The 121,896-nt window shown below is 39.8% G+C and overlaps 2 protein-coding genes across 2 annotated transcripts; one reads left to right on the top strand and one right to left on the bottom strand.

The window, feature by feature from the left end:
* Positions 1-1,272: 1,272 nt before the first annotated feature.
* CDC73 (cell division cycle 73) lies at positions 1,273-102,855 on the top strand. Its single transcript, XM_030226376.2, has 17 exons — positions 1,273-1,489; positions 6,883-6,988; positions 7,967-8,036; positions 9,070-9,132; positions 9,220-9,272; positions 9,644-9,732; positions 11,092-11,308; positions 21,511-21,609; positions 22,849-22,927; positions 32,001-32,065; positions 83,143-83,200; positions 86,158-86,193; positions 86,601-86,688; positions 95,301-95,462; positions 97,239-97,339; positions 100,467-100,608; positions 101,439-102,855. The coding sequence occupies exons 1-17, from the start codon at positions 1,359-1,361 to the stop codon at positions 101,473-101,475; spliced, it is 1,596 nt and encodes a 531-aa protein (XP_030082236.1). The 5' UTR covers positions 1,273-1,358; the 3' UTR covers positions 101,476-102,855.
* LOC103814830 (beta-1,3-galactosyltransferase 2) lies at positions 54,281-62,387 on the bottom strand. Its single transcript, XM_018912055.3, has 2 exons — positions 61,794-62,387; positions 54,281-57,077 (listed from the first exon to the last, which is right to left on the bottom strand). The coding sequence occupies exon 2, from the start codon at positions 56,943-56,945 to the stop codon at positions 55,677-55,679; it is 1,269 nt and encodes a 422-aa protein (XP_018767600.1). The 5' UTR covers positions 56,946-57,077; positions 61,794-62,387; the 3' UTR covers positions 54,281-55,676.
* Positions 102,856-121,896: the final 19,041 nt, after the last annotated feature.

Below are 121,896 nucleotides of genomic sequence, written 5' to 3'. Positions count from 1 at the left end.
AGAACTACAATGTTTTCTGGAAACCTGAAAATAAATCTCTTTGCAGCTGGCTGTGTGCACCATTCCCTGCTCCCTGAGCAGCAGAATGGAGCAGAATTGAAATGAGGGCTTTTTGGTGTCATTGTATCCCAGTGACTGTGTCTCACTGCAAAGAGGTGTTCCTTGTGGTGCAGCAGATGTACAGGATGTGTTTCTGAAGAGGTGGCACTGGTTTAGGGAATACTGGGGCTTTTGGGTGAGGCATGGAAATGGGGCTTTGCCTGCAGGAAGCGTTTCAAGTCCTGAGCCAATTTTCATGAGCTGTAGCTCCAGTCATAATTCCAAATCCAGTTCAGGAAATGATATTGTTTAGTCGTTATGCCTTTGTCTTCTAAACACATAAATATTACTCTAAACCCACTGACAAATAAATATTGGCAGTGATTGGTATAATTCACCATGTTACTGCGTGTTGTAGTACATATTTGTGTGCTAGATTATTTTAATACCCTATCTGAAATGTTTTAAATACACTTGTGGTGCTCTGCATGTTGTTGTTCTGACACAGATGGGGATATCACTAACATATTGAAACAGGGAATTCTATAGGCTGTTGGCTTTTTGTCGGTTTTGTCAGTCTCAGCACATGTTACTTACAAAAAGAAAAATGACCCAATTCTGCCTTCTGCAAATTTAAGGTGGTATCATGTTTTCTGCCAGTGTTGGAGAGTGTTAGGAAGATTCTGAGCATCAGAGGTTAGAATAATTCATGATGAGAGCTTGTTTTGGGGTCTCGAATCCTGCAATCAGGATTCCCCAGGGAATTCCCGTTTGTTTGGTTCTGCTGGGAACCGTTACCACCCCTAAAACCCCGTTAGCACCACCAACCCCCTTCCAGCACCCTCTAAAACCTTTCCTCCAAAACAAAACTCCTCATTTCCCTCGCCCAAACCATCCCAGCGCGCTCGGGGAGCGCGGCTCAGCCCCGCGCCGTGACTCGGAGAGCACGCGGGAGCATCAAAGCTCCAGAGAAAAGAAGCACGCCGAGAAACTCAGGCAGTGACTGTGTGCAAAGCTCTATTTCCACATCAAACATAAGAAAGCTCTGCGTGCTCAGGACAGAGAAAGCCGCACCCGTGAGGGCGGCAGCGGGGGCGCGGCCGCCGTGAGGGACAAGGGGGCGTGGTCTCCGCCCCGCCAGCCCCGCCCCCTCGCGGGCGGGGGCGGGCCCACGTCGCTCCCATGGCAACGCGTCCGGCGTCGCTCCTAGTAGGCGGCGCGGCAGCGTCGGTTCAGGCATTCGCGGCGGGCAGCCCGGGGCGCGCCGGCGGGGTCCTGCGGCGGGCGGCGGCGGCCGGAGCGGTGGCGGCCGGGCGAAGATGGCGGACGTGCTGAGCGTGCTGCGGCAGTACAACACGCAGAAGAAGGAGATCGTGGTCAAGGGCGACGAGGTGATCTTCGGAGAGTTCTCCTGGCCCAAAAACGTCAAGACCAACTATGTCATCTGGGGGTGAGCGACGCGGCCGGGGCAAGGGGCGGGTGGGGGGAGAAGTTGCCCCAAAGTTGCGCCCGGGCAGCGGGGACGGGGGTGCCGCCGTCCTTGGCCCCCCCGGCGCTCCGCGGGTGTCGGGGCGGACGGGGTCGGCGGGCTGGTGCCGCTCCCCGCAGGGCCTCGGGGCCCCGGCGCCCTGCCCGGCTGTCCCGAGGGCGATCCCCGTCCCCTGGCAGCCCGGCGGGGCAGGCAGCGCTCGCCGCTCCCTTCGGGAACGTTCCCGGGTTCTGCCCCGGCCCGGGAGAGCCGCGCAGCCGGGGCCGGGCCGTTCCTCCGCTCTCAGCGTTCCCGTCCGTGCCGCCCGCGGGGCCGCGTCCTGCAGACTCATGCGATGAGATGGCAGCAGGCAGCTGCTCCCGAGTTTTTCCGGGAGTTTGGTGAAATAGACGCGTTGTGTTGTTGCTCGGACAACGCTCTCAGGCGCACGGTGGGATCCTTGGGGTGTTTTGCGCGGGGCCGGGAGTTGCAGTCGGTGAACCCGATGGGTCCCTTCCCTCTCAGCACAGGCTGTGGTTCTGTCTGGGGCTGTCGGGGCTGCTCTTTTGGCAAAGCACCAGGACGAGGGCGGCGAGGCCCGGACCGCCGCTGCCTCTGATGAGCTGTGCAGGTGCTCTGCCCCCACCTGAGGCCTCTTCCTGGGCAGGACTACTGCAGGCTGTTCCCTGGCTGGTCTTATCGTAATAAACAAGTAGAGAGAGTGTTGGTGTGGCTTAAATGATTGTAGTAGATAAAATGCTTGGTTTTAGAAAGCCTCTATAAAATGAGGGGTTTTACCTGTTGAATTTTCCTAGTATAGCATGGCTTGCTTATATTGCAAAGGAGTTGTTTGTTTTCATTTCCTCAGAATTTAGCGTCTGCTTGCTTCTTAGTGTCCTCACTAGAAGGGTTCCAATGAATCTTTTTTGAACTTAGAGGGGAAAAATGCTTCTTTTTAAAGCTTAGGTACTGGTCAAAGAGGACATGTTATCCTGTGAACCTTTGTGGAAAAGCAGAATTCTCACAAAACCCTGAACTTGTAGTTAAGTCTGACCAGGAATTGTTAATTTTTCTCCTCATAATTATGATATGAATATTATTAGCCTTAGAGGGAAAGGAATTAAGCCTACAGTTGTAGGTGGACTTTTCATAGTTGATTTTACTTTGCATTTTATATATTACTAGAAATCTGCTTTTTCATTACCTGTTTCAAGCTTTCAAAAACTAATTTTGGAGTTATTTGTGTTTCCTGGCCGAGTGGGGGATACTGGTATGTAGACTGAAGAGGAAGAAAAATATTTGGACAAGCAGTTAGAAGTCTTAGCTGTATTATTGCTGGGCAGTGTGTAGACAGATGTGGTGATTTCCTTGCTACAAGTTACTTTTCCCAAGTGGTAACAAGTAGTGGTTAAGTAGACAAACAAGTTTCATTGCCCTTCTGCAGGGAACAAGAAACTGATATGCCAGCCCTGTCCTATTGCTCAGGAGTGCTTGGATTAGACCCAGAAATTGTTACCAAAAGTCTAAAAGCAGCTGGAGAGCAAACTTTGCTATGTACAGCCAGGCAGCTTTATCTTCCTGGTCAAGAAGGATGTATGGGTGAACAAATCATTCTCTGAGCACAGCAGCAGCTCCTGCCAGAGCTGTGAGTGCTCATCTCCTGGGCTATGTGTGTGCTGGAATTTGAGGTTTTTTGTTCTTTGGATCTTGGTTTAGACCAGTGGCTTCTGAGCTTTTGATAGGATCAGACTCAGCTCTCAGTTCACACATTTCAACCACTGTGGCATTTTGCATGTCTCAGCTTTGCATTGAAGACACTGTAAAAATGAGACCAGTTCTGCAAGCCATGCTCAGTAGCTTGAACACCACACTGGAAGAGCTGCTAATTTAGGTAATTGCTACACTCAGGAGGGACATTCTCAAAAACTTTCAAGATTCAAACCCTGTTAATTCAGGTCACTTGATGGGATCCAAATTACGCTTGCACTGAGCAGGTGTTGGGGGCCTAATCTTTCACAGAGCAAACCTCGAGTTCTGTTTTAGGTGTCCCCAGCACGGTTGCTGTAATGGCTTCTCCAGCCTGAAGAGAGTAATGCCAGGCTGAAGAGCAGCAGTGGCATTTGTCCCTGCTAGAATTAGAAGTAGTCCCAGGAGACATTTAGCTGTGGCTCCTCGAGCAGCTTAGCTGGCAGAAGTCAGCAGAGCTGCCCTGCATTGCTTCTCTCTCTCTAGCACAAGTGTCACCCAAACAGGGAATTGGGCTGAGGAATCAAGCCAAGTTCAAGGTAACCTGGAGGGAAAAAAAAGTGTGGGGGGAAAGCAACTTTAATCCAGTTTAGTTTCCAGATAATAATTACAGGGATGCTCCTGCTGGCACATGAAAAAGGCTAGGTGGTCTGAGATGAAGTGGTTTGTGTGTTTTGACCTATGGGCCCTGAGGAGTGATTAATGAATCTGTTGCAAAACCAAAGGAAGGAATCAATCTACCAGAGAAATTTATTGCTTTGTTTGCCTAGTCAAGGGGATTGGATATGCAGCTGAGTTTTCAAACAGTGAGCAGCTGGCCCTGGTGTATTGTCAGTTGTGTGATACTCAGCCTGCTTTGTCTTGTGTTTTAAAGATTTCTGCTTGGCTTTGTGGATGAGATGCAGGTCCTTAGTACCTCTGTAAAACTTCAGGCTTTGAAACAGGAAAGAGGAAATAAAGCTGTTAAAAATGAATAAATTCCTGGTGCCCACAGGTGTAAAGTGAATGGATGAGAAAGAAGTGAGTTTCTGGTGTTCAAAATGAGCAGATGAAACTTACTCTCTCCTATTATATAAAGATTTTCTTCATTTTTAAGCTGGAGTTTATTTTGTAAGAGATGCAACTGTTCCTTATATTTTTGCTTTAATGATTGTTACTGGGTTTGTTGAGGTCTGCCCCCTAAGATTTTAATTTTTTTCTTTAGTAATTGATGCCATAACTGAATATGGGAAATAACAGAATTAATTTCAATTTCTACTTGGGATGTTTGTAAATTGAATGAAGCAAGTTACCCTCAGATCTGCCTTCTTTTAGTTCTCTGTTTATTTAGCAGGAGCACACACTGATGTTGAAATGTCAGTTTAGGCTTAGGTTTTCTCCTTGTGTGCAACTGCTTGTCCATCTGATGATTTCCTATTAATGTGCAATATCTTGTGCTCCTAATAAAACATCCTCTTAGAGCCATAATGAGCACGGGGAATTCTTGTGTGTGTGGTTGAAGTGATGAAGTACCAGCTGTGCCCTGCTGAGCTTTGGCAATGCCTGTGCCTTTGTAACACTGTATTGTTTCAATTAATAGATAATGGTTCAGCATTTGTTTTTATATTTTGTCATTTCTTGCTAAATATTGTAAAGCTTGAGTAGATGACCAACTGGACTTTTCTGTCATGCTCAGTGCATATGGCACACTTCAAAGAAATAATGAGTGATTCTGAACTAAGACAATCTGAAGTGTTTGTTTTAAAATGAAGTGACAGCTGTATCATGTGACATCATGGCTTTGCTTCCGAGCCAAGCCTGTGTAGAGGAAGCTTTTGTTTCTGCTAGTGCTTCCAGTGTGTTTAGATACCACCTTATCAAAGATCCTTACTGCTCTGCTGCCTGTTCAAACAGTTCCTTGCTGAGGAATCCAGTTCTGGTGGCTGCCTGTAGAGCCAGATTTTGGCTTCTTAGCAGTTGAAAGAAAAATCCTGTGTGTCTACTCCCTTTCCTCTGCAGCAACAAAAAGTGCAGGCACCCTCCAGCTCAAGCAGACCAAGTTTTTGGAGGGAAGGGACAATGGTAAGAGAGACCCTTTATTCTGCAGTTTTGGTATCCTGAATCCCTTTTCTTTTTATGTTATTCTTACATTGGTTCTCTCAGGCAACATTGTGAAGGTGAGGTTTTGAACTTTAGTGCTGATAATAAGTTCTGAACAGGTTGTTGGGCACTCTTAGCTAATGTCAGAGAAAGCAGTAGGTGGCATTAAATCCACAGTACTGAGAAAACAGACTTACACCTCTGTTGGTTTAGTAGATTTTGTGTGGCTCTTTCAGGCTCCATGAAGTTGTGACTGAGTATTTATTTCCTCTCCCTTCCCCCAGTGAGGCTGGCACTTCTGTGGTGTGTGTTTTGGTGCTGATGATGAGCCATGAGTAAAGCCACTGTACTTAGAGAGAAAAGTCATTCAATGAAGGGGTTTCTTCCTGAAATCTCTTGTTTGTGGAAATTCTCTACCAGTCCTAAATTTACAGCTTTGGGCTGGTTTTGTGATGGCTTCTCTTCCTCAGGCTTTAAGGTGAGCCAGCTGGTCAGGTACAGGGACTGGGCAATGTGGAGGAGCCCTGTCCTGCCTGGAACTGGGGTTTGACATGTCCCAAAGTGGGGGTGGGCAGTGGAATTGCTGCCCTTGCTGCTTTCCTGGCTGCCAGGGCTGTTTCTCAGAGCACTGTGAGTGTTTAGGGAATAGGGGTTTTTGAAACATGGACAGGCATTGCTTCCCCTACAAAATCTTGTAGTAACAGCATAATGGGTGAGAGGGGGGAATTCTGTTCTATGTACATGGAGCCAGCCTAAGCCAGGCATTTATTTGGCCTTGTTTGGTTGTTTTGGTTTTTTTTTTTTTTTTTTTTTTTGGTGAATACTTGCACATAACAAGTTTCCTTTTAGACTTAAGAGCTGTATCTTTGAAACAAGCTGTTTGAAAGCTCAGATTGAACTTGATGCTGTTGTGTTGCTCTGATGTGGTCTGACTTCAGTATGGGAGTTCACTGTGATTTTGTATCCTTCAGCATTTTGCTTTTTTTTTCTGTGCAATTAGTTTGTAGTCACTTCTTATTCTAATCTTTTGGCACCGTTTTAAGCCCTTTGGTCCCTAGACGTCGTGGAATTTATATGTCCCAAGTTCACACTGTGCTTTCTCCAGTGCTGAGCATTCTGGCCTGTTGTACCTGAGGATGATGTAATGTTTTATTTTTTTTGCAGCTCAGTTCTGTTTGTCTGGCTGTCTCACATGTGATAGACAGTTCCTTTGATAATCAGAATAAATAGTGTGAATGAGAGGGAATGTGTACTTACATTTTCCAAGTCTTGCTTGTTTATTTTACAACGTATCCAAGTCTTATTTTGGCTTATTTTGGGAAGGTTTTTTAAATAATTAGTTCAGTAAAGAGGCTGCAAGAACTCATCTCCCTCACCTGTACTTTTTAGCACAATTGAGAGCTCACTAATTTGGCAATAGCCTGATAATAATAATAATAACTGCTTGCTTTTTAAACTGTCATCTGGAAAGAAGAGACCTTTTCTAAAACAGGTTGTGCTTGAGACAGAGTTGGAGAAATTAAATGCTACAACCTTTTCTTGTGTTACAGGACAGGGAAAGAGGGCCAGCCCAGGGAATACTACACTTTGGATTCCATCTTGTTCCTGCTCAATAATGTGCACCTTTCCCATCCTGTGTATGTCCGTCGCGCTGCAGTAAGTAGACCATGCAAAATGTGATTTCTGTCTTGTGATGATGAATATGTGTGTAGTTGTTTTCAGGGAATGATAAATGCACTTGTGTGTATGAATTTGGCCAGGGAAAGTGAGAATGAGAGGCAGCAGAGTGTGTGTGAGTGTTTAAAAACCATCACCTCTGCAGAAGGTGATGGTTTTTAAACACATGACGAGTCCTGTCAGGGTGGAGTTTTTTCTTGACAATTCACTTCCTAACAGATTATCCCTTCAAACCAGCAAGAGTTTGTTAACCAATTATTAACAGTAATGGCAGCATTTATCATGATAGTCTATGGACACAGTTTTTTCCAGCACTAAACTATTTCAGGAGTACTTATGTCCATCTGTCGAGTGGAGTGATCCCAATCTAGAGGATTCTTTGATGCCTTAGATGGCAGGGATCTCCAGAATGGAGAAAAGCTGAACAGCTTTGGAGTGGACTTGGAAGTAAGCAATCCAATTAAAAAAATTACTGGTTAATCCCTACAAATAAAGATAAAGGAATTTTTTTCAAGTCCTTTTAATTTCTGTTTGAGTGTTTTCTATGAGGCTGCTCTTCATCTTTCCTTGTGCTTCATTGTTACCTGAGACAGCAGTGCTGTGTTGGAACAACACAATTGAGATACATGATTTCCATGTATCAACACAGACTCCTGGCAGGGAAGTGTTTGTGTGTGTGATAAAAGCTAGTTCTTGATCTTATTTGCAAGTTTGAAGGAAGGAGGAAAAAGGCTGCCCTCTCTTTCAGTTTCGTAGCAAGCTGTAAATTTCATTTTGTGTAGCTGAACATCCTCTAGGATGTGGTTGCGCTTTAAGCTTGATAGTTAAGCTTCCTTGGGTGGCAGGACACATGGTCATGTCTTGGTGTGAGTGAGTATTTTTCAGTAAAAGTGAAAAATCTTCAGTGAGTCTCTGTGAGGGAAGAACAGTTTAATGTCACATCTGCTATCTTTTCAGACTGAAAACATTCCTGTGGTAAGAAGACCTGATAGGAAAGACTTGCTTGCATACCTAAATGGGGAAACATGTGAGTGATGTGTTCTTTTGACTTGGACACACAGTGCTCTTTACTGCTTCATATTCATGGCACAAGTGAGGGCTAGGAGGGGAAGGTTGGCTAACAATAGGCAGTTTGCATCTTAACTGAATGTGCTGAAACTTCTCAAACAAAGTTGTTATTTCTTGCATTTTTAATTGTGTTCTTAAATTAACTGTTTTGCTTGGATAGGAGCTGCATTCCTACATGCATATTTAGAGATGAGCATTATTATTGCTATTAACCTACTCTGGTTAATAATTATGTGTTAGAATGCTTAGCATCTATGTTTGTTCCTTCTCTAGACTATGTGAAGCTTTCAGTAGTACATGGATCTATAATGCAAGAAATGTGTAGGATGAAATCTTCAGTTTAATAAAATATATGGAATCACTGCTTTGTCAGTCTGGCAGATTTTCCTAGCATTTCATCATCTTCATTTTTTGTTGACAATAGTCAGAAAAAAGAAGTTTCTCTGAGAAAAACAGAAATATCACCTTTGTAAGATGCTATGCTTCGTAGGTGGTCTTTAGATTTCAAGCATCTTGGAGTATGAGAATTATTTCTGTAGTATGATGAGTAAAATCACTTTATATATATATATATATATATATATATATTTTAAAGGGATCAGCAGGTTGTCTTTTAAAAAAAAAACAAACAACCTAGACAAACCAGTAGATCTTGATTCTAGATTCTAATTCTCATTGTGACTCTATTTGCTTTTATTAGTGTTATATAGAGATCATAGAATCATTGATTAATTTATGTTGGAATGGACCAGAAGAGGTCACCTGGTCCAATCCACTTTTCAGAGAAGGGCCAAATGACCCTGAGCAACATGATTTAGCTTTACATTCAGTCAGGTTCTGACTAGTTCCACTAGTCCCAGTGTTTGACCACCTTTGCTACCTAATATGTAGAGTTTCCATTGTTGCATTTCATCTGCTGTCCTTCTTTCTTTTATATTCAAATATTATTGCAAATATGTTCTTTTAAAACTGGTTGTTCTGTTTGAATGCAGCAACCTCATCAAGCATAGACAGGAGTGCTCCGCTTGAAATTGGTCTGCAACGATCCACTCAAGGTAGAGTTTAATTAAAAAATAACTTTGAGGTTATTTTATAAAAATCTACTACAATCTTGCATTTTTAATATTCTCTTTTTCTTGTAGTTAAAAGAGCAGCAGATGAAATACTAGCAGAAGCAAAGAAACCAAGAATAGAGGTAATGACAGTGACTGTCATCAGTACAAATTGTTGGTGGAGGTAAATTACGGTATCCATCTGTTTTTGTAAGAATTCCATTGGTTACCTGTCCTTTGGTGTACAGGTAACATGGGAGTGGGAACTGGAAGGGATTAGAACTCCATGGGAATGGGAACTGGAAGGGGTTAGAAGTTAGACTTGAATAATTGTGGTTCTTTAGGAAACTTCCAATAGTTCTGTGCTTAATGATAGTGCCCAGATCAAAAATCATTGGAAATAAAGATTTTCCTTGCAAATGTGAAGAAAATGCTTCTGAATAGCTTTAATTCTAGCTGTATTGATATTTGAAAAGAGAGTGCACAAGAACTTAAACATGGCTGTTCCTACCAGGATGAAGAGTGTGTGCGCCTGGACAAGGAGCGCTTGGCAGCTCGGCTGGAAGGACACAAAGAGGGCATCGTGCAAACAGAGCAGATCAGGTGGGATTACTGTTCCTTATGCCTAATGCTTAATTACAGGATAGAGAACAATTCTTGTGCTGTTCAAAGCAGCCAGTTGTACTTCTATCCAGCAGCTCTCAGTGGAAATTTTCCTCTTTGATACTTTCAGTAATGTTCGAGGAGTCAGACCTTGAAATGCTTATGACAGTGCAGACCTTGAAATGCTTATGACAGTGCAGATTTGAGGCATTTACGAAATCCATAATTATAGCTACCACATGAAAAATATGTATTTTGAATGATTTCTTCCTGTCTCTTACAGGAATGCTTAAAAGGAAGCTGTAGGGAAAAAAAATCTGATTGTGGCATGGTTAGAAAGCATAATAAAAAACCCCTAAAAGTATGTGTGGTTTTGTATAAACTGATAATGTGGATGCTACCTTGAGTGTATTACAACTTTGCAATGTTGCAGTGAGGATTACTATGTGTTGTTTGAATTAGTTTATATTCTCTGGTTACCAGTTCTTTTAAGGCTGAATGTAAACAACTACCCCTTTAAAAAAAGTACAAGTATTTATAGGTGGTGAGTTTCAACTCCATGCTTGACCCTGCTGTGCACCAAGTAGCAACACAAACAAGTTCCCTTCCCCATGACATAGTTATAAAGGAGAATGCTTCACAGCCAGTACTTGCATTAATTTTTTCATGTATTCTTAAACAAAAAAAACCCCTTGTAATAGTAAATTTGGTATGGGTAGTTAGTGTTGTGCAATTCAGTCTTGATCTTTTTTTCTTCAGCTCACCTGCAAAACAGTAGAGCTCACTGACAGCCCAATGCTGTGTTTAAACAAACACACACAGGTGTTGCACTCTTGGACTCCAGTGAGTTCTCTCAAACCCAGATTAGTGTGGACAAGGTTACCACTGTCTGTTGTTTGCTGACCTGCATGGTCTGAGAAGATAACACATCTTCCAAGGAACCAAGTCCACATAAATGCACCTCAGCCAAGATTTAGAGTAATTCTTTGAAAGCCTCAGAGCAGCCAGGGGTTGGTTGACAAAATTGTAATTCACTAAAAATAACAGGGAACTGAAATTTGGATGTTGTTATAAATGAAGATGTTAGTGCTGATGCTTTATTTGGGTTCTTTATTTTTGTGTGGTATAGTTGGGATTTCTGGATGGTCTTAGTACTGTGAGTCTTTTATCACAACTTGTATTCACATGCCCAAAACAGAAACATATATTATAATATTTCAGTGTATATATAAGGTGACTGTTTTGTGGTTTATAGCACAGCCTTAAACTTTGGCAGGATGAAGTTACTCATTCACAAATTCTTTCAGAAGAATTGTTTGTGCAATAATTCAGTCTCTGCTGTTACTTTTGCTCATTTAGGTCCTTGTCTGAAGCTATGTCAGTGGAAAAAATTGCTGCTATCAAAGCCAAAATCATGGCAAAGAAAAGATCCACTATCAAAACTGATCTGGATGATGACATAACTGCTCTTAAACAGAGAAGTTTTGTTGATGCTGAAGTGGATGTAACTAGAGATATTGTCAGCAGGGAGAGAGTATGGAGGACAAGAACTACAATCTTACAAAGCACAGGCAAGGTAATGCTCTGGATATGAAGCTGGGTTTTATTATCCCTATGACAAACTGCATTTTTATTTTCTGTATCTCATTTGTTAATCAGAGATGACAGTGGGATTATGCTCAGTGTTCCATGTACAGGGGGGCTTGCAGGCCTGTTGGCACAGTGACAGAAGATTTTGTCCTTATCATGTTACAGTAAATCTAAATTGTATCTCCAACTACTTGCTTCAGCCATTTAAAAGATACTAAGTAATCACCTAATTCCTTTTAACCCAAGCTGGGCTTGGGCCCTGCAGGGCCTGCTGGAATGGAATGGATTGGAAACATACCAAAATGGGGAGTAATTGATAGACAGAGCCATGCGGGTACATTAAAAGCCCAGTGACCTGTACATTGTGGAAAACACCAAAGAAGTGGGGAGGAAAAATTCTGGAATGAACAAAACCAGGGAGTGTTACCATGAAGAGGTTTTTGTTCCTTGATGCTACTTTTGGGCTGCACTTGGTTATGTGCTATTCTGAACATGGCTGCAAGCACAGCTGACAGCTTGCTCTCTTTGGACAGTGAGCTTTCTTTATTGCAGAGCTACTTGGCACTAAATTCCTCAAGGAAGCAGTAAGTCAATGTCTAAAAGATTTCAAGGATCTGTTTTCCTGGGGTTATTGTCAAACTGCATCCTTTGCCTTCACTACTTCTTTTAAGTATTGTCACAGGAAAATAATGTTTAGAATAAATGAACTCTCAGTCTTCATTTGTCTTATTTTTAACAGTATTTTACATAGCTCTCAACTTCCCAGTATTGTCCCAGGGTAGAATAATTTAATTCATGAATTATGGGGTAATTACTGGGTATGTGGCACATTCCTGTGTGCCACTTACAGAGTGAGTGTTGCTTCTCTGAATCTCAGAGATTTGTAGCAGCCTTGCTGCTGAGAGCTGAGAAACTGGTTAAAGCTTTGATGTTTTAGTCATTGGGAAGATTTGTACCAAAGGAATCTGTGTAGCTCTTCTTCCTTTTGTCAATCATTCATGGCATTCCTATCTCTACTTTTCTTCCAAGTGAAATTGCAAAGATAGTAGGGAAGAGATGAATGTTTTTATTGTAGTATCCCTGTAGTAACAGTGAGATGAGGTAGTGACTTCAAGCAAAACGTGACCCAGGGAGAAAGACAAGAAACAGGAGGTGAAGTTTGTTTTGGAGTCAGCATGCAGTTACTGTGAGCAGCCTGATGAGTGCATGGGCATAACAGCAAATCTTCTATTTCGGTTTGTGCAGGGTTGCAGGAACATTCTTGGTAGCTTGGACAGCAATCACCGAGTGTTAATGTTTATATTTTCCAACAAGTAGCAGTGAAAGTAAGTAGATAGAGAAACATCACATGTTACTGAGGGCTGTGATTTATCCCAGAACAGCTCAGGTTTTTCATTTGTACTTTGGTTGGGAGGGTTGTTTGGTTTTTGGGTTTTTTTCCTTTTTTTCTCTATTTCAAGAACCTATGTAAAGACCTTCTTGAAAGTTGTAAAGAAACTCAGATATGTTGTCTCAGGTGAATAATTTCTTCCCTTCTTCCCTGTTCCTTTTAAGAATTTTGATCAGGGAAGCATGATACTGCTCTGCCAATGTAGTTGTGACTCTTCTGTATCGTACTTGAATTGCTGATGTGCCTGATAATTCTGTTTATTGTAAATTTTCACTATCTGCTTGGTATGGGTTTATCTGCAGTCTCTTGAATCCTCCTAGAGTATTTAAAACCAAAATTGACTTCAAGAGTGCATGCCTTTATACTATCTAAATTCCTTTGGAACTCTTGGGTGAATGGTAACAGTGAGCACTCCTGAAAGTAAATTTTGTTGTTTCTTTGCAAAAATTGCTTCAGTCCAAAGCTGCTTCTGAGGCTCTTTTCCACAGAGAAACACTCCTGTGTATGCAGGTTTTCCCAGTGTTCTCTGTAAATAAACTAAGATGCACAAACAGCTTAAGATGCAAAAAGTACACAAAAGTAAAAGGCCACAGTACAAAAAAAAATTCTTGACCTTTTCAGCTTACTGACAGGTTTCCACTGCTTTTGATATGTTTGAAGAAAATATTGATTCCTCCGGCAATATGCTCCTCCAAATTCTTCGTAGCTGTCAAAAATATTAACTGTATTTCTGAAGCATTTACTGTTTCTCCTTTTGGACACATTTCCCAATTCTGAAGTTTGCTTTATAGAACTGTTCCAGGATGTTTTTTAAGTCTCTGGTGATGTAGTGTTCTTTTGTAACATTTTAAAAACTTCTCATGATACTTGCATTCTGTCTTTTACCTGCTGCTTTTATTGCCAGCATCTTCATTGTCACTAATCTCCCCTTGCTGAAATTACAGGGTTAGATATTTTCCTGGCTGTGAGGTTTTTTTCCTTTCGTTTGTGTAATTTCAGTGCATTGATGCTCCTGTTGTGGAAGGTGCTTCAGCACCTGTGTCATTCCCACTTTATTTGACCCTTAAGATTTCTGTAATGCATCACACAGGTCCCTTGTCTGCATGACCTCTTTTGATCAGATGTTGTATTGATCCCTGGATGTCTTTTTACTGATTTCTGTGAGGTTTCTATTGTTTGTAAAATCAGACATTTCAGTTCACTGTCCTCTTTTGGTTTTAAGATTTCTACATTTGCATTTATCTGCTGGCTTATTGTTGTGTTTTGCTTAAAACTTTTTGTCGAGTTCTTATTCCATACTTGTCTGGATCATTATTATGCAGTTCTACCTCTTTTGGAAAGTCAGTGTTTGATTTAATTCCTAGTAGATGAATCATCCTGCTCTCTCTGTTTTAAATATTTGTTGGCTTTCCCCAAGTCTGTACTGCAGTCTTCTAAATTTTTATGAATAATGTGGCATTTTTATGTGATCACTTTTCAGAGCCAAATTGCATCTGTTTAGTATAAAGATTTTTTCCCTTCTCATAGTGACTTAATTTTAGAACTCTTTGACAGTTTATATTGTTTAAAGGAATTTAATTTCAGGAAGTGTTTTGAATCCATGCATAGACTTTTTACTATCATAAGTGTTTGAAATGTTAAGTTTTGTATCAGTGCTCTGCACAGGTTTCAGTTGTGTGCATGTTTTTGGATAAATGGGAGGCTGTTTTGTAAAACAAACCATTGAATACTTAGAAAAAAACCTATGTTTATACTGAAATTGATTCTTTCCTTTTGCATCCTTCCTCTAGCTTTCTTTGCTAAAAATCCTTTTTTTTTTTTCATGATCTTCTGTAGCAGGCAACAACAATCTTTTCTGAAGGAAAAACCTCCTAATTTCATCTCTACTGTAAATGTATTTGGCACTTGAATTTTTCCCATGGGAACAAATTAAAGTAGCATTCACAGGTGTATGTGGAGAGTGTGGTTTTGTCTGTGACTGTTAGTGTACTTGATTTATATTTCATTATTTATTTTTAATCTCCCAGATTACTCGGAACTATTTCTTTGATAATCAGCAAGGTAACTGGGTGGGATCTTAAAGCTGGAATCTTGGAAATGCACTAATACTGACCTTGTGAATTTGTAACTTTTCAAAATGAACCAGTGTTCTAATATGAGCAGCTCTGAGCATTTCAGATGTTCTTTGAAAAAAAGAAAAAAAAAATTTCATCCTTTTCTTTATGGAGTATGGTGGGTTGACCTTGGTTGGATGGATGACAGGTGCCCACCAAGCTGCTTCCCTCCTCAGCAGGATGGCTGGGAGAAAAAAAATGCAAAAATTGTGTGGGTCAAGATTAAAGCAGTTTATTAAAAACAAAGGATGTGTGGGGAAGCAAAGGAGGACAAAAGATGTATTCTCTGCTTCCCATCAGCAGGAGATCTCCAGGCACTTCCTGGGGAGCAGGGCTTGGGTACAGTGAGCAATTGCTCCTGAAGACAAATATTGTAACAAGAAATGCCCTCCTCCTTCTTTCTCAGCTTTTACTGCTGAGCAGATGCTGTGTGTTGGGAAATATCCCTGGAGTCAGCTGTCCTGGCTGTCCTCTGAGATCCTGCCCAGCCCCACTGACTGGTGAGGAGGCAGCCTTGGTGCTGGGTCAGCCCTGCTCAGCAGCAGCCAAAACACTGGGCTGGTGTCAGCACCTCTCTGCCTACCAGGGCACAGTGCAGCACTGCCAGGGCAGCTGGGACTGAGTTTAACTCCACCTCAGCCACACCCAGTTCATGGGAAAGTGCTACAGTATATTGCTAAAACTTGAAATTTTGGCCAGCACTCTTCAGTTATCTTTTCTCACAGTTGCAAGTATATTAGAATTATATTTTCTTAAGTGAACTCTAACCCTCTGTACAAGGAAATAACATAATCCAGCCTGTCCAAGATATGGGAAGTCTTAAAGGTTACAGCATATAACCTTTCTAAATCTCTACAGCTAAAAAGCTGAACAGTGGCTGCACACACCTGTTGTATTGCATTGTCCAGGCAGACACATGCACACATCTGTCAGCAGCTGGCCCAGCTGCTGCTTTGGTGCATTTCTCAGCTTTTAGCACATTGGTAAATATTTTCTCCTCCCTGAGCCTTGTATAAATCTTTTGGAGCCTTTGCCAGGCATTATATGGCAATGAGTGACCTGTATGGCATGCTGACATTACTGCCTGCCTGGAGACAGTCCAGGGAAAAGCACTGAAGGAGAACCATGTGAGTTGGACAGGAGGAATTGGCATTTGAGGTTACACATTTCTAATGGAGTTAGGTGTGTGTGTCAAATCTAAGAATGATGGGATATGGGCTCTTTCTGCAGTTAACTGTTTATAATGGAAAAACTATCAAGACTTGATATGGGATCAGAGTTTGTGGAGCTGAGTCTCTGTAGTTTCATAACCTTTACATCATGAAATTGTATCTTTCTGTAAGTGTAACCTTGTTCCTTTAACTGTATATTACTTACAAGGTCAAGGTTGAGATGTTGAAGCAATGATCTGTTTTTTTTCTTGCTGTTGCTTCTCTGTTGCAACTGTTGAATTTGATTCTCTTGCAGTGTGGCTAGTTATATTTTCCCTGCTTAATATATACAAAAGGCTTAAGAAAATATTCTAAATTACAACTTTTTTATATAAAAATGTTCATTTTTTTTCTAATAAGGTATGAATTAAGCCTGAAGAAAATAAAATATTTTTGTGCCTTGATCCTTATATTTATATATCCTCTGCTCTTATGAGAAATACTTAGGGCTATCCAGCACATTTTCTTAAGTTTTTTGTTGAAAGCATAGAAATCTTATCTTGTATAACAAATAATTTGATTAAATAAACAACTTTGTTTTTTAAGCCTTCATAGATTTTCAGCTTTTATATCTTTAGCTATTGCAGCCCTGTTGTTATCTGTACTTTGCTTTGGGAAGGTTACCTGATGCCCAATGTATTGTTATCCATTGTTATCCAAGATGTTAACACGGAAGGGGATAGACTTTCATAGTTCTTGACTGTGAGTTTTATGTCTTAAATTTCGTAATTTTGATTTGTATTTCCCCACTGTGCCACCCCCAGCCTCTAGGTATTTTTGTGTGCATGGTGAGAGAAGCCCAGAACTGAGTAGGTTGATTGGAGTTTATAGCTGATCTAGCTAGAGGGGTTGGCATTTTCCTGCTGTGTGGCATTTACCTTGGATGTAACTCACAACTGCAAGTTTATCTAATACAGCATCTGAATTATTCCAGAATGTTGTTATTTTGTGGTCTACTGTATTCTTCTACACAAGTATTAAAGAGCAGAACTGTTTTTTTTTCCCCACATGTGTAGCTTATCTTTGTGGTGGTCATGATTTTTAGTTTTGTGTTACCACCTGCATAATATTACTACTGCAATTAGTACTTGCGTATTTTATTTTTAAAATTAATATATTTTCTTTATAGGTTGGATCCTTTTCACAGTAACTACTGTATTTGAAGTAAATGTGAGAAATTGTGTTTTCAGTTAGTTTCAGTTCATGTATTTTTGTTCTGATGACTCTTGATCATTCTTACTAGTGAAGTCACCTGTGAGGAGGTTAATACTGCAGTTGTAATTAAAGTTTCAATAATTTAATTTAGCTGGAGAAAACAATTTTGAAGCAAGACTAATAGCATTTTAATCACTTTAGACAACTAAGAGGTCTGAGAGTAAAATGTTGGATATTTTAAAAGAAATTAATTGAAAAAGCATCTTGGTGTGGGCTCTAGGTGGCAGAATTGTCTCACATTCCTGAAGTTCACAGCAGTGAGACTTGAATAGCAAATTGAAGAAGTGGAGGTGTGCCAGGCTCAGAGCAAGTGGTGTCCTCATCAGTGCTTCAGGTGGAGCAGGAGGCTGGCTTTGGAGGGGCTGTGCACAAATGTCACAGTACAGCCTGAGTGCCCAAACTCCCGTTTATGCAGGACTGGCTTCCTTAGTAAAACTAGGAGAATTAATTTATTGCTGCCAGGCACTACTGCAAACAATTTGAATGTAGCATTTAAAGGAAAGATGGGCCAGATTTTAAAAATAGTATTTACATTGAGCAGCAATAAATCTTGTTTTGTCTTTATGTGCTTTGAATTCGACCAAAAAATCTGTAGAATAAAGCATTATATTTCCTGAAAGAATATTTGGGTCAACTAAAAAGTAATTCCTTAAACACTACTCTAACATAGTTATTGAAAAATTATGTATTTCCATATGCTGCATTCATAGGAGAAATAAACTAGGATTATGTATCAAGGGGATTGGGATTTTTGAGATTTTATGCTGTGCTGTATCTTCAGGCTGTTACAGTGTTGCTGCTGTTTCACACTTCTGAATTAACATTTCAAATTAAATGTTTCAGTTGTCTTTCATATAATATTCTTGCTATAAAAATTTAGTGGAGATAACACAGAACAAGTGAAAATTGCACATTTTACTAAACACATAGTCCACAAATATACAGGGAGCTCTACAGGGAGCATAGTCTACAGCTATACAAAGAGCAGATATTCTCACAGCTATGTTTTCAGTTCAGCTTTAGTGCTACACAGTTAATTTACTGAGTGGGACACAAAGAAATGCCCAGATTAATTTATTGTCAAAGGAGTGTCTGATTTTTATTTTTTTCCCCTAACAGTTAGTAACAAGTTCAATTTTTATCAACTTTTTTTATAGGCTCCCTAATCTGAAGCTTGATAGAGTCATCACGTGCTCTTAGTTGCTTAGCAATATAAATTCCAGTAGTGTAATGTGAATTTCTTAAACTACCATTGTCCTGGAAGCAGGATTACAAGCACCTATTTATCCAGGTGGTTAATCTAGACTCTCCTGCTGTGTGTCCCAGCATGGCTTGTCCAGCTCCAAAGTGTGCAGAGAGCAGTTTGAGGGGTACCACGAGTCCCTGCAGTTGGGAATTAGAGCAGGGAGGAGAGAAAATCAACTTCAGACTTGGTGAACAGTTTGCACACTGAAGATACATATTCTGAAGGCATAGGAGAGTGATGCCTTAAATGATTTTTTTACTTTTTGATTTGAATGTAAGATTTAAATACGTGCTTTAATTTTAGATGTGCAAAATATTTTCTTTTAAATATACAGTTTATCACTTCGTGTTCCTGATGAGCAGTGTTAATTTCTGCTGTACTTTCATGAGGCCATCTCAATGCTGTTTTCATTTTTCTTGTCATGCCATATATAGGAATTACTGAGAATGTGTGATAGGAATATTGCCTTTTTGGCACAGCATCATGCCTTTCAGTCTGCCAGTGGCTGTTAAGGATTTAGCAGTATGTCTCAGCATATCAAGCAAACGTGTAAAGAAATGTAGTTGGGGCTCAATTCGTCCTTCTCCAGCCCTACTCTAAGTCTGGACAATGTTTACAGCATTCTGCAGCTCTTGATTTTCCTGGGATGCATGTCCAAGAAATCCTTACTGTCAGTTCAAGTAAGAATTTTTTTGAATTTATATGGTTTTTCTTAGGCTCCTCTTTTTCTGCAGTGAAACACCAGAGTGTAAATCTGATGAAAAATTGATTGCAACTTAGCTATAGGAAAGTTTTGAAGCACTGTAAGCCATATTGTGTAACAGGGTATATATACTTCTACTCTTACAGGTTAGATTTTAAGGTTTTATTTTTGTCAGATGAGTGAGGTGAAGTATACTTGTCTTCAATTTTTTTTCCCTCTAGAATTGTTTTCAATGCAGCTGAAACCAATGTTTATCCTTGATGATCACTATTGGAAAAATATTTGTTTATTTTTGTTAGCATGATGAAGCTGCTGTAGTGGCTAGGAGTCTTTGTTAATGAGACTTAGGGTTATGGTGGGCTACAGAAATTCAAGACTGCAATTTTTAAGAAATAAATTGTGATATATTGTGATGGAAGTATTTTTATTACAAAAGAAATTTAGTTAGTGATGTGGCTGCATGAAACTTTCCTCATCAGAGCAGTCTGATCTGACTGGCCCTGGGATTTCTCCACAAACATTGGCATTAAATCACCACCAGTGAGAGTTACTTGAGTTGATGTGTGTTAGTTGCTGTGTTGGCAAGGGATAGAGCATCTGTGCAGAGAAACAAATATTTTGATGTTTGGGTTTTTTTCCCTCTTCTTTTCTGCTCTGTCCCTCAGACCAGAAGTTTATGGTAGTAAAAGTGTTGCACTGGGTTTCACTAAGTTTAACTAAATCTAGGGCAGAAGCTAATGGATATTCATATTCTGATCTCTGAAGGGATGAACAATGAAAGCTTAGCAGTCTTCAACTCTGCAGGGCTTTACAAATCAGCAGGTACATGCAGTGCACTTGCTGCTCAATCATTTTTCTGTCACAGTAATATAATCCCATATCCCTGACCAAGCTAGTGACCAGCAAGAAGATGATGTTAGTTTGAGTGCTTGTTAAAACAGTGCTGGTTTTCTCCCCTTCCAGTCATTAGTTGTGGCCCTGGGGGACTTGCATTTTCCTGCTGTGGAAAAAAACATCAGCAAGAACACTTCTGATTCCATGCTTATTAGTGGCTTGTTTTCAGCAGATGGGAGAAACAACCTTGTGTTTCTGAGTTTGGTCCAGGATGTGCAATTTAAGGCTATTAAAGTCCCATGTGTTTAAAGGCCTTGGAAAAGTTCATAATTTGAAGTTGCAACTCCCTTCAAGACTATATTAACTGTAGGTTTTATAGATAAAATACAGATGTGAATGTTGGTTGTAACTTCCTTGTGCCTGGGAGATTTGGCTTCTGCAGGGACAGTCACTCTTAAAACATTGCTCCTCTTGTTAATTAGCTCCTCCTTGTGAGTTTCTGAGATGGAGTAGCCTTGTTTCCCAGAGACAGTGTGTGATAAAGCACAGCAATGACAAGGATTTTGATTGATATGATGCCCAGGCCACAGACTGGGAGAAATCTGAATTTGCAGTAAAAGCTTGTAGTTTAGACTTGAAGTGTCCTTTTATAGTTGATATATGCATGGCTTGCAGCTCTTGAAAGTTTTTTTCCCTGGGATTTTTCTGACTGAAAAGAACTTTAAATACAGTTTTGTGTGAGTTCTTTCAGACTTTGTCAAAAGAACTGGGTTTGCTCAGGGGATGGCTTTGCCTTCATAAGTGGTTTCTGGTGGTTTTCCAGTTCCTGCCCTTAGTGGCTTGCTGTGGATTGACAAGATGTTCACTGAGGTCAAGTGAGCAGGCTTAGGGAAGCTTTGCAGTACAACTGTCTAAGTGATTTCTACAAAATTCACCCCAGAAGTCTTTGTTTTGTAATTCATGTGTTTGTTTCATAATGCCAGTGGTGTTAACACTGCTTCAGTGTTAACATACAATACTCTGGAACAGTTAGCATTTTGTGAGTACTTTATATTATTCTGAACCACTCAAAAAAAAACCCCAAAAACTGTTTTCCCTAATTGATAAAAAGGTTTCGTTTACTGATGAATCATTACTGAAAATTGACATTAGTAAGAGACATTGTGTATTAACTCTATACCTTACAGGTTACAAGTGCTTTGAGATGAGTTTGGTTTACCTTGTGACATAATGAAGCCAGTTAGGTTTAGCAGGTGTGGGCCTTAAAGAATAGGGGGTAGCAATGATGCCTTAAAACCCTGTTAATGTTTGGATCCTGTCACAGAAAAGGGGTCAGAAATGAACTATTTGAAAAATTGGTGTACCAGTTTTGGGTTTTGGTGAAATGTAAGTTAACCAAGTGGTGTCTTCACCTGGATGGTTATATGAAATGCACATGGTCAGTAAGGTTCACAGGTACCTGATATCTTTTTCAGAACTTTGCCAAGAATATTTTTGCAATTCTTCAATCAGTTAAAGCCAGAGAAGAAGGCCGAGCACCTGAGCAAAGACCTGCACCAAACACAGCACCAACGGTAAGAGCAGTGTGTGCCTGGACACGAGGGCTGGGACACCACAAGGGAGAGTACACTGTCTTGGCACTGTTACATACACAATTTGTTTTGGTTTTCTTCCCAAAAATGCACATTTTCAAGCATAACTTCACAGCTATTCTTTGATTTTAGTTGCATTTATTGGTATTTAAAGAGTTGAATATATTAGTTTAATTAGTTCAATATGCTCTTGTTACTGAGAGATGAATCTGCTAGTGCCAGCTTCTGCATCTATCAAGCATTAGCCACATGCTTCATCTATTTGCAAAAAGTGTATTCCATGAGAGTGCTGCCATTTCAAATGAAATGTTTTGCTGCTTTTCTGACAGATAGGGTAGCAAATGTTTAAGAATCTGGAGCATGACTCATGAGTGGGAACAGCTTGAACCATCTTTCTTTTGCTTGTGATAAATCAGGACAGACTTAGAGCTGTATTGTTTACTTCTGCCCAGGTATTAGACAGGATTTGTTTAGAAGTGTTCTGTTTACTATTGTGTTCTATTAAACTTAATATATCTTTGAACATGGTGGTAGTCTGCTCTGAAAACTGTTTAATTGTACTGTGTTTTGTTGTTGCTGCTACTGCAGTTAACAAAGAACTAGATTTAAATAGCAAGATGAATTCCAACATGTAAATATTTGCTTTGTGTTGAATTTCTTAAATTGTGCATGGCGTTATTCAAATGTCCCACTCAGAACAAGTGTGAATACATAACTAAGCCATCCACAAAAAGGATTGAATTGAAGTTGAGTGTGCCTCTAGATTGGTGCTTTTGAAAAACTTTTTCCCACAATGCCTTTTTTTTTTCCCCTCAAAATTTGTTTTTATTTATTTTATTTAGCAAAATTTCATCTTAATCAGGCTGACAAGAGAAATTTTGTGTGGCTGAAGCCCTAATCATGAATTGTCAGTTAATGGTTTTTTTCCTCACTAATTCTTTAAGTATAACAAAAACTCAGTAGAGATTTTAATAATGTAGTTTGTTACTGTTTGTTATTTCAGTTTTGCCTCAGGTTATTCTCTTTGCATTCAGTACTAAACTGTTTCTGTAAGACTGTAAGTGGATATTGAATAGAAACATCAGAAGTTTTTGCATTGAAACTCCTATGAAAAGAAACTGCTTTTATACTCTTGAATAGTTCTAAGTAACTCTTCATGAAATTCAAAAACCATCAGATACTTTTTAGTATGTTTTACAAATGTTGTTTAACCTGTTTTAGGATCCCACTTTACGAAATAAGCAACCTATTCCAGCTGCCTACAACAGATATGATCAGGAAAGATTTAAAGGCAAAGAGGGTAAGTTAATTGCAATGCTTTTTTCAAAACTAAAAAAGAAGTAATTGAGAATTGAAACTGACCAGTCACCAAGTTCATATTAGGGGAATTTCCCTGCTGGTATTTCACAAACCTATGAAAAGACAAAAAAAGAGCTGTAACTATGCCTAAAGATAGCTTTCCAAGTAATAAAATCCAGAAGTATTATTTTGTAGAAATTATTTCTGCCTCTTGGGAAGCAAACTGAAAGCTTAAAACCAGAACTTCTGGGGGGGGGGGGGGGGGGGAGGTGGGGAGAATAAATAGTTTGGGGAGGGTCCTATGCAATTACTGAAAAATCACAAGTGCAAATGGATAACTGTCAGGTGCATAACATGTAATAGGTTCTCTCTCCTCAAACAATCATAGTTACTCTAAAAGTTGCCTCCAGTAATTCCAAGTAAATATTATCTAGTTGTATCTATTTAAATTAAAAAAGAAACTGGGAACAGCAGTGCAAAACACAAGCACTCTCCTGCAGAGCAGATGGAAACAATCTACAATATTGAAGAAATCTCACCAGTCTTAAAAGATGGTGAACATTGAACTTGAGTGATGATTTGTCTTTCTAATGCAATTTTTCCCCTGTCCCCATTGCTTTTTTTATCTTGTTTTTAGCACAAGTTCAGTTACTTCACTTTCGTGTCTTGCTGTGGTTTTATTTTGCAATCTTGTGTTTGTTGTGCTTGGATGGTTTTGTGCTTCTTGCAGAAGGTCGTGCAAATTTTGTTACATTTCTGAATTGCTTCTTCCTCCTGTGTGATTCTGAGAATATGGTGTTGGAGTTTCACTTGGTGCTGAAAAGGGATTGACTGGACTGCAGCAATTTTTCCAGTTGAAAGATTCTTTTCTGATGAGGCCATATTCTACCTGCCTAAAAAAAAAAAACTCACTGTCACACTCCATTCCAGAGAGTGTTTTTCTGCCTTAACTTTCTGGTTACTTATATTTGGTGTAGTCACACAAAGTTAATTTTGTATTTCAGGTTTCTAGGGATATTTAAAGAAATACATAGGTTAAGAATATCAAGTTAGCTAAGTGTAGGCTAGCACTGGAAATAAAAATGAGGTGTTGGAAAGAAGGTATTTTAAACATGAGGTTGACTTATGAAAGGTATTGGTACATCACTTAGGAAGTTACAGAGAATTAGTAAATAACATCTGGATTTCTTGGGAGAGGACCTAGTGACATTGGAGATCTTCTTTGGCTTCAAATTAGCTGCAGAAAACAGCAAAGATCTCATTTACTTCTAGGGTATTCTATTGTAAAAATATTACCTTTTAAATTGTAGTCGAACTGGAGCTCTGAGTACAGATGGTTTTCCTGTCATAATTAGGCATTAATGCACAGATCATGTCATTTGCTTAAAACTGAATGATGCACATCACGTGCAGCTCTGTCACAAGTTAACTCATTCCTTATGGGATTTTTAATTTAGTTGTGCTCAAAATGAAGCCATGGCTCCCAAATACTCAGTGTAGAAGTGAAGCTACAAGTCATCAATAACAATAAATAAGGGGTTTCTTTTTCATTAAACTGTTTTTTACAATAAGTCGAGTAAGAACTTGGAATTACATTTTTTTATGGTTGCAGTATTGGGACTTGAGGAAAAGAATTCTGGAGGAAAAGAAAGATAATTAAGTTCAAAGGGTAATAACTTGCAGTCTTTATGCCACTGTATCCAGGTTTATTTGGTGATGGTGGATAACACCTATGATAAAGCTGAATCTTGGAGATTTCTTCCATTCTGAAGGGTTTCCACACCTTGCCCTCTCTGACTGCCTGTGTTGGCTACAAACAGTGGAAGGCAGGATAGTGTGGTACTTAGAACAATGGGCACAGTGCTGGGCTTGGCTAAAGAGTGAACCAAAGCCCAAGGACAATGTCTCTAGGCTGTGTTCTTTGTGTCTCCCCTGTTTGCTCTTTCCTCAGAGGTATTGAAAACCTAGCAAGGGTTCACAGTAGTCCTCTTCTAGTTGCAGCAGGATTGTGGCACCTTGCCTATATTCAGTTTTGTATGATACTATAGTATTTAAAGTTTAGGCAGCAAAGAGGTGAACTGTTTTTCTTTGAGTATTTTTGGGCTTTAATAGAGTTTTTCCATTAGCTGTCTTGTCCTTAGCATAAGAAATTCAAAGCTTGTAGAGCTAGGAGAGTAAATTTAGGAATTGTAACATACATTAAGTAAACTGTTGAGTTGCAGCCAAATTTCTCTGCTTCTTGAGGTGGATCATTATTTCTGATGCAATGTATCAGGATGCCTCTCTGGTAGACTAACTTAAAATTTTCCTGCCAGATGGGCCATGCTTTGCTGCTAGAGTGGTTTTAGAGTCAGTGTGAGGGGGTGGTGACTGTGCTGCTCTTGAAGAGCAAACAGTGAGTTCCAGGTGCACTCAGTGGAACTGCTCAGCAGCCCAGGGTCAGGGCTTGGTCACCTTTTGTCCAGGGGAGCCTTGTTCCTGCAGCTTTGGTCTGGCAGGACAGAGAAACCTTTCCTTTGACATCCGTCAAGTTCTGTGATGCGTTAGAACGTGGTTTGCAGTGGGAATTGCACATCCTGGATGTTTCCACATGGAAAGTGAAGAATACATTGCCTGACAGTGCGCCCATCCTGCCCAGCTGCTCAAATGTTTTGGAGGTGAGGAGGTGAAAGTGGCTTGCAGTCACCTTCCCTGGGTGCTGTTTCTTTGCTGTTGCTTTGGTTTCTTCCATGCTGGCAGTTAGTGATGGTATTTTCTCTTCAACAGCACAGAGCTACACCTGTGCTAAACTTCCTCTTTTTACCTTGCTAGTCCTCTTCCTTTCCTTTGTATTACTTGAGTGATTTTTTTTTTGCACTTTATTAATGAGCATCTTTAAAACTGGAGGAATTTTTCCAAACTGCAGTTTGTCGTGCCTTCTTGAGCAACATAATTTTAATATCTTGTTCAGGATTTAAAAATCCTATGCTCAAATGCCATTTGATACTTTAGGAGCTTATTTTGTGTTCTCTCTTGTGTGCCTTAATGTTTGATATTTAAATGCACATTATTTATATACATGTTTTGGATGTTATTCTGTCTTTTCTCTCCATTTTATTGGGTGGCTTTACCTCAGAAGATTTTTTTCAATGTTTGCTCTGTAATTTCCAAGAGTGCAGTAGTGCTGGCAGGGCAGTCTTGCAGATGTAACATTTTTGTGACCCACATCTCTCAGTATGGATGGCAAAGTCAAGTTTCCCTGTGCAGCTCCAAGGTCTTTAAGGCTTATTCCAAGAGTGTTCCTGTTGGTCTCCAAGTTGCAACATAGTAGCAGCTATTTGTTACTACTCCCCCCACAAAAGCAAAACAAAAAATCCTCAAAACCTCCAGCAATATTCAGTCCTACTTAGGGTAAATCAGAGAGTCTTGCTGTGTGATTTCAGCCCATAATGGTGAAAAGAATATTCCTGACTGTGTTCAAATGTTTCCTTCAGGAAAGTTTGCTATTGACTTCGTGCTATTGTCATCTTATATTTTATTTATAACTGGATTTTATTTATATTATATTTATATTTTATTTATTTACTGGATTTTCAGACACAGCTTCCATTTTCCAGAAGTTTGTCAGTCCTAAGTGCTAAGCCCAGGGAACAGAGGACTGTGAAATTATTATATTTGAGGTGACTCTGGACCATAACAGATTGTTTCTCATATACATTGTTAAGACATTATAAGACATTTCTCATTATAAGTTATTTTGTTTTAAATTGTGTGATATCCTTTTACACAGGGAGAGTAAAGTTGGTAGCAAGAGATAAAAGGTTCTGAAGTTTTACTGGTCAGACTAGGTTTGACCGGTTAAAGTTTAATTTATTGCATTCACTTTAAGATTCATATGATTCTTTTTTTTTCCCTAACAGAAGTATGTGCAAGAGATGCACATTTGGAAAAAGAATGTGATCTTTGTGTATTTTCTGCCTTGGTGTGACCAACTAGTTTAAAAACTTCTAGCACTGCACATTCACTTCTGTGCTGGAAAATACACATAAATTGCTTTTACAACACACAAAAATTGCTGTGAGAAACTGAAGATGGTGGTGTTAATTACTGGTAAGATTATTACAGAGCTGTTATATATGAACTGTACAGAGAATTTGTAAAGTAATCAGTGTAGCTTGGAAATTCAGATGTGAAGCTTACTGGTTAGGATACAGTACTGTAAAGGAGTACTCAGTAAACTCTCATTCAGAGTGACATTTGGTGTCAGGGATTAAATTACTGGGGCTGTGAAGTGGGGTAGTGAATCATTTCCAGGCAGTATGCAGAGTGTTGCTATCTGGGGCTTGAAGAGTATACAGCTGAAAAAAGAAGTGGTTATTCAGTCTTATTCATCCACAATTCAAACCAAGGCTTTAACTTGAGCTCTTCAGTGTCTGAGACATGCTGCTTTGTTCTGTTTTTCTTTCCCTTGACTTCCTTCCAGAAATTGCTGAGTCTTTTTCAAGCTTTTATTCTTTTGGTAATGTATCAGAGCTCAAGTTTGTAGCTGGATTGGATGACTGGAGGTGCAGAAGGTGCAGAATCAAAGTGCAGGGTGACCTAGATGGATGTGGAGCAGTGGCTTTAAGCAATTGCAAGGCACCCTGAGCATTAATATTATATGCAAGGAAACAGAACATTCTCCCAGATGCTCATTCAGAATATCATCAGTCCAAAAAGCTGATGCATTAGGGTGCCTATTTTCATTTCCAGGTCTAATTATTTTAAATAAGGAAAGGCACTCAGACTGATGCATGGGGATGCTAGAAAGGTAACTTGTAATAAACTACACAGGAAATGCTTATGGTTCTTTTACCAGTCTTGGTAAACTGGTACTGAGAAACTGTGACCATAATACGTGCAGTGACTGAAAAAGAAAAAAACCTGTGGTGATAGGTTATGTTTTTAAGGCATTAGAGTTGTTTATTCAGTTCTAGTTACTGTGTTTACATCTCAAGATGTAGTTTTAAGGCGTGTTGATGTTGGTGTTTTTAACAATGCATATATTTCTAAAATTGATTCTATTTGGCAGACAAAAGGCTGCAGTATAGTTTTTCATGACAAAATTATTGTGGGGCTTTGCTTGCTTTCTTTAGTCCTTAGTGTTAGACCTGTGATTGAAGCATTTAATATGGACTGCTCTTTGCCTAAAGGAAATGTGTGTCACAACTTTGTAGTAATCATATTGAAAATTCCCAGTGTATACAAGACCCTCAATAAGTTTTTTAATAGTTGTTCTGAATCTAATTCCAAGCTTAAAAACAAGGGTCCAAAGTCTTAGCATCATGGTACCTTTATTTATGAGGCTCTTTTCTCTGAAATACCCTTTTCTTAGTCGATGGTTTATCATTTTAACTGCTTCTATTACCAAGTGAAGCTGGGATTTTGAAGCAGGAGTTATAAACTAATTCTTAGCCAAGTATTACCATGTCAGCTCACTGCTGGTGCATGACTCAGCAGCGCAGGTTGGAGCTGCTTTGGGAGGGGGAGGAGAAGCTTTTGTGTTCCTGGAGGGCGTGGCACAGCGTTTGTGCTGCTGAGTGCTGGGGGCATGGCCCGGGGTCTCTCTCTTCTGCTCCTCTTCCCTGTGGGCCCTGGTTCCTCTTGTGTGCCAGGTCTGCTTTTGAGCAGCTGTGTCAGGGTCAGAGCCTGGCCTTGGAGAATAGCCTGGTCCTTGAATATCTTTTACAGCATTAACCTGGCTGACACCCTCAGCAATTTTTGAAGTGAGAATGAAGCTGGAAGTGTGGAGTCCCTGACCTGGAAACATTTGTTTCCTGCTTTGCCCAGGCTGTGCACAGTGAGTGGAGCTGAGGGTGCTGCTGGATGTGCCCAAACTACTGAGACCTAAAGAAATGGTACAGACATGCCAGGGGCAGGGCTCGTGCTTCTGGCAGTGTTTATTTCTGTAAGAGAAGTGATTGGCTGACAGGTACAATACCACATGGTGTGTGTGAGAGGATTCAATCAATAAAGCTGTGTTCTGACAAATGTGTCACTGCTGTTCCTGCTTCAGGGGGGTTGCTATCCCCCTCAAGAAGCTGGAGATGCTGAACTCTACTGCACCAGTTGCTGGAGAGTTTGAGGCAGGAAGCTGGAGAGCTGGTGGGCAGTGTGGGTGGTGGTTTCTTCTCTGGTCCCACCCTAGTGCAGGCAGCAGAGCATGGGCCCTGCAGTAGCTCTGGTAGAGGCTGCAGTAACTGTTAGCAGGAATGTGGGCGGGTACCTACACTGACCATGTCTTAGATTTGAATTAGTGAACAAAGCTACTGTGCCATCATTTGCTAATTATCAGAACTGTTTTATTTGCTACCTGAGTAGCTTCTAAATAGTACTGGGGCCCCTGTGTAGCTGCTGGGAACATGGATCATGCAGGGAACTGGGGTTTGCTGGAGGCCACAAGTGGCTCTTCAACCAAGTTACTGACTTCTGCTAGAAGGCAGGGTCAGGACAAGGCTGGGAGCAGGAAGCTGATGAGTGCCAGTTTTGTGGTTTGTGCCTCCCGTGGCTCATTAAATGAACCAGGACAGATTTTATGAGAGACTTGAGAAGACTTTTGCAAAGTATGAAACCAGTGGCAGTTGAGCAGAGATTTTTTTTTTCCCTGCCAGGTGCCTCTCTCCCCTTTGATTTAGTTTCTGACTGTGCTGCTGGCTCTGTGGGCCTTTGTTCCCTTTGCACTGCTGATGGAGACAGGGAACAAACATAGAGAGATAATTAGAAAGTCAGGATTTGTGCTGAGAGGAAAGAAGCCACAGCAGGCCAGGCACAACAGAGCATGGTGCTGTGCTGGTCTTCCTATGGGGTATCTGTATTCTTTGCAAAGAATATCTACTAAAATAGTTGGAAATGCTCTGTGTCACAGGCATGAGGAACCCATAATAGGTTAGTCTGGAAAGGACAAAGGCTCTTCTGGTGGTGATGTTCTGAAATTCACAAACAACTGTCAGCCTACATTAGACACCTCTGATTTACATTACTCCAAGTCAGCAAAAACATCCCTTCAACTTAGGGAGCTCTACCAAGTATTCTACAAGGCTCTAGGCACCACCTGAAATATTAACATGCTCCCTGCCCTGCAGCAGTGACCTATATAGTCACAGAGCAGCCTGTTCTACATGGAAGTGTTTGTGCAGTCACATCTTGACCATTCAAGTTCAGTGGTGTGACCTCTGAGCTAAGACTCAAGACTCAAGGCATAGTTATAGCTTGGGGTTGAGGGGAAAGATGGGAATGCCTATCAGTTTCTATAGGGAGGCAGTATCAATTTATATAGGGAGGCTGTATAAATTGACTGCTTTTTTTTTGTTTGTTTTGTTTTTAGTAGGAAGGACTGTATTCATGTGTGTCTGTACCTGCATTTTACTTTCTCAGAATTCTATCTGTAGATCAGAAATGTTAATCTGGCAGAAAGGGAGGGGTAGCCTTGAGGAGTGAAGCTGAGGAAGAGCTGGAACTGAGGGGACTGTAAAACAAAACATGGTCAGTGACATGGGGCGTCTTGACTTGGTAGTGGTGGCAGGTCTGACATAACTGAGGGAGTGAGGGGGAAAAGGTGAAAGCCCAAACTGTTCAATAAATAGATAGCTGTCTCTGTGGTGAGAGGAGTATGATAAGTTCCAAACTCTGCAGTATCTTTTTATAGGCACTGGAGAGTTCTTAAATCTGGGAAACTTTTTGGCCTCCTTTCCTTTGAGTGCCTGATGATCTTCCCCATCTAAGGAAGAAAGGATGAGCAGGCACAGATGCTTCCCACATCATGTGAATTGCTTTCAAGGTTGTCTGGGTTTCAGTTTAAGTTAATTTACTCGTGATGAGAGCAAGAAGCTCTAACAGTTTTGAAAATTCAATATTTTTCTTGGACTTTTTTTAGATTCGGGTAGGAGCCATGCTTTGGTTCTGCCTTATTTCTTTGTCTATCATGATTTTGGGCTGGTGCACAAAATGAAGGGGGTGCAAGAAATGACAAAATATACCAGTTCCAAGTAGCTGTTTCTGCACAGTATCAATTACCTTTACCCAAGTCTAACTGAAATAGCCCAGAATTGCTTAGATCCAGACAAATGCTTGTTTATCATGGTTTGAGTGGTGACTACCATGACATTTGAGGTAGAAATTTTTGGATGGTTGTGTGATGGGATCAGTTGATGGTAGATGCATGAGGCTAGGGAATTTACCAAAGGAAAATGGTTTTCCTTGTGAGTCCTGGTGGCCCTATTCAGGAGCTTACTTTGATCTTAAATCACTGAGAACAGGGGGACAGGGAAGGAGTATTAAAAAGCAAATAGGCTGCTGACAGCAGGTTTAGTCATTGGGCAGTTGCAGGCTTCTGGCACTTAGCATAAATTCCATCTAATTAAAACTAATTAAAAAAACCCACCCCAAGAACGCCCCTTTTTATAACCTTTAGTCTGGTATTGTGCATTTATGCAGATTCTGTCCTCTGTATCATATGACAATGACAGTGTTACTCTTCAGCACTCCAGAAGTGAGTGTATCAAGTAAAATGGCCACACTTTTCTAGTTGGCATGTAAATGGGTTTCTTAGGTGTATTTTTCCATTAATACAGGTTGAGTACATTGCATTATAATGTATTCTGGGAATATGAATGGGGCTTCTCAGTCTTGTAGTGAGGAGAATTTCTGAGACCACATGCGAGTTGTAACGTATTCTCACAAAGATTTAGGTTTATAGCCTTTCTCTGAAGTGCTTCCCATTATTCCATGCAGCAGGAAAAGTACTGTTTATAAGCTACTCAGGTAGCAAATAAACCAATTCTGATAATTAGCAAATAAGGGCATAGTAGCTTTCTGTACTAATTCAAGTATAAGAATGTTAAATGGTTAGGGAAAGCAGCAATATCAAACTGACCTCTGGCTAAAGAAGGCAGATTTCCTAATGACAACCAGGTTTTGTACTGGGAACAGAAGCTAAACCAGCACTCCAGCAGGATGTGTTCTTTGACAAAAGAACTCCAGAGAGATTCAGTCATGTCCATTTAGACAAGACACTGCTGTGTTCACAAGGATTTACAGAAGCTTCTTTCTCTTGGCAGAAACGGAAGGCTTCAAGATTGACACCATGGGCACCTACCACGGGATGACTCTGAAGTCTGTGACGGTGAGTGGGAAGGCTTGGCTCAAATATGTTTTATGGACATGATTGCAAACAGAGATACAATATATGTTTGGAGATAGAGACAGCTTGTCCTCCTGGCCTGGGCTCTGGAAGGTCACTTAGACTAAGTAATAGTTGGTGAAAATTCTTGTCTATGAAAAGGCAAAATGTGTTTTGTTTGGTCTGCATGTTCTGTGCCCCAGGAATTTATTTGTCTGCAGTAGAAAGGTGTGCTGGGAAGGCTTCTTGAGGTGCAGCCTTTTTCTGTTATACTTAGCCAGGTTTTTGCTGACCTTAGGCGTGTCTGGAAAAGACATAAGTGATCATAATCAAAAGTGATAAAACTATACTTAGAAAACTGAAGTATGAACCCAGGTTTTGGAGTGTTGCTCTGTTTCCCACTCTGCATTTAATAAAGTAATTTTTTTTGCTGGTGGAGGACTTAGACCTCAGCATTACTGTTAAAGCTGTCTAGCCTGGTGAGATGGACTTGTATGGCTGTACAATGCTGTCAGTGGGAATTGAAGCTTTCACAGATGAGAAAGAGGGACCCTCAAACAGATTGCCTTTTCTTTCTTTGGCCAATGTTGGTCTGCTTTTGTGCAAGTGGGTTGAATGCTCTCAGATAAATGCTATTTTGATCTGATGACAAGTATGACAGATGCTAGAAAACTGCTGCCCTCATTAAGGTGTTTGCCAGCTGCATACCTGTGTAAATGTGATGAATAGACAGCACTAAATACTCTCCTAAACCATGCACTACTTCCAGTTTGCTCTTCTCATTTGAACATAAAATAGGATCTTAAGGAGAAATTTCAGAAAAACATTCAAAGGTTTTTTTGTTTGATAGAAGTCCTTTCCCAAATCTTTCATTCCCAACTCCTTGTGACTTAGGACAATGTAAAAGAAAATGGAAGGGAATATTTTATGAAAGAATCTACTTAGCAGTAAATAGCGTAATTTCTAGAGGAATTCAGAAATTGATTGGATGAAGAAAAAATAATCTATTATGTCTGAAGGTTTGTTCTCGAACTTTGCATGAATTTTGGGCTGCTTTATGAGGATCTAAAGTAGTGTTGTACCAAACCCAGGTTTCCATGGGATATCATACCTGCTTCAAGGGGTAGGGATTTAAAATGGGTTAATAAATAGGTTCTGGTTAAATTGCTCTGTGGGGAGGAAAAAGAAAGAGGGAAGAGAAAAGCAAGATTATAGTAAAGCAGGAATGTTGAAATGTTTTAAGCTTATAAGTGTAAAATCTGTAAAAGTGAAGGGATGCACATTAACTCTAAAAATTATATGGTTTTTTAAAAATCATAAAATAAGTAAGTTTTTATGTTCTAGGAATCCTACCTCATGCATTGAGCATACTGCCTAGGGTTTTGAGGTTGTTAAACTGTCCTTGTTGGTTTCTTCCATTTAGGAAGAAAATATAATAGATATTAAATGACAAGTAAACCTTTTTTAAACATAAACCAGAATTTTTTGAAATAATTGTTTAAGAGTGCACGACTGCACATAAAGCATCATCTGGTGTCATGAGAAATATTAAAACTCCATCTGTTACTCAGCTTTTGTTTAAGAAAGAACTGGTGAGGGATTTTTGGAGCATTATTTTCCAGACTATTAAAAAGGTGCCCTCAATATTTAGCTCATTCATAAATTCCAGTGACATCCTGGCTTTGTGTTTCAGATGGGGGAGAAATAAATCTGTTAAATATGTTCATCTGTTTTGTCTAAACTTTGTCATAGTGATGGACCACTCAGTTCAAACCTTTAATGTCAGATCATATTTTTTTGGAGAATAGTTAATCTCTTGCCATGAAGCTATAAAACTGTGAAACTTAGCAAGTTTCATATTTTGCTTTTACTCAAGATTTTTTTGTTGTTGTTAGTTTTTATTTTTTTATCCTAGACAAAATTAGAGAGGAAATGGGAAAGGGATTGCTTCCCCTAGGCGTTTAATGGGAAGTACATTATACTCATTGGCTAAATGACAGGAATATGGAGGATAGCATTGGAATTCATTCACCTGCATGATCTCATTGCTGTCCTCATAGTGTTGGTATAATTCCTATAGGAGCTCATCCAGCATTTCAAAGGAATTTAGAGTTCTAGGTAGCTCTTGGTTAGAGGTTCTCTTCAAACTTAAGACCTCTAAATTCCAGATGGATGCTCACGTTTGAAAGCTTCTTTTTTATACCATTGTTCTCCTTGACATGATGGCTCCTCCATTTTTCCTGTGGTGTTTGCTTCCATTAATGTATTTCTGGAGTGTGGTCAGATTCCCTTAAAACTTCCAGTTCTTACCTCCAGTGTAAAGTGATCCACTGTTGGGAGTTGCCCACCTGCTTCTTATACAAAATTTGTGAAAGGTTTTTTTTGGTTTGTGTTATATTCCCTACACTTGCACTCTGCCTTGCTGTAATTCTTTGTAAATGATTTTAATGAAATGTGCAAAATTTGTTTTGTGTTTGTTCTTGCTGAAATGTGAGCTGTCCTAGATGCTTGTTCTTTTTAACAGCAAAACAAAAACTTCTTCATCTTGACTGCTTTCTTTTCATCAGTGATGTTGGAAACTTTCTTAGCTTTCAGAATTGGTGCCAGAGCAGATGGTGGATGGTGGGCTTTTTCTGAAGTAATGTCAGCTAAAATAACTTGTGCTGCTGGCAGTTCTTCCCTGTAACAGGGTTTTTGCTTGATTGGCACACTACCTCTTAGGAAGAACTGACTTATTTATTGAATTTTTATTGTGAAGGCATGATCTCATTATTCTGGACCTGGAATTGTTTATAGCAAGGCATTTTCCTCAGAAAGATTTTTAAAAAATATTTTTTCTTTATTTGAATACCTGTGGCACCTTCTGTTTGCCTGGATTGATGATGTTTTGGAGAATTAGTAAGTAAGCTAGTGGTGGTAGCTCTTGCTGCTGGTTCCCCAGCAGTTCAGGTAGCAAACTATTCAGCATGACTTTGAAAAACCTGCAGGTCTCCCTGCAGGCTTCACTTCCAAGCATAATCCCCTGTGTAGCAGAACAACTTCTGTTTTTTATCCAGGTTTGGTGTTTGAAGTGGATCAATCTTTGGAAGAGAAGTGTGTTTGTATTTCTGTACCACACAGGGTGTGAGGTGATGCTTAAGCTGATATTCTGAAGATTGTTTGTTACTTGTGTAAATTTGACATGTTTGGGGCTTTAGCCTCCTGCTGTTCTGAAGGGTAATGTTAGCTTGGAGGCCAATGTCATCTGCTGGAAGCCTAGAAGGTGGCTCTCACTTTTTACATACAATGAAATGGAGTTTTGGACTATTCATTTCTGTAACTAGGATATGTGGAACATTGCACTGCTAGTGTAGCTCAAGATGGAAAGATCAGAACAGACCAGTTAGCTGCACCTAGGGCAGGATAGGAACAAGTTGCCTGTACTGTGAGCACCTGATAATGCTTGCTGTGAGCACCTGATAAAGCCAAACTCTTCCAAGCTGAGGGCATCCTTTGTATTGACTGTGTGCACTTGCAAATAATATTTGTTTATCCATTACACTAATAGTCATGGTGATGCTGATTTTACTCATCTTTGTGCCTTTATCCTTGGGCTCTCCTGGCTTTAATATGAAAGAAAGAAATAGCATGAAAGGCTGTGGAGTTCTGTAGGGTGATTTCTTCTGAGTTCTGAGTGCCCTGGCTGGTCAGGAGCTGTGATTCAGGATTCAGCTGAAACTTGTGTCCAAGTGAACAAGAACTGCATAGCACTACCATGGGCCCTTGTAGCAATTATTTTGTTTGCTGGAAAAATCTCCTGTTTTCTACTTGGGGTTTCTTTTAGCATTCAGGGCTGCTGAAGCTTGGGAGCTTCTTTTGTCTTTGGTTTTTGCTGCTAGCAGTGGAATGTGTCAGTGATCATCTGCACTCCTAAGCAGGCAGAGCTAGTGTTGGCATCTTCCTCTTCCTGTTCAGTGAACAGGCAGGTGCAAGAGCTGCTGTAGGACTGAGCTGATGGCCTTCCCAGGGAGTCTGCAGCTACACCAGGATGATCAGTACAGCTAGTGAGGACTTCACTGGAGGCACTTCAGTTAGAACAAACTCAAATGCAAATTTCTGTGGTGTATTTAAACTTTGTAAGTAAGAAATTCTATGTAAATTTTCAATGCTTCTGAGTTTTTCCTCCAACCTGACAAAAGTAACATCCCTCTTAGCATTGTATGCTGCCAGGCTTTACAGCAGTCTCTGGGTAAAGTGCCCCGAGTAAACATATGAGAATATCAATAATTAAAGAAAATGCACTACATTTCAGTTACAACAAATACATTTCATAATCCTAGCAGAAACCAAGTAATTAAAAAGGAGTCCCTATGTAAACCACAGTACAAGCAGGTCTAATTTCAGAAGAACTGGGGACTTGTTCAGCACCCCTAAGGTCAACAGCATTTTTCAGTCAGTATCAGATTTGGGCAATTAATTAATCAAAGGATTTTACTGTTATTGCCCTCAAAATCTTTGAGTTGGGTATAACCTCTGTAGTTTTTTTAACTGAGAGTTTGTTTAACCACCTCTAGTGTATCTTTAAAGGAATAGTGTGTAGAATAAACAAACTGAATTATGGCACTGTACAGACTGAGCCACTGGAGAGGAAGTGGTTGGGGCAGAAACAATTAACATGGTGTGTGCATGTGTTTTATATAAAAGACTTAGGAAAATTGATATGCTTCTGTGTGAGGAGGTAAATCCACAGGATCCTGTAATTGATGATGAGGAATTTGTGCTTCAGTGCCAAGAAGCATATGGTGGAGTTGGATTTTGTCTCTCAATGTTCAGATAAATAATGCTTTTAAAAAGAAATAAAAACTTAATACATCTTTAATATTAGAGATGAAAGAGAGATACCATCTTATCCACATCAGCAGTTTTCTGTGTCATGTCCTAATCTCATTAAAATGTTGGGGAACAGTGGGATTGAGGGAGGATTCAGCAAAACAATGGACTCTTTGAAATGTTTGAAACAGGCTCTGAAGTGCCACATAATTTTTGTGCAGCCTGTGCATAAGGTGGTCATTATTCCCCATGTGAGTGCAACAGCAGCCTGCCTACACCCCCACTCCCCTCTGCAGGCTGAGCAGCATTCTGTGAATTCTCTCTGTGCATCCTATTCAGTTTTTAACCAGCAAGAGGAGGTGAGGAAAACAGTAATAATATAAAATCATAAGGCTACGTACATTTGCATGGAGGGCAGATGTTTTTCCTAGATGATACTTGAGGTAGATACTTGTTTTTATTGAGTTTGTAAATCATTTTCACCATAAGTATACTGCTCTGTTACTAATCCAGACAGACCCATGAGGTCCTTGGTCCATTAGGGTTAAGGGCCAGGACACGACCATGAACTCAAAAAATCTTTTAGCTGGAGAAATGGATGTTTCTCCTGAACAGCTTGCTAGCAACCTAACACTGCTCTGGGGTAGCAGACAAGAAGGCTTTGTGTGTCTGTGTTACTCTAATGAGAGTGGATAAAATACAACCAAGATCTATTACTGTATTTTATATTTAAGGCCCACACAACAGTTTCAGTGGTTGGCATTTCATTGCCTCAGTTGTGTTTCAAATATTAAATTGCTTTCCCTTAAAGAGTTTTAGTGTAAATAGTGAAGCTGATACAGACCAAGAAAAATCACATAAAAAGGCGGCTTTCAAGAAAACGTGTTAGGTTGAACAATGGTGCTCTCGTTTTCTTAGGGATTGTAAGTTGTGTACATCTGTGCCAAGATATCTGACTGTTGTACTGCATTGCACAATAGAACTGCCTGGTTTGTTCCCTCTAATAGCTTTTCTTTTATGTTGGGGCTAAGAAATGCAAATTTGGCTAAAGACAGGGATGTTGTTTAATCAGTCATGGCTCAGGAAGGTAGGCATTGCTGTGTGGCACCAGTGTGCTGCTGAACAAGAGGGAGCAGGACCTGGAGCTGTGCAGCTTTGCCCCTGATCCAGTGCCTGGGTCACTGCTGTGTGTGCAGCTCAGCTGTGGCAGTGCCCTGTGTGCTCCTGGCACGGCTGGCAGGTCCTGAGAGGTTGGATTGGAGGAGTGCCAGACAGGGGAACCCAAAGCATTTCTGAGAATACATTCAATGAGAGCTTTACACATCCAGGAAGCTTTACTTAAAAAGGCTTGAGAGCCTCAGGCATGCTTGGTATGAGCTCTGAGATGACCTCCTAGACCTGTCTTGATCCAAAGCTGCATGACAGGAGTGTCTTAGCCAGCCCTAGGGGTATCCCCTGAGAAACTCATCTGTCATGCACACTGTGCACTAGGACTGGGATCCTTTATAAATGTTTCAGGAGTCACTCTCATTTGGAAACCTAGCTCCAACTAAAACTGCCTAGCACACTTCATTTGTGCTCTTTGGGTTGGATGTCCACCTTTACTTGAGTCCTGTGTAGGATTCTGCTCAGATTAGTTTGTGTTTCTCAGGGTTTTGGGTTTGTGTGTAATCAAAGTTTTATAGGGTGCTGCTCAGTGCTACCAACTGAACCTGAGCTACAGATTTTTAAACTTTGTCCTAAGAGTTCTGAGCAATCAGACATCGTGCACTGCACAAGCTTATTTTAAACAACTGGGTCAATACCTTTCCTTCTACAAATTATCTCCAAACATCTCATGGACGTCTAAGAGCTGCATCTTCACCTGACAGTTCTGGGGAAGAAACAGCTCTGCTGATAGGTAGGGTTGTAATTTATTCCCACCTACTGAAGATGGTGTAAAGGTCTTGCAGACCCAGTAGAAATGAGCATGTGTGAGATGGGGTATCAAAAAGTAATTCACTTTAACATACCTCCTTCTCCCTGCAGGTTATGGGTAGCCACCCTCTTGTCTTGCAATTAGAGTTTTAAGAAAACTTTGAAGGTTTCTAGCACACTTTGCATTTCGTAATACAGTAACTAAATCAGGAGTATAATTAAAGAATTTAACCATCATCTGAGTAATTCATGTAACTGATGTGAGAACTGAGTCAAGATTTCCTTCTCTGGTCAGTTTTGGAGATTACCATTGTCATTAGGCCCTGTGGCACTTTGCTGCTTAGTTGTTTGCTTGTCATAGAGTAAGGTAGAATTCATTCTTTGTGAAACAAGTTTTCTGCTTTTTCTACTTGGAGTACTTGCTTATATCTAACTTAGTGTCACAGTCATACCTTCTTCTGAGCTTGGAAAGTAGGGTAGCTTGTTACCTTAGCAATATCCATAGGAACTGCCTAGAGCCCAGGCTCATGTACATCTCACTCATGCCATCTACTTCTACTTAGTTAAGCTAGAGCACACTCTCCTTTAGGATTTGTTCATAATTATTTTTGTACATTCTGTGCTTAGTCCTTACTGTTGCCCTCTATGCAAATGTTGATGGAATGCTGAGGCAAGAGCTCTGGTTCTTGGTCCTTTGGGGGATGGATTATAAGTGATGTCTTTGGGCACTATTTCCAGGTAGTGCAACAGAACCAATGAGAAGATCAAGTTAGAATAGCAAAATAGAACAGATTTTTAAGCTTTTTTGGCAGCTCATTCTTGCACCATTTAAGAAAGAAATGGACTAAGAGTTACTATATTTAGGTCTTGAAATGTGTGAGATTTTAGTGTTCCATCTAAATCCAGGTGTTAATCTGCCTGTGTCCTTTATGCAGCCACACTGTTGCTGTTGAATCCATGTCCTCCCTTTTAGGATGTCTGTAGGCAAAGTCCTGATTTACTCAGGTTTGCTCCTGGTGGCTCTGGATAAGCCTGTTCAGTCAGGCTTTCTTGTTAGGTGAATGACTGTAAAGGCCACATAATGAACTCTGCATTAGTTATGGCTCACTCACCTGGCATGGGGGCAGCAGTGCTCATTCCTCCTGGAATGTACCTGTGACTGTGGGCTGCTGGGCTGCCATCTGGAGCTGGATTTGTGCTTGCACTGAGCAATGTGCTAGTGCTGACACCACTCACATTGCTGCTGCTGCAAGGGTGGGTCCTGGCTCTTTATTCATCTCAAACTCAGCTAAGCTGAGGGAGCTGAGGTGAGATGTGTGTGTATGCAAGTGCATGTAGGCAGGCACTGAATGATGCATTGATGGTTTAATTCTCATTCACCACTTCCTCTGTTGGCCCTCTTTGTTCCCAAAAGGCTTGTGGGATTTTCTGGGGATTTTTGGTTTGGGATTTTTCTAAGTAACACGAGCCTCATGCAAATATTTAACACTGAAGAAGGTGATCAGGTAAAAATAAATCTACTTCCTTACCTTTGTGAATCAATAAATGTGTAACCTGAATGCAAATTTCTTGGAGAGACAAACATTTTTATTTTCTTTTAAAATGTAAAAGGCTAACCTTGGATCTATGCATCTGTAGCACTTAACTGTTTTGAATAATGGAGGTATGTCCAATGTACTTAAAATGTCAAATTTATCTAAGGCAGTTGGTAAATTGAAAGAAATTTATAAGTAACTATGAGAACAATTGTTTTTTTTACAAATACATCATTTAATTAGCTGGCCTATTGTTATAAATGACCCAGACCCCAAGTGGGAATGAGTTACAAAAGTTTCATTGAGAACAAAAAAAATCAGCAAAGCAAAAGGGACAGTGCTGGGAGTGTGACAAAATGCCAGAGGCTTGTGCTCAAAATGGTGTCTTCACCTTTTATCCCCCTGATATTGCATTAGCTTTATGCAAATTTACTTTTGCTGTTACATAGTCTCACCCCATGTCACTTTTTTGGCACCAGTGTGGTTCCATCACTGTGGTTATCAGGGGCCTCATTGGATGAAGTTCTCCTCCTTTCAGGTTGTATCTCAGAAGTTTGGCTAGCAACAGTCTGTCCAAGGCAAACTCATGAACCCACACTGCAGCACACCAAACCATGCTGTCCTCATGAAAACCAATTTCACAACTAGGCTGTTGTAACAAAATTAACCACTTGATAACATAAATTATTATCTTAATATTAACCACATTATAATATCAATTCAGGTAATACTTTGTGAAATGTAATTCCCACTAACTTGTTCCTCACACCTATAAAACTGTTACTTAGACTTTATACAACATGAATATTAACAAAACATGTTTTTATTTCATCTTACATTTCCATTGCATTTGGCACATTAAGGTTTAGGAAGTCCAACTATTCAGCTGGTTTGCTGCTTTTTTGCTGCTTTAAGAAATTTAGGATGTATTTTTGGAATTTAAATCTCTTCCTTTCTGTCTCTCCATGAAGATATATGAGTCAGTTTTGTGCATGAGCAACAGATATGCTTTTAAAATTCAGTTCAAGTGCGAAGGAAAACTTGGTGTGACTAAGCAAAGTGATGTAGTGATGTGATAAGTTTGCTTGTAGTTAACTGTCAGTCTACTGCCTGTAAATTCATAGTACTTCTAATTTAGAATATTGTTAAAAAATTCTAGATTTCTTCAAGTGAGTTGGGTGTCTCCTCGTGCCCTCCCTTGGCCTGGAGGGAGGGAAGTGCAGCTGCTGAGTTACAGATGGGTGGTTTTGGGTGGCTTGGTGCTGCTGTTTTGAGGAGACACTGAGAAAGCACTGCCTGCCTTTCACTCCCTGGGAGCAGTAATTCGAGGGTTTAATTTCCCTGGCCAGCAATTTTCATAAAAGTTGACAAAGGCAATAACTTTTCTCCAGGTTTTATTGAAATTGGGAGGTAGTTTGGAACCATACTGTGGGAGAAGGGAGGGAGTGTTACTGGAGCAGACTGTGAAGAGCTCTGTTTGCTGAGGTGGGGAAAAAACCAACCCTGCTTTTGTTTTAGCAGAGGAGACTTGAGGGTTGCTGCTATTATGCAGCACTATCCATCAGCCCCACTTCCCAGTTACCTTTGGGTAAATCAGGCAAACAGGTTTACAGATAACCAAAATAAAAATGGAAAGCAGTCATCATTAAAGCAGATAACCTGCCTGATTAATTGTGTTTTATCATGGTTGCTAACTAACAAAAGACCTGTGGATGGAGAGGGCTTAATAATGTCTTAAGACAAATATTTTGTAGCTAATAATACATAGACTATATTATCATATACAGAACATAGGCAGCTACCTCATCTGGGTCTATAAAAGCCATTCTGTTTTAGGGTGATGATGTGTGCTGTAGCAAATAATGATTTTTATAGTAGCTTTCACATGTATAATTATGTCAAGAAAAAGCTTCCAAAAATATCTGGACATGAACAGCAGGTGAAATGCAGATTAAAGTAGTAAAATACATATTAAAATCCTAAATGGTTTCTAATGCTGCATTAGAAATTAAAATCTAAAGAGACTCTGAATTGCCTGGATGTTACATCTGATTTTAAAAGGTAGGTTTATAGCTGGCTCAGATTTCAGAGGTGAAGTTTTAATAAGTAAATCAACTTTCTTGTTCATAGCTGAAATCTTTTGGAAAACTGTGTTTGCTGGTTTGTTACAGTTCCCATTCAGAATAATGCAAGTGCCTAATCAGGCAGTTTGCTCACCTAAGGTGAGCTAAATATTTAATATGGGTAGCTTGCATTTGTGTGGTATTGTACTGCACAACAGAACCACAGATTCAATATGTCTCTTATATTCCTTCCCCTGGCAGGGCTCAGCAAGACTCTTAATGTCCTTTTATTTTCTTCTCTGGAAAGCTGCCTGCACGTGGCTTGTAATGCCAAACACTGAATTGTAAGCCTTTCAAATATCAATGTGGGTATTAGATAATTTTAAAGAATGAGTACCATAACAGTAATCCATATGCAGGGAACATTTTATAGGTGGAAATTTGTAGCACACAGAAAATATTTTCAACTATTATTTTATTACTCCTTTATATGGAGCTGACAGAAATAGAATATAAAAGGTAATAAATACTCAGCATCCTCCAGGTTAAGATCCAGAGTGGATTAAAGTTCAACACTAGGATAGTGTTCCTAATGTTAGTATACTAATATTTGTGAAAGTTTTCAGTTATGAAAAAAAATCATACCTTTAAGGAAATAATATAACTTCTTCTGATGCTTCTCCTAAGTGGAATGGAAGTGATTGATTAACCTGATATTTAATCTTTGGCATGCTTCAGGGACTTTCTGCCATATGTTGAGTAAAGTGGTATTTCTTTAGTGAAGTCATATTTAAATTATGGTAAAATGCATAGGAATGCACTGATACTTAATAAATATGGCATAGCTAAAGAGTGCTCACAGCTTATGGTTTTTTCCTCTCTCCTCCCCTCCCTTTTTCTTTTTTCTCCTTTAAACAAAAGACTGACTTGGCTCAAATAGACTTGGCCAGTTTTCTCTCCCATCACATTCCCCAGAAGGAAGCTAAATTAATTCTGTCCATAAGAAGATTAAAAGCTGATGGGGTGGGCAGATGTTTTATTTTCTCGGGGGTGAAGGAAGTAGCATGAGCTTTTCTGGCAAGTCTGAAGATAATGGGGGTGGGAGGGAATGTTTTGCTTCTGGTTAAATAGCAGAAAGGCTTTTATACCTTTCTGTAATACATTTCATGTGCTCTTTGACATTATCTTGCTGGAAAAATAAAGATATATTCTGGGTTTATGTATTAGTAGTTCATTTTCTCCAACACTGATTTGTAGCGAATCTGTTAACGCTTCAGGATAAATTTTGGTGTTACTGTGAATTTTATTTGCTTTTTACTTCCTTGTTTTTCACTTTTATATGTTTAAAACTCAGAATTTTCTTACTTTATATCTCAGTTTATTTTATGTAGTTTAGTTAGTTTTCAGTTCTTTTGCTTAATATTCTAGTATTTTTCGTTTCTGTTGATAAACCCCTGGCTGCAGTCTGGCTTACTCCTTATGACCAAGCTCTTGTAGGAGAAACTCATGGTGGACCCTGTGTGCTTTCTAGCAGAATGCACAGAATTCTTTTCCTGGAATGAACTGATTCTTAATCCCTGAAGTCTCATCTCTCTGTGGTACCCTCTAGCCTGGTGCTGACCTGGGAGCTATTAAATCATTTTAAATGACAAGTTACTTCCTTTCTCATCTCTGGATCCTCCTGGATTCCAGGCTTGTTTGGGGATTTTGTGACAAATAAATAGGTTTCTGGAGGTGCCTTTGTGCTCACACAAAATACAAATAAAAACCCCAAAACTGTGTAAAACTTTGGGGTGTTAAAAGCCCTCCCTGTGTCTGAAACATGACCGTGGTTCTTCCTGGTAGCCTTGGTGTCCCTGTTAGTCAGTGCCCTTCAGGGGCTTGAAGACTTTGTGGAAATTCCTCCCAGATTTCTGTTGTAGCTCCTGAACTCCCCAAAGCAGGATTTGTTTCAATGGGTTAAAATCTTAATTCATATTTCATTTGTAATGAAACACATCAGGACTTTGCAGGGTGGAGCTGCTGCCACCTGAGCATGGCTGGAAGTCATTAGGAAGTTAAGAGGCTTCAATAATGATCTGTGTTTTCCTGTTGAAGCAAGTACTTCATAGTTCTGCCATTCACAAATAACCTTTTCTCCTTAATACAATGGATGATGCAATCTAAAATGGCAACATACAAGTTTTCCTTAAGGCTATATCTAGATCAAGGCACTCAAGCAAATTAAAGCAAATTACCAAAGTGTTCAACATCAACATTCATAAGTTATAATGCATTAAATTGCCATTGGCTGGTGATGTCTTTAGGAATAAAATTAATTTAGTGAGCTGTATATAGTTTGATTTCCTTGCTTTACAGTGAGCGAAGGCCAATTTACTTCTGCATTGGAAAACTCACACGGGAATTCAGTGCATTTAAATTAATATGTTTTGACTTGTCACCTTTCCTTCAATCTTGATAAGCCTTCAGATCTTTGTTCTCCCATTAATTTTGGGAGCAGCTTCCCCAGGCTGTCATACATGATTGCTACTCCTCTGCTTGCTGGGATCCCATTCCCTAGTGCTGTGTGTAGCCTACATGGGATTACAGCTGTGATCTGCACCAGGGCCACAAAGAAAATTCACTTGCTGCTCTTCCTGCAGGCACTAATGGCTGGGTTATACAGAGCCATGTCAGCATTTATTAACTAACCTGCAGAGCCTGCACAAGGCACAGTTCAGGATCCTCTTGATCTCATGGACATCCAGCAGTAAATTCAGTACCTTCTAAGTTTTCCATAATGCACTTGTTCTGTGTGTATATAGAGAGAGAGTTAAAAATTGTAAAGGTATTTTTAACTTTGGGGTTTATTTTGGTTGGCAAGCACAAGGGTAATTTGTTTTGCTTTCAGTTTTATGTTTGGGGTGTTTAAGCTGAGAAAGGAATAGGAAATTAAATTGCTGTGGATGCTTAATAGGCTGTTTATTTTTGGACATAGTCAGTGCTTTCACACTTTACCTCAATTATCATTACAGAAGAAAAACCACTCATTTCCAGTACTTAAACTGATGAATTGAAGCCTACCACTTAAAATTTGTCCACTTATTTACTTACATAAGCTCTTTAGGGCAGAATATTTTGTCTTTTAAGTGCTTGTCCTGCCTGTGTATTTCCCCTGAAGTATGAGTTTGTGGGTTTTGCATCTTTTATCTCCCTGTTTAATAGAAAGAGATGTACTGTGCAATACTTACTCAAGTGTCACAACTTACAAAGTTTGTAATTACTGTCCATTATTCTAAAGGATTTCTACTGGGTTTTAAAAATAATTTCCATTTAATGCAGTTAGCAGCAGCAGAATAAATGTACTGATCATTTCTGCTCCCATTCTGCATGTGTGGAGGATGGTACAGTCCTAGGTTACAAATCCCTATAGTTGAATTGTGACTTGTTGGCTAAATTTTACCAACTGCTTAGGGAGGGAGTATTGGTAATAACAGGTCCTAATCAACATTTATTTATACTTACTGGTTTTTTAAAAACAAATAATTTTGGTTTGGTCTAATATCATCTGATGCCACTGTTAAGTAAAGAGTTGCTCTGCAGTATATGATCAATTCTCTAAAGGACTAAATCTTATTAGTAAGCTTTGAAAATGTTCTATAGAAAATTCTATAGAAAAATTCTATTTCTATAGAAACTGTAGTTTGGTATTTATTAGAAAGAGGTTGGTGTCATCTCTGGGAGTCATTGGTTTTTAGGGAGGTAGTGTTCACTTGTTTAGAAGGACTAGTTAGAAATTTCTCTGGGAATGAATGTTTAATGTGTTTTTGAGGTGTTTGGGTGAGGAGGGAGATTGTTATGGGGTTTGTATAGAAAATGCTTCGTTTTTCATATTGCATCTTGCAAAGACTTGCTTCTAGTGGGTTACAGCATCTCTGATAACTTGAGAAAACCTCTAGCTGTGAAGAGAGATGTAAAAGAGAAATAGGACAACAAAAAAAGAAAGCTTTATTAACAGTTGGAATTTTTTTTTTTTTTTTACTTCTTAAAATCCAGGGACAAACACATTCTTATCTGTATTGGCCACTGAAACAAATGAAATGCCAAATGTTTTAGGTGGCTGTGGTGGGAGGCAGCCTTTTTTTTTTTTTTTTTTCCTATGGCAACAAATCTCATTGTCATCATTTTTCACTTCAAGTAACTGACAAAGCCAGTGTGAAATATGTTCAGCAAATATGTAAAGCTATTTTTGCCCAAGTCTTAAAGTGTCACCAAAAAAACCAAAAGGAACTTGTCCAGCACCTTGGGTTACACAGCTGAACATGATGAGGAGTTGGAAGGTCCATGTGAACCCAGTGAGGTTCAGCAAGGTGCACCTGGGTTAGGGCAGTCCCAGCCTGGGAGAAGGACTGCAGGGAAGGCTTGGGGGTTGTGGGGGATCAAAAGCTGGGCATGAGCCACCAGTGTGCACTGACAGCCCAGAAAGTGAGCTGAATCCTGGGCTGTGTCAAAAGCAGGGTGGCCAGAAGTGAAGGGAGGGGATTGTTCCCTCGTGAGACCCCCTGTGCAGTGCTCATCCAGCTCTGCAGTGCCCTGCACAGGACAGACATGCTGGGACTCTTAGAGCAGGTCCAGAGCAGGCCCTGAAGGTGCTTGTGGGGCTGGAGCTGCTCTGCTCCAGGACAGGCTGAGAGCTGCAGAGGAGAGGGCTCTGGGGGGACCCCATTGCAGCCTTCCTCAAAGAGGGAGAATGTCTTTGGACAAGGGCACACAGTGATAGGAAAAGGGAGAACAGTTTAAATAAACTAAGAGGGGAGATTCAGATTTCAGTTAAATGTCAGGAAGAAATTCTTCCCTATGAAGGTGGTGGGGCACTGGAACAGGTTGCCCAGCTGTGGAAGAAGTGTGCATCCTTTCACAGTGTCAGCATTGTCCAACTGCAATTTATCATACATTTAACCTGGATTCTATCTGTGTGTGCTGAAATGGCTGCACTTGGAACTGGAGCAGAAGAACTTTGCTGTGTTCTAGCCAGGATATGTCAGCACGGAGTGCTTGCTGCAATTCCATTATTGTGAGAAAAAAGAAACAACACTTAATGCTCCTGAGCATCTGTTGTGTCATGAACATGCTATGATTTATTTGTTCCATGGGTAAATCAGGGTCTGATGAATTCAAGGAGTATGTTAGTGCTTCAGGTGCTAATACTATAAGTCCAGGAGAATATAGTGATAAAAAATGGGGGAAAAACCACTGTATTCCATGTAAAATACTTACAATGAAAAAAAAAATAATACAGGGTTCATAGGTGTTTATTTCTTACAGAATTGGAAGAAGTAAAACATAATACTTGACTGGTTGTCATAAGAAGTCTCAAAGGCAAAACCCAAGTAGTGTTTCATAAAATTCTCAACTGATGGAATGTGTGCAGGAGATGCTACTTAACAAAAGTGTGCTCATGGGTGTAAGTTTTTTTAATGAATAGGAGGATGGGTAGGGAAGAAATGTCATTGTGTAGTTTATTCTAGTTTTTCCATTCCGCCCTGCTAGCATGAAATTTGGACAATAAATCATTCAAATTACTTAACTTCTTCTAGTAGAAAATATGGAAATGGTGGAAGGGAAAAAAGAAAATTAAAATGTTTGAGGGATCCAGGCAGTGCACGTGGTAATGACTAGGACAGCATTATATTTCATTCAGGCTTAGTGCCTCCAAACTATTGTCACAGGGCTGTCATTCCTTTATTAACATTAATGAAAGCTGGATATCTGAAGTTGTTTGCAGCATCCATTTCTCAGCTAAATTTTGGTTAGAAAAAAAAATAATCATGCCCTTGATGGATGGAGCAAGCAGATTTGCCTGCTTTTTTAAAAGGGGATATTTCACAGCTGGATAGTAGGCAGTAGTGACTACAGCTTCTAACTCAGAAAAATTTTTAATTTTTTAGAGTAAAAGAATTGTGATTATCATTCTTGCCTATTTTTTTTTTACCATTTTGAGAATTCATGGAAAAGATTTGGTTTCTCAATTAATCTGGATAACTTTCAAAACAGTTATATCATGTAAAATTTGATCAAATAATAAAAGCAAACTGCTACATCCGGTTTTAAAAATCATTTCAGATTTGGAAGACAGAATTTTGTCATGGCATAAACAGAGGTATTATTGAAAATGCTTTACTGTTGAAGATACATCTATATAAGAATAAGGTGATTTCTTGGGGTTTGCTGGATTTTGGCTGGTTTTTGCTTTTTCCCTTTGGTATACCTCACTGTGGGTACAGCATAAGCTTTTTAATTGGCTTTTTGAGCAATAGAGGTGTCAGTTGTTCCCTCAGCTATATGTGAGTTATTTACCTTTATTTTAGAGTCTTCAGTAACATTAAGAGCACCTCTGAATTGTCTCATTTCTTTATATTTTTGGGACATAAAAATGTTATCCTTTTCTGCACTAAAAACCAGTCAATAAAAGACAACATTTTAGATTAGTTAATGGTGATGCAATGGGAAAAGAGTTCTCTTCGTTCAGAAGGCTGGATAATGGAGTTGAATTTTTATGGCACCAAAAATCCATGTCTAGGTGGACTTGGGAAGAATGCCTATAAAGGGACTGGCATTTGCATTAAGTAGCAGCAGTAAATTTTTGACTGAGTCACAGATGGTACTTTCCAGTGTTTCTTTTTTTGTTTTGTCATCTTGTATCAACCTGTATGTTAGAGCAAAACAGGTTTAAAATGTGACGTAAATTGATGCTTCTTTTGAAAGCGATGACAGTGACACAAATCCTGAATGAAACCTGCAAGATTGTTGGTTATTCTTATTCTCAAAATAGTTCTTATGCAGGCTATGTTAAATATTTAGGAAAGGCAGTGAGGAAGGTTTTAGTTTTCTTCAGTGTCTTGTCTGGTATTTTATTAACAAAGGATTTCTTGTGATAGTTGGTTTTTCTCGTTATAAACTTTGAGCCTGACTGAGATGTGGGAGCACTTGGCCTTTCCAGAAGAAAAGATGTGGTGAGGTTGTGGTTTTTCAGGAGTGTGAAGGGATTTGGTGGTTTTTAGGACAGCATGGATGTTTTTAATTTTTAATTTAATATAAAACTTTTTAAAGTGTTAACAGCAAAATAACTGGGAATACTTTACCTTCTGAGGACTTTTTTTTTGTGTTGAGAAGATTTTTCTCTTAGATCCTTACAAGCATGGCTTTTTCTTCTGAAATCCAAATTTTTGTCATCTTGAGAAATTTTTAAAGATTTCACACTGTTTTCAGTATCTTAATCTTTTTTAGTTGAATATATTGCAAGACATTATCAAAGCTGGTATCCTTAAAATGTTAGGATGACAAACATGTTTCACACACTTCACTTTTTAATGAGGTAAAGAAAAAGAGACTTCTCCATTATGCCCACACTGAGCATCTGGGGGATCAGAGTGAGTGGTTCACAGAATATTCCTATTAAACAGTTGAAATGCCGCTTATTATTAGCTAAAGCTAAATGGGCTAATAGGAGGTAGAGGCATTGCTGTGATGCCCTTGTCCTCGGAGCACACTGTGTATTCCTCACTGCCCTTTGGCCTCACGGAGGTAGAACAGCTTGCAGTGTTTTGTTATTTAAAAAAAGTGTGTAGTGGTTACAAACTGATTAAGATTGTATAAAAACACCGGGTTTTTTCCTCCTCCTCTTTTCTTGAGCAAATGACATCTTGAAGGTCAGCAACAATTCACTCCACCCTTCAGAAAGTGGGTTTTTTCCTCCAGCCTTCCCAGGCTAATGAAAGCCCTTTGAGAAAAATCCCATCAAAGATTTTTTAGCAGCCTTGACTTCTCCACCCTGGACACAGCTCAACTTAAGCATTCACATAGAAACCTTTGAGAGTACATAAAGCTTTAAGCCATGAGTACTCCCTGAGCTGGGGGAACTTTTTTTTTTTTTTTTGACTGGTAATTCAAGGTTACTGTCTTGGTCAGAACCTTTTGACCAAAAGCACAGTCTTGAGAAAAGTGAAGGGTATGGTTCGTACCCTGTGGTTATAGAGCAGTTAGCTCATGAACCAAAATGCATCATTTCTATCATTCAGTTAGTGTTATCAGGAAAACTGTCAGATTTAAATGCTTAAGAGAGCTCTTGTAACTGTTGCCATGGCAATATCAGAAAAGCAACGTGGTCATGTTCATCCATATCCCATATTCAGTTAAATTCCTTTGCAGTCTTTTAACTGTGAAAGAAAGGTACCATATTGTACCAGGCTCTGTTTCTTTTGAGCTGGAACAAATGGAGGCTGAATTTAACTCTTTGTGTGAAGATGAAATACAAATCCAAGGCACAAGTGATCTCATTTGCTTTGCACTTGGTTTGCTTGTGTACTATGTGTAAAGTACTCTCTGTGGAGTTACTGATCTCCTGTTCATGCCATGGTGTCATGACTTGGGATTTGGTTTGGGCTTTAAAAAAACACAGGGGCTGCAGTCACAAATGAAACACTTGGTTAGAAGAATGGGTTTGTTAGAAGAAGAATGCATTTGTTAGAAGAATGGATCTACCTCATATGTAAATCTCTAAGTGCAGAAGTGTGAACACTTATGACCAGAATTCCAGATCCTGCTTTCTCATTTGGCCTCACCTTTGTAACACTTTTCCCTGCCACTGAGCCTGCCCTGTGTTTCCAACCTGTGTGGTGTTGATCAGCTGTGCATTTTTAGTTTCACTCTTCTGTTTTCTGACATTCAAGCTCCTTTTTCACTGACTTGCTGCAAGTTGTTTTCCCGAGCCCTCCCACAGCCTCCTGCCCTGGAAAACCTTTGCCTTCACTCTTGGTACAAAGCAGAGCCCACGTCCTGTCCTTGCTGACCTACATTTGCACAGTGCAGCATTTCAGAGCTGGCCATTCAGCTTCCCTGCCTCCCTCCTCCCCTGGGGCTGCCCATGGACTGGCTGGGGAAGGGAGGCAGGGCTGGATTAGCTGGAGATGGGATCTGCAGGGAGAACAGCCAGTGCCATGTCCAGTACATGTGCTCAGCAAAGGGGTGATATTGTGCCCCGAGTCACATCCTGCTTTGGAAGGACAATCTGAAATGAAAAGGACAATAATGCTCTTCACTGAGAGGTGCAGTTCTCACAGTGTAACAGAGTGATTGTCCAATATTTGCTTATTTGTGCTATTTGACAGCAAAAGAGGGATTGAGAAATAGCATCTAAAATTGGGAGAATATGGCAACAACAAGTGATGTTTTTGCAAATCAGTTACAAGTCTGTTCTTTCCAAAAGCACAAATTGAAGAAGTAGTAACTCCTATATTAGCATCTTCCCTCTCCCTTTCATTTCTTCCTAGGAAGTTTCCATGCATTGCAATGAGCATTCGTTCAAGGGAAAAGGTTTTCTTGCCCTGTGGGATTATGTAGGTATTTTAGATTGATGTGTGATTAGGGACTGTGTTAACATATCAGGAAAATAAGTGGGAAGAGGGAGGCAGTCTAAAGTAATGGCCTTTAGGTGCTTCCCTCCCCTCCAGTGCTTGATTTAGCCTGGGCTTGGAGACACTTAATGCATGTCTTAACATGTTGATATATTCTGAAAATATTTTGTAAATGAGGACTGACACGTTTAATATTACTGCACTGCAAAGAAAAGCAGATTCTAAATTGCTGTTCTAGTAAGGTTAACCGGAAAAGCAGTCTGTCTCATCTCTTCTAGATCACTGCCATCCCATAATTTAAGTTTATAAATTTAAGTGAAGATCTTAGTGGGCACTGAATTTTCTCTCAGAAAAACCACTGATGCTTGGAAGTACCTTGACATGTAATTTTTAAAATTTAGAACAACTGCAAACTTTACCCATGGAATATCTCTCAGTGACTGGGGATGGGATGAGTTCTACTACACCAAAAGCTGTAGTTGCACATTTTGCATTCTTAATTCAATTGGTGTGGGATATGCAAATATCTCATACCACTGATTTAATTGGAGATGTGAAAGGAACAGTTCTGTTGTTCAAGAACAATTTTTTTTTTGTGGGACTTCATTTTGGTCCTATAGTATCAATGTGTAAAGCTTTATTAAGCTGAAAGTTAAATAAATAGGGTGAAATGATGGAATTCCAATTTCTGGGTTTTGTTACCAGGCCAGCTTTTCTAAGATTTTTCTTTGCCATAATAATCGTGCTGATGATGTCACGATTTTTTTTCTCCCATCATAACTTTTGAGCCATTATGACTTTTTATATTTGTTTTCAACCTGAAGCAGACATACAGAGAAGTAAAAACATTTCAAGCAAGTATTATACAACTCTTGTGCTTCTGTATTCAATGAATAGTTATATTCTTTTTTTTACTGCATTGCAGACATGCTGGAGTTTTTAGCTACAAGTTTGTATGCTATTGCTAATGAAAAATTCTTTTTTTTCCTTGCTGTACGGGGAAAGGAAGTGAGAGAACTTTTCCAAGCTTTTAATGATATAATTAATTATTGCACTATTTTTAACATGAACTGTTTTTATATTCTAGTAGAGTGAGCAAATAGCTTAAACACAAGCTAGAAAACAGTAAAACATTCAGAGAAAAGAATGTAGAGCGTTCATTCTGTAATTGCATATTTCATCATACAAAATGATTCCCTTTTGTTTTTGAAAGCTTTGCAACAAACTGTGTAAGAAAACAGTACTTGGATGCAAATGTTTTTAGTAGCCTTTGACCATCTTGATAAGAATTCAAGTATGTTCATAGAGTAGTTTCAACTTACACCCAAACATTAATAAAAACTTAAAAAATCATGTTGGACCCTTAGAAGGGCATTAAGAATGGCTTTTTATTTAGCTTTCTGGTGCTCCTCACTAGTCCTGCAAGTAGCAGGAGGTTTGGTATGCTGAACTCATGGGCATTGTGCCGTGGTTCTGCCAAGCTCGGGCAGATCAACATCGTGTAGGAGCTCCAAAGCCCAGCACCCAAGAGGTGGTTTGGCTGCCAAACCTAATGATTCCAGTGCCAAACTATTTAAGGTTTAGTATTAACCTCTTGGATTGCACCCAGAAGCCAGAAGATCATTTAGGACTAGCCAGAGTTGGTAAAATCAAGTACATCACAGTGGAGCTGGAAAGTGCCAAGGGCTGGGAGCAGGCTGCAGTCCTCTCCAGGAGGCTGGATTGTGTTCTTGGCCAGCACTGCCTGGGGAGGGGCCACTTATGGCATGGGACATCTTCCACAGCTCAGTCCCCTGCAGTAGCTGGCTTCCCACACTCACTCTGGGGTCTGGAGCTAGCACTGCAGTGAAGAGCCTGCCTCCAGTGACCTTCAGCCAGGTGCCTTCAGCTGGGAGCGAGCAGAACATGGAGTGGGGAGAAGTGCACTGGGGGCTGAAAGCACACTCCCAAAACATCTGTTCAGGGCAGCTCTCTCACATGAATGCCAACAGGCATCATGTAAACTGAGTGTATGAACTTTCCATTTAGTCAGAGAAATCTCTGCAGAAGAGAGTTACTACTTTTACAGGTGTTTGTTCTCCCCAAAACCAGCCATTTATATGATTTGAGGTGTGTTGGAAATGCGGAAATGTACAATGAGCACACCTCAAATACAACAGAGTCAAAAATTTAGTGGAAGATCACCAGAAAAATGGTGTTGAGCAAATTGCCATCCCCACCTTCCAGAGGACCTGCTGGAATTGCTTCAGAGGTGCATCCAGTGCCTTGCAGTCTGTTCTCATGTGAGAGTTGCTACAGACAGCCAGCCCAAGAGCTGCTGAGAATGGTCAGTAATATGATTTGTCTTCTCATTACAAAGGAGAAAACCCTGCTGTGATCTCTGTACTGTGCATGAAAACCAGGCTTCAAGGAGTAGGGAACACTAGAAAAATCTAGTAACGCTAAAGTTAGAAATTTCTTTCTTCCTGAGCAGCTTTCCCAGAAAAAGTAAAATCTTAAGACCATAAATATAATCAATTTTATTAAATAATAAAAGTACATCAAATATTTGTATTTTCTCCAATTAATAAGTCCCAGTCAAACAGAAACTAATTGCAGTTTGATCATTTGCTGATGATCAGAGGTGGGTATTGCTTACCCTGGCACTGTGACAAGCAGTAATAACCTGAATTTGATACAACTCTGCTGTAACACAGTTGGAAAATAAGCTTTAAAAGTTCTGTTTTTTAGAAAACTGTAAATAGATTTAACCCACTTCTCACAATTTATTTTCAGTGCTATGTGTTGTGACTTTAAATTGCCTAGGTTTTGTTCCTGCCCATCTTGCTGGCTGGAACTCTCAATCTTATTGTGACCTAGTTTTCCCCAGCTATAAACTCGGGTGTGGGGCTTTATTTTCTCCAGCAGATGTGCTCTCACTTGGCTGACCCTTGCTTTTTGTCAGGCAGGAAAGAGCAAAACAACACATTTGATTAATTTTCTCCCACTTTGCCCAAAATGAAATTTTGTCAAGAATGGTGCAAGACTGGAACTTATGTTTTACATTTCTCATCAGCCTCTGAGTTACCTTGAAGTTATGCAGGGAAATTAATAGCAGATCCAATGAATTTGCATGAAGGTTCCAAGTGGAATGAATGTTACTTGGCACCAGATCTTAGGATCTTGCCCTGTGACTTCTAGAGAATGAAGTAACTTTCAGTCAGCTCTTTGTGGACTGAAAGTTGCATCCAGAACCACTTGGATTTCTGAAGGCAATGTACAAAGCAACTTTGCAACTTTGCTTTCATTTATCACTCTTTCCAAACCAAATGAGCAAACTTCTGAAAACTGGACCTACTTCAAGGGAGTACATTCTTAGTGCTTTAGAATTTATTGGTAGTGTCTTACTAAATTGTGACATTGCTAAATGTGTGGTACATTAAAGTAGCGTATAATAATTGTCATGTGGCATTTGAAGGTAAAACTGATCTGCCCTTTGTGCAATTCCTTAGTTTTTAATTTTTCATTTTATAGCAGTTCTGGATAATAAGAAATTACATGGAAGAGAACTAGAGCTATGAATGCACTCCTTAAAATAAAAATTTTAGTGTGGAAAATATGCTCAATTATATTTTACTGGCACATGAATCAGCAATTTTACCACCAAAGTGTGCATGCTTCTTATTGCATGTTAACACAGAAATCCTTATATACCATCTTGTCATTTTTTTTTCCTTAATCTCGAATTCGCTGGGAAAACCTTTTGTTTATAATTTCATCATATTCAAGAGCTGTAATTTTTTTTTTAACTTAAAAAAATAATTTCCCTCCTGCCCTGTGTGCTGGGCTCAGAGCTGGGGCTGCTGCGTGTCCCTGTCCGTGCGCCGAGCGCGGTTCCTGCACGCGCGCCGCAGGGCCCTCAGTGCAGCCTGCGGTGGCGGTACCTGCCGGCCTTGTCTTTGGCCGCGTTGGCGCAGGCGTTGTGCTTGTTCTGCTGCAGGTGGTTCCAGTATTTGATCAGTTCGCTGGGTTGGAACTGATGGGAGGTAATTAGGTGGCTGTATTTACAGCTGGAGTAAGAAACTCGCCAGTGATTGAAGACGAACTCGTTGGGTGGGGGCATGGGGTCAATCCGCAGCTTGGCGAGACAGATCCCCACATACACGTCCTCTAAGTGTAAACGTCTGATGCTTAAGGAGACCTTAAAGATTTTTTCTGCTAAGTCTCCAGAAAAAACATAACCAGTTCCAGAGCAGAATACAGGGTAACGTTCACTTGGATACAAATCAGGTGGCATATACCACTTGCTATCCTTGTTCCTATTAGGCGCATAACCTCTCATTAAATAACCTGTAAAATACTTGTGCCTTGGAGGAAGTTCTGGTTTCAGGAGCTTGTGTATTAAATATTCAGTATTGACAAACATATCACTATCAGTTTTCATAACGTATGGAACATGTGGACAGTAGGTTGCAACCCAGTTCATTCCCATCAGAGTTTTTATAGTTAAATTGTAGTAGGTGTCGGAGTATTCTTGTTGCACGATGTCGTGGTACTGTCTGCTTTCCTCAAGGATGGTTCTCTGGAGGTATCCATCTACCTTGGTGCTTAAGCCCAACAAAAAAATCCGCACAATTTGGATGCCAGGTGTGAGGCTCTCGTTGCCCCAGGTCTGTCGAATTGCTTGTCTGGCTTCCACCTGGCCTGGCTCTGCAGCTATGAGCAGTATTAGAAAAGGGGTTTTTTCCTGGCACTTGTCAGGCTCGTTGATGACGTATTTGAAATGATAGGAAGTTGGATGCCCAGTGCCTTTCTCGTTGTAAATACTTCCATTTGCACTGAGGGTGTTTTCCAAACCGGTTACTCCCTGTGGGGACAGATCCGTGTTGTTAGGGTTGGTGACTGTCTGAGGCCTGAGTGTCTGAGGCACAGCATCTCTCCACACGCTCCTTAGAGAGCTGTGGTTGGTCTCACTTTTTGTAGATCTAAATCCTCGTATGGTGTAAGACATGGGGTTTTCTCTGAATCCAGCCTTGCCCGGCAGCCAGTCGTGATGATTAAAGAACAGAAACATGGCAAAAAGAAACACCAGAGAGACCAGGCCAATGAGATGGGTGCGGAACAGAGACCTTTTGGTATTCCAGGTCATCTTCGCCAAGCAGCAGTGTCGTCTTCTCCACTGAAGCATGTTGTACGGATCCAGTGATGGGATATGAGACAATGCTCAAGGAAAAGGCTTTTCCAATTGGTTTAGAATCCGCTGCTATTCTTTGGTATTCATTTTCCTTGGAGTTGAGCAATCGTCTGCAAATGGCTCACTCTGCAAAGAATCAAAAACAAAATCAGAAATCTTCATTTTACATACTCGTAATATAAACGGTTACAAATAGAAACTAGATATAAACATGAAATTGAGTTAAATTTACTTTTTCAAAGAACAGCCCATGTCAGTTGAAATAAGATTTGACTGAGGCCAAAAGCCAACCTTGTTTTATGACTTAACTTAATTTGTTAGCTTTTAAAAATGCATTTTTGCCTGGTAAAAGTTTTGACAAACATCCTGGATACCAAAGATAAAGAGGCAAAAAAAAAAGGCTCATGTTAGCAGGAAAAAGTGTGAAGTAGATGTAAATAGCTTCATATCCATGGCTGTGAAATCCTTGTAGAGTGTTTGAGAAGGACTGAATGAGAGAGCCTTGCTGGCAGATGGAAGGTTTAATGGCAGTAATTAAAATTGATTTGACATGCAGAGGCTAGGATGGCTGACAGTTTTCAAGCCCATTTTGCAGACGGCCGTGCCTGGTGGTGGGACAGACGGCGCGGGGCTGGCGATGGCAGGGCTGTGTTAGTCACAGGACACTGCCTGGCGTGTCTCCACTGGCCCCCACTGTGCAAGGAAGGTCAGGGAGAAGATGCACCTGTCAAAATTCATTTTCAGGGTCCAGTAACCTCACTGCCCAGCCCCCAGATGCTAGTGCAGGATAACATTCCTGGTCACTTCTCAGGCACCTTTTACCTTCTACTCTGCATTGGAGGGAAACATTGAATGGAGCACTGGGCTGTGGTGCCAGGCTGAGACAGCTGAGTTAAAATTAAGCTCTTGATGTTAAGTAGACAGAGATCTTGGGTAGTGATCATGTTAACTGGAAATAAAATTGCTCAGAACTAAATGACTGGCCAACTATCTGATGATCATGATACTGGGTTGGGTTTTTTTCCCTCTGTAAAAGTACATGTAAGTACTGCACATAGCAGTTGGAAATTTCAAGTGTTCTGACCAGCAGCTGTAGCTGTAGGAAGAAGTGCCAAAGTAGTCTGTGCTTCATTTTCTCTTAAATTTTTGTTCATATTCAGCAGCAGAGTCAATATGGCAGCTTCATGATGCTGCATATTAAAAGCTGATCACATCATCTCGTAAATGAACTTTCACTGTACAATAGCAATTCGTTTGTGATTTTCAATTTGCTCTAATTTATTCCTGGGCCCTAGGGTCTTGTATGGGAAAAAAGGATGACAGTTGAACAAGAGTCCATAGAAAATGCTGTTCCTAATAGAAATATGCGATTAATTGCTTCCCTATCTTCTTAAACCAATATTTGGATTAATTTGTGCATTTAAAACCAAGTGATATGTTACATGGGAAATTACAGGGTTTAACACTGTAAGGGAGTAATTTAAGATGAGATGTCAGTCGAATATTAGGATATTAAGCTGTATGTGTGTGATGCAATATTGAGTCTGTTCACCAAAGGGCATATTTGTGTTTCGGAAGGGTGGGGAGAGGGGTACACCTGATGTTTATTTTACTCACTGCCGGGATCTTCACCGTCACCCTCCGGAGGAGCGGGAGACGCCTCACGGCCCGCCGCCGGCCCGTGACCCCCGCCAGGGGGCGACGCTGCGCGGCCAGTGTGACGCGGGAAGCGCGCCGCGATCCTGCGGGAAGAGCCGAGCCCGGCCCGGGAACAGCCGAGCCCGGCCCGGGAACAGCCGAAAGGCCCCGGGCGCTCCGGGTGCTTTCGTGTGTTTGGTTTTAAAGCTTGCTGAAAGTGTCTCTGATTTTCTTATTTAGCTATTCGGGGCTGATGCCACTTCTCGGAGACTCAGGCGTGTCTATAAAAATCATAAACCCTTGTGTCTAAACTAGTTCGGGAATTAACCTGACACTCCATGCTTGTGCTGCTTTAACTCGAATGTAAAAGAAGATAAGCCCCAAATGGGTGAGACTCGTGTTTGTATGACCATTTGCACCTGCTTTTCCCTGCTGGAAAAGCAGAAGCTTCCCCTCAGAAGTCGGGATTGTTAGTTTGTGTGCAGTGAGTTGTAAATGAACGCTCAGCTATTCGGGAATATCTCTGTATAAGCAAACGGAAATGTCTCCTCAAAGGGGAGCCCCGATGTCAGGCAGTTCATTGTTTGATTGGAGGGCAGCAGTGGGAATGTTTGATTAATTACCGTTCCATTGCATGTATTCACAGTTCAGGAAGAAAATCAAACCCAGAATTTCACAAATGTGGAGCAGCAGCTAGAACTCAGATTCATTTTGTCACACTGAATTGTTCCACTTATAAAACTACAGTCATTAGATGGAAATGCTTCAGCAGAAAGTGCACTGCACTACTAATCTTTGTTTAATCTAACTGAGGCACTGTTCTGATGAGCACCTACTTGGATGAGGCAACAGGCAAAAGTGAGAATCCTGAGTTACATAAATATTTGTGTAAACTGACAGGGGTTTGCAGGGGCTGTATTTCCCTCATGCACCGATGTCCCAGCACAGGCACTTGCCATGGCCGAAGCCTTTCTTTATTAGGCTGCATGCTTACATAATGCATATGAAAATAAGTTTTACAGTGAGCGACAGATCTAGAATCAGAAGACATTTTAAGAGAGTCAGATTTCCTTGACATTTTTTTATGTTGTAGTTTGATTTTTCAAGGTAGGAGTGTCTTAGAAAATCTGTCTCTGTTTGCCCTTTAAAAAGGCATTTTATGAATAGGGGAAGCACCCACATCTGTATTTCAGCTTCATAGAGCTATTGACTGAAAAAACCCAAATAACATGGGCTCAATTTCTTTGTAGTTGTGTGTAAAACATTTCAAAATATACAGTGGGGTGTTAAGCATTGAAAATACAGCAACAACAATGGCACCTTTGAAAAAAAACACTACATGCTAGGGTGTATTGTTTAAAAATAATGTATAAAACTTTCAATAGATATTAAACCCACCATCTAGTTCTATAATAAAAATATTTTCTCTCGTTTAATTAGGGTTAGAGCATTACTTTTTTTTGCCCAAATGCTTAAAATTCCATTTCAGAGAATGGTTATGAACAGGCACCAACTATTGACAGTAGATGAGAAAACCTAAGTACAGCAGAGGGTCTCTAGAACACTCACCTTGTCCTCGGGGAGTGTGTTGTTGCATGTAACTGCATTTTGGAGATGTTATTTGTGATAATGCTGCTTCATTTTTGGCACCTGGCAGTGCAGTCACTGATGCATTATCAAATGCCAAATACATAAATTGTGAATGCCTCTTGAATTTTTATTTGTGGTCTGTGCTCTGCTGGTGTTTTGGTTCCTGGTACTTGCAGTTCTGCTCTATAATTACAGCTTTGAAAATTGAAGCATTCGACTTCCTATTCACTTGTCTTGGATTTTCATATTTTGATTAGCTGTGTGGGCAAACTCTTAAATTAGAGGGAAGAGTTCAAAAGGCAGCCAGAGTCTGTATTCTGGTGAATAGCAGTTGCATATTGGGCCTCATTTAATGTGCCTGACTTCCCTTAGGAGCTCCATTAATCTTCTGCACAAAACAGTGTTTGGGATAAGGTTTGATGTGCAGGTTTTTAACTGCCTGATACCAATGTCTAATGTTAGCCAGGTGTGCGTCTCCTGGAGTGTTGCCTGAAGATACATTTTTTGTTGCTGTTTTAAAAGTTCTCTCAAGTGACTTTATATTCTAAATGTCTTAAAACTGATTTTAAACCGGTGTCTGATGTATGCTGCATCCCTTGGTTTGTGAACTCCTTCCAGCTGCAGTTGTTTTATTTCATGTTGGCATTGCCTTGGGCAAAGAAAGCACATTTATATTGACATGTAATGATTTATTATAGCTTATTGGAAGATTCTGCAGATAAGCACTTTCTTTATGTGGTGTATTGAATTGCTATAGATTTAGGTCTTAAATTTGTATTGCAAATATTCACCTTTTCTTTTGTCACTAGTGGCAAAGTATTTAAATTTCAACAAAAAACAGGAATGAATAGCAATTAGATGGAATGTCATTTTACAATCCAAGTTAAACAGTCAGTGTTTTCATATTAAACAGAAATTGCAGTGATGGCAGGAGATAAGTTACGTGCTTACCATTTTGAGTGTGTAGTGTTTGAAGGTTTCCTTTTGGGATGTCAGGGAGCCTGACGTTACTTGTAAATTGTGGTGCCTGATTGCACTGCTGATGGTTTAAATCATGCCCAGTCTTTTGCATGCTCTCGATTTCTGCTTGGCTGGTAGTGCCCTTGTGACATTTTGCTTGTGTTTGGGGGGCAGAAAATCAAGTGTAAAAAGGGCTGAGGGGACTTCTAAGATAATGTCTTTTGACTGTATGGTCTGTTGTGATGGTTCAGTGCTCTCGGTATGTCACATTATGGCCATTTTACCATGCTTTAAGATTACTTCAGATAAGGATTAATTCTGACCTAGTTTGAGAGGATTTCTAACTGGTTTTTCTGTATTGGAGGGGTTTGAGTTTTTAATTTCTCAGTTAAAAGCAATCATTACGGGAACTCCATTATCCCTTTAATCCTTCCTCTCCAGCCACACCAGCCTCGGCAGACTGTGAGCACCGCATTTAGTCAGTGTAAGGGAGTGACATTGTGCTGGGGGAGAGCAAAACCTGCTAGAATTCTTTCTCCCTGCTCTGAGACCCTGTTATCTCAGGGCTCTGCAAATTAGGAGAGATCATTATCTGGAATGGTCGAAAAGGTAACAGACAAGCGAATGAACATCACACACAAGGGTTTGACATACCTTCCTCGGTCAGGCCATTTATGGTGCAGGATTATACCCACAGAAAATAGTTTGGGCACGCCATCACTTCAGCAAAAAAGATGCACTCGACCATGCGCACATCCCCCAGCAGCAGCCGTGCTTCCTGCGCCCGCCGCGCTCGGGATCCGCTCTGTCCATCTGCTCCCGTGGCCGTGTTACCTTCCTGGCTGGCCAGCGGCGTCCTTGGCTCGGGGCTGGCTGTGCATGCTGCAGACAAAGGACGGAGCTGGGGCCGCTGCGGGGCTGGCCGCGCTCGCAGCCGCGGCGCTGGGCTCTCACATCTGGTGCCTCGCAGCTCGGCCAATGCAGGGCTGTGCTCCGCTCTCCTCAGGATCCATATTTCCGCTGGAAATGTTAGCGAGGAGCGCTAGCGCCTGGTGCCTCAGTTGTCTTCAGTAATAGGATCTCCCTCTGCTCCTTCCTTCATTGTTGCTAGGCAGTAATAGAAATGGTTTGGAGTTGTTTTAACCCAGAATTGTGGTGTATAAAATCCATGCCGTAGTTCTTCGGCTGCCGCACAGGCAGGCAGCAGTTTAAATGTGGGCTTTGACAGATGCTGTCTTCTGACAGAGCAGAATTTAACGTCACTGCTTGGCTGAATCCCACGTGATTGTTTGCATTCATTTTGACTAAATCCGAAGGCAGACAGGAAGCTTTACAGGCTCTTGCTCTTATTTGATAAATGATACGTAGTCAGTTCATGCACAGTGATAGGTGAATTGTATAAAAACGGTATGATCATTAAGTGAAAAATTGAGGGTTTTTACAGGTTGTTTTCACTTTTCCTTGACGCTGCAACTTAGATTCTCTAGTAGATTTTTAATGCTGGATGTTTTAGTCCCATATTCCAAAAGCTGTTCTGCAGTGCAAGGGAATTATAAGCATTTAAATGCTGAAGCTTGATTTAACCCATTTGTCTCTCTTGGAGTACAAATGGTCTGTGCCTTCATGCCAAAGAAGAGATAGAAGTGCCTTTCTTTGCTCGTGTTTCCTTTACACATTCTTACTCTCTAAAAGCTGCTTTTTGTTATCTGAGGTTATTCAGTTGGGCTGATAAACACTGATTTATAAGCACATGCTGTTAAGCTGCCTCTCTGCTGTTAATAGCTTTCTGCTATAGTCTGGCATTGCAAAGTCAGGGGCACTTAATTTCAATTATTGATGAACCTAAAATGTCTTTTGTCTGTTACAGACATACCTATGTCATAAAATCTGTCTTTTTGGTCCTAAGGAAACTTGTGTTCCTTTCATTTCTCTCCTTTCAATGACTGACCCTTCTGTGCTGAAGCATCTTATTATATTTACTATATAAATAAAATACCCTAATGCCTGAGAAAATAGAGACCTCGCAGCATACTTACCCAGGTATTTATTAGTCACTGTGTTTGCCCACTCTGTTTTGAAAAGCTAATGACTGGCTCTTTAGACCTTTTTTTGACAAGGAGTAAAGAAACTGTGACTTATCTGGTGTGTCTGATTTGTAGTGTTGGGGGTGGGCATGTCCCTTAGTGGGAAATAAGGCTTCCCCAGGCAGTGTATTTTATTATTCTAGATGCATAATATGATAATTTACTAGAAACATAATCAGATTTAGATCTTCCTAACTAAATCATCTATGTACACTAACTTTCTCTATTAATTTAGTCTTGTTTGTAATGCATGAGTTTCCTAACCTCGTAACGATTTCCACAAATCCTTTGATCCTATCTGAGGACATTTTAGGATCATGAGCATATTTCCTAAATAGTAATTATAAATATTAAGTGCACATCAGAAAAGACTTTGTATCTCTTCTAGTCTAAACAAATCAGTGTTTAAAAAAAGGAGGAGAGGGGTCAGTGTGGGGGTAGAGCATGAGAAGAGAGCCCGTGTCCAGCCCCACTTACTGATCTGGGACCTTGATGGGTAATGGAGAATCAGTGCATGGAGACGTTCCATATGTGCCCAGATGACTCAGATTCCAACCTAGACACACAAAGCTTTCTGCTGCCCTGCAAAATAGCCAGAATTTGGTGCTGTCTGTTGCTGGAGCACACAAACATGTGAGAGCATGGCCAGGAGTCCTCCCAGTTTGCTACATTCTGGGATATGGGTAGGAAACCAGGTGGGTTATTTGTTTGGTCAGTGCATCCAGGCAGAAGGAAGGAATGCTTTTGTCAAACACAAACATGTAAATCTACCTCTGAGCTGCGAATTTTCAGACAAGACATGTCTCCTTGTATTTGGGAAATGAGTTCAGATCTCAACAGAATGGTTACTAAAATCTGTGCTGTTTCAACTTAATTTATTTCCTGCTGCTTCGCTGTACCTGGTTCCTAAAACTTGGGACTTATTGGAAGGGGGAGAGCTGTTTTTATTTTTCTATAAATGCTCATTAGTAAATATTAAAGGTACAAAAATCCCAAGGGCTCTTTTTCTAAAGAGAATCCTTTTTAAAGTAAATCTAGAAAGGAACAGACATCAGCTCTGTTTTTTAATTAAATGGCTATATCCCTTGTGTGTAGCCTGCAAAGTTCAGGCAGAGCTGTTGTCTGTTGGTATGTGTAAAAATTGTCATCTTGCCTTCTGAACAAATTGAGTATTGAATTCTTAAATATTAATGACCAATTTCTTTTGTTCATTCTCTTTTTTTTTTTCCCAAGTAAAGTATGAGCAGTTCTTTGCTCATCTTAGAGAAAAGTAAGAAAAAACTTTAATTTTTGTACTGCTTTCCATCTGGGAGTGACTGATTCAGCTTTAGAGTCAAAGTTTTGGGAACAATTTCCTTTTCTTTTATAGCACTTTGTTCTTTGCTACTTTCCTAGGATACTGTGCATCTGTGGGTATTTCAGGAGGGCAGGTCTTGCTTTGGACTGGGAATAGGAGCTGCAGGTTTTGGTAATCTTGCTGGGCTGGAGGTTGGAATGAGCTTTATTTCAGCTCAATCTCAGCACGAAGGGTCAGTTGCCTGCTTGTTCTCCATGCAGGGAGTAGTGTGTTCTGTAATGTTACTATGGTTACATCCCAAATTAGAAGCTGCAGTGTTAGTGCTTGAAAGGCTGCCACCTATTATGACTCCAAGGAGTAAGTGAAGATGTACAGCCTGTGTGAGGAGCAGGCAGAGTTACTGTGACCAGGAACTGGAGAGCTCAGCGAGTCCTGCACACAGCCCAGGAGGGAGAGCAGAGAAGAGGAGAGGGCTGCTGACAATTCCCTGTGCACCTGACCACCTGGAACTGAGCAAAATGTACCAATGCAAAAGAAACTTGTGGTGGTTTGGAATATTCTCTTGACAAAACTTTAAAACTCTTTATGTGTTGTTTTTAGAGGGTGTTAGCACAGCTTTGTCTAACTGGTTCTATAATAAACTCTTAGGTTGACTTCTATCTTAACAACATTAGCAGAAATTCCTCAAACTAATTAGGATTAATTGCAGTAGTCAGGCATGCACTAACTTGGTAACTTCTGCCTGGTGGCACAAGCCCCTTGAGAGCTGAAATTCTTAGGCCATGGGTGGCCTATCACTGTTCCCATGTGGATTGTGCATTCTGGATACTCCATGAATACTTTGCAAAGTTCATTTTATCATAGTAAAATGGAGTATTATATCAACTGTAATGTGTTGAAAACCTTCCAAGGGACAGTTCAGAATGATTAATGGCAACATTTTCAAGGTTTGTTATTCTTGTTTTTAAGCTTTATTTTTACCTTTTGGAAATGTGTTGATACAGAGTGTCATAAATGCTTAGTTTTAATTTTCCATGTTGAGAATTATTATGTATATGACCGGTGGCCATTCTGCTCTTCTCTTCAAAAGTAATATTTCTCCAGTAAGTTCATCTAAAGTGGAGACAGGGTTGGCAAATACTTGGAATTTGCTTGGCTACTTTGAGATCCCAACATGTTTCTTAGCTATCCCAGACATGTTTGTAAGTGAAGGAAAAATAGCAATCTAGAAATGACCACAAGTGTCAGTATTGCCTGCCTTATTTTGCTTAGTAGATTTTCACCATTGCTTAGCTGGTGGTGAAAGCCAACTTTTACATTTGGTGCATTTTTTAGAAATTGTCAAGATTTTGCTCTCTGTTCTAAAAACATCCAAGCCATAAACTTGGTGATTTCATTAACTACTGAGTGTGATGACTTTAGAACCTGAATGCAGCAATACAGATCAGTCTATAAAACTAGGAAAAGTTCCCAGTTGTTACAAAACACGGGTCAGGTTTTATGCAGTTGATTTTTATGTTTTAGTCCATAAGGACTATAAACTTCACAAAGTTGTGAGGGGGAGGGGGGAAAGTCCAAGTGATGTTTTCAAGTCAGAAGGGTGTTTCTTGGGAAACATTTCAGGGAGATGTCCTATAATTTTAAAGCTTGTATTTTTTAATTGAGTAAACTGATGTTCTAGGTGTCCAGCTAGAATTCATTCTGTTCTGTCACAGCTTCCTCAGAGGATCACAGCTATGGAGTGATTCAAAATTCACTCAAAAAGGCCAAGTACAAAATATCAAGTTTTGGTCTGCTTTGATTCAGTTCTGGTTTGGTGTGTTATGCAAATGTGGACTACTTTCCAGATGTGTTTCTTTCTTCAATATTGTGTTGTTTGTTTCTCATATCTTCTCTTTCTTCTGTGTTCTGATTTTTCGTATCTTCCCCCAGGCATTGCATGCAATTATTGCTGATCTCAAGTGCTAAATGCAGATTTTATTCTTCCAGAGGCTGGACAACATAATTTCATTTGTATTGTGCAGGATTTTTGGTTGTGTGATTCTCCCCTGATGAAGTGACAAGCCAGTGCCAGCAGTAATATTTTCTGCCTGTCACAAGTGTTGCTTTTGCATTCTGAGGAGAGCAGGGACTTTATGAAGCTTTGATTCAGCACGGCAGGGGAGAGGAGGCCAAGCAGCTGAAGTACCAAAATTCACAGGCAGCTTACAGTGGGAAATGGGCTGGTGTTTTCCCCTTACGTCATGGGGTGTTTCATCTTCCTGCCTGCACTGTATGATCAAGGTGCCCTTAACACCCACCCTCACAACCCCAGCATGAGATTAGAAATAAAAACTCCAGTTCTTACAGAGAGTGGGACTTTCGTGGAAGAATTGGTACTAAATATCCAATTTCAAAGCATGGAAGATGGAATGAAGATGGCATCCTGTTGGAGATAACAGGCACCAGCTTTTATACTGAGGAAGGAAAATATCTCGTTCCAGGTGCTGCCACCTGTCCAGGCCTTTTCTGCCCCTTTTCCTTCAGGCTCTTGAGGCATCCCATGTTTCTCCCCCAATAACTTAGAGTCTTGGCTCATCAGGCTGAGCAAAGGATGCAGCCATCCTATCCTGCCCAGCACTCTTCCATGCTGGAGGAGCTACCTAGGTTTTTTTTTTCTTTTTTGTGGGACCAATTAAGAGATTAGTAACTCCAGCTGTTCATCCTCTCCCAAAGTTTTTCCCCATGTATACGGTTTGTACAGGAATATGGAGACATTTTGTTTGCCTCCACAATTTACAGTACTGAAACTGGTGAGCCATTTGTTTAGTGAATGTTAAATAATGTGAAATTGAAGAACTGGACTTTCAGAGCTGTCAGAATTTCCTGTGACTCGGGGTTGAGACCTGTACTGACTCTTTCCATCTGTCACATTTCCTCAGTAGCTTTAGTATGTTAATTCCTACAGCTCCTTCCTGGAGATATCCTCATTTACAGCTAATTCTGGGAGACATGAAAGGTTTACAGCAGAAATAACAGAGATTTAGCAACTGCCTTATATGCCTGAATCCTTTCCTTCAAGCACAGATCCTTAAACTAGGAAAACTAACAAAATCTGTGGGAAAAAATCCTTTCTCCAGTGACTCAAGAGGTCCTATTCGTGTAATAAATTTCAGCAATATTTGTTCATAGCCAACAGAAAACCTGGATCATAAAATGGAGAATAAATCTCCTTTTAAGAGGAATTCCCTGCTGCTCTTTTTTTGACGTGTTGGAGAGACTGAAATTTCTCCAAACACTTTGCACATCACCCAGACCTGACTGAGCTGCTTCAAACTGGGGATGTGTCCCAGCTACTCCCCATTTTACTGAATGTTGTTCCACCTTCATGTTTCCCTCAATTTGCTGTAGTTCCCAGTCAGTGGAGATTAAGCTGCAGACTTTCCACTTCTAAAATTCACATTAAACTTAAATGATACCATTCCTTGAGTGGCTTCCAAGGAAGAGGAAGCTCTGCTGTGGAAGTAATGGATTTTGTCTGAGTAACTGTGTTCATAATTCCTTCTGTAATCTGTGTAAGACTCTAGATTAATTTCATGAACCTGAGGATTTTTTTTCACAGAAATGACTAATGTAGAGTCAGTAACCAGGACTCTTAGTCCTCAAATACTTGATTTAGAGGAAATCCTCAGGGTCTGGTTTGTATAATGTAAATTGACAGAGAATATTGATTGAGAAGTAGAGAATTTTTATTATTTTCTGCTATCTTAAGCTATATTTCAAAATAAAATTTCAGGTGGTTTATTTTCTGTAATTTAGTGGCTTCCAACAGCAGAAGAAATCAGAGACAGGGCTCTTGCATTTTGTCCTCAAGGCATAAGATTAAGAATAATCAGTGCATTCTGTAGGAAGGTGTGTCTGTAAAAGAAAAAATACTGATTGTATTTAATATAAGAATGCTGAATTCATAAAATTTGGCCTAAAATTCAGAATTATATTCTTCACAATGATAATCTTGCAATTCATAATCAGAATCTGTAAAGAGTTCTATTGCTGATCTGTCTTGCTGAAGTAAATTCATAGAGAGCATTTGTCATCTAAAAAAACCCACCCTACTTCTCAGAGATATACCAAAACCTGTCACCCTCTTAAAAACCCCACAAAATCTCATGACCTTGGATGATGCATATTGTAGATTCTTTGAAGTCTTCTCCTCTTGAGGATTTGTGTAATCAAACATTCAGACTTCTACAAATGCTTTTTCTGTGAGTTTTGGTTCATGCATGCTTGTTTTATCTGTGTGCAAGTATTATGGTTTACATTGCACATCAAAAGATTGAACTGTCAATGAGACCAAATCTGACCCACTTTTTTTCTGTTTTTTTTTTCTTTTCTTTTTTTCCCCTCACACCTTTGGATCTCCATGTTACTCTTTGCCTTGGTGTTCCTTATTTTGACAAATATCAAAAGCCCTTCTGCTGTATTTCTAGGTAACAAGCAAAGTAATAAATAGAATAAAAATGCCTTCTTAACATCTTGATACGGTAAAGAAAGGGAATCACTTTGTTGGAGAATCTAGGTCACTTCATAAGGAAAAGGTTTCCCTACTGTGAAAAATTTGCATTTGCCATTTTCTTTGTTTTTTCTTTTTCTATTTTTCCTTATGATGTGCCACAATCTGTACTCGTATGCTGTGTTTGCCTAATGACAAGAGGGGAAGAGGTTGTTTATTCCATGTAATTAAATGTCACTTCTCTGAGGTGCATGGGAGGAAGGGAGTGAGCAAGGAGACATGTCAGTTAAGTGGGAAATGCTGGGTGCAGCAAGAAAGGTTAGAGCAGCTCTCTGGAATCCCTGTTCTCCTCTCTCTGGCAGGTTGGCTGGGGCCAGTACCAGGGTAAAACTGGATGTGTGTATGCACAGGAGGATGCACACAGTCTCCTGAGCTTTGTGCCATGTTCACCACGTGGGAATAGATGCAGGAGCCTGCTCAGAGCAGGCTGGTGCAGCCCTGGGTCCCGTGTGGCTGAAGACTGTGCAGAATTTCCTGCTGTTCTCAGAGCCATGCTGTGGCAGCTGGGAGATGCCTGCAGGAGCTGCAGCAGCTTGTGCTGGGTGGCAGGGCTGTGGCCTGGCAAGGAAGCGAGCAGTGGTTCTGGGAAGCTGCCCTGAGCTAAGGAAAGAGTGAAACCTGAGGCATCTCCATCATCTGCAGTGGAAAATGTGCTGCCTGGAAATACCTGATCCCAGCTGATTGGGATCTGAGGGTGATAGTAACTTGGGGTTTTTCTTAGGACAGCTTTCGTAGTGGTAGTGCCTTCAGATGCTTCTTCCAACTAAGCACTAGTCAGTGATAGAAATGTCTGCTGGAGGAGATAAGGATTTTTGCTCTTCCTCCAGAACAGGAACACGTTCATTCCCCCAAGAATATGCCAATGCAGAATCTGCAAAATAAAGAAGAAATATGTAGTTTGGCAAAAACAACTTTGGATTAGTTGTTTTTTCCTTACATTTTCAAAATGTATTTTTGGAAGCACAGGAATAAAGAGAAAAGTGTGAGGTCTCTGGTCTGTGTACAAATTAGCAGCCTCTTGGGCTGCATGTAAAATTACTCTGCTGCCCTTGCTCAAAAGGTGATGCTGCTGTTTTGTTTTGGTGTTTTTCTTGTAAAAGTAGAGCACGACCTGACTAAGGCAAGGAAGTTATTGGATGAGTCCCTATGAAATTGAATCTGTTTGTGACTGGTAAAGCCATCCTAAGCACGTACAGAAAGTTCCAGGGTGTCATAACAGAGGAATCTTGTTACACTTTGTGTAGGTTTTTTTTTCTCTCATTGAAATCTTGGCATTGAAAGCCTCACTGTATTCCAAAACATTGTCTGCTCTTAGTGGTTTACTCAGTTTTATTTCCTGCCACTTTAGTGTTCTGTTCTGAGCTGAGGGGATTTTACTTTGCAGCACATTGCTGTAGAAAAAAAAAAGAACTTATTTATTTTTTTATGGCTGACATTAGACTTTTCAAAGGTGAAACAGCTATTTGGAGTACCAGGACAGATGTGAGGGCTGAAGGAGAGCTGAGGAGGTCTTGCTGCTCATGGCAGATTTCCTTCAGATAAACTGTGAAATCCCCAGGATCATCATGGATGACTGATGGTTGCTAACATGTGAGGAGCAGAAATAATGATAGCAGTGAACCTCACCTGTGAATGTGCTGACTGGCAGTCTGTCATCTCCAGTGGCTGTTCTCAGTGGGAGGTTCTTAAAGATGAATTTGGGTGTCTGTGTGTGTCTGTGTACAGAGCAAGAGGGCACAGCCATTTGAAAACTTTCAGACCTGTTTTGTGACGCATTTTGGAGTCTGCTCATTTGTCGGGGGTAATTTTTTTGCAGCAATGGATGAAGCCTGTATAAAATTTACAGTGTAACAGGAAGATCCTAAAATCTGTTGGTTTTGTATAGGCTGGCCTCTTTGAATAGGCTGGCCCCACACTGTGTGAGATGGTGCCAGCTGACCTTTGTTTAAGAGGATGCATTTATGCTCTACCAAAAATACAGCTGAGAACACTCTGTGATTAACCAGTTCTCCTAATGCAATGCTAGAAGCTTGGAGATAGTCTATCTAGTGTATGGATTGTGTTTAAAATGAAAAAATTAAAGTTGAATGCTGTCATCTTAGTGCTTTGAGAAGGGCTTAATTTAATCTTCTATACCAAAGAAAGAAGAATAATGGGGAATTTAGATATAATGCCAAAGGAAGCTGAAAGTAGAGGCAGAAGGCCAAATGGAAAAATTCTTCTTTTGTGATACAGCCAGAAGCCTTCCTGTATTTTAACTTAATGCATGATTTATTGCCACTACAGTTAGTTTTTGATATGGGCATGTAACATCATCAGCTTTTATATGCTCCAGCAGGGTAGTATGAAAGATGTGTTTGTTCAGGATACCAATACCAGCAGCCATTTGCACAATCTCTTTGGTGTATGCTATTACAGCAATAATACACAGATCCTGCTGAAGCCATGCTAGCACTAAAAACCTTGAAGGCACTTTAAACATCTCCATTTCTCAAGGAGCACACAAGTAGGAGGCTTTGTTGCTGTGATGCAAATACAGTATATATTATTCTGTTGTTTGTCCTCAATATATGAATCTGTGATGTGTGGGATGCTTTTCTGTCCTAGGTGGCTTTGTTAGGTGATGATTAATATTGTGATTCTGTTGTTTGGTCCCCCTGTGTGATTTCTTTTTGAAGGAAATCAGCCATGTCCATAGGCTGTATTGCTTTTGGCAAAGAGCCAGGCTTTTAGGACATGCTGAAATGGAGACCACTGAAACTTTAATGTATGTTGTCTCTTTGTTCTCTGGGTACAAACCAGAAGGCTTTAATTTGTTGTTGTGTTTGGGGGATTATTAGGTTGGGTTTTGTTTTCTTTAATTTTGGAATCTATAGGATAAGTATAAAGGCTTAATTGAAGAAACACAGAATTTTGGGTTCAGGTGGCTGCCTGGCTTTCTGCTGACATATACTGTAGTGTGATTTTGTGCTCTGTAGTACTGATACCTGCCAAATACTTTAATGTTTTCATCTGTTTACATCTGTGCCCAGGGAAGGAAACTCCAGGCCTTATGTAGTTACCCAGTTGCACTCAGCAGAAATTTCTTCAAGAAGGGGGAATAATAAATCTGGTTTTTTGATCTAATTTGAGTGCTCCTTCCTAATTGTAAATAAAAGAATATTTTAATTAAAACAGACTTCTGGAATGAGAGTTCTGCAATGAAAAGTATGTGTTGGAATGGATCTTCCAGGGAAAGCTGGAGGCAGAGAGAACTGCAGGACAGGGTGATAAATGGCACATAACAGCACCAAACCCTTTGCATTTTTATGGGGGGTATTTGATTATGATGCTGCATATGAAACTTGGACACCCTGCAGCCAAAGAGAAGGTACTCTGGCAGGCAGTTTTTGTCAGAGCTGCTGTGACTGTGAGAGGAATGCTATTACTGCAAATTTTGGAAATGCTGACTTCAGAATATTGTACTGAGAAAAATAGGTTAATGATGTTGACTCTAGGTGAGAGCAGCCATTTGAGGACACTGAAGAGCACACTTTTTTTCCAATGATGTGTTATTGTGTTAAATATCTAAGCTTACCTATGGGAAGCTGCAGGTTAAGATTGAGGTGCAATTCATACTCTGCTTAGGAACTTGGTACGTTTGAAGTTTGTCTTTAAACCCCATTTTGCTTCCATGCCATGTCTTAAAACGTGGGAGAATGATTCCAAGGGTGTGTTTTTATTGTTGAAATTGGAATATAAACATTTAAATCCAACAATAGATGTGTTGGGTTGACATCTTCTGTTTTATTTGATGCAAATGTGTAAAGAGATGGGGCAGCAAGAAACATTGCAATCAAATGTCAGCTGTGGTCATAATGTGCAGAGTATATAGTATGTAGTGTATAGCAGGTCTCAAAATAAGGCTTTTTCATGGGGCACCTTATAGCAAACCTGGGCATTGGAAATGGAAAGTTTTGTGTTCACCACAGCTGCTTTCTCTGATTGAGTGTTTTTAGTGAAATGAAAGTTCATTCACAACATGACCAGTAACTTCCTGTTTGGGGACAGATTTTCCAGCTTCTTGTGATAAAATCTGAGCATTGCTCAGTTCCTCTGGACACATTATCAGCCTTTTAGCAAGGACTGCTCTGGGCCCTGAGTTTGGGAAGGACGTGGAGATGCTCAGGAGGGCAACAAGGCTGGTGAGGGGCTGGAACACAAGCCCTGTGAGGAACAGCTGAGGGAGCTGGGGGTGTTTAGCCTGGAGAAGAGGAGACTCAGGGGTGACCTTATCATTCTCTGCAGCTTCCTGAAAGATGCCTGTAGTCAGGTGGTGGTCTCTTTCTCCAGGCAGCAGACAGAACCAGAGGACACAGTCTCAGACTATGCCAGGGGAAATACAGGTTGGGTATTAGGAAGTTTTTCAGTGATAAAGTTCTGGAATGGCCTGCCTGAGGAGGTGGTGGAGTCACCATCCCTGGATGTGTTTAAAAAAAGCCTGGATGTGGCACTTAATGCCATGGTTTAAGTTGAGGTGTTGGGGCATGGCATGGATTTGATGATCTTGAAGGTCTCTTCCAACCCAGTCATTCTGTGACTGTTGTGGGGCTGCCCATGGGGAAGGGAGGTGGGGAGCACGGTCTGGGCAGGCAGCATGGGAGAAGTGGCCCAGGTGGAGGTGGGTTTGGTGCAGAAAGCTTTGCTTGAACTTTTGTCACTGTTCCCCTGCGTTGGAAATGGGAAATGACTCAGTTGTGTTCTTGCCAAGGAGAAGCGGTACCTTGTGCTGTCACTATGATCAGGGGTGCTTAGCTACAGTGTTGTAGAACAAAAAGTTTGTTTGCCCGTTGTCCTCTCACCTGTCCTCCAAAAAAACCTCTGCTTGCATCCTGATTTGGTTCACTTTCTGTCTTCATGGTATTCAACATATTTTCTTCCTTTCTGTCTGCTTTTTTTTTTTTTTTAATTAGTGAAAGCAATAGAATCTGTAGAATAAGAGCAGGATAGGTCTGGAGGGTCTGTGAATTGTGGTGTTTCTTTGGTTAATTTTAACTTTTTTCCTCCATATGACAACTAAAACTGAACTTGTGAACTGGGACAGCTGGGGCAGGACAAATGTTCAGAGACAGAATTCTGGTTATCTTGTAAGCAGATTAAAATATCCAGTTTTCTCTGTCTGGGGGAATTACAGGGTGTGGATAATTGCAGCATGTGCAAGTCCGGAAATCTTAACATTTTTGTGCTGGACTAAAACTCAGAATTTTTTGCAGAGAATTACCACTCTATTTCTAACTTGCTTGTCTCATATTGTACAGATCTCTCTTGTGTCTCAGTATCTTGTCAATAGTTTTATCACCAGCAGCCAAGACAGTGAATCTGCTCTGTCTGAACAAGACAGTTTGTTGATCCAAGGGCTTTAACCAATGTCATGCTGGGGTTTCACTTCTTTATTTGCAAATGACATAAATAATTTCTGTAATACTCTTATTTTTTCCTTTTCCACCTATACCTACTGTTGTGTCACTTAACTTTGCTGTAGCCATTGAAGCAGTGGGCATCCCACAAGAATCTCTTGGGGTGTGCTTGTGTAAAAGTCACAAAGAAAAAAATACAAGAGTTGAGAAGAAAATCTGACATAGCACAAGTTTCATGACTGGTATTACTCAGCTGACTGCCAAGCTATGGTTTAGTATTACCAGCAGCTTATTACAGTTACAGCAGATCTAACAATCATCACCTTTTGGGCATTTAAAAGAAAGCATTTTTGCCTTTTCAGCTGAATTTGCATAGTAGATGAGCTGTTGTTCATCAAGGGAGACTGGAGTACAAGGCACTCTGCAATTTGGACATTTTTTTGCCCTTTTTCTGGCCTGTGGCAGTTCAAAATAGCCCTTTCCAGATCCAAGTGGTTACAGTGCCTTGAATGCTCACATCCATCGCTGTCATCACTCAAGCCCCCATCTCTTGGCTTGTTTGTTACAATTTGTTATAGCTGCAGCTAAAGCTTTTGATCCTGAAAAACACATCTTTGAACTCAGCTGTGTTTTTTCTAAGCAGCACAAACAACTTGGAGTTCATTGCTCTGCTGTTCAGCTTTGCACATTGGCTCCTCAAGGAATTCAGTTTCAGGATTTTGCCCCAGATATTTTAAGTTTTGCTGCGTGATTACTTGGAAAATTGCTTTCATCTCTCTGCCCATGACCACCCATGATAATTGTGTTTTCTTGCAACATAATGTAATATATAAGCATAGGGCTGGGGTTGCTAAAGCTGGTGAGTACAGAAGAATAATATTGAAACTACTTTTTAGTGGAAGATCACATCAGGATGAAGTACAACTGGGAACAACTGGTGCTGAATAATTTGTTGAACAAGCAATCATGAAATAACCCAAGGTCTTTCAATAGCTGCCCATGTATTAGAATTCTAATCCAGCATCCCCTGTGCTGTAGCCATGGGAGTCAGTATAAGCAGGGGAAGGCTGGAAAGAGCCTCAGCAGTTTCTGTTGCATTGAGATGTTTGACAGCATCCTACAAAGTTATTCAGTTACTTGGGTCTTGATTCATTTTGGGGATTTTTTTTTTTTTGGATAAATTTTGATACAGAAGTCAAGGGTCCATCTGTATTCATTTAGGCACCTGCAGAGCTTGTAAAAATATTCTTCTCACTCAAAGCATTTCATGAGTCTTTCCAGAAGTTGCAAAGGAGCCTTGCTGAGGTCACTTAGACCTTTATTTATGTATTGCTTGCTCACTGGGTGGAGGTGTAAGTGGGCTCTTTCTGCTGCTCTGTACTGAGCAGCATTTCCTGCAATGTAAATGTGACTTTCCCTTGAATCCCATTTCCAAAGCTGAATCTGAACACAAAAACAATAGTGCTTCTCTGTATGTTTGGAATTTGCATGCCAGTTGTGCTGTTGGGCAAATGGGTTGCTTGAGCCCCATATTCTGTGCTATTTCTGATAAAAGCCACTTCCTGGGTGACCAGTGCCTGTCCTTAGAGGCAGTGGTGAAAGTAGATAGTTATAAATAGGTCAAAATGTAAATTAGAGACTCAAACAGGAGCCAGTTCAGTAAATTCACAATTAGATACAAACTGATGTATCCTGGGCTGCTTGTGGCATGCAGAAAACCAGTAGGGTAGAAACTTTTTAGAGAAGGATGAAACAATCCCTTAGTAGTCAAACTGCGCTTCTCAAAACCCTCACTGGCTGCCAAGAAATAAGTGAGAGGCTGGCTTAGATAACTAACCCAAAGGAAAGGTAGTCTAAGCAAAAGTACTGTTTTAGTGATAACTGCCTTTGTCTTTTCACTCAGTTCATGGAAATGAATCATTAAAATGAGCATAGGAGGTACAGACAAGCCTTTATTTTTCACAAAAACAAACAAGTCCTCTGGAGTTCTCAGGATTAAGAGTTCTTGTTTTTGATGAAAACAGCTTATCCCCGGGAAAATGGAAGTGTTTACATGTTTAATCTTTGCTACCAACATCTCTCTTCTGCTCAAAAATTGCTATTTCTATAGCAACAGTTTGAATTTATGTGGCTGATGTAAATTCAAGACAAAGTTCTTAATTTTACAGATATTCTGTGCAAGGATAAAGGTGGGAAGAGCTCTAGCACACTTCTGAGGACTCTTCACATGGGTTGGGTAGCTTAACTTTGGGGGCAATGGTTTTAACACATCTCAGTGGTTGTGGCTTTGATTAATTCTTTTCAAAAGCTTCTCCAGTGACTTCCATTATTGTTGTTACTGCAGCTTTTTTATTTGCTTTTGTCCCTAGCTGCTCACTAGTCACTACAATTTTCTTTTAAATTCACTTGTGATCTGGTTTGTTTTCTTTGCAGAGCCAGAGCATTTCCTAAGATATCAATCAGCAGTCCAGTTAATTCAGGCATGTTTAAAGCTAATTTCTTTTGACCTGGTAATGAACAAGAAATCGCAGTGAATATTTTTAATTCAATGACAGTCACTGCCTGGTCTAACCTGCAAAGACCCATCAGTTCCATTTATCATGTTAAACAGTGTCAGCCTTTCCAAATTTGAATAGTCTTGTCAGTTTTAGTTCTGTAAAGGATTAATAAAGGACCAGGTTTGTAAGTGAAAGTTGAATTTGCATGGTGTGGTACAGCAGGTGTTAAAGTCTGGGTAGTCCCTGGGTGGAACCAGCAGAGTTTTATTTGTGCCACTCTCCCCTGGTTCTCCTTTCCCCCCTCCTCCATCCCTGTAGTGCTGTGCTCATTCTGATTTCCCTCTTTTGTCAAATGTGGTATATGGACTTCAATATTGAAAAAACTATAACAAGGCTTCTGTTACCTTTGTAAGATTGACACCGAGTTGTGTGGCATGAAACTGAATTTCAGGATTGGAAGCCTTCTATGCTGGATAAGACATGACCTTCAGTAAAATACATTTTAATATAATACACTAAAGGTTGGACTCGAGCTTGTAGGTCTTTTCCAAATTTAATGATTCTATGATGAGTTTTGTATTTTGAAATAAACATGTTCTATATATTTTTTACCAGTCCTCTTTGTCTTGTCTCATCAGTTTTTGGTTGTGCAGGCATGAAAAAGTGAATCTGTGCTGGTATTTTCTTTAGGTAGTTGGTATAGGAGTCCTTAGATAAATACTGGTAAATTATTCTTCTGTTAAAATTTGTTCTGTAAAATTATCTTTAATTCTGCTTAAACTCCCACTCTCCCTTCCAGAAAATAAGAAAGTTGAAACAATAGAAACAGTAGAAATGACCTTTTCATTAATATTGCAAACAAAGGAAGTGAAAACAACTATAATATTAGAAGTATTTGCACAATAAATTCTATTTTTTACTGTAAAGTTTAAAATTAGAAAGGCAGTTAGAAGCTTTCAGTTTATTATTTAAGTATGTCTTCTGGGACTCCATGCAGATTTGTGTGTGCATAGAAATATGAAAATAAATGATACCAGTTTGATGTATAAATAAAATGATGATGTGAAACACTAGTTGAAATATTACTAGAATTTTCTTGATGCAAACATAAATCAGAGAATTACTGGGAAGGCTGCAGAGGCAGAGCACTGAGTTGGATTATTTTGCATGACTCTTTGAAAAGCTTGGATTTTTTTTCCAAGGCTTCTATGGGCTTTAAATTTTTTGAACAAAGCTCTATGTTTTCAGAATCCAATTTATATGAAACAGATGTTTCTATCAGGCTTCAAGTAGGGCATCTGGACCAATTTTTAGATACCTGCTTTGAAGTCAGCCCTTTGTTTTGGCTGTTTGTTCATACATTGATATATGGAATATTTAATTTATAGAAAAGTTGTATTCTTTTTAACTATGCAGTTTGTTTAGGTTTTTTCATAGTTCTTTAGGCTGGCTTTACTAAAATTTTCAAAGCTTCAGTACTTGAAGTCAGGAGATGATAATAGAGTTGCTGGTAATTAAAGTGGGTTTTTAGTCCCTTGTACCTCAAATTGAATAGATACGTTGAAGGCTGTTCTTAAAACTAATTTTACAACCTTGCCATCCACAGGCACTTCTTTTCTTTCTCTTTTGAATCTGAGTTTTGCAGTGTTCCTCTTCACAAACAGAGCTGTCTTTGGCTGAATTCTGTCCTGGCTGGAAGCTGCTCTGTGTTTGACATGCAAGCAGTTGCTAACACTTCTTGCAGTGTTACTGTTTGCTTCTACTGCTTCAGGCTACTCAATAATTTTGAGATTTTTTGGTGAAATTCTGGGACTAATTTAAATATTATTAAGGAACAAGATAGTAATCAAATTTACCAAATTAAAGCCATAAGATGGCATCAAATTGTAAACTCTGTCCTTTGCTCCTAATGTTTTTTTAAAGGTCAAAATACTACAGGCTCTTGTGTTCTCTACTGAGAAACCAGTTGGGGAGGGGAATGTGCAATGAAATGGTTTTTCCTTCCACCATTTGGAACCTGTACAGCTGCCATAAGGCATCTTTGATAATTTGGTTTTAAACAGGGGGATTTATTTTCTAAACTGTAGCAGGCGTTATTGTTCAGGCAATTTTTCTGTTCAGTTGGGAAATGAAGGTAACCTAACTATGGATGTTAATGCTCATTTAGACCTGAAAAAACCACTAAGTATCTAAAATACAGACTTTTTTCTAAAATATAGGAAAATAACAGTTGGGTCCTGATATATCTGTCAGGTAAATGTTGGTAATGGGTAATTTTTTGTTAATTAATACACATAATAGCTGTTTTAAATAATTGTTATTTTAGAAAATTCAAAAAAAGAGGTTTAAAGAAAGAGGTTTAAAACCAAGAGGTTTTAAAAGGTGTCTAAAAGAAAACAAACAAACCCCCAACAGCCACTCAGGAGACTTAAACCCAACCATGGCTGTACTAACCACAGGTACTGAGCTGTTTCCCTTTGTGAACCCAGTATTTTTTAGGTGTTTAGGTACAACTGTGCTGAATAGCAAAAGGAATACACTAAACACAAAAACATTGTTAGGCAGAGATATTTTAAATGTCTGAAATGACAGAGAACATAAGCACTAAAATGAGTCCCACACAGATCAAATCCAGCACTATGGGAAAACGAGGCAGTGAGGCTCAGGGAAGTGTGGAGCTGATGACATTCTGTGTCAGGTTGTTCTTCTGAATGGTTAGAATGTAAATCATAAGTAAACTCTATATATATATAACCTTCTATGGTAAATTAGCAGAAGTAAACCAAGTAATATGTTTTTGATTAAAAAACAACGTTAAGTGGTTGTCTTAAAGAAGATTTGTGTTTTTCAAATTACATGGTTTTGTTACTAAATTAGTTTCAACTTATGAATATTCATAATATACTCCTTAACAGTGTCAAACAGCTTATGCATGAGAATTAGGTATGTCATTTACGAGCAAAACTGTCTAAGTATTCAGAAATTTTGAGGAAATGAGTGTTCTTTAAATAGCTAAACAGTGATTTCTGCTGCTTGTGATGCTTTGGGTACAGCTGCATGAACAAAAGCTTCCTTAGCTGGAGTTCAAATTTGCAGCGTGCTGGTTGCTTAAAAGCAACTTTTAGATTAAAAATTTCACATGAGAAGATTTGAAATACCTTTGTGTGTGCTTAGTGAGAAATAACTCTTGCCCTTAAAGGGAGTGAGAGTGTACAAACCAGGAGTTGCCTCTGAGTAGCTGAGAGACCACCAATCACCAGCAGCACCCCCTTTGTGTAGCTGGATGAAGCAGCTGCAGAGGTTACTCTGTCAGAGGAATATTCTTTTTCTCTGGGAGAAGTCCTAACATGGACTTCTCTGTGGTTATACCTCCTTAAGAAGAGAGCTTGTCTTAAATTAGTGTGTTGCCATAGGAAAAGCTTGTATCTCTATCTGAATGCTTTTGAAAAGCAGTAATTTTAAATCCAAACCTAGCAGGACAAAGGAAAATACTGACAAAATTATCCTGATAGTGACTTCCTTACTGACACCATGTTTTCTTCTCCACTTCCAGTCTTGTCAACCAGCACAGCTCTGTACTTCTGTTCTTTTCCTCACCTTAGTAGTATACATTTCTCCTTACAAATCTACTGAGAAATGTGGGGGTGAAATATTGATCAGAGTTCCTTTTGCTGCATTGGCTGCAGCTCTTATAGAACAGGAGGCAGTGGTTAAATCCCTGAAAATGGTAAAAAGAGAAGGGGTGTAAATCACTTCCAGAGGATTGATGGAACACCTTCAGTCAGGTGACAGCTGAGCTTTGAGGATACCTCAATATCAGGAGTTGTGAGATGGGGGAGGTTCATTCCTTAGATTATCAAAGTCTAAGGTACCAATTTATTCAACTAAAAGCTGTGACCTCTATAATTTATTGATTTGCAGAATTTGGTCTTACAACAGAATGGTCATAGGCATGGAAGTGGTATTTACTAATTTAAATGTATTTCTTTCCTACTATTAATCAGGTATTTTTATGTGGTTATTTTCTGTGCTTTGTTTTTCATTTGTGGGGGTGGGGTGTATTTTGTTTCTCTCACTGCCATGTTGTCAAAGCCTTCCTGTTTTGTTTTAGGCTCCTGCACTAAGTTTCCCATAAATCACTGTAGGGCAGGCAATTCAAAAGAGAGTGTGAAGAACCCCCAGAAAGATAATTTGCCAGTTACTTCATGAGGCCCAAGCCACTGGTTTGGCTTTGGTTCTTATTTGGTTATAATTCGTCATCAGTTTCTCTGCAGCAGCTCCTGGTTGCCTCCTTCAGTGCAGGCTGTGTTTGAGCCATGGCAAGCCCTGGGTGAGTGGCAGAGGAGGCAGCAAGGCTGCACTGCTCATTGCACAGGGCTGGAAGGAGGAGTGAAGGTGTGGGACAGCACACAGTAATGGTTATGCATCTAAATTGGATTTAAAAACTTGAAACTTGGCATTGCAGGAGTTGATGTTTCTTTAGCTTGATAATCTTCTTTACATTTCATCAAGTACTGTGAATTTAAGGAAGTGTTATGGGGGAATTCTTGGTTTCTTCAAAATGAGTGACTAGTGCAGCACAGAATAATTCTTTTGACACAGAACATGGTATCTTTCTACAGAAAGAGGTTCAGAAAGTTTTATTTTTGCTCTCTTGGAAAGTGGAAGTAAAAAGAAAGATGCTGTTTCTCAGTTGCAAGGCTTGTCTCAAAGGTAGTCAGCCTTTCCTGCTGCTCTTCCTCCAGAGTGTGGTAGTATTTTCATTTTTATAATTTTCTGAGTAATTATTGTGAAAGGACATCGGCAAAAATACCTTTCTTCTGCTGCTATAAAAGGAAGTCTTAAAATAACAGGTACTGACTCAACTGCCCTACATAAATGTTGGTATTTCAATAATCAGAAAAGAGTACAGCAAAATTTGGGATAGACCCATTACTTGCAGTGCAGGGTTAAATCCTTCTCCTAAAGATTAATGGGAGGTTGCTGCCTGTAAAAGTTAGAAAAGCTGCTCAGTGCACCAAATGTCAGCTCCAGCTTATTGTTACTAATCATTGTAACTACTCACTAAGGCTCAGGGAAGAGAGGCTTTGGGTAAATTTGTGTTTTCTATGGGCTTGTGTGGGAGCTTCTATTTGTACTTGAGAGATCATGAGATAAAGAGTTTTAACTTTCATGATGGAAACTTAAAAGGAGCTCCTCTAAGTATTATTTAAATCATGCAGTGAGCCCTCTCCTGAGCTTTCTTTTATTTTGCATTACAAAACACACTGTTATTTATGCATGGAGATAGAAGTCTGATAATGCCTATTGGAGTCCTTTCCAACAGGTTTTTCTCTGAGTGGGATCTCTGACCTTTCTCAGTGTCTCATGCTTGTAGGATAACCTCACATAATGTTTTAAGTAATTTTCAGCTAAAATCCATGGTTTCATGTTAAAAAGGTTTTTTTTCCTGTCAGCTCTGCAAATAGATGGAAGTGGCTGGAATATACTGCAGCTTTTTAGCATGTTGGTGCTATGTGTTATGTTCAGTGAGGTTTCACAGCAGAAACTGAGAGCAGAATTTGTTCTTGCAGGAATTGTGTTGCTCTGGAAGCAGACATGTGACCTCACTGTTTTCTTTGGTGCTGTGTTGACTCTGGGGAGTTAACAAGAATAAACAGTAGTGCAGGTCTTTTGTGTGTTACATTAAGGTAATTGGATAAGGCATGAGCAGAACTAATTATCATGAGAGTGCTATTTCTGGGCACTCAAACTCCTCAAGTCAGGAATGCATTGCAATTTCTTGGTCCTGGTTTTCCATCCAAAGCATAAGGGCATCTTGTTTGGAAATTTCTACAGCCAATTGCTTGTATTTACATTACTAACCCTTGGTGAAAATGGTAGGAGGTAAAATGAAACAATCCCATAAATAGGAAAGGTTTCTTTGAATGTATATTTAAAAAAGTTTATGATTGGTTAAAATGTAAGACTGTGAAAGTTTGAGGTTGTCTGTCCTCCCTAAACCTAAAACAGAATCTATAAAGAGTTTGGAATATTTTCTCTATGTTTCCCATCTCTTTAGTGGAAACATAGTGCTCTCGTTATCATAATACTTTCTGTACCTCTGTGTTCATTTGAAAACTCATGTACCTGACATGAAGCTCAGCTGATCATGTTGCTCTTCTGTCTTTCCAAAGGAAGGTGCATCTGCCCGAAAAACACAAACTCCGGCAGCACAGCCTGTGCCACGACCAGGTAAGGTGGCCTCTGTCCCATGGGCTTCTGTCCCACATGTGCATGAGTTTCTAAGGAGTTCTCTTTGACACTTCAGTTCAGCAATGAAATACAGGTTATTTATTGTTGGCCTTTACCTGTGCATATATTGGAAAAAACCCCATAGCCTTTTGTTTCATGTTATACCATGGGACTTGGTTGTTCTCTTCAGTGTGGTGCCCAGTTACCCAATGAAAGGATGCACTGCTGAAATTAACAAGTCAAGAACTCTTGGTTGTGGGCTTGGTATGTCAGCAGTTAAAATTTCACAGAATTCCCACTCAAATATCTAACAAGAGCTGGTTAATACAAGGATAAACAAACAGAATACCTAATCTCAAGAAGAGATGTATTATTACTTCTAGGATTAATATGTCAGAAATAAGTCGTTTGCTGAATGTGTTATCATTACTTCTTCACACTTCTTAAGCACATATTTGTAATGGGGCCAAAATCCTCAACTGGGTTTTTAATTCCCATTCAGTAAATTTTGGCTGCCAAGTCCATTTATCTGTCAGATTGAATCTTGACTTTTGATGCAGTGATGGGATGATAAATGTACGTTGTTTAAATAAGAAACCCTTAGGATGAGTTTTTAGAAGCATGTAGGACCAGTACATGAGAGGGACAGTGTTGGCAAAGTGATGTGTAGATTTGCCCCTGGTTTATATACTTTGAGAGTTCAGTGGTTTGGTGGAAGAAGGTCTCGAGTGAAAGGTGCTATTTGAGGAGAAGATGATGTTATGAAGGTCCTGGGGACATTCTGATGGGCTTGGAAACAAAGCTACCAGTTAAAATGAATATGCTTTTTCTAGAAGTACTGCTTTAATACTGTATATCCTTGTTGAGACTCTAAATGCTTGCAATGTGTGCCTTGCTAATTCCTTGAGATTTGTTTGCAGGATTTGATGCTAAGACTTAATATTGTAAAGCTGCTTCTTCCTCCCAAATCCATTCTAATATTGAATGTTCTCAGCATGCCAAATGCTGTTGTGCACAGATTCTTCTGTTTGGTTATTTTGGAACTGGAAAGGTCATGCTGCCTGTCATACTTATCTCACTAGCCCTGTTAAGCATCCTAATGCAGATGGAGTTGACAGACAGCAGTATGAAAAGGGTAGAAGTGGCAAGAAAGGAAATGTGACTGAGTTGTCACAGTCCCTGCTGCTGGCTGTGACTTCCTGGGCATTTCCTGCCAGCAGCGTGGGCTTTGTACATGATAGAGGTGACACTGATACTGCCCTGCTCTGAGGCCAGCCCCATCCATTATCTTGCATCTACATTGGAAATTGAAGAGAGAATAAAGAAGACAGGTGGAGTCAGAAGAGGTTTCTCTTTCTGCCTGTCCTAGGATATTTTTGCATTTTGATATTTGGATATTTTAAGAATTCAGCTGTTCTATTCTTAGCAGTCAAAGCAACTGAAACCTGCTGTTTCCAGGAGGATGCTGCTTTGCACATAGGAAGCATTAGTTAAATTAGGCTAAACTGTTGTACAGCAGTGATTTGAGGAAAATACTTGAGATGCACTCTTAAATGATATTTTTTCATTACCAGTGCCATTTTTCATTACCAACTTTTCTCCTAACCTGTCTTTGTACAGCTACTTAATTTCTTACAGATGCTTATTCTCCTCCCCCTCCTTTTTGTTTTGATGTTTTTTTCCTTAAGACAGCTGGCTCTGCCCATAATTTCAAGAATATTTTTACTTTAGGGAGATACCTAAATTAAAGAAAAAAATTAAAAATCACTGGGTAGGTAAAGTTCATGTAGTTCAATATAGTGTTGCCAATTATATCTGTGCATTTGACAGTGTCAGGAAAAGATAATTAAGGATATGGTCTCAATATTTCAATAATGGCAAGTATGTGCTGTGAATTTTTATGCTGTTCTAGGAAGTTTCTGAAACAGTTGGTCATAAATAAACATGAGCAAGTTGGTGCTAAGCAATTGGAAGTCAATTAATGAAATTTGTCATGCATAGTAGCAGTTGAGACTTGAGTTGGTCTGCATCAATCTCTACTACTCACCATTTTCTGAATTAGGATAAACATGGATGATGATGATTATCAAGTGCTACATTTGTCTCCTGAAGTTAGGGCTCCTGAAAACTGAACTATGAAATGTTTATTTCATAGTTCATATGAAATGTTTATTTCATATTACCAGGCAGGTCACCTGGTAACCAGGAAATAGCACCAAAGTGAAGAAACAAAGAGGCTTTTCCACTCTTGGCATGCAGTGTCTCCTGTTCTGAGGTGGTCACAACTTGGAAGACTGAAGGGGAAACATTTTGGTGGAGAGATGGGGAGAATTTTGTTGGTGGGTGGGTTGGTTTTTTCTTTTTTTCTTTTTCTTTTCTTGGTTGCTTGGGTGGTTTTCCCCTTGAGTGTCAAGCTTGACTGTGTCTGGCTCCTGAAGACCTCATGTAACTCCAGCTGCAATTCCAAATTAACCTGAGTAAGCCTGTAGTTCAGGTTTTGATTGTTCAAAGTTCTGTATGTTTGGGATAGCTAAACCCCATGGATGTCATGTGCAATAATAACCACTAATGAAAAGGTGGGGTGTGGAGATCAGTTTCTTGTGAAGGCTGGTTCAGCACTACTGAACTAAAGATCTACAAGCAGCTTTTTTCAAGATCACTGGGAATTTTTGTGTCCTGGCCTTTTGTGGAGGATGGAGAGGGATGAGTGGCTTCAGTAAAACTGGGAGAGATTGACTGAACTCTCCTAATGTCTGCTTCAGATGGTCAAAAGCTGTTTGTTTTCTGAATGCTCAAACCCAAATTATAAATACCTTCTTCATCTTAGTGTCTTGCATCTTTAAATGACTGTAATGTGACTCTTCCCTACTCACTCCTGCAATTAAACAGATGCCTTGCAATGACATTTGGATTGATGCCCTAGTCATTCTGCTGTATTTTTTTGTTTTTTTTCTCAGTTTCTCAAGCGAGACCCCCTCCAAACCAGAAAAAAGGTGAGTCAATTTTAGTTTCATGATCCTTTTCATTTTTGTGTGAATTGTGCCCACTTTTCATTTTTTTTTCCCTGACAGTACAAGCAACAACATAAGCAAGTAGTGGAATCTATAGCATGTATTCTGTATAGAATAATAGCATTCTATTGTGCTAAATATGGGTCCCACACATGTTGAGAGACTTGTGATACAGGGATCTGCTTTCCTGGTGAATGAAAACCCTGGCTTTAGGAAAGCTTTACTACTATTTTCCTTTACTATTTTTCCATGATTAGGACCTTTTAAGTGAGAGTTTTGTTGTGTACAGTTCCTTTAATGAAAAAAAAAAGGGGGAGGGGAGGAAACAACAACCAGAACACAACAAAAAAAACCCCTCCAGGCAAAGTCTGACTTTATTATCTCTACAGGATCTCGAACTCCCATAATCATTATTCCAGCAGCCACGACCTCTTTAATAACAATGCTTAATGCAAAGGACCTTCTGCAAGATCTGAAGTAAGTAGCTGATTAGAACATACTGTATAACAATTTGTTTTCAGATACAAAGTTATACTAACACCTAATTAGTGATGAAGCAAGAGGTTCATTTACTCTCTTGTGACAAGCTAGTCTTACAGACCAGAGTATAAAAGAAATTAATTCCTCTTGACTAGTAGGAAAAAAAGCAGAAACCTAATTCAGAGTTTTGGCTCAGTTGTGACCTGTGGGCAGATTTAGGAAACTTTTGCAGTTGGAATGTGTGCAGTGCTTTTCTTTGAAGTAACATCTGTGCAGCCACGTGCAAGTGAACCCTTCCCATGGAAGAAGGCTGAGAGGAGCTGACCAAGGGAGCTCCTGGAGCTCGGAAAAGATTTTGGAAAAGGACCACAATTATTGTAAAGTAGAAGGTGACCAGATGGGCTGTGTCAGCCAAGCATCCCAGCTGGTTGTGCAAACAAAAAAATTTTTCTGAAGTTCACATATTGTCATTAAGTATTGATTCAAATGCATCCAGGGAAATTTCAGTGAGTTAGTAAAACTTATTTATCACATCACACATCTGATTCCAAGATTTAATTCATTATGGGTGAATGAATGTTTCTGCTTGTCCAACAGATCATGGTTTTTAGACTTGCCTATCAGTAAATATAAGGTAATTTTTTGGAAACAGTCTTTTTCACAGAGAACTACACTGTTGTTGGTTGTCTGCAATGGTATATCCAAAAAATTGAGGAATCATCTTTCTATCACCTCCAGCACTCATCTTTCATGATACTGTTAGACACCTTTTCATCCAAACCAGGCTGTGCTGGTGGTACAGCTTCTGCTGGAGTTGCCCTAGAATTGTTTAAGCTGTGCTCTGAGATACCAGGTGCCTTGTGATCCACAGCTAGTTCCAGTTTTGTCTTACTGCCAGAGGCCATCAAAGGTCCAGTGTGTGTCCTGGGTTCTCTGTCTCTTCTGAAATACTTCGAGGGAAGGCTGGCTTTTAACATTACAGTTCAGTGTGCAAGCTGGCACAGCACTGATCCAATTGGATTGACAGAGGGTGTTTGTTTATGTGGGTTTTTTAATATTTAGGAAAAAAAAAGTAGCCCTGGCTTAAAAAAAAAAAATAGCCCTGGCTTTTACAGCTGTATAATTTGTGACTCCCTAGCACAGGTGTACCCAGAAAGGAATGAAGCACCTGATGGCCAGATGCCAGTGCACTCATGAAAATCATCTACTCTTCTTCCTCTGCTGTAATGGGAGCAGAGGAGGGGAAAATAACCAGGAAAACTAAGGCTCATGGGGTTGAGGTAAGGATTAGGGGAAAATGCTTTAGGGGCAAAACAGGCTCAAAACTTTAAAGGATGTAAAGAAAACTTTATTAACAGAATTAAAAGGAGAATGATAAGAACTAAAATAAACCTTTAGACCACCTTTTCTTCCCCCAGCCTCTTTCTATTTCTCAACTTCATTGTAAAGAGACAAAACATGGGATTTTGAATCAGTTTACCACTTTTAAAAATAAATCTTTCCTCAGTTCACTTAGGGAGAGGAGTGTCTCCTGCCGTGCCATAGGAAACAGTTTCTCGTGGTTTTAATTTTCACGAGCAGCAGCCCGCCTGGAAATCTGCAATCCTGAACTCCCTCCTACGTTCTGTTAGTCTTCTCACAACTGCCTCCGTGGGTCACTGGCTTATGGGGTGCAATTTTTTAAGGATGAGTTGTTCTGGTATAGAAGCAAAGGTTCTCTTCTTCTGTCTCTTAAAGCAAAAGTTCTCTCTCTCTGTGTTCAAGTCAGATCACAGCTTCTTTCGACATCTATATACTCCAGTTCTCTTCTGAGCTGCAGGTGGACGCTGCCTCTCCCCATATGCTTTCTGAGTTACAGGGAAATAGTCTGGTGCATTATATTCTCACCTTGGCTTGCAAAAGGTTTTCAGCTCCGAAACTGGAGCATCTCTTCTCCTTTCCTCTGGGCTTCAGTCCCTCCTTCTTCACTGACCTTGGTGTCGCCCTGTTTTCTTCCTGTGCCTTCACCTTTCCTTCTCTCTGACTCGGGAGAAGATTGGCGTCCACAGATTTATTGTTCTCAGATGGAATTTTTCAGCGGTGAAAAGGTTCATCTCGCCCGGGGCCTGCCTCGGGGCTATGGCTCGCTGTGTATCTCCTGCTGATGGTGCGGGCTCTGCCGGCCGACAGCGCCCGGGTGCCCCGGCCGCGGTGCCCCCGCCCCGGTGCCCATCCCCGGTGCCCCGCCCAGGTGCCCCCGCCCCGGTGCCCATCCCCGGTGCCCCAGCCCCGGTGCCCCGCCCTGGTGCCCATCCCCGGTGCCCCGTCCCCGGTGCCCCGCCCAGGTGCCCCCGCCCCGGTGCCCATCCCCGGTGCCCCCGCCCCGGTGCCCCGCCCCGGCTCTGGCGGCTCCGCGGGGATTCCCCGGCTGCAGCAATCTCGGCAGCCGCGCCGCGGGCGGGGAAGGGGAGGGGGGACACGACGACTTCTCTCTTCTCTAGAAAGAAGGAAGTAAGAGCTTTCTGTGGGTTTTTTTATTCTTAAATATGGTTTGTAGAGGCGTGTCCAGCTTCTCTAATTGGCTTAGCAGCGTATCAATTTTCAGAGCCAGCTAGCTTTTGTTTCTGTCAGCTGTGAAGGAAGCTGTGATGTCTGTCATGGGGAAAATCACTTCTCTGGCTGACCCTTTTTCCTTCTCACCAAAAATTCAATTAAGGCAAACCCAGGACAATTGATCTGTCATGTCTAAGAGCATCTGTGCCAGGAGTCAGAGTTTTCAGCAGTCAACTTGCTAAGGCCTGTCCCAAGAGGATGCTCGCATTTAGAGTGCAAGGAACACGATCCAGAACAAGCTGAAAAGAAGCTGAAGGGTTCAAAGGATGACACTGCATAGTTAGCCTATGTGAAAGAGAAAGGGGAGAAGTAAGGTATGAATCAGAAGTGCAATAGCAGAATTCAGAAGAGTAAAATATCAATTTAGCCATGACAGGTCTAGGACTCTTCTGGAAAATATGCCACCTGGCCTGTATTTGTTTGCATTCAGATTTATGCAAGTACTTTGTTCAGGAATGGCTTCAGGGTTTGTTTTTACTGTTAAGATATGCAGAGTGTAGAACTAGCCTTGATGTGGAGTGTGATTGATAGATATGTGATGGTTTTCCAAGGAAAGAAGACTTAGCTAATTTCTGCCTCCAAGTCAGCACCTTCTTTAGCTCATTCCCCACTTGCAGCTAAATTTGACAAAAGAGCAGAGATTTCAGAGACTCCTTTCACTGCCACAAGTTTTGGGATAAAGAAATATTGTCCAGGTAGAAAAGACACACCTGAATCAATCTTCCCTCCCTTACCCTTGCTGAGGAAGATGCAGGTGTATTTGCATTTCTTGTGTTTCTAGAAATAGTCAGCCTGCTTGTATTTGCCATCACAGGGGATTGGTGGTACAGCAGAAGGAGGAGAGATTTTTTGAGCTGGAAGGGTAAGAGCCATTGTAGGGGAGACCATGAAGAAATGTAGCAGAAGCCTGGGAGGATGATGGCCCTGTCGTGGTTGGGATATGGATATCCATGAGGAAACAGAGTCTGTGAAATGTGTGATCATAAAGAATGAGAATTTGGGTTTCATAAATCAACTTTTGTGCTTCTGTCCATTTAAATGTTTCTTAAAACAAAAGAAGGAAAAAATTAGCTGAAATTAAAGATCAAAAACAAAGATCAAAACTTACAGTCATAGCTGGGAATTTGTCCTTTAGGATACTTTTAGTCTACAATCCTGGATTGTTTTTTTTTTTTAAGGAACTGGACTGTAAAACATACTTTGGATATGAGAAAAATTATTTGTATAATTGCCAGATATTTTAGGTTGGTGGTTGTAAACTAAACAGGAGATTCTTCATCCAGTTCTGTGGTAGGACTTGAATTGCCAAGAACTGAGAGAAACTTATTAATTATACCAAGATTTTTACTAAGCCATTTATAGCTCTGTAGTATATTAGTTTTTCATGCCAAATTTAGCTGACATTTGTATGATCTTACTTTATCACTTATGTTAGGCTCTCTTTTAAGGTGGAGAATATGGAAAGCAGGAAAACTATCATGTGTAGAAGGAAATACATATGACAAGCCCAAAGCATAGCACTAGTTTAAGATTTTATTTTTAAGATATATAATTTTTGTATTCAATATATTTGTTGCAACTTAGATTTTGAAGGGTGACATTTCTGTATGTGATTGTAAGATATACAATTCACCTGCTAAATAATATGCAAATATTCTTGCTAAGTTTTTTTGAAAGGTTTCTTTTCTAAGAAGCCAAGCACAGCATAAAGTGAAGAGTTTCTAAATTAGTAAAAAGATAAAATTTAATTTAAAATCATAACTGCAATACATTCTGGTATGTTGTGATGCCCCTTTAAAATATTTTATACAATACATTTTATTCTTACTCTCTGAGTGCAACATGGGTTATCACAATTACTGTGTGGAATTGTGGCTCAGTATTTGAGAATACCTGAAGTCAGGCTTTTCAGAGACAAGGCTTCTGCTTTACATGGAGCCAAAGTGAAGCAGGAATTCCATCAGGCAGATGAGAATGACTTAATGCTGATGATGTATTTTTATTATGATGGTACTCTTGCTTGTGATACATTTAGCCCTGTGTGGCCAGGCAACTCACTGGAGATGTATCCAGTTTTACCAAGTCAAGTATCTGGGATAGATTCAGGCATGATGTAGTGTAAAAAAGCTTTGTTCTCTTGCAAAAATAGGTGTCTAAAGCTTTGGATACTGTAACTTAACAGAAGTACTGAGAGGGTGGTAGAAATAAGTCTTCAGTTCTGAACACAATCAAATGTGTATTGCCATGATCTCACTTGCTGGTAAGTTGCCTTATTCTCCTTTCATGCATTTTTCAGTGTGCCTGAGCTGGGGGCCAGAAAGGGCTGCTCTGACCTCAGTGAAAGTGTTTTAAAGGCACTGCTGCCAGTGGCTCTGAGTTTAGAGCCAAGGCAGGAGTAGCTCAGGCAGTTCAGTGGATGGTGTCCTACCAGTTACCTCCCAAACCTGGTGGTGTTCAGTTGCTTGCCTGTCACCTTAGGGATGTGACCTGCTGCCTTTCCAAGGTGACAGTGCACCATTTTTCATGTGGATAATGATTTGGCAATTATCAGCGAGGTCTAATAATTTCCTACCCCTACTAGGGGCAGAGAAGTGCATTCTAAGTAGAAAGGGATTTTTTTTTTAATAGGGGATAGTAATCTGGAGAAGCAGCAAGAAACTGTAAACTCCTGCACCCTCAGGTTTCAGAACCCATTTCTTTTGTTTAAAAAGCTGTCAAGTACAAATGTGTAGTTAAGCCACTGGCTGTAGTATTATGTAGTAATATTATAAATAATCTCCAAGAGAAGATGGGATTTTTGGTGTTTAGTACTCAGTTTTCTTATGCTTATGGGTAGTGATGACCTAGGCCATAAATATATTTATAATCATCCAGTAATTTCTATTGATTCTCAGTTCTTGAGCACATGACTTTTGCTGTGCCTGCTCAGTCGATGATTCCCGGAAATGCAGGCACAGATTCCATAACCTTTCTGTAAGCTGTCCTTTATTCCTGTGCTCTGTGTTTATCTGGATGTAAGTGCTTGCTTCAATGCTTGCTTTGTGACAGTTGTCTTCTCTGCTGTGCCATTTGAATCTGCTCATTGATAGTTTGTACTTAACAAGATATCTTTGTGTTGTGTCCTAGAGAATTGCACTCAAAATTTCAGATTTTTTTCCCAGGAAATAAAACTGAAGCCATTGTCTAGGAGAGACATAACTGAGGCACAAGTGAATGGTGCCTCAATGGCTGTAACACAGTTTCTAGCTGAAATGGGCAGAAACTGCCAAAAAACTGGTGTTGAAATGAATTCTTAAACACAGAAACATTTAAAGCAGAGGATGTGAGAAGACTCAAGAGTGGTGAAGTTGTTACTCTGTGGCACAGCAATATTGCCTCTTCTCTCACGTGGCAGGGCTGCTTTGCTTTCCTGTTTCCATTTAAAATGTGTTTGCTTCTTCACATTTACAAATTAAATTTAAGATGTGACCTTTTAGATCTCTATTCAGATGAATACTTGATTATCACTGCAATGCGTGTAGGGCTGTTTGGTTTTTATTTATATATTCTCTAAGAGTTTGTTCTTGTTTAATGTAGGGGATGGAGGATTACAGAATTCTTCTCACCTGCCCAGCATTTCAGGTGACCCTGGCTTTTGCTATAAACGCTGCCAGTTGGATAAAAGGTGTTTCAGGACTTGTTTCTCTAAATTTTTTTTAATATTTATCTTCTTTTTTTTCAGCCCAGATTCCTTTAGTTCTAATGGGTGATGAGAAGAAGAAACTCATTAGTAGTTTTCTACTAAGAAAACTCATTGGTAGTTTTCTTAAAAGCTGAAGGACCACAGAGTAAATCCTCATTTTAGGTTACAGAGTTTTCTATCAGTTATTGTTGGTAAAGCAAAGCCTGTGACACACTGGCAGGACAGGCCATTAGGAGTGCTCATGATGAAGGTGCACCTCACTTCGGAGTTGTTAAATTAGCAAATTGATGAGAAATACTTGAATTCTGGTGCCACACTGGGTGGCTTTTTCCAGTGCAGAACTCAGCTGAATGCCTCTGTGCAGTGTGCAATTGTATGTGTCAGCCTGTTGTGATGGATAAAATGTATGTAAATATTAACTGTTTGCTAATTACTCCAGTTATTAGGGAAATTGTTATCTTAACTTCTAAAACAATATATTCCAGGTGGCCAATGTGTACTTTTCTCCCAGGGTCCTGTACAGCTTTTTTGTCTGCATTTCTTTTAGAATGATGGTGTTTCACATTGCTAGACAGACAAGCATAATTTAATTTATAGCTGCACATTTAACACCTGTAATACTTTCTGTATGTACATTCTAGTCAGCTTTTATGCACCATTCCTAGTTATTAGCAGGTGTTGGGCTTTTTTTAATTTCTCAGTGCAGTTTTATCAATTGAATGCTTTTGGACACACATTTCAGAAATTGCTTGTGACTTTTTTTCTGAAACGCTGTTAAATCATGAGGAGTAAGAGGGGACATCATCTGTTAACTTACATTAAACAGTAAAGTAAAACAGTTCTGCTTGGAGGTTGGTTGACAATTTTCACCTGCTGCCTTAAAACATGTTTGCTTGGTTTTTTGGGGTCTTTTTGCCCCCCAAAATGCCATTTTCTCATTGAATATATAATGAAAATGAGTGTTTTCAAGTTGACTGAATAATTAACTTTTCTTCATATTTAATCTTGTGTTCTTTTTTCCTGTTTGTCCAACAGTAGGAAGTGCAGTGTGCCTGTTAAAGCACACATTCAAATTTGGTTTTTAGTATTCAAATAGAAATCAATTGAAGAGAACAAATAGAAATGCTGCAAACAACTTACCCAAAAAATGTAGTAAACTGCACCCTGTGCACTGTAATGAGGAGAAATGTTACCAGCTATGTACTGTGCTTTTAAAATGTACAACACAAATCCTCCTGCTAACTACTGCAGTTAAGGGAAACAGAGTTTTATTTTCATCAGAAGCTTTGGCAGTGAAATGTCAGCAGCAGCCAGGGTTGTAGTGCAGCTGGGTGGTTCTGAATAGAATTTTAGAGCACAGGCCTGAACTCTGTTCTTGTGCTGGCCTGGAAGGTGCTGCTGGTCTCATCAGCTTCCCTTTCCATGCCACACTTGCAGTTCTGTGAAAGGCAGGACTCTGTTAACTTTATTTTCTCTATCTCAGAATCCACTGAGGTTTATCAGTAAAAAGGCCTACCCTGCTCTCACATTTATGATGCCAGTTTTGAGACCTGTTCTGGGTATTTTATTATCACCATCAAGAGGAGGGCCTTGAAATGTGATTGCAGTTGTTTTTTAAGGTGAGGGGGTGAAAGATTAAGGATCTGTAATTAATTTGAGGAAGGAAAGCTGTGTCACATCTTAGCATTTATTTTTGTCATATGGAGGTAATATATGACATGAGGGCCACATTACCTGGACTTTACAACTACTTATTCCATCACAGAATCTATTAAGAAAAAAACTCCAAAAACCTGTAGTGTCATGCATCATAGTAACCAGATGAATAATTGCAATGTAAAATCACCATCCTCCAAAAAAATAAAACCTCACTCAAAACCATTTTTTGACTAAAAATCCCAGCTTTCTTGAGAAAATTCTAACTGGTAATAATCCTAATGGCTCCAAGAGCTCTTAAAATTTGCTCCTGGAAGCAATTGGTTTAATGCCCAGCTCACCCTTGGTCACTAAAAAGAAGAGTTGTGGTCAGTTTGCAGGTTGTGGTCTGGCTCCTCATCTGCAAATGTATTGTGTAAGGCCCCAAATGGATCAGGGTCAGGCTGTATTTTTGAGGCACAGAGGACCTTTTAGTGTGACTGTTTTTATCAGAAGGACTTCTGAAATATTATTCTTACATTTTTTTGACGTTCTGAATGAGTAGAGGTGGAGACTTGGGATCGAGGTGTCTTCAGTGGCTGCTGTCACTGATGCCAAGCTCTGATAAAGCTGTTACTTTTCCTGCTGATTCCATCAAGTCAATTGCCCTTGTCTACTGAGGGGTCTGTTATTCCCTCAGGTTTGTGCCATCAGATGAGAAGAAGAAGCAGGGCTGTCAACGAGAGAATGAGACTCTAATACAGAGGAGGAAGGACCAGATGCAGCCGGGGGGAACCACAGTCAGCGTCACTGTCCCTTACCGGGTCGTGGACCAACCTCTGAAACTCATGCCACAGGACTGGTAAAGAACATTTCTTCTGTATTCAGTTTCTTTCCCTGGAATATGCAGAATCTGGAAACAATAAAATGCTCTGAAATCTACTGAAAAGTGAAGGTACAGATATAAGAGTCTTAATTTTATTAACTGTAAAAGAGTCTTCAGCTGAAAATAATATGAAACTAATCTAAAAGATCTTTAAAACTTGCAACACATGATTTTAACAGTGTAGCAGCACAGTTAATATTAGTGGGTTTGCCAGAAATGTTCCAGAAATTCCAATAGAAATGTTGATATTATTGTTCTGGTTTGTGGTGGTGCAACGTGCAAGTCACAGGACCATGATAGGGAGAAAACCCCTTCTCTCCTGTCTGCTTTCTGAGGGAGAACTTGTTGGGAAGATGCTTTTGCAGGCCATCAGCATCTGACATTCCATCTTTTTTAATAGTTACAGAAAGGAAATACATCAGACAGTACAGACTGAACTGTGATTCCAGTATTGGAACTATTGGAATTTTAGTTCTGAAGGAAGAGCCCTAGTTACAGAAAGGGAATCGTAGATAGTTTTTACTTTTATGAAAAAGCTGGAAATGGATTATTTGCTCTGTAGCCCATTTTTCAAGGCTATTAAAAAATATCTCTTTTTGAGCAGAAAAACTCTGGAGAAGTTTTTATTGTTGTTTGACATCTTTCTGTTATTTGATGACATGAATTATGCAGCATTTTTAATTCTTCCTGACAAGTGAGAAGATCTGGGACGTGGACAATGACATATTTGGTAGTTTTGTCATTTCCAAATGGGATTTTAATGAAGAGGAATACTTTGAAAAGATTCTATTCCTAAATCAATTATTCTCTGTATTTAGAATTTGAATTAATCAGAAATCAGTGGATTTAAATTTCTGAATATTAAATAGCACTTAAAATGTTTAATGATCAAACCTTTAAGAACCATCTAAACTATTTTCTAAAGTACTTATGACCAAAGTTGTGAAGTGGTGTATGGTTGTTTTTATCTTGGTTTTACCCAAGGAAGCCATTCTAAAACCTGCAAAAAAATAATCCCAGACCACAAAACTTCACCTTGATTATTCTTTTTCATTTGGGATTTAGTGGATTTAATGATAGATTAAATTTGGAGATTAGATTAGAGACATAATTATTTGTTGTGTTAGGTAAGAACTGTGGCTGGATGATGTAAATGTTCAAGAGAAAGATAGACCCTATGTGGAGAGGTCATTTATTCTCAAAGGCTGGGTTTTTAAAATGTTACTAATGCAAAAGCTTAATCACAATTTTATTTTCTTAGACCGCAGGTAATGGTTGTGTACTCTTAAAAAATTGAAAGCTGAAATTTCACTTTGCAGAAAAATTTAGCAGCTGTTGCTTCTCATTAATTTTCAGCCTGGAAGTCAGCAGTGTTGAGAATAAAGGCTTTTAAATCTGCACATCTCAGTTTCAAGTGCCGTTTGCAGAAGATATCTCTGAAAATGTTGGAGCACTTTTCAAAAGCAAATTAATGATGACCACAAATAAATACTGCCTTCTAAAAATTGTAACCTGAGAAACTGAGCTACCTTCTGCAAAGGGGCAGGGCTGAAAGCCCAGAGGAATCACAGGAATGATTTTTTTTTCTTTACAAGAGGAAAAGCAATGGTGCTGGAGGTGTGGTTGTTCAGTGTGCTCTCCTGCTCTATAAAGGGAGCAGCTATGCTAAGGCACACTGCCTGTTTGGGACAGCAGGTGACTGCTGTGTCCCAGGCCATGCCCATGCCATGCCCATCCCTCTGTGTGTTCCAGGGACCGCGTGGTGGCCGTGTTTGTCCAGGGGCCTGCCTGGCAGTTCAAGGGCTGGCCTTGGCTCCTGCCGGATGGATCTCCTGTTGATATCTTTGCAAAAAGTAAGGGATTTCTTTTATTCCTTGGTTTGGGGTTTGTTGTTGTGTTTGGGGTTTCTTGTAGGGTGTTTATGCTCGTGACAGAGTGCTGCCCAAGTGCTCTTGGGTGCAGGTGGCTGATCAGGCTTTGGGTTCCTCACGATGGCAGATATTCCCACGCTCTTTGTGGTTGTTCTGCTCTGATCTGTGCAAGCTCATGGAAAGAGCTGTCAGCTGCAAGAGTCACAAGTAGCTGGTATACAAATCTGCTTTCCAGCCTTCTAAAAACAGGCTGAACAGACAATGTGTATTCCTACAATTCATAGCCAACAGGTTTACAGGCTGGCTGCACATTCTAGTGCTATTTTGAAGAGAGGATTAATCACCTAGTGTACCACTAAGAAAGCATTGAAAATATGATCTGTGTCTGACAAAAACTTCACAGTTTTAAAAAGTTTAAGTTTCAGGTGAGTTAGATGATAGCATTGTATAGATCTCAACAGGTTTTTTGAGTCCCCACAACTGTGGTGCTTTTAGGCACTTCTCTGGCACAGTTCACCCATCTGACAGAGAGGTGGGCCATAATATCTAAGGAGTCTGTCAGGTTCTCTTCTCTGTTGCTTCAGTTGGGAGCTGCCTTAGAAAACAGACCTTTTTATGGTCTTCTCTGGTTTCAGGTATAGACATAAACAACATACACACACACACACACACACACACACACACACACACACACACACACACACACACACAAACACAAACACACAGAAAAAACCCCAACCAAACAGGCAACAGACCCAAACCTACCTTAGTTCAGTTCAGGCATCTTGCAGTCAGTGTGATGAGCAAACAGGTCTGATCAGGTTTTGTGTGTGCCCCTCTTTGGTGGGTGATGTAGAGTCTGGAAAGACAGTGCCACTTTGGTGAGCAGCAAGGGAAAACCTCAAGGCTGGGACAGAAAACTAAAGTTGGGTCTGTGGACAAGAGAATAGAATGTGTCAGTTAAAGGGGGAAGAGTGGGGAAAGAGAAAAAGAGCATGAAAGCCATTGTGAAAATAAAATTATGCCACAGGAGAGAGTTTAACAAAAGAGACTAATGAAAGAAGGAAATAGCACTTCGAAATAAAGATACTGAGAAAATGTCAATTGTGAAAAGCAAAGCTAAGAAAAATGCAATGAAATTTTGAAGGTCTAGCTAGCAGTTACATGCTGCTTCCTATGAATTTTATAATTTTTATACATGTATGGAGGGCTGTAGAAATTGTTCTGACTTGCTTTGACACTCCTGGTCTCAACATGCCAAAAGATCGCAATCACAGCCTGCACAGTTCAGGCTGAAGGTGTACAAATTCATACATTTTTCAAGTGAAAGAGGCATATCTGGTCTTAATTCATACACTGAAATGGATCTTCAATTTAGAAATGCATTCCATTCCTTCAAAGCATGGTATTTTTAAAATATTTTCCTGATAAAGTGTATTTCTAGAACTTTCCCCAATGACTTTACTCATTCCTCAAATGAAAACAGGTGAATGAAGGGAGCACAGACAGCATCAGTCCAGTTTTATTTATCTATATTTATCTGAAGCTATTGTTTTGCCATGTTTACAGTGTTCAGTAGTCTTCACAAATGGGGTTTCTGGGATTTGCAGCTGTCCATGGTTTCATCTGCAGTTTGCATTTCTTCTCTGTCACTGGGTCTGTTGTGGTTACCAAGTATTGAAGGCTGTCACTTGGAAAACAAGCAGGTAGCTTACCAGAAAGGACTCCTCAATAAAATGTGTACTGGACCAGAGCCTGCCAAACTGGTTTTATTGGAGCAATTGCTTTGTCCCAGAATATTTCATTAGCTGAGTCCCTAAAACTGTGCTTCCTTAGTTTTCCTTGTCATGGTGTCCTGACTGTTTCATGTTCATGTACCAAATCAGCCTAATTTCACATTTACAAGTGAATTTTTGTGATGAAGTTTTAAATGCTCTCAGTTTCATGAACAAATATTTCATTTTGACTACCATTTTAAAGGTGTTCCTCCCAGAGCACCTCAGGGAGCTTTAATAGTGATTTGTTTCAGGTTCAGAAGTGGATCCTCTTGTGCCTAATAACATTTAACTTGAACACAGAGACTCTGTCAGATATTAATGGAGTTTTCTGTAAAGGCACAGCCCTGGTATATCTTTATTTGTTTTTTCTGAAGATATGAGTACATGCAACAATGTATAGTGGAGATAATGTATATATATTCTTAATCACAAAGCCTGGAAATTTATCTGTCAGAGATACAAGTCAGAAGATAATTTCTTTAGTTTGTCAACAACAACAAAAAAGCTAATTTCACATACCAGCCTTCTAGGGAGTTCCCAGATGGATTTGGAAAAGAGAACTAATTTTGTGGAAGACAAAATTAAGAGTGTGGTATCAAAGAAGATTCAAGCATGGCATTAAAAATAACTACTTTCCACAAGACTGATGGCTTGTTTTATTTTTCCAGTACTACCAAAATCATCAGATTAGGTTACCAGATAGGAATTGTACAAGGCTTAAATGCATTGGTTTTAATGCTCATTGTGTACATGCTTAGGCTTTACCTAATTCACATGTGGCAGTACTTCCCAAGAGAAAAATAACAGTAAATATTTTACCATTTTTGAGTGAGTACTAGTACTAGGGGAAATTGACAGTTACTAAATTTCTCAGAATGCTTCATGCAGCATTTGGGGGTCACACTGACATTTTTCTATCAATCTTATACAGATTCTTTTAGGAGATAGCCAGGCTTTCTACTCAGAGGTCTCAGAAATACCTTTTTGATTATTATTTTTAATTACTTGACAGCTCTTTCAGAAAGAACTTCTTTGTTTCTCAAAGAGAATGTACTTGAATTGGCAGTGTGTTTCTGCTATTCCCTTGGAATCTGTGCATGTAAAAGTAGGGGCTGCCCTTTCCCTGCACCCTGGAATAGCCTGGGAGCCATTGACCTCTACATTTAACTGTGCCCTTTAGTGAGTAATTGACTTCTTTGGATTATGGGCTTGTTAATTTTACTCTCAGGCTTCATTCTGAAAAAGGAAGAGTGGGGTGGGAGTTCTCTTTGACCAGTAAAGAAACACTAAAGTCTTGATGTTTGTGCCAAATGCTCTCCTGTTTGCTGTAGTTAAAGCTTTCCATCTCAAGTACGATGAAGTGCGCCTGGATCCCAACGTACAGAAATGGGATGTGACAGTGTTAGAGCTCAGCTACCACAAAAGACACTTGGACAGGCCAGTATTCCTACGCTTCTGGGAAACTTTGGACAGGTATGGTTCCTGCTGGAAGCCCTTGATGTTCATACTTGGATGCTTTTGGTGGGAATTCAAAGTTCTGACAACCAGGGAATTGTTTACAACTTAGACATCTGAGCAATGATTTAGCTTGGAAATATTGCTTGTTTTGATTTTCTCTGATGATACAGTTAATAAAATGTAGTGGTATATGCTTATAGACTGTAAGTAACAATCTCCAAAGTGTGGCTTTAAAGGAAGGGTAGTTATCATTAATAATTGATTTGTCCCATGATTCCCCACCTCCTGACTGATTCTCTGGGTCAGAACCCTGCTGAAGGGGAAGTTCACTGCAATGCCTTGTTCAGGTTGTAGAGAAGAAACTTTATTATCATGAAGCAGTTGAAGAAATATTGGGGGAGGGGAGAAGCCCATGCGTTTCATGAATGTTTAATTTTTTCATGTTGATTCACAGTGAACTGCTTGAATGATTGAGTGAAATAGAAAAATCCTGTGGGAACTGTCAAAATAGTTCCAATCATCAAACTTTCCATGGCTTTCTATTTAAAAGTCTCAAGTGAACAATATATCTGAACTCCCAGAACAAGCTAGTTGTCTTTACAACAGTCTCTCAATGTTAGAGGTCATGCAATGCCTTGGAAAGCTGAGTTTTCTTTGAGGCAGGGCTGTAGCCAGCTGTTATTTAGTGGGAGAAATCCTGCACTCAACACATTGCATCTCTTTGGCAATTTTCTAATTCCCTAAGAATGCTCCTTTAACAATGCCTGGGCGTTTTATTCCTGCAGGTAAAATTCCTATAAATGCCACAAGGGTAGTAATGCTGTTTTTTGTTAATTTTTTTTCAGGTATATGGTAAAGCACAAATCTCACTTGAGATTCTAAATCCTTCAGCTGCCATTTATTTCCTGAAGTATGGATTGAAAAAATTGGAAGGGGCTCCAATTTGGAGACCAGAGCTCGCACTATTATATGTCAAGAACTTTACAAATGAGGAAGGGTCACAGTTTAAACTTTTTATAAAATCTTATTTGGATGATTCATGCTATGGCAGGTTGCTACCTGTTATTCAGAAGCAAAGGGGTTTTGCTTAAAACTATTTTTTTAATGTTGTTAGCCTTCTAGTCTGCAATCCAAATTGTATATTTTGATAGCAGCAGTTTCTTCTCTGTTTTGTTAAATTAGCCACATTTTTAAATACTGTGTTTTGTTCCCCAGTAGAGGATAGCTGGATCTCCACGGCGGGTTCCCCGTGTGTGCGTGCGTGTGCGCACGGGCGGGTGTAAATACGTGTGTGCCTGTGTCTATAGATATAGTGTACAAAAAAGTTATAGACACAATGACACACTCCTAGGTGTTTCCAGGCTTTCTAAACCACTTAGCTTCTGAGCTTAGTTTGGGGTTTCTTTGCTTACTGTTTCACTTACTGAAGATATTTTGTTGTGAATGATATTACATTTTAGTCAATAGGACTTGCGAACCGAGCAAAGTGAAAGTTGTTTTCGATAAATCAAAATGTCAAGCTGTATATGTATATTCTGTCAGTCTTTGTTGAAAAAGGGAAGATCAAAAATCTATTAACTCTTTTTTTGGATTTGTAATGTCCCAGTTTCCTAAATCTTGAAAATTTATTATAGGCATACCTTCAAGTCATGGTAACTCTAAATTGCCATTCTCCACACACATCTCTTTCTTTAAACTGAAAGTATGCATGTGTACATTCCCATCTAGCAAATACCTTTGCATATGAATCTAAATGTTACCTAGATTAAATGATGAATAGAGGAGGAGAGAGTTGGATTCTTTTTTTTTTCCCAGAACAGTCACCACAAGGAATGAATAATTTTAACTTCTTTGCATTTATACCTCTAATACTATTTTCTCCTGACAAAAGTAGCCCAGACTGTCAACAGGAGTTGTAATTTTCTGAGCTGAGTGGCTAATATGGCCTCTCAAGAGTCCTGCATTGGAATGGAAAATCAGCCTTCTCAAATTACCAAAGAACAGATTGGCTTCATCTACAGTGTGAGGCCAGAGGATCCTGGTATTTGTACCAATTTACAGCATCTCTGTATCTATGGAATAACGTTAAGTTGATGTTGCATACCAGTGAATGTAGAGAATGATCAAATACTGTAACACCTGCATGATTTTTTTTCTGGGATAGAGAATACATGTTTATATTCCTGTTCTTGAAATTCCAAACCATGGTTTTTTAATATACTTTACATTTAAGGTTTGACATAAATAAAATGTTCTACCTATTCTCTTTTGGTTTTTATTTGATGTTAACTTCATTTTTAATAAAACCCAAAGTCATATATCCATACGACGTTTTTAAAACTATGTCTGAAGTTTATGATGACAGTGAGGTCTGATTTTTAATTGTATGTATCCATCTCTGCTATATTGAGATTGTGTTTTCAAATGGTCTTAATGGAACTGTAAAATCTCAAACCACCAGAACAACCCTGTGTGAATCCCAAGAGTAGAAGCAGCTGACCCTGGATTTTGGAATGGATTCAGCGTGGTGACTGGGAAGACTGGGCACTACAGAACTTCTGGGATGTCTCCTGTTTGTGTGGGCAGTTGGGCAGTACCCTGTTACCGTGTTTTCCCTGTACTTCAGCTTATTAGAAGTGTGTCCATGTCATACTGGAGCTGGCTGAAACATTGAGTGCTTGTTTTTAACCTGTACTGTACAGAGCAAAGCTGAAATGGCTTCTTCCAATGCAGTGGCTGCTACCATGTGGTAGCAATTTACAGTTCATTTCTGTTTTATACAGTGAGATATCATGTATGCTTTTTTAAACTTGAGCATTTCCAATTAGAAATGTCATTTTTTTCAGACTTAATAAGTACAGCATGGCCTGTGCTGTTTTAGAGAGACTTCTAGCAGTCGGCTTGAAAAGTAAATTTTGGACAAGTGTGTGCTTCACATGCAGTGTGATATGCAGACCATGGAGTGGGTTTGCAGGAGGCAAGAGACAGTTCTTTTTTCTGAATCCTGTACTTCACTTGTGTTTTCAATGCAGGTGTAATTGCACATCCAGTATTGTGTGCAGGAGATGGCTTGATTAAGATGGAGATTTATTGGCAGTTAACTCCTCTGAAGCTACTGAAGTTACATGGGTATGGAATGGGCAGAAGAGCAATATCCCTGAAATCTGTGTGACCTGTGTTTGTTTTTATGGGTTGAGGACAGACATTTAACATCTCAGAATTTTGTACTGGCAAGCAGTTTGTGACCCAAGTTATACAATATCTATTTGTGAAGGAGCTGGCACCTGATGGTGCATATTTTTGTCAGTCATAAAAGTAGTGATGTTTATAAAATGAGCCATTTTGCAATCAGATTCCTGCTGACATTATTGGAAGTTTAATTAGGTTGTCAAAAAAGCATTCCTGCTGCCTTCATAAATAACTGTACATAGATTATGAAACTACTTGGACTTAAAAAATTTAGCCTTACAGCAGCATTTTGCAACACAGCTGGAATTTTAGACTCTTATGTTATGCTTAATTGGTCTGCACGTTAATGTAGAGTAATAAAGAAAAGTGATACTAAGAAGTGGGGAAGCTGGAGGAGCAGACATCTGTTTTACTGAGCTGCTTTCTTTTTGCTGAGCAAATTCGACACACTGCTTAGAGGTGTATAAAGTGTGTAAATTGTATTCAATTAAAATGTACAACTATAGCTGAGCTACTTCCCTGACTGCAGTTTGTTGAACAATAGAATGACACGAGAGTGAGACTCAGATATCAGTTTGGCTGTTCCTGTTCTACACCTTCAGTGTCATAACTCTGCACTGTTTCATGAGGGTGAGATGAGTGAGATGAAGCAAGATAAGTTGAGAACTGGTTTAAGTCTGTGATTGGGCTCACATGCTGTCAGCAGGTGGTTATTACTTTTAGTAAACAGGGTTAGTGAGGCCAGTAGTTGTACCTGAAGTAATGATTTTATATTAAAAAGGAAAATACCTGTGATTTATACTGTTTGAGCTTTTGAATGTTAGTCTGAACATAGCAAACAAAAGGGGAGTTTTTTCCTAAGATGAAGTAGGGCTACTGCAGGGACTTGCATACCTGAAGAAATTGCAGATCAGCATCCTCAGCTGAGTAGGCTCAGCTATTTAGCTATTACCTGGAAATTTTTCTAGGAAGATGGTTTTACAAATAGGTACTAAAGTCAGTGCTTGAGCTAGACAATTTATGGAACTGTTCTGCAATGCTGTAAACCTTTATATTTTTGAATTCAGAAGAAAATTCAGATAGCAAATTGTGTGCTAAGTTGTCCTTCATCATAAGTTAAACTATTATGTTATATTTGACAGCAAATTTGGAACAGCAAATTTGTTTTTGGCTTTCATTTGCTGTGCAGTTGGTGTATAAAATATTGCCATTCTCTATAGGGACGTGCAAAAGTACGTTTTATTAGTGCAGCCTTTATTCTTTTGCTGGTGAAATATGCACTTAGTTGCTAATTCTTGCAAACACTATACCAGAAAAGAAAAAAAAGCTGATCAAAATTAATGGCTTAGAGGTTTTAAAATTTAATGTCATGAATGCATTTTAATTCAAAAGCCATAACTAATGCCAAGTACTTTATTAGAGCAATGTGTTCATGAAAAATTAAAATCCCTGCCTGAAGAAACTTCTGGCCAAGTAGGTTAAAGTTCAGCTAATGTGTGGAAAAATCTACCACAAACTGGAATCTCCAAATGTCATATCCTGAGTTGCTCATTTGTAACAAATGGATTTTTTTTGAGAGGTGGCAGTTCTGCTTCCTTTGCTAGCAGTTGCATACTTCAATCACAGTTGTGTAGTTTCCTGTCCTAGGTTTGGGTTTGCATTGATACTGCACAACACGAGGGTTCTGAGGCAGGGACAGAAAACAGATCTCTGAGGATGGAGCTCTTGGAGTGGAGCTCAGGCACTTGGCAAGGATAAAGGTGGGTGTCTGAAGGGAACTGTGATCCAGAGGGTGACATCTGATGATCCTTGTGGATCCTTCCAACTCAGCATATTCTGTAATTGCTCAGCTGTTACTGACTTCTCTCTGGATCATTCTTCTCAGTGGTGATGCTATCATAAAGGGCAGGTGTGAGAATGTGATTTAATCCAGCACAACCTGTTGGTGGGTAGTACACAGTGGCAAGCCGTGCATCCAGACTTTTCCTGTGCTCATTTTTCTTTAAACATGAATTTTATAATTTTTAAAATAAGAGTGCAAATGCAAAGAACAATCTCAAATGCTTCAAACTTTATTGCAGATGCTAGTTCACTTGTAAAAATGAAAGATATGAGGTGGTACAGAAAATCTGTAAGAAAAATAACTTAATGTCTGGTTTTTATTTCCATCTGTAAATTCTTTTGGTGTATTTCAAATGCAGAAAAACTGTTTACTTGCTTTACAGGGTTCCTGCATGTATCACTGGAAACTGTCAGAGGTAAATCTTCAGTTGCAATTGCTTGAAAGTTTGTAGATTTTATGAGTGCGTGGGTTATAAGTTCTGGCCTGTGTCAATGGGCCCAAATTTTAATAGTGGTTTTGAAGGTTGAAATTTAAATGAAATCTCAGAAGAACCCTATTGAATAACAGAGAAGAGAAACTTTCCATATGACTAAACCTTTAAACTATGACATAACTGTCATAAACTTGTGTTTAATAGACCGTTAAATTTAAATTTTTGGAAGTATCTTGTCACATGACCTATTATTCAAGATCTGAACTATATTAGTGATGCTTTTTACAGAGTTATAGTTCAGCATTAGCTCAAGTCCAACTTTTGAAAATTCCTAGGAAAAATTCCTTGCAGACTTTAAAAGATGGGATGTCTTTCTAATTGCAACAGTCATCTTAGCCCTGAATGAAGAAACAAAGCATGTTTCATGTTCCTATCAGTTAAGACCAAACCTGTAGTTTCATAACACTGAATGTATTTTTATTGGTTCAATAGGATGTAGAAAATACCTTAAAGAAACAGCTTCTAATGTTTCACGTGTTCCTTGCCTCTTGAAATCCTTTCCAGAGACCTATCCAGCTCTTCTTCTGCTTCCCTGACTTGTTCTTCCTACTTGTCTCTGGCAAACTGGGACTGTAGCTAACCCACAGTTTTTATGTGAGCACAGCACTAGGAATGGTTCTTCTGCCCTATCAGGGCACAGACAGGGCAGTGGAAGCACAAGAAGCACAAACTTCTCCCTGTTGTGTCTTAAAGCTGTTTACAAACTAGAAAAACCCGAACAAACAAAAACCTCAAAACTAGTAAAAATGCATGTATGACCTACAGAATATTTCATCCTTCTTCCTTGTTTAGTTTTGACCTGCAGCAATGAAGCTTTGAAGTTTTGAACATGAAAATACTGAAGGCATACTAGTTGTTAGTATTTCCTTAATTACTGGTATGTTGCTAATTATTCTCCAAGGACCTTTAGCTGCAGAGTTCTCCCTTTTACTGCAGATTAGTCTGAGGTGCAGAATGATTATCCTGAGCTCCACTGAGTCATTCTTAACCTGAGACTGAGTGAAATCTAAACACTTAATTACCTGACAGCCTTTGTTCACAGCTGTTTTGTTACTGATTTTGTTACAAGAGCATCACACTTGTTTTGTTACTGATTTTGTGAGACAGGTCATAATAAAAAAATTATGAGCAGCAAAAAACTAAAAGTTTGATATTTGTGCATTTTATGGTTTTTCAGGGCTAGGAGTTATCAGTAAATTTTGCAGCATGCCCTTAACAAGTTCAAATGGTGACAGGAAAAGATGGTGTAGCTGAACAGCCCCTCACCAGCTGTGTCTGTTTCTGTAGTGGGACATCTGGGCTGAACCCCTCCTCAGCTAAGTGTCCGTACTTGGATTGTAAGTTCTACTGGAGCCAGGACATCTTTTTACTCTGTAATAAAACTTGTAGGAAAGAGCCTGTGCTTTATGCACAATGGAAGCAATTATTCTGATTGCTGGAATGCTGCTAAAAAGGTAACAATGGGATTAAAGATTAAAACCAGAACAACCAAAAAAAGAAAAAAACAACCCTTCAACCTGCAAAAACTATACAACAACAAAATGAAATTAACAAACACCACAAACCCAAACAACATAGAAATTACTAAACTGAAATACATTTGGAACAATGCATTGTGAAGTCTGTATACAACAAATTTATTCTGTATGGATTAATGCCCTAAATTGTCTTCCAAATAATACTGTTATGCCTTTATCAAGTTAACTGAGCCACAAATTCACTCACTGGTGTAAAATTCCTCTTGAATTTTATTTTCACTTCATATTGGTTTTTTCTGCCTTGGTCAGTAGCTATTGGTCTGTTCATCTTGCCTTTTCTTTCACCCAAATATCAAGGCAGCTGGGTGATCTTGTAAGTACAGAATTAGGTATATAAAAAAAGTAACAGGTAATTTTGTGCTTATGTGCATGTACATTTCTGTTTTACTGAGAAATGTGCATCCATTGTGATGTACATTGTCATTTTTTATATAATGACTTCTGTAATGTATCAAAATTCCAGTGTGGTGTTCTTCATATGTTAATTCCTTTCAGAACACAGGTGAGACTTGGCCATACAGCATGAGACAATAATCAGTACCTTAACTAAGCTACATGAGAAATCATAGGTAAGGAGAAGTCTGCATTTAGTAATTTGCCTCTCGAGGGCTTGTTTTTTCTCTGAGACAGACTGAAGGTTATTTCCAAGAGCAATAAATAGCCTTTGAGAATTTCAGGATAATAAAATCTGCCAGAAGTTTTCAAAATGCATGGAATATGTCAGGGATTTACCCATTTGATATGAGATGTGAAATGTCAAGCAGGTGTCTTCAAAACAGTCTCATCTCTCACATGTCAAGTCTGCAGAATGGTAATAAATTCACCATCACTGGCCCAACAATTCTTTGTACAACATATTTTCAGTGCTTCTCCTCTTATACCCAGAAATTGTGATTTGTATTGTTTTTTCTGGGATTAATACCTTCAGGTGTGTTACCAGTCACATTAGAGGAAGAGGCAGGTATTTTATAATATTTTGTAATTTTTAGCTCCTTTAATAACCAGTATCTCTTGAAACAGGAGTATCAGTCTAGTGCAGTGCAGGTAGCAGTGTGTCTGGGAAGAGCTGCTTAATTGAAAAACAGGAAAATAAGTGGATTGTGGTCATTGCTTGATTTAGGGGCACAGCAACCCAAATTTTTAGGAAGTCATCATTCCCACACTGTCTCAACCCATAGCTAGTTTTCCTTACCTCCTGTCCAGTGCTACTTCACAGCATTTACTTCCCCTTGTTCTCTCAGGCTCTCCCATCTTTGTACTGTGTTGCAGTACCTGCCCACTTTCTGTAAAAATAACTCAGCTGGCCAGAACTATACTGCTAACCTTATAAACAGTCATGGGCCATCTCATATCCGTGTCAAATATTTTCCTATAGTAGTAAAAGATAATATAAATTTTATATCTGAAATACAGAGATAAATGTCTGGTTTTTTTAATGCAGCTCTTAATGTTCCGTGCCACACTTAGCAATGCAGTGGATGGCATTGTCTGCAGACTAAAAGACTCCTTAAAACCAGCAATAACCTTGAAGCTTTTAGCATCCAGACAGAGAAACGGGGGTTCTGCTGTGTCATAAAATGATGATAAGGTGAGGAGGTTCAGGACCATCAAAGGAGTCGTATTTCTGCAGTGCCCACGGGCAGTCATGATTTATCATGGCTTAACTTTATTTTGCTGTGGTTTTATGCTCTGGAGGTTAGATGAAGCCATCAGTAGATTCTCTGTAACATGTCAGAAAAAGTCTATATGCGAACTTTTAGGTTAAGATTTACAAGCTAAAAAAAAGATACAATTTTTTTCATCATGCCATTGCTTTTATTAGAACATGCAACTGAAACAATCTTAATGAACTGGTTGTCTGACTCAGCTAACTATTGCATCCTTCTCCCTGGTAAGCTAGCTGACCCTGCATAACATAATTTAGGTCATGAGGGTAATTGACACAGCTTTTACATTAGCTGAGTATGGAGCTAATAACTGCTAAAGACAGCAGTTTTTCTATTATTGAAAATTGATCGCAATGTAAAAAAATTAATGAAGTATTTTGATGTTAGGAGGAAGCTGCAGGTCCTCAGCAGTGTCAGAAAGCAGCTGCTTGCATGGGACCAGATTAATTTTGCATCAGCAGTGCCATGGCCTGACTGATATAAATGACATTGTAAAGCACTCCTTTTGAGGCAGATGACTTGGAATCTACATTTTCTAGAAATTCAGTGCTTTTGCCCAATGACGCTAGTTTTTGGTAACTTCATTTCCCTGTGAAGGTTGCAAGTCCAAGCATATGTGCCTGGAAGGCAGAATTTCTGCCTGCTGACTGCTGGAGAGTGTGAATGATTGCTTTTGACTTACACTTGTAAATGGCATGCCTCGTGCTCTTTGGAAAGACATTCTGTTCTATTAACTTCTACCTTCCTGTGCACCCCTTTTAATTCTAATTACTTGCAGTCATATGTGCATCTTTAACACAATGATGAGCCTGATTTACCAAACTTGCAGGGTAAAGTGCAAAGTCTAATGTAATTACCTGTGTCATGCAGAGCTAATATGATTTTCCTATAATTTTCCACAGATGTCTTTTTAACTATTATGCTTGTGAAAGAGCATGGAGAAAGAATATTATTGATTCTAGATCAAATATTTCCAGTATTAAAGTAAGTTTCTCTCAAGTTAGATGTGGAATGTCTACATAGCATGTAACAACAGAGTGCAAGCAAATTAAGCAGAGAACATCCAGGCTTTCTGTGGGGACATGTTCTTCACCCAAACTGCAGCACTAAAGTAGGTGCATCATTTGAGGCTCGCTGTAGTTTCTGTATCAAATGGTCAAGAACAAGTAACATTGATTTCTGGAAAAAAAATCTTACCAATTTTAGGCTCTTGCTAATTCAATACCTGTGGAAGGATCTAAGCCTTCAGGGCAGGTGAATGTCTTTTAGTCTTAGCCTAAAACTTGTATTTAACTAGTAGCCTTTCTCTTGAGTTTTGGAGGGCCACTTTGTGCCTCTACTGCAAGCCCTGCTAAAAATCCTTTTGGGGACTTCTCTGTTGGACAAAACTATTTTTAAAATGGAGCTTATGTATTTAGATGTTTCAATGTAAACAGATTATTCTCTTTTTACTTTCAGGGGTAGTGATGTATTTTTTGTTAGTTTTATCTAAGAGAAATGCCATTTGTTTGGATTGGTTTGTTTATATAGGATGTTTCTCCTGTGTTGACACTTGTTTCATCACTGGGAGAGAAATTAACGTTGGATTTTTGAAGGAGAAGGGGAGGTCTGCTGTGTTTTGCAGTACTTAAAAGGTTAGCTGAGGAGAAGCCAGGGGTTCTTTCTTTACAAGGATGCGCAGGGACAGAAGAGTAAACAGGGACAAGCTTCTTCAGGGGCAGCTCTGTCTGGAATGAAGGGGGGAAAAAAATCCTCATTAGAGCAATTAACCATAGGAACTGGTTGCCCAGAAAACTGTGGAAACTTCTTTCCTTGCTGGAAGTACTCCAGACTTGGCTTTATGGGCTCTGGTTCACCTGGTGTGCTGCCCTGCTTTTAACACGAGTTTGGACCCAGGGATCTCCGAAGAACCAGACTTTTCCATGAGCCCACACATCCTCTGCATTGTCTCCTTACTCTCTCACGTTGTTTCAAGGCCACTGACCATTCCTTTGTGTGGTAGAGATGTGCAACGTGCCATCCAATATTACCACCCACTTAATCTTACATCAGCCTTTAAACAGAAGCTGTAAAGTTAGTCACATGCTGATGTTCTTTGTGTCAGTGCCTTCCGTGTCAACAGACTGGCGCTTCCCAGGGAGAGCTGAGAGCTCCTCCAGTGCCTCGGGACCTCTGTGCCCCAGGTGCCTCAGGAACTGCCCCTGCCCAGGTGCCTCAGGACCCCCAGGTGCCTCAGGAATTGCCTCCCTGTCAGGTGCCTCAGGTACCACCTGTGCCTCAGGTGTCTCAGGACCCTCAGGAGCCGCCCCTTCTCAGGTGCCTCAGGACCCTCAGGTGTCTCAGGAACTGCCCCTGCCTCAGATACCTCAGGACCCCCAGGTACCTCAGGAATTGCCTCCCTTCTCAGGTGCCTCAGGTGCTTCAGGTGCCTCAGGACCCTCATGAACGGCCCCTGCCTCAGGTGCCTCAGGACCCCCAGGTACCTCAGGAATCGCTCCCTTCTCAGGTGCCTCAGGAACTGCCCCTGCCCCATGTTTCTCAGGTGCCTCAGGACCCCCAGGTGCTTCAGGAACCGCCCCCCTCTCAGGTGCCTCAGGACCCTCAGGTGCCTGAGGCCGGCTCTCCCCAGAGCTGCGGTCCATCCCCTCACACCTGCTGGCCCTGCAGCTGTGCCCCCATCTTGGAAGAACCACCAGGTAATTTTTCCCAGTGTGGCCATGAGGATGAAGTGCCTGGCAAAGGAGAGCAGTGAGTTTCAGTTGTCTCCTCAGTTTAATCAGTCAGTTTGTAATCAGCAGAAGGTGGTGGTATTTAAATGTTGTTCTGAGTAATCTTCTAATAATGGCCAGGATGATTTTGCTATGTAAATATTAACAATCAAGTTTATTTGCTGATTGTTTCCCCTGCCAATTAGCAGCGTGGCTTTATTCACACCTATCTCAGCTTCTGCAGCAAAGAACAAGAGTTGCTTGCTATCTTTTCCAGATCCAGATGGAGAAAGTTACTTTTTGTAATGTACCTTAAACACAAGCCTGTACCCAGAATTGGTTTGTTTTGTTTGCTGTTTTTTTGTTTGAGATTTGAATTGGTTTTGGTTTTTTGTGGAAAAATTAATCACTGCCTTTCTTCAAGTGTTAGCTATGTTTTTTTCCCTGCTATTATCAAGATAGCCAATTTGCCTCTCAGTTTTCTTCCTTGATCCTCTGACCACTGGTGAATTAATTGTCAGTTTAAGAAGGTATTTTTGAGTTTCAAGTTATTCTGAGAGACTTCTGTTTGTCTCTGGCAGGTTAACAGGGTAATCAAATTTTTTTAATGAAACATGAAGACTGGTAGTCAGAAGCCACTGCCTGTTATCTTCATAGATTAATTTAGGATATGTTCCTTCTTCCCCTCCAGCTGAAGATATTGACTGAGACAGGAGCAAAAGTGGCTTTGATGGTTAGGGTCAGTGAGATGCAAGGCAAAATTATGTTATCCAGACAGTTTTATGTGTCTTAGGAACCTTCAGAGAGCTTATTTTTTCCTGCCAAATTGGAGAGGTTTTTGAAGTTTCACCGATCTAGTCTCACTGTGGTTTGTCTCACAGAATCAATCCTCTTCTCAGTGTTATTGCTCCTCATCAGTAAAGGTTCTTTTCACTAACAGCAAAAAGACCTCTGAGATGCATTTACCTTGCCAAGTGAAACCAGGTTTTCAGTGTTTCTCATTACTGGAACTGAGTATTGAATGTTGGATTAATCAAGTTTAGCAAGCTCCAATTTCTCCCTTGTATGCTAAGTGAAATGTAGTCGAGCTCTGTTACCTATCAGTTTACCAATTTCAGGAAGCATCTGTTTTTTCACCCTGTTGTTTCACAGCTCCTAAGAAGGTTAACAGTTAAGATCCCTCTTCCAGGGCTGTCTAGGGAAGGAATTCAATGGGAAGCATCCCGATTCCTAACATGAAAGGAACCATTAAAAGTAAACTCAACATTTTAATGAGGATTCTTGCTGCTGTTAAGGCACCAAGGACTGTTTCAATGCTGGTAGAATTCTAGTTTTAATAAACTACAGTAACATGCCCTGTCTGATAATTATGAGGGTGTTGGATTTTTGCTTGCAATGATCTGCAGCATAAATTGATATCTAATTTATTTCTTAAAGTCAAAAGAATGTTGCTTGTTAAATACTGAGATTCTTCAAGATGTGAATGGAATAATGAGCTTTAGAGATGAGTTAGATATAAGAATCACAGGATGAAATTCTCTGATTTATTCTGTGGGAAGCTGGGTGAGGATCTCAGTCTCTTCTAGCCTTAAAATGCAGTTATATTTAAAATGGTTTGCTTTACTGTACAGAAAAAAATTGAGAGTTTGCTTTACTGTACCAGAAAATACAATCTGCTGTAACTGTCACAAGAATGTCATTTGATATCCAAAGTAGCTCAAAAAAGGAAAAAGCAGAACATATGAACCATTTACATAGTCAGGCAGGTTTATTTGGACAATGCCAAGAGGAAATTTAGTAGAGCAGGTTCACACGTTAAAAATAGCAATTGCTGAAAATGTCTTGCCCCTGAAAGATTTTGAACCAGGGCCAGAGTTTGCTCACTTGATTAAGATAGTCTTTATAGGGGAATGCAGTGGATTAAAATGAAACAAATTCCTGTGTGGTGGCACATTGCAAATGGAAGGGCCCTTATCTGGCTTTCCAGAGCGCATTATCACCAAAGAACACTTTATCTTGGGACACTGGGTTTGATTCTGGGCATTAGGTTTTGGGTTAAAGCTCCTACCTTACCATGATTTGCTTAGTTCTTAGAGCAGACACATTAGAGGTGAAAAGCAGGTGTGTTGTCTTTCCAAGCAGCCTATACAGATGCCATCAATATGTTTGCATTTATTAACAGTCTGTTGTCTTTGTATATGATATTTTAAAATTTCCTCCCTGACCTTTGCACAAGTCCTTTGTTACATACTTCTAATTGTTCAAAAGAAGCAGTCAAGAGAGTTTTGGGGCTCTGGAATTCTGTAGTTATCAGAATGCAGATAAACAGCCAAGCTAATAATCAAAATCATTATCAAATTGTGGCACAGATTAGAAGACAATCATGTTTAGAAAATGGCCAGTTCCCTCTGACCAGAGGTAACGTGATAAGGTTCTCATATCTGCTGCACTTCAGAGGCAACCAGAAATCATGAATAACACTCAAACTCTTACCAGTGTTGACTATTATTAGCCATAAGATTTGAGCACCAGGGTTCTTTACATGTGCATATGTTAATGTTGTAATTGCTCCATTAATTTTACCTTCAAATTATTAAAGAATCTGCCCACGCAATCTGCTGTATTTTATTGATGCTGTAACATCATGTGTGAAAGAAGGATTCTTTGGATAAGAATAGAGCACAGAAGTGTAATCCTTTTTTCTCTTTAAAACATTTCCTCCTTTCCCAAATATTCTGTTAGAATAGAGAGCTTAGAAAAGGAGTTCAAGCCAAGTTTTTCAAAACGTTTGCTAAATGTGGCTTCTAAAATCTCTCTGCTCCCACCATCCTTTTGTTAGAGCCTGGATCTGGCTTTAGGTTCTTCCTAAATGTGCATCTCTGCTTTGCATGTGGCTGCTGAGCAAGGCAAAGGGGGCAGGACAGACACAGAAATATGTGATGGAGATAGAGAACATCTGGAGAGGCCATTTCAAAGCACAAGAATGACACAGGAGTTCTTTAATACCGTCTAATTGCAAGGAGGAAATACTTCTCTGCTGACTTTTCAGGGAGAGAGGTTTGGTTATTGTTTTGTAACCAGGAATATGTTTTCTTCTCTGGGTCTTCCCCTCAGAGTGGTTTCTGTCTTATTGCTCAGATCAGGGGAGGTTTCAGCTGAATAGAGATGAAAGAGCTTCCTTGGCAGCCAGGGCCAAAGATGGGCTGCAGCTGATCCATGAGGTACAAGCAGTCCCTCCTGCTTTAGAGCAATAAGATCCAGAAGTCACCGGTTGAGCTGGCAGCAGTTGGTGCTATTGTACCTCCTTTAGGAGATGGAAAGCAGTTTTTCCTGCACAAGTTAAAGGCAGCTTTCAGACCAGTTCTTTGGAGTGGGCATATGGCAGGATTGGTAGTTCTTTGTGCAGTGCAGACCGCTTCAGAGTTGTCTCTTCCTGAAATAAAAGCAGCACTTTATGGTAGCAGCATATGTTTCAAATATAGTTTCTACCAGACACTAGTGATTTGATGTGACTCAGTTTTCTCAAGAGGTGTCAGACTCTGTATGCTATCCCGACATGAGGGCCCAAAATTAACTTTATCAATACTTTGCTATCCTGATAGCTGGAAAGAGCTCAGCTGAGATCTCAGGCTGGTCTCACATTGAAGAAGGGGTGTGGAGAGGGGGCTGTGTCCTGCTTGGGTTTTTCCTTGCCTGGGAAAGCTTCACTGCTGATGCCTTGGGTTGGCAGTCCAGGACTGCAGTGCTTTTCCTCTGGCACTGTGTTCTCAGGGGAAGGGCAAAGAAGGGACACACAGCAACACCTTTTAAAATGACAGCTGTTTATCTCATGTTCATTTCTCTGTGGATTTGAAGGCTGGCAAAGCTTTGCTGTCCCTGCAGTCTGACTACATGAAAAAACAAACAAACAAAAATCCTAGATGCACAAAACCACCAAACTCAGGACTTTGAGGTTCAGTCTGTGTCCCAGTTTGCATCTTAGCTTTAGAAGTCTTTGCAGAACTCACAAATGCCCAGAAGTGTTTCTAGCTATACCTGTGAGCTGGTTCTGTATTGTAAGGAAAGTTTCCCTCATTTTTAGCTACAGCAGCCTTTAAATATCGAGTCTTCACCTTCATCTTACCACTGTCTTTCCTCAGTGTAGACATTGTGTGCCTTGCATTAATACATACTCTTTTACATAAATGAATTCTTGTTGAGGTGATGGCTGACTTCTGAAAGATCCAGCTCTCAGGCAGGCTCATGGAAAAATTCTGTTTAGGAGATAGAAGAATGACCCATTTTATAAGGCACTTATAATTTGATTATTTCAATTAGAACAAATGCTTCTACTTCACATAGATATGATGGCAAATTAAAATCACTCTTGGAACAGCTCTTGTGTCTCTGCTTTTCTATGTCTGAAAAAATATGCAAGAATATTCCTAACAGCTGACTTGTAAGGGCATTCACTTTTGGTGTGAAATGATAAAGCACAAACAAAAGTCAGGAATTAAGGAAAAGGGACAGAGAAGACATCTATGGAGTAAAAAAGAGAGAAGCAAGAGAAAATACAGAAATAATTTCACAAGGGCCTGGAATTTGTACTAAATTACTGATAATGAGTAAGCAACGCTGCTTTCCATATTTGTTGGCCAATTGAATGAGATAATTCTAAAGATTTCAAGATTTCAGACAAACTGAACTAAGAGGTACTGACTAAATGTTGGTTTGGAGATGGGGGGCTTCTGGGATAGCATCAGGAGTCTGACAAAGCAATTCCCAAGGGCAGCCCAGGGTACCATTTTCATCCTGACTGTGGCCAAGCAGCAGCACACGGCTGTGCACACTCAAACACGACTGATCCACGTGTCAGATGATATTAAGGTTGAAAAAAATGCATTTGATATTTAGAGAATGTGCTTTTAATCCCTTTGCAGCGACAGGCCAAAGTCAGGAAGGAGAGGTAAGGTCCAGCACGGAGTGAATGTCTCTCCTGGCTCAGCAATCTCTGCAGTGGGACGTGTGCAGCTGGGACATCACAGCCTGCAGGGTTAACAGCAGCTCTGCCAGCCAAAGGTGCCTTTTGCTGCTCCATCTGTGCAAACTGAGGTCAGTTTATATTCAGCATAATTTGGTGTCTTGTCACACCATATTATTGGCTATGCCTGCATTTAATGCCACTAAACTTTTGTGGAAGTTAAGCAATTTTTTCTTGCTTGTCAGAGAAGCATGACTGTTTCAGAACAGTGGAAAATAGGTTATTTGAATGGTTTATTTTCATAAGTTGAAGTACTCAGGTACTCTGGAAAGCAAAAAAAATGGAGTCATATTTTTTCATCCAGCTTCTATTCTGCAATCCATTTACTTGTCTTTTGCCAAGTGTATTGGAGCCATGGTTTTCCCATGCTCTTTTCCTATGGAGTGAAAGCTGAGCTCACCACTTGTCAGTCACCTATAAATGCATTTTTTTCTTGTATTATGAATCCAAAGTGCTAGAAAGTACTGAACTTCTGATCTGCATAAAATCTGCATATTCAAACAATAGCAGAAATGAAGGACAAACCTAGTTTGAAAATAAATTTCACCTTGAGATTTAGGAAGAGAAATATACATGTTCTTTTAATAGCTTTATTTATACTCCTTTAAGGCATAATAAAACTCCCAGTATTCAGACAAGAGCAAACACAAAATATTCTCTAAGACATAAAGAAATATAAAGAAAAAGGCAGCACATTAAAAAAACCCAAACAACCACCTGAGAGGAAAGAAGACAAAACTATTATCTTAATAAAATCAGGCATAGGCACAAAGCTTACTGGAGCTGGAGAGATTTTTATGGTTACTTTTAGGGGTTCTGTATAAAACCTTTACCATTACATCTATAAGCCAGAGTTTATACAGCCAATGCTTCTCTGCTGGACCTTCCAATGAGTGCCATTTCCATTTCTAGCACTAAGGAATAAAAAACAACAACCCACAAGATTTTAAATAGGCAGTAAACTTAGCAGGGAAGTTTCTTTGTTTGCCTTCTCCTTCAAGTTTTTTAAATAGAATTCTGAAACACTTTTTAATATAAACAGAATTTAATTTTTAAGTTCAAATCCTCAAAGCTATGGGAATAGCAGGAAAATTAATTCATACAATATTTAAAAGTGTTGACTGAAAGGTTAATCTTAAGTAATTGAATCAACACTGGTATTGATATTTAAAATGCTTACAGTTTCTGGAAAAAGTGTCTTTCTGCTGGAAAACACTGCATCCTTGGAATTGTAATATTCCCTGGGAATGCTTTGGTTTTGTCTGGGCTTCCATCAGAAATCAGGCAGGGGATTTCAGAAACTTTGAAAAACCACCTTCTTTGAGACTTAGACAGAAGAACTTTGATTTGAAAGAAAGGTAATATAGTCAAAACAGAAACAATTTTTGGTGGTGGTTTTTGTTGTTGTTTTGGTTTTTCCCTTGAGTTCTTCCCACTCCTTTTTCCATGTTTAGCTTTGGGCTCATTTAGGGCTGGTTTTCTCCCACCTACTCCAACAAAAGTGGAAAATATTTTTGATGAATCCTTATCATCCTGGATGGCAAATAAAAATCACTCTTTTAACAGCTCTTGTATCTTGTTGTTGAACAGCTCTTGTTTCTATCTCCATCTTCTAAAATGAATTTTCCCTTTATCAATTCCCAAGATATAAAATTCCCTAAGCTCCAGCACAGCTTGATGTTTATGTCTAATAAACCAGTTGGAAGGTATTTCTTCCAAACTTCTCTTACTTCTCTTATACACTCTTCACTCTAAGATTTAGAAATGGGGTACAGAAAATTATTCATAAGCCTTTGTTAAAAGGAAAACACTCTAAGATATTCCCCATAAGACATTTTTAGTCAAAAAACCCCCAAAATATTAATGATTGTACTGTTCTGTTAAAGAATTGCAGAGAACTCTCCAAGTTAAAACATTAATTAAGGAAATGACAACACTGCTCTGAGGGCACTGGAAGGAGCATGAGAAACTCAAAATCTTTGAAAGAATTTCAGCAGGAAATGCTCTGGTGAGACACAGGCTACTGAGTGGTCAAAGTTATGGCCTGAGTTCTAGGGAAAAATTCATGGAATCCCTTCCTGCTTTTTTTCCTGTGCCTGTTCCATGGCCTAAAGACTGTGTGATTCCTAGAAGGTTATTTCTGAGGATTTTGATATGAGCCTCTTTGTGTTTTAAGAACTCTCAAATTCCCAGCAGCCATTCATGAGTATTTTTAATCATTGTAGCTGTGAGGATACTCTTGCAGATAAGACTGAAGCAAAAATTGTAGGACTACACAGGCAGAAAAATCCAAACAAGTTTACTCATTCCCAGTTTTCAGATAATCTTTGTTAGTCTGACTCCTATTTGAGCCATGTGGAGGTGACAAACATTTTTACTGCTGAAAGTTAAAGAGCATGTGCTTGAATGTTTACTCCTTTACTCAGGATTTCTGTATCAACTCTACTTTTGGAGTTTATTCTTCCATTAATAAAAGTATAAGCATTTTAGTCCTTGAATGCTGAGAGACTGCCTCAGATTTTATTAATCTGGATTTCTGAGAATCATAGAATCATAGAGTGGTGTGGGTTGGAAGACACCTTGAAGATCATGTAGTTCCAACCCCCTGCCACAGGGGCTTGGAACATAAGTCATAAAAATTTAATTTGTCTCCTAATGGATTAATAAAAAGAAAGGAAAGATGGATATTAATGGGAAAAAAGATCCAATCAAACCAGATGTACAGAGGCTCTTTAGAGTAAACCTGGTCCATGGAGCAGAAATAAGAGCTGAAATCTTACCTAAACTCATAGTATTAAACTGGGAAACAATAGGAAATTGCAGATAGGAAGATGATTATGTAGTGACAAAAGGACCATGGCCTACCTCCTTTTGCCTTTCCTTAGCTTTGTAAAGATGTGTAACAGAACACTAAACATGATGAATCTTCCTTAAACTAATGCAAAGTAATCACAAGCAGTTATTCTGTGGGGAGTGAGCATTCACACACGTGAAACACAAATCTGAACTCAATTCAGTTGTAGTGAATGTAGAACAAACACAGAGCAAGGTGTAGAGCATGCACAACATACAGAGACCTGCTTGTGAAAAGCAGTGGGGAAATTTGAAAAGGAACAAAAAGCCAATCTTGAGGTGACTTTGAAAATAACAAATTAGTGATCTAGGCATACTTTACACAACCATAAATGACATTGTTTAGTGATATATATTTTTCTTTTTCAATTACTATATCACAAAATTAATAATTATGCAAACCTGCTACCATTTAAGATATGAAAAATATTAATGTTGGATACCCCTATAAAACTTGAACACTGTGGAGGGGTTGGCTTGAGATAAATGCAATTTTGGAGTTTATAGTGTCAAAAATTGACTTGAAAACAGATTCTGAGCTGAGGTAAAGATTTTCCGTGGGAGGTTAGATTATTGCTCACTCATATAAACTTTGGCAACACATGAGGAGTGGATTATGTGAAAGCAGGCAAAGCAGGAGCCTTTGGACTTGGAGTGTCCTTCCTGGGCTCTGGCTGGATGCCCTCTCCTCTGTGGCAACTGATCATTTTGTCTAATCCCTTCTCTCTCCTACTTTCTCAGTCTATAATTCCTTTCCTTATCTGTTTTTCTTCCACTTGCCTTCCTTACTTTCTGTCTCCCTTGCTTTTAGCATCCATGTCCCCTTTTTTCACCCCCACTTTTTTGGCTTATTCCTAGCTTACTAACCTATTTTTCTCTTCCAAAGAAACAAGAATAACTCCTTGATCAGTTTGCATTGTGTTTATATTCTTTCCTCTATATTTTATCTGTTTTGGCTGCTCAGGCTCCATGCTCTTTTCCTGTAATGGGCTAATCTCATACTGTGTTTACAATACTGAGTCCTCACTCTGGGTCAGCCCTGAAATAGGAGTTTTCTGATTACACTTGGTTACTATGGTTATTCTAAAAATAATTAGAGAGTAATTGCTTAAGGGTATATGTAAATACTGAGTGCTTAAGTGTCAGTTTTGACTCTGAAGAAATCATTTGAATAAATGAATATTCTTTAGAATTTGAGATGACATAGTGAATTGATTACTAATAGACTGTGCCTTAATAATGAATGCTGTGGTTTTGAAAAAGTAATTTTAGATGCCTAATTTGGAAGTAGGAATCTTGATTATCAGAAGTCAAATGTTCTTTGGAAAGCAGCTTTTGGGGTCTTAATGAGCCCAAAATTGAATGTGATCAAAATTATATTTCTCTGCAAAGTCCTGGCTTACAAAACTGAATCACCTTCAACTCCTGCTAACTTAAATATAACAATCACAGAAGAGTGTGATTCATTTGCCTCTTTTCCCCAATTCCCTCTTCAGGAATTCACAGTTTCTGTCTTGCTCCACTGCTCTGTACCTTTTCCACTGGCATCCAGTTGTTGTTTCTTTACTTGCAGAGCTGTACATGTTTCAAACAAGTTGAAGGAATTTGGTGTGTGTACCTTGCCTGTTTAGGTACTCCCTGCATGGATGCCAGCAATTCTTGGTGGCCAGGGTGGTCCCTTGTTGATTCTAGGCTGCCTTGAACCCCAACCAACCATTTGAGAAGGAGACAGTGATGCTTCTTGCTCAGGACAAGGCCAGGCATAGCAGCACCATGCTGAAAGATTCCTACAAGAATGCTCATTCTATGGCAAAACTCCTGCTGGAGCTCTGCTATTTATTTCTGCTTACTGTGAGAGCAAGTCCTAATGGACCCTGGCTCTAGCAGGTGGCTCTGCAGTGTGAATGGATCACAAATGTGTTTTGGTGTTGCAGGGAATTGGAGAGCTGGGAAACAGGATTGGCTCAGTTGGTGTGTGATGTGAGGAGGTCA

This window comes from Serinus canaria, chromosome 8 (assembly GCF_022539315.1).
Source record: "Serinus canaria isolate serCan28SL12 chromosome 8, serCan2020, whole genome shotgun sequence".
In the NCBI taxonomy this organism is placed as follows: Eukaryota; Metazoa; Chordata; class Aves; order Passeriformes; family Fringillidae; genus Serinus; species Serinus canaria.
Note: the sequence above shows the minus strand (reverse complement) of the source record. Positions and strands in the feature narration are given on the sequence as shown.

What these genes read in the sequence shown, in the direction of transcription:
- CDC73 (XM_030226376.2), top strand. Translation starts at nt 1,359, where the DNA reads ATGGCGGACGTGCTGAGCGTGCTGCGGCAGTACAACACGCAGAAGAAG. An exon ending in TGTATGTCCGTCGCGCTGCA is followed by an intron (nt 6,989 to 7,966) that starts GTAAGTAGACCA and finishes CTATCTTTTCAG; the next exon opens with ACTGAAAACATTCCTGTGGT. An exon ending in GACCTTCTGCAAGATCTGAA is followed by an intron (nt 86,689 to 95,300) that starts GTAAGTAGCTGA and finishes TTATTCCCTCAG; the next exon opens with GTTTGTGCCATCAGATGAGA.
- LOC103814830 (XM_018912055.3), bottom strand. Translation starts at nt 56,945, where the DNA reads ATGCTTCAGTGGAGAAGACGACACTGCTGCTTGGCGAAGATGACCTGG.